The sequence below is a fragment of the Hakea prostrata genome, unplaced genomic scaffold (genome assembly GCF_041222555.1).
Source record: "Hakea prostrata isolate BN-2017 unplaced genomic scaffold, UWA_Hpros_2 contig_70, whole genome shotgun sequence".
In the NCBI taxonomy this organism is placed as follows: Eukaryota; Viridiplantae; Streptophyta; class Magnoliopsida; order Proteales; family Proteaceae; genus Hakea; species Hakea prostrata.
In genome coordinates this window covers 91272-235450 of record NW_028291189.1, presented here as the reverse complement: position 1 = coordinate 235450, position 144179 = coordinate 91272, and the positions used below count along the sequence as shown (strand labels likewise).

Genomic DNA, 144179 nt, shown 5'->3' with positions numbered 1-144179 from the left:
GGCTTTATCCTAGGGCAAACTAATAGCTGGTTTTTTGGAAAGGGATTGATGGCTGGACGCAACTTCTTCTAACCTAAGTTAAAATCAATGAACCTGTTCAACTCTAAAAGAGAAAATAAACTTCACTCTAAAACAATAAAATAAAAGTAATAGAACTGGATTAGTGTCCCACCTTGGTAGTCATGTTATAGGCCAGCGGGGAAGCCTCATTAGCAAGTAAAATGATGGAGCAATGTTATGTAGATCTAGCACCCTGGGGTGGGGGTATTCCTTTTTCCAGGAATTGGCCTTAGGATAGATCATATAGGTATCAGACCTTCATTAAATATGGGTTTCTTTTGTAGTCAACCAATTTAAGAGACTAAAACATGGGTTTAGAAGTATGACAATCCCACAGCTAGGTGTCCCCCCCCCCCCCTCCTCGTTAAAATGATGCATGATGTCTAATTAGTCCTTATTAGAGTTGACACATGTATTCTTATTAATCCTTATGAAGGCATGTTACTCCTTTAGTTCTCGGTAGAGTTGATGCATGTTAACTCAAACCATATTTCCCTCTTCTGTATTTCATTTTCCTTAGACACTTGTCATTCTCCAGCCTAAACTAACCATTAGGATCTATTCATTGGAAATCCATCTCACAGCTTATACAAATCATCACCTTGGTCTAATCAAGAGTACACATTAAACTTGCACGCGTGAGCCCCAAACTAGAACCCTTCCCAGAAGGCCAGAATGACACATCACTCAAAGAAACATATCAAATAAGCATTAGTATACCACTCCTAGGTTTATTCAAACTCACCAGACTAAAGGTATCTCGATCCCTTTGAGAGATCACCTTCTTGTCCATAAAATGTTCACTATTGTAACACATACAGTTGGTGCCAGCAAACACTTTTAGGGTGCAGTTGAATCAAACCTTTCCTTTCGCCCCAGACCATCACTACACTTAGGATTGACTCATTTCCCAGTAATGCCCCTTTAGGTCGAATCAATCATGACTATAGGTAACACCCCAAAGTAACCACATCAACTTTTTGTTTCATGATGTCGTCGAAAGTTACTAAGAACACTAACGGACCATAAAGTCCAAGACTCATGCAATGCGAGGAGCAGGGATCCATCCTCTCATTTCCAATGATCGCTAAGCACACAGTATGATATACGTGCTATGGTAGAGCATTCTATACTCAGTAGAATGTATGTCCCTCTCAACACCATACAGGTCTTAGTCTAGTCGCAACCTCTTGCACCTAACCCAAGTTTCTTTATTGTCGCCACCCTAGTGTCACATAAAGTACTCACACCTGGCTCCTATAAGCAAGATGAATAGTGGGAACATTCATGTCAATTCTCTTCATAATAGAGAAACTCATCTCGATTCCAAATCAAGGCGACATCATGATTATGAATTGACCTACACAAAGTCACTCACAATCCGTCTCATCTTTGCTCGCCTCCAAGGCGCCAAAGGCAAATGCTCGTGTGAGTGAGTCATTCTCTTGCCTATTGACATCTCTTGTTTTATGCTAAAAGAACACAATCACACAGAAAGTGAAAAATAAATGCTGGAATGAACTCATATTACTCAATAATAAGAAAGTTTCAATACAAAAGTAAGTCACAATCTACGCAAGCCTAAGGATTTTACATGAGAAATAAAAGCATCCTTGGCTGTCATCTACCATCTGACTAGTAGATATGTGCTTAAGTACAACTTTCTTCTTTGATATAATGTCTCTAACAAAATGATAACAAAATGATATCTCAACTATATATGATTGGTCTTCTCATGATACTTGGGGTCCTTGACATAGCTAAGAGCTGCCGTACTATCACAATAGACAAGGGCAGCCTCTTTGGATGTCATCACAAATCCAGTATGTCGTAGGAATCTCCTCAACCAAACAGCCTCTTGAACTGCAGTTGAGCATGCCACGTACTCTGCTTCCATGGTCGAGAAGGATATATAAGTCTGCTTCTTGCTACACCACGAAATGGCCCCGCCATTCAGCAAGAAAGCATATCCAAAGGGTGATTTGCACTCATTAATGTGTCCATCCCAGTCAGCATCGCTATAGCCAACTAACCACAAATCCGATCCTTGGTAACACAACATGTAGTTACTTGTACCTCTGAGATATCCCAATATCCTATTGACTGCTTTCCAGTGCTCTATGCCTCGGTTTGATTGGTACCGACTAACCAAACCCACTGCATAACAAATATCCGGCCTAGTACACATCATAGCGTACATAAGGCTACCCAGTGCACTGGAATATGGAACTCTTTCCATCTTGGTTTTCTCCTCCGGAGTCTCAGGACCCATATCAAAGCTCAAATGCAAACCCTTCTCCACTGGAATATCAATTGGTTTGCAATTGTGCATCTGGTATCTCATCAAAACATTGTCAATATAGGTCTCCTGAGATAAACCCAGTAATCTCTTTTGCCTATTTCTGACAATCTTGACATCAAACACATAGCTTGTTTCACCCATGTCCTTCATATCAAATACGGAGAACAACCATTTCTTAATGGTTTCCAATAGCTCCTTGCTATTGCTAGCCATGAGTATGTCATCTACATACAATGTTAGAATGACATAATTACTATCAGATCTCTTAGTGTAGACACAGTGGTCTTCCACAAGCATGGAAAACCCACTTTCTATCATAGCTTGGTGGAAGCACACATTTCACTGTCTAGATGCTTGCTTTAAGCCATATATGGACTTCTTAAGTTTGCACACTTTGCGCTCAAGCCCATTAGCTTCAAACCCTTGAAGTTGATCCATATTGATCTCTTCTTCAAGTTTTCCATTGAGAAAAGCAATTTTCACATCCATCTGATAAAGCTCTAAGTCCAACTGAGCAACAATGGCTAGCATGAGGCGGATGGAGGCAAACCTAACAACAGGGGAAAAATTTTCATTATAATCAATGCCCTCTCGTTGGGTGTAGCCCTTAGCCACTAAATGAGTCTTGAATCTCTCAATAGATCCATCCGCCTTTCTTTTGATCTTGAGAACCCACTTGTTCCCAATTGCCTTTTGGCCCGGCAGTAAGTCAACCAAGTCCCATACATGATTAACTTTCATCGACTCCCAACTTTTCCTCTATCGCTTTCAACCATTCCTTTGAGCTTGTCCCTTTAAGAGCTTCCTGCATGCTCTTTAGTTCATGCTCATTGACTAGAGCCATCTCATAGTCTATCTCTTCAGGAGTTACCATGTAGGCTTCATCCTCTATGTCGAAAGGTCGACGAGGAACTAGCGCGCGCCCATTACGGTGCACGTGCTTGTCAGATTGCTCAACCTCTGAGGTAGCTATCACATCTGCACTCCCACTCCCACTAGGATCTTTTAGATGAACCCCAGGTTCATTATCCAGAGTTTGAATCCCTGGAGTGACAAGATCACTATCTTGTATCTCAAAGAATTCCGATGATTCTTTGTTAACTCCTGAAAGAGATGGAAAATCATTGTCCAAGAATGTTGCATCCCTAGATTCAAGTTCCGTTCTCCTCTCACTCTCATCTAGACCAAAGAAGACATGTCCTTTCGAGAGTTCAGAATATCTTACAATGATACACTTTCTTCCTCTGGGTCCAAGCTTCCCATATTGGTGAGATGTAGAGTGAATATATGTTGCACATCCCCATGCGCGCAAACAACTCAAATCTGGCTTCCTTTCGATCCACAACTCATATGGTGTGGAAGGAACCGATTTGGTTGGAACTCAGTTGAGGATATAGGCCGCAGTCAGCAAAGCATCTCCCCAATAAGAGATGGGTAGCCTGTGCCATCATGGATCTCACAATGTCTAGCAAGGTTTTATTCCTCCTCTCAGCAACCCCATTTTGCTGTGGAGTCTCTAGAATAGTAAGTTGCCTAGATATCCCCTTTTCATCACATAACCCTTAGAACATATCGGAGAGATACTCTCTACCTCTATCCGTTTTGACTTATGAGAAATTAGATAAATATAACCATACCGTGTATAGTCATTTATGAATGTGATGAAATAAGTCTGTCCTTTTCTAGTATGCACATTCATGGGTCCACACACATCTGAATGGATAATTTCTAGAGGAAGAGAGGCTCTCAAAGCCTTTTTAAATGATTTTCTACTTGCTTTTCCTACTAGACATGACTCACAGGTTGGCAAATTGGATAGTGAACCTTGGCCTAAGAGACCTACTCTTGCCAACCTGTTCATCCTATCTATGCCAATATGTCTTAGTCTAACATGCCATATATTAGAATCAATACACATTATTTTGGCAAACAAAAGCATTACTAGAATTAGATAAATCATCAATTGTATCCAATATAATAAAACCATTCTGAAGAAAACCATAACCATAAACTGTATCATCTAGATACAAAACCAAAGAATTGTTTTCAAATACAACTCTAAAACCATGTCTCAAAAGAAAAATAACAGAAACAAGATTCCGCCGAATGTTTGGAGCATAAAACACATCATGGAGTAACAACGTCTGGCCACCTCGCAAAACTAATCTGCATGTGCCTATGCCATGAACCTCCACACTTGAGCTGTTCTCCATCGTTATTCTCCTGCTTCCTCTTGGAACACGACGGTATTCCACGAAGCTCGAGCGTTCCCTTGTTATGTGTTCTGTCGCACCTGAATCAACAATCCACAAAGGATTTAGTTCAGTAAGCATAGTAGAACATGTTATATAACAAGATGAGGTACAACACACAGTACATACCTCCTGCTAGTGCAATCACGAGCAAAATGACCAGGCTTTCGGCATATGAAGCAAATCAAAGGTGATTTCTTCTTGCCAGCTCTAGTCCCCCTTAAACGCTTGGGGCCAATCTTATTTTTGTTCCCACCTTGGTTACTTTGCTTGGACCGCTGAGGTTGTGCTTTCTCTCTCTTGCGCTTGAAACCTGCACCCTTAGTAGTGCTAGCTTTCTCTCTTTTGCGCTCAACTCACTAAGCATGTTGGACATTATGGTTATATGCTACCTCATGGTGTGACCTGGCGCATCTTATAACCGTCAAAAGTGAGTCCGAGCTGGTGGCCTCTTGTGGTGGAAGTCCCTCCGTACTGGAACTTCACTGCCTCCCACAAAGACTTTGCAGTCCTATGCTTCTCAAATCGAAGCATCAGATCATCCATCATGGAGCTTAGGATAGTAATCCTTGCTACTCTGTCTTTCCTCTTCCAGGCATTGTATAACTCAAGGTCCCTGCGATGTTGTGCAGTGGTACCTTCCTCAGGTGGGGACATGTTCTAGTTTATGGTTTCCAGCATATCCTGCACCTTTCGGTGCCAAATGTTATAATTCTTCTCGTTCAATGTATCTCCTTTAGTGAGGTCAGCAACTATGCTCTTTGTAATAGCTATTATACTGGAGACAATATGTACAAGGATGAGTTCAACTATTCTAGCATAAAATATAACATAAGCAACAACAAATCACACTAGCATAGTCAACCTATGGGATAAACATTTAAACCAAAAGAGATGCTTACAAACATTCAATCAAATTCTCATGCAAACCCACATAGACTTATACACTAGTTTAATTCTGAATAAGAAACATGATTAATAGACTCATAATTAAAAACAGTTTTAATAAAATAAAACTTCCAATCATGTTAATGCTATTAGGTGGTTCACACAGAACACTTCTACCTCACTAGCTCCCACTCAGCCCTCAAAACATTACACAGATTGTCGGGCCATTGGTGTCCAGTAAGTTAGAAACACATTATGAACTAGACAGACTAATATCCCAAAAATCCATCTCCCAAACGGACTGCCGTCTGGCCCAGACGGATGACCGTCTCCCAGATGAAAATTCCGTCCTGGTCACTGTGATCAGACAGACCAATTGACGGACGCACGTCTAGTTCACAGTGACCAAAACGGGTCATTTTTCATTTTTCCCTTGAACAAAATTTTTCAGAAAACGGAAAATCACGTTTTTTCTCCCAAAAATTCTTCAAAAAACACATGAAAAAATCCAGCAATAAACGTTAAACAGAAACATTCATCATGGATTATCAATGCATGTAATTTTTACATAATGGAAATCAAAAGATCCCCCACTCGGATCCGAACCAAAAAATAAGGGTTTTTAAAAAACCCTATCAACTCTCCCATAGGTTTCCTATTAAACCTTGGATACTCCCATTGGGTTCATTGAAGAAAGCACAAACAATAGGGAGGAACTAAGAATCGTGGGAACCATGGCTCTGATGCCAATGTTGGTTATATTCCATTTATATCAATTGCATAATTGATGGGGAAAGATCCTTACCTGGATTCACTTTCCTAAATATAGAATATCTGCAGCGGAAGTAATCTGGATTCCACGTTCTTGTTCCTCAACCAAAGCTCCATCGGTGTGATTCCACAAGCTCTAGGAAAGGGAATAAATTTCATAACCCAAATGCCGTGTGGAAATGATGGTAAGGAGATCTAAAGCAAAGGGAAGGAAACCCTTCCTGCGTTTCCTGGAGAGAGGAGAGGAGAGATGGGAGCCGCCTTTTACTAGAAAAATTCTCACGCATGAATGAATCACTTCCTTTTAGTGATGCGATCGTTACAAATATATAACCCTATATTTTGTAACCGCCTGAAAGTGATTTATCAGTTTTGCCCTTGGGCATATATTTAAATTAGTAAATATTAAATCACAATATGTTAGGATTTAATATTTACTAATTTAAATATATGCCCAAGGGCAAAACTGAAAAATCACTTTTAGGCGGTTACAAAATATAGGGTTATATATTTGTAACCACTGCATCACTTGAGTGTGAATGATTCGTGCGTGAGATTTTTTCCCAGAGAAAAGGCAGCTCCCATCTCCCTCTCTCCTAGAAACGCAGGAAGGGTTTCCTTCCCTTTGCTTTAGATCTCTATACTATCCTTCCATGACATTTGGGTTGTGGAATTTATTCCCTTTCCTAGAGATTGTGGAATCAAACCGGTGAAACTTTGGTGGAGGAATGAGTACGTGAAATCCAGATTGCTTCCGCTACAATAATTCTATATTTAGGAAAGCGAATCCAGGTAAGGATCTTTCCCCTATTAATTAATCGAATTGAGATATATGGAGTTATTACCAACATTGGCATCAAAGCCATGGTTTCCAAGATTCTTGGTTCCTCCCTATTGTTTATTTTTATTGAATGGATCCAATGTTTAATAGGAAACCCATGGGAGAATTGAGAGGGTTTTTAGAAACCCTTATTTTTGGTTCGGATCCAAGTGGGAGGATCCTTGTGATTTTCCTTCTTAAAAATATGCATGATTGATAATTCATGAGAATGCATTTTTGTTTAATGATGACTAGATTTTTCATGTGTTTTTTAAGGAATTTTTTTAAGAAAAAAACGTGTTTTTGTGTTTTTGAAAAAATTCGTTCAAGGGAAATGACGCTCGTTTGGTTCACTGAGGATGAGACGGACGTCCATCTATTAGTCTGATTACAGTGGCCCAGACGAAATGTCCGTCTGGTCACGGAGGACTAGACGGACTTTCCTCTGTGAGACGGAAGTCTGTCTAGGAGATGGATTTCTTTTTTTTGGGATATTGGTTTGTCTAGTTCAAAATGTGTTTAAACTTACTGGACACCAATGGTCTGACAATCTGTGTGATGTTTGGGCATTGAGGGCCTAGTGGGAGCTAGTGAGGTAGAAACGTTTTATTAGAACCACCTCATAGCATAAACATGATTGGATGTTTTATTTTATTAAAACTGTTTTAATTATGGGTCTATTAATCATGTTTCTTGCACATAATGAAACTAGTGTATAAGTCTATGTGGGTTTGCATGAGAATTTGATTGAATGTTTGTAAGCATCTCTTTTGGTTTAAATGTTTATCTCATAGGTTGACTATGCTAGTGTGATTTGCTGTTGCTTGTGTTGTGTTTTATGCTACAATAGTTGAACTTATCTTTGTATATATTGTTTCCAGTATAATGGTTGCTACAAAGAGCATAGTTGTTGACCTCACTAAAGGAGCTAAACTGAACGAGAGGAATTATGACCTTTGGCATCGAAAGGTGCAGTATCTTCTGAAAAAGCAGGATATGCTGGAAACCATAAACTAGACCATGTCCCCACATGAGGAAGGTACCACTGCACAGCATCGCATGGACCTTGAGTTATGCAATGCCTGGAAGAGGAAAGACAGAGTAGTAAGGATTATTATCCTAAGCTCCATGAGGGATGACCTAATGCTTCGATTTGAGAAGCATAGGACTGCAAAGTCTTTGTGGGAGGCAGTGAAGTTCCAGTACAGAGGGACTTCCACCACAAGAGGCCGCCAGCTCGGACTCACTTTTGACGGTTATAAGATGCGCCAGGTCACACCATAAGGTAGCGTATAACTAACCATCATGTCCAACATGCTTAGTGAGTTGAGCGCATGTGGGCGCCAAAAGACTGATTAGGAGCAAGTCTCTGCAGTCATCAAGTCATTGCCTAAGTCTTGGGAGCATATAAAGATCTTCTTGACTCATGCTGATGAGGTCAAGACATTTGATCAAGCTGCCAAGCACCTTGAGCTAGAGGAGGATCGGATGTTGGCCGATGCCCCTCAAATTGAAGTACTTGCTGTTGAAGCTAGCACTAGTAAGGGTGCAGGCTTCAAGCGCAAGAGAGAGAAAGCTTAACCTCAGCGGTCCAAGCAAAGTAACCAAGGTGGGAACAAAAATAAGATTGGCCCCAAGCGTTCAAGGGGGATTAGAGCTGGCAAGAAGAAATCCCCTTTGATTTGCTTCATGTGCTGAAAGCTTGGTCATTTTGCTCGTGATTGCACTAGCAGGAGGTATGTATTGTGTGTTGTACCTCATCTTGTTATGTAACATGTTCTACTATGCTTACTGAACTAAATCCTTTGTGGATTGTTGATTCAGGTGCGACAGAACACATAACAAGGGAACGCTCGAGCTTCGTGGAATACCGTCGTGTTCTAAGAGGAAGCAGAAGAATAACGATGGGGAACAACTCAAGTGTAGAGGTTCATGGCACATGCAGATTAGTTTTGAGAGGTGGCCAGACGTTACTCCATGTTGTGTTTTATGCTCCAAACATTCGGCGGAATCTTGTTTCTGTTATTTTTCTTTTGAGACATGGTTTTACAGTTGTATTTGAAAACAATTCTTTGGTTTTGTATCTAGATGATACATTTTATGGTTATGATTTTCTTCATAATGGTTTTATTGTATTGGATACAATTGGTAATTTATCTTGTTCTAGTAATGCTTTTGTTTGCCAAAATACTGTGTATATTGATTCTAATATGTGGCATGCTAGACTAGGACATGTTGGCATAGATAGGATGAACAGGTTGGCAAGAGAAGGTCTTTTAGGCCAAGGTTCACTATCTAATTTGCCAACCTGTGAGTCATGTCTAGTAAGAAAAGCAACTAGAAAACCATTTAAAAAGGCTTTGAGAGCCTCTCTTCCTCTAGAACTTACTCATTCAGATGTATGTGGACCCATGAATTTGCATACTAGAAAAGGATATGCTTATTTATCACATTCATAGATGACTATATACGGTATGGTCATATTTATCCAATTTCTCATAAGTTAGAAGCTCTAGAATGTTTTAAGAAATACATGAGCTTAGTTGAGAATCAGTTAGATAAAAGGATTAAAACTCTTTGAACGGATAGAGGTAGAGAGCATCTCTCTGATATGTTCAAAGGGTTGTGTGATGAAAAGGGGATATCTAGGCAACTTACTATTCCAGGGACTCCACAACAAAATGGGGTTGCTGAGAGGATGAATAGAACCTTGCTAGACATGGTGAGATCCATGATGGCGCAGGCAAACCTACCCATTCCTTATTGGGGAGATGCTTTGCTGACTACGGCCTATATCCTCAACCGAGTTCCAACCAAATCGGTTCATTACACACCATATGAGTTGTGGACCGAAAGGAAGCCAGATTTAAGTTACTTGCGCGCATGGGAATGTGCAGCATATGTTCACTCTACTGCTCACCAATATGGGAAGCTTAGAACCAGAGGAAGAAAGTGTATCTTTCTTAGATATTCTAAACTCTCGAAAGTACATGTCTTCATTAGTTTAAATGAGAGTGAGAGGAGAACGGAACTTGAGTCTAGGGATGCAACATTCTGGGAGAATGATTTTCCATCTCTTTCAGGAGTTAACAAAGAATCATCGGAATTATTTGAGAGACAAGATAGTGATCTTGTCACTCGAAGGATTCAAACTCTGGATAATGAACCTGGGGTTCATCTAAAAGATCCTAGTGGGAGTGGGAGTGCAGATGTGATAGCTACCTCAGAGGGTGAGCAATTTGACATGCATTTGCGCCATAGTGGGCGTGGGCTAGTTCCTCGTCGACGTTTCAATATAGTGGATGAAGCCTACATGGTAACTCCTGAACAGATAGACGTGGAGATGGCTCCAGTCGATGAGTATTAACTGAAGAGCGTGCAAGAAGCTCTTGAGGGGACAAATTCAAAAGAATGGTTGAAAGCGATAGAGGGAGAGTTGGAGTCTATGAAAGTTAATCATGTTTGGGACTTGGTTGATTTACCGCCGGGTCGAAAGGCAATTGGGAACAAGTGGGTCCTCAAGATCAAGAGAAAGGCGGATGGATCTATTAAGAGATTCAAGGCTTGTTTAGTGGCTAAGGGCTACACCCAACGAGAGGGTGTTGATTATGAGGAAATTTTTTCCCCCTATTGTTAGGTTTGCCTCCATCCACCTCATACTAGCCATTGTTGTTTAGTTGGACTTGGAGCTTTATCAGATGGATGTAAAAACTACTTTTCTCTATGGAGAACTTGAAGAAGAGATCTATATGGATCAACCTCAAGGCTTTGAAGCTAATGGACTTGAGCGCAAAGTGTGCAAGCTTAAGAAGTCCATATATGGCTTAAAGCAAGCATCTAGACAGTGGAATGTGCGTTTCCACCAAGCTATGATGGAAAATGGGTTTTCCATGCTTGAGAAAAACCACTGTGTTTATACCAAGAGATTTGATAGTAATTATGTCATTTTGACCCTGTATGTAGATGACATACTCATGCTAGCAATAGCAAGGAGCTATTGGAAACCATTAAGAAATGGTTGTCCTCTGTATTTGATATAAAGGACATGGGTGAAGCAAGCTATGTGCTTGGTTTCAAGATTGTCAGAAATAGGTGATGAGCACATTTATGTGTGAAATCTTAGGGCATAAAGCATGCATTTTACACACTTTGAGTGGAGCTACCTTGGGTTTTATGTTGTTTTTGCAGATTTTATGAATTTTCAGGACTTGAGCGAATATTTGGAGTTTTGGGTATTAAACATGCGATTTTACATGTCAAGAGGTCCATTCAAGTTCTCAAATGCGAAAATGGGCTGACCTGGAGCATGATGGGCCAGAGATGTGATTATGGGCCAACTCCAAAGTATTTTAGAGATGAAGAAGCAAATTTTGATCTACGGCTGAGATTAGAAATTATCAATCAAATCTACAAAGATATTATTGAGAGAGTCTTAATGGAGAAAAAAATTCCTTGTACACCTCAATATCTTATTTCCTATTTGGGACTTGATCAAAGAAAGAAAAAGAGGAAAAAGAGTTATATTCAGAAAGAAAAAGAGGAAAAATCCCGTTTTTGAATGTCTCTGTCCAGTTTCGATCAAGCCCTTCATCGAATGGTCATCCGGTGTCTGATCAAGCTGATTTTTGGAGGAGAGCTCTACGACTTCTTAACCCTAAAATCCAACGGTGGAATTATGTATTTGATATCTCTAAGTCCGTCCAATTGGTACGCCAAAACCTAATTGGTTGAGTCAGATAAGAACTTTGAGTTTTATTCAAATTCAGCCGTGCCTCATATCCCATGTAAACTCTATAAAAGGAGAGCATACTCCATCAAGGGATAGGGTTTTTTAGAGCTTAATAGAAGCACTCTTTCTTCTCTCTTCAGTTTATTTAGGCTTTCTCTAGTTTTCTTTGCTTGCATTTGTGAGATTTAAATTTTTAGATTGAATGTTTAGGTTTAATTTTTCTATGTAATGCAATTCAAGTTCAAGTTTCTAGTTCAAGTTTCAAGCTTTAAGATTCGTTTTTCTCTAGGTTTAGCAATTGCAGATCTAGATCAAAAGATCATTCTAGATCTAGATCTGGTTGTTAGGGTTGGTTGAGATTCGAATTGTTTGTTCAATTCGCAAGTAAGTAACCTTCTTCAATAATCTTCTCTTCTCCCTCCATTCCCACTTCTATCTACCCCTCCATATTCTTAATTTAGGATTTACTTTCAGCATTTATTTATTGTTCTCCCTTCCCCTGGGGTCCTTGATTAGAGATGCCTACAGTCGTGCCTCTCTTTGATTAAGGTTTCCCTTTCTTTTATTACTTTGTTATTTGTTTTCTGTTATTTATTTTCTGTAATTTACTTTCAGTATTTATTTATTGTTCTCCTTTCCCCTGGGTCCTTGATCAGAGATGCCTACAGTCGTGCCTCTCTTTGGTTAAGGTTTCCCTTTCCTTTTATTGCTTTAATTATTTCTTTTCTGCAATTTCTTTTTCTCTAATATCCGCTCCCCCGATCGGTGGACTGTAAGCTACGGCAAAGGGTCCACGGTTAAAGTCATTATAATTATATTCCCCTTCCCTAGATCTAGAGCTGACACTCGGATCACTTCCCTTTTATTTTTTTTATTTATTATTAGCATTTCTTTCTGTCTTTATTAATTATGCGTTGATTATGTTTGCTTTAATTTTCGTTTTAATTCGATAGCATTAGATGTATGGATTAGGACCATTCATTTAGTTTAATTAAGTAATTAACAAATTTTAATCATTGCACTCTCGCATTATCATTAAGAAGTTAATTCTAAAGTGACAAATCTCCTTGAGATCGACCCGTTAGCTACACGATACCGTGCGCTTGCGGTTACTTTTAATTTCACAAATAAGTTTTTGACCCTATTGAGAGGAAGGTAACTTGTATGTATGTTGGGATGAGACTTACTTTAGAAAAATAAAAGGCCCTTAACTTAAGGCACTGGACCATCTATGAGTTTTGTGGGTCCTTGTTTCTTTGGCTAGGAGTTGAGATCAAGTTTTTGTATGGCATGACAAAAGTTTCAAAAAAAAAGAAAAAAAAAAAAAAGAAGAGTAGAAAGTAAAGGTTGAATTCCTTAGAACTAGACAGGGCACTCCGACTCAGGAATCGAGGTGACTTGATCAAAACTCTTAGGAATGAGATTATTGAAAAGAACTCTCGCATCATTGTCTATGTGGGCATATGCAAAGCAAAGCTACAAAGTAACTTAGGTTTCTGGTGTATGCTCCACCATGTTATTCAAGCCAACCGTAGTGGAGAAAAGTAGAGTTCACTACTCAAAAGAAAAGAGATAGATAAATACAAGTGTCATTAATGCCTTGGTAAAATTGTTTGGTCAAAAATACTTCAAAACCTTAGTCCTTGGTCCCCTTACTTTATGATTGGTTTTGCTTAAAGGAGAGGTGTACTTGAAAGATATAAGGTGAGTCTTTGATTGAGATATATGCATAGTCTCAAGAATCAATATGGGGTAATAAAGTTCAAGTGTGGGGGATCTTAAATCAATGGTGAGAAAAAAATTGTCATAGCTATTGATCTATATGAGTACTTACCAATTGTTAAAGTTGGAATTTGCAATGTTTTATTTTGAGCTGAATTGGAATTTTGGATGTATATTCACTGCAAACATCCACGAGACAAAACTCGTCCTCTAGGGGTAACCTAGTGGTTTAAAGGCTTGTTGCACATGCTAAGTGTAACCGTGATTCCTACGAAAGTGGGTTAGGATTTATTTTGTTGCACTAGTTTCTTACCTGCATGGGTGAAGCAAGCTATGTGCTTCGTTTCAAGATTGTCAGAAATAGGCAAAAGAGATTACTGGGTTTATCTCAAAAGACCTATATTGACAATGTTTTGACTAGATACCAGATGCACAACTGCAAACCAATTGATACTCCAGTGGAGAAGGGTTTGCATTTGAGCCTTGATATGGGTCGTAAGACTCCAGAGGAGAAAACCAAGATGGAAAGAGTTCACTGGGTAGCCTTATGTACGCTATGATGTGTACTAGGCCTGATTTTTGTTATGTAGTGGGTTTTGTTAGTCGGTACCAATCAAACCCAGACATAGAGCACTTGAAAGTAGTCAAAAGGATATTGAGATATCTTAGAGGAACGAGTAACTACATGTGTTACCAAGGATCGGATTTGCGGTTAGTTGGCTATAGGGATGCTGACTGGGCTGGAGATATTTATGAGCACAAATCGACCTCTGGATATGCTTTCTTGCTGAATGGCTGGGCCATTTCGTGGTGTAGCAAGAAGTAGACTTGTATATCACTCTCGACCATGGAAGCAGAGTACGTGGCATGCTTAGCTGCGGTTCAAGAGGCTGTTTGGCTGAGGAGATTCCTTCGACATACTGGATTTGTGAGGACATCCAAATAGGCTGCCCTTGTCTATTGTGGTAGTACGGCAACTCTTAGCTATGTCAAGGACCCCAAGTATTATAGGAAGACCAAACATATACAGTTGAGATATCATTTTGTTAGAGACATTATATAAAAGAAGAAAGTTGTACTTAAGCACATATCTACTAGTCAGATGGTGGATGACCCTCTTACCAAACCTATAACCAAGGATGTTTTTCTCTCATGTAAAATCGTTGGGCTTGCGTAGATTGTGACTTACTTTTGTACTAAAACTTTCTTATTATTGAGTAATATGAGTTCATTCCAGCATTTACTTTTCCACTTTCTGTGTGATTATGTTTCTTCTAGCATAAAACGAGATATGTTAATAGGTAAGAGAATGACTCACTCACACGAGCATTCGCCTCTGGCGTCTTGGAGGCGAGCAAAGATGAGACGGATTGTGAATGACTTTGTGTAGGTCATTCATAATGATGATGTCTCCTTGATTTGGAATCAAGATGAGTTTCTCTATTATAAAGAGAATCGACATGAATGTTCCCACTATTCATGTTGCCTATAGAAGCCAGTGCGAGTACTTTATGTGGCGCTAGGGTGGCGACAATAAAGAAACTTGGGTTAGGCGTAAGAGGTTGCGACTAGACTAAGACTTGTATGGTCTTGAGAGGGACATACGTTCTATTGTGTATAGAATGCTCCACCATAGCACATATATCATACTATGTGTGCTTAGCGATCATTGGAAATGAAAGGATGGATCCCTGCTCCTTTCATTGTGTGAGTCCTATACCTTATGGTCCATTAGTGTTCTTAACGACATAATGAAACGAAGGGTTGATGTGGCTACTTTGGGGTGTTACCTATGGTTATGATTGATTCGACCTATAGAGGCATTACCGGGAAAGGAGTCAATCCTAAGTGTAGTGATGGTTTGGGGCGAAGGGAAAGGTTTGATTCAACTACACCCTAAAAGTGTTTGTTGGCACCAACTGTATGTGTTACAGTAGTGAACATTTTAAGGACAAAAAGGTGATCTCTCAGAGGGATCGAGATACTTCTAGTCTGGTGAGTTTGAATAAACTTAGGACAATGTGGTATACTAATGTTTATTGATGTATTTTTTTGAGTGATGTGCCATTCTGGCCTTCTGGGAAGGTTTCAAGTTTGGGGCTCACGCGTGCAGGTATATCACCAGTCGCACAACCCATTTTGCTAGTATGACTTGTGGAAGTTAGTGTTTGGGACACAAGTGGTCTATGTATCTGGATACATAGCAAAGAGATCAATATATGTATATCTAGGATATACATGTGTGTCTGGGACACAAAAGGTCTATGTATCTGAGATACATAGCAGAGAGATCGAATGTCTATATCTAGGATATACATGTGTCTGGGACACATTGTGACAGAGAGATTAATGCTTGCCCTTGTTTAAGTAGGAGATATTGGGATTTAATATTTATTAATTTAAATATATGCCCAAGGGCAAAACTGAAAAATCACTTATAGGCGATTACAAAATATAGGGTTATTATTTGTAACCACTGCATCACTTGAGCGTGAATGATTCGTGCGTGAGATTTTTTTCCAAAGAAAAGGCGGCTCCCATCTCTCTCTCACTCTCTCCTAGAAACACAGGAAGGGTTTCCTTCCCTTTGCTTTAGATCTCTATACCATTCTTTCACGGCATTTGGGTTGTAGAATTTATTCCTTTTCCTAGAGATTGTGGAATCAAACTGGTGAAACTTTGGTGGAGGAACGAGAACGTGGAATCCAGGTTACTTTCGGTGCAATAATTCTATATTTAGGAAAGCAAATCCAGGTAAGGATCTTTCCCCTATCAATTAATCGAATTGAGATATATGGAGTTATTACCAACAGTTCGGCTTTCAACAAAAGGTGGTGTATGAGGATGGTCTGCTGAAATACTTCTCTTGCAAGCAAATTGAACATCATGCAAATCAATGCAAGTCAAGGAAAATTTCAGCTCCGGGGGAAGCACAATCAGTTAGGTTGCCCAACTAGGAGAAGAAGGTGACGGGCACTGGCAATCTGGAGGAGATAGAGGATTTGAGTGAGGGAGACATAGTCCAAGAAGGACTTCAGGGCGGAAAACTCTGTAACTTGGAGAAGATAGAGGATTTGGTTGGTGAAAACTTTAGTCTTGCAAGGACTTTAGGGGTGGAGGTGTAAAAGGTGGTTGAGACTCCTCTGATCTCTTAAGTCTTTTGATGTTCAGATGCCATCAGATGACATCAGTTCCCACACGTCTAGTGCATATTAGGAATGTTCTCAATTTCAAATTAAAAAATTAAATACAGGTAATTCAGAAGGACATAGACCCTCTCTCAGTGAAGTACTTCCAAAATTCGGATGGAGTGCCATACTCATCCGAATCTCATCATTCTGATGAGGATGACTTGTGGATGGGTCCCACTTTGAGCCACCTTGAGTAAAAGGGGTGAAGTGGATGTTCTACATCCAAGGGAGCAAAATGTGGGATCAACTCAATCATGGGGGTGATTGAACAATTTCTACAGAAAATTCAAATTTTGAATGTGATTTAGATAGATAAGGATGTAGACCCTCACCCTTATAACTCTCAATCTCAAAAGTTGTCTCTCTTCTGAATCTCATCCACTGGATGTGGATCGACTTGTGGATAGGTCCACTTATGGGCCCACCTCAAGTAAAATGGTGAATTGGTTGTTTAGTGTCCATTAGAGGAAAATGTGGAGATTAATTATTCAAGGAGGTAATTGCATATCCCAAGAATTAGGGACAGACCGCCTTTCTTAATTGGGGATTGTGACAAGGCCCCAAAGGATAGGGGTTTGCTATGCACCTAAGTCAAGAAGAGGGGTTTCTGTTCGTGCGCATGGATGTCGTTAGTCTTCCTAGCCCGTTCAGGCAGATAGTTTTTTTTAGAACACCTTCAAAGTTTTGGAGAGGGTGGATTGAGCACTATTGGAGGAGGCTTAGAAACAAGCTTGTGAGTCTTATGAGGCTTGAGTGGAAGCTACCAATTTACATTAATTTTCTAGGAAGATCCTAAAATATAATGTAAAGGGGATGAAGAAGAAGACAACAGACAATACCCTCGGTTTAGTGAGCTTTGGGTGTATCGGAGCAATAGATGTTACAAGGTTGAGTGTTTTTGGTTCCTTGTATTCTTATTTATGTATTTATTTCTTAATTAAGTTGAACTTATCCCCCAAAAAAAAAAACTTCATAATTTTGCATAGTATAGGTTGTAGACTTGGTGTCACATCGTAATTCTGCTCTTCATGGAATTGTATAATGAACTTGGAAAGTTACCATTGACATTCTTAATCTCAATTTTTCTAGATTCTACTTTACGTCCAATATGTATATTTCTGTCGATTTCAATCATTCTTAGGTCTGTTTACCTCTAATTACTGTATTTCTGCAGTTACTCGGAGGAGAATAATAGAGTAAAAGGAGAAATGAAGGACATGGGAGTCCTGTTCGATTCAATTTCTGGCCAGGGCTTCTCCGGGCGCAGGAAGAGATCCGTTATAGAAAATACGAATGAAGCAGCAAATATGCGATACTGGGCTCGCTTCCGGAGTATTCCAGCTCTTGAAAGCCCAATCATGGATTAGCTATTCCCAAAGTTGTCATGGATGGTGCTTCCGACCTTGAAATTAAGTTATTTTACCTGGATGAGGAGCTTGTGAGACTGTTTTAACTCTACTTCCTTGTAAAGCGAACAATTGAAAAATAAATTATATGTTATCTTCGTGTTTTTAGGGTGTTTTTTTTGGGGTAAAATATTGCTTTAGTAATTTCATGGTTAGATCCCTTTTTCTCTATCTATCTCCTTTTGAGATCCTTTGTGTGCATTGTCCCCTATGACATTCGGTTACCGATCTTGGTTGTTCATTTTCAATTTTTATTGGGTTAAGTCTTAGAACCAGATTCTGTGGTTGCAGGTTTTGGGAAATAATAATAGTTTTTCTTTTTCTAGCTAATACCGACACACGTGGTCAAACATAATGTATTTGGCTAAATTTATGAGTATGGTATATGATATAAAAGTGGGGTTGTAAATGGATATTCAAAATTTGCTTATGAATTGGCATTCATACCCTTTGAGGGTATCCAAATTCGTTCGATTACTAATAAAATGCGGATATAGTGTATCCCTTTCTATCCTGTTATTATCCGTAGGATAAAATTATTAGATTAAGTTACTTTTCTAGAGTTGTTTTTTCATTTTTATAAAATTTTTATGGCACAAATATAGGTGAAGAACGGCTGTGTAAATAAATCATACCATTAAATCTATTGAATTAAATATGAACCGTTTATGATGGACGATTCAGATTTGATTCTACCAAATTTAGTGGTAAGATTTATATGACTGTTCAGCCCAGCAATTTACAAGCCGTTAAGGCACCACCTTCTCAATTTTTATTTGAGATATGTGAACAGTTTCCTAGGCTTTCTATTAAAATAAATACAAAGGAAAATCAATAGTGAATAAATTTAAGAAAATTAAAGACTAAAATGAATAGCAAAAAGGAGAGTAACCAAGTTCTTACCAAACCTAATCCACACAAATACAATGGTGAAGATGTTATCAGGTAGTTAAAAATGAGTCCACATCTTCCACCTACATGGAGAGGAATTAATTCCAATCTACATGGATAGATATTTGACAAGTGTCTTTTTTTAAGGCATGATCATGTTTTGTAGGGCATTAGCAAAGTTGAATTGTAAGTTTGCATCCTTGTTAAACAACATTAACAAGCATCCATTTTATTAATTTCCCAAAAACCAAGATCATGATTTTAAGAAAAAACCCTTGTTAAGTATCTACCATATGGATTGAAATTAATTCCTCTTCATTTTGGAGGAGGATCCAGACTTATTAAAATTCAATCTTGTATTTGTATCTATTTAGAAAATTTTATTTTTAAAAATATAATTATTCGAATATCATCCAAATCTGGTTGAATTCATTCAAAAGCCTGTAGGATATTATCCAAACCCGTCCTAGTGCCACTATTCAATTTAAACCCGATCCGTTTACACTCCCATATAAAAGTAGTGAAAGAAATGATTACCGTATTAGCATTAGGGCTGCAACTGGGCCGGGCTTTTGCAATTCCAAGCCCAGCCCTATATGTTCTAATCTGAGCCCATTCCCGCTCTGACCCTAGTTCAGGGCCAAGGATTATTGTCCCTGGCCCTAAGCCCTATAGGGCCAAACCAAGCCTATTCCCGCCCTTATTGGCCCTAATTGGGCCAGGTCGGGATGGGTTGCCCTGACCTTGATTAGCACTGATTGGCCCTGATTAGCCTTAATTGGCCGTGTCCCTGGCCCTAATTGGCCTTGACCTTGATTAGCCCTGTCCCTAGTCCTGATTGGCCCTGATTAGCCCTGATTGGCCCTGGCCCTGACCCTGATTAGCCATGTCACTAGCCTTGATTGGCCCTGATTGGTATTGTCCCTGGCTCTAATTGGCCCTGACCCTGATTAGCCTTGTCCCTGGCCCTGATTGACCCTATCTTGGCCCAAGCTTTAATTGGTCCTATCCTTGGACCTAAAATATCAAATATAAATTCATAAAAAATTATATAATAATAATAAAAATAAAATTTGTTACAATGCTTCAGAATAAGATAACATGTAATAAGAAAGACCAAATAAAACCACTTCCTAGTCAGTTGAGACCAAGCTTTCCAAGAACAAAAGAAAACAACAGTTCCAAAAACAAGGAGAAAATAAGGTACTCCATTCCAAAGACGCGTGGACCAACTGCATGAGCGGAAGAGATGCCAAACAGATTCAGCATTTCTGTTGACAAAGAGTACAAACAAGAACCTAAAGAACCTCTTTTGGTAATGATACTTTTAATAGATAAACCAGTGTGCAAGAGACAGCAGAAGAATATATTAAATTTATGGAGTAAATGTAATTTCTAAAAGAAACACGACCATGACTTAACCTGAGAAAGACAAAAAGATGACTTGAATAAAAAACAGGCCACATTACAAGTATTAGAAGTACCCAAATGGCCAAGCTTACAAACCCACCCATTTCGAGTACGAGAATGAGGAATTGATTGAATATTAGTTGCAACCAAGGATGGAAAAGGGACTCATACATTCTACAAATTCCACACGGAATTAGCGATCAAAGAAACCATATTAAGAGAAGCTGGGCAAATATTAGTATCTAGATGCAAACAATTGAAAGGCAATGAAGGAAGCCAAGGATCAAAACTGTTGAGTATGGCTTGTGCTTCACATTGTGTCGCAAACAGACACCGGCCCCCGCTCCTCAGTGAGTGGGCGGTTGTCTTGTATTATGTGGTCCATGTAATTCTAGTTTTAGTTTTTATTTGTAATTGAAACAGGGTTTGAGTCAATTACTAGTACTGGGTTAAAGTCGTAAATATATTGGGATTAGGGTTTGAGGTTTCCCTATAAATAGTCTTTGTGGGTAACCTAAAAAAGAGGGAGAAAGAAAAAAAAAGCAGCAAAGGGTAACACTTTGTAGGTGTGAGAGTGTCACATTCACCCAGCCAGTACCTTACCTGACATACCCAAGTGTGTGATCCACAGCCCTGAAGAACAAGTATCGAGGAAATCATCCTCCCACATATGCAATAACATATCATGAACATAATATAATCAATGTGTAATAATATAAACAAGAGATCCAGATAAGGAAAGAAAATGACAATATAATCAGAGTGCGGAAAATGATACCAAATATGTATATAATAAAAAAGGAGTAGACTGAGGCGGAATCTCACTCCACAATTACAGCAGAATGTAGCTCGTAAATCTAAAGAGAAATTACAACTATTCTCAAAGGAAAGTAAGGAAAGTAAGGAAAGAATATTCAAACTAAACTAAAGTTTTTTCTACTTTATAGTGAAAACATCCTTATAAGTATAAACTTCATATATCATGCGCGGTCGCTTCCACTCCACAGTTGAGCTAATCATGGTACGTAACATGGTCACACACGAGGGATCATCACCGAGATCTTCGTAACCACCAACACCTTGCGTGAAGTATGCTTCCTCAGCTTGTGCTTCTTCATATTGGCCGTCATAATACTCAGTACCTGTAGAATAATCTAACAAAAGATATTTGCACAAAAAGGAGTGAGTTCAAAAGAATTCAGCAAAGCAAGTTAATCAACAACAACATAAATAACATAACATGATGCACTGTGACATAAAACAGACAATGTATGTATGAATCTAACTCTATGTATGTTGGTCTCTATAGGCAGACATGCTTTAAGTCATAACACCACACTTCTTTGGGTAGGTCTCAATTCATTCATCATCGGTTGGTAATGGGTCCTTCATCCCTCTCGGACAATCCATGGCTGGGGTATAAGTCACTGTTCTCTCACATCACCGTTTGGTCTAAGTATTGGTGCATGTCAAGGTAAAACCTAGCCAAATGCAAGTCATTTACTCAGTCATATCAACTCAAATCCAGATACGTCCATTCCTCCCCTCTAGGGATCCTTTCCGTTATCCTTCACACTAGAGTCAGTGTATTCCCTCTCGGACTACGGACTCATCAACCCTATTGGCCATCCACAAATAATAGACGGAAAGTTCTCATGTCCCCTCATGGATATAATTCACCGATCTCGAGCACCCATGAGCCCAAGTTTACTATTTGCAATCCTACCAATAAATGGCCCCCACAATGTGATACATGTCCTCTCACGGGTTGGTTACCGGTCTTGAGAGCCTCCGAACCCCCATTGCTATCATGGGTCGTTCGGTCTCAATACCCTTCTGAATCGGGTCTGATATAACAGGGACATCCTAGCCAAACACTCCTAGACAAGCCCTAGGTATGACAATCAATAATACGGAAAAGTGTCAAAGGGCACCATCGAAAATATCCCATACTATTCCCATTGATGTCCAAGGATAGAAATGTCAAAAGGACACTTCCCAATCCCAAATCATATCTATTCAATCACATTCTCAATTCACTTATAATATACACAACTGATATCTCATCATATAGAAATATTCACATAAACATGATCAGTCGCATATGTAACTGACAAGAATAAGTATTCATAATCAAGAGAATACATGCACATGATACTACTGTAGTTACAGTACTTGCATCAGTAATATAATAATAAGAAAATACATTTATGGTAATGAATCTAAGAAAATCCCAAAATAGAAACTAAGATTCATGCAATCTACATAATTATGGAAATAATTGTCCTTACCTTAAATAGCTTCGATGAATATCCAAAGATCAAAGAGAATGGTTCCAAACTTAGCAAGTAAACCCTAAACAATCATAGATACATCATTAGGAAAGAGGCCTAAAAGATTGAAGATCAAACAAATCAAATTGGACCAAGAACACAGCTACTGTCTTGCTTGGTCAATTGGGTGGTAGCTTGGTCCAGTTGACCAAGCAATCGACCACCTGAAACAATACAGAGCAAAATTGTGGTTTTTGATCCGGAACACTACGAAACTTGGAGAAAACCTCTAGAACAATAATATAACATTAAAATAGCATAGATTAGACACTAACAATGATAAAAAAAAACACTACTTACTAATTTGGAAATATGACTTTCTAATTTGGTAAAATTCATAGTTTTCGATGAAAACATGCTATGAATCCAAAGGAAAACTAGAGATGATAGGATCTCATTCTAGTAGAAGCAAGAGATCATACATGAAACCATCACGCATAACAGATCTAACATGCTAAGAAATTAAATCGAAAGAATGATCATGGTTTCATGAAGATTTCACAAGGATCATGGCGAAGATCAATATGAATATCATAAAACCTTAAGAATGAAAGAGATTGTAGAAGAGATGGTTGCAAGGATGCAGCATCTTCTTCATAGTCTCAATCACAAAGAATAAAACATAGTGAGAGGAGATCAATACAACACAAGAGAGATTACTAACCTTTGATTGAAGAATAGGGGATGAGAAGCTTGAAGTCTTGCAAAGTTCTTCACAAACACTAGGAGAGGCTTTGAGAGAGTCTTCCCACGTTCTCTGAGGGTTTTAGAAACAAAGGAGGCTAAGAAACTCGTAATTCTATTATATAGAGCACCAACAGACCTAAACAGAAGATCTTGGCGATTCTTGACCCTGTTGGTCGATTGGTTGATCGATTGGCCCAATTGACCACCCAGTTGACCAAGCCAGTCAGCAAGGCCAAGACAGGGAATTGAAGGTCCAAATCAAGTCCAAACCTAATGAGCTTCTCCCAACACAACATATAACTTACCTACTATAGAGAAATGCCTTCAAATCATGTCTAACTATACTTCAAGTCCATCAACTAGACTCATCTTCAACAGTTTCCTTCCAATTCTGAACAAGCTTCCAAGTATGGAACACCATAATCAACTTCCATGGGTTATGGGTCAAACACCATGCCTTCCACTGAGATGGCCTATAGTTGGCTTCTTCCTTTACTTCGGGTCTTCGGACCTACAAACAACAGGGTTTCAAGGTCAAGGTTAGGGTTGGGTTTCACAGAGAGTGGTGTGAGGTTTTTTGAAATAGTGAAACTTCTTCTCTTTGGTAGACGTAGGCAGGGTTTTGTTGAACCACGTTTGTAAAATCCAGCCCAAACCTAGCTAGAACACCCTATTTGTTTTGGGATAAAGAAAGACTTGTTTAATGTTAGACCTTGAAGTTGGACCTTGATTTCAATGTTATTATCGTTGAAAGCCTAAGTCATGCCAGACCTTTCCCTTAGGGTAGATCTATAATGTCCGGCCTTATCCTAACCTTAACCCGGCCCGGAATCGGTTATGTTTTCAGGTCCGAAGACCCAAAGTGGGGGAAAAGAGACTTGTGGACCCTTTTGGTTGATGATTTGGTGTCGGAGCCCAAGCCCATGGACATTGACGATGATGCCCCTCACTTGAGAGCATGGTCAGTGTTAGTTTTGAATCTGTGCACCAAAGAGGGGTGAATTAGTTGAAATACCTAATGAACTCCTGTACTCAATCCGAAAGTATTTCCCAAAACTAGACTTCTTGATGGACTTGTAGGAGAAAACCCCACTGCATTTGACCCCATATAGCCCTCCAAATCCCTGTCCGAAGTTGCTGAACTATGTCTGGCAAATCCTGCTTGCGCATCGAAGAAGGTGAGCTTAGTTGGTAGACCTAATGAGCTCCCATGCTTGATCCAAAGGTATTTCTGGAAACTAGACTTCTTTATTGACTTTTAGAAGAAAACCGCACTCAATTTGACCTTGTATAGCCCCCCGAATCCGCATCCGAAGTTGTTGAACTATTCCTGAAAATTCTGTTGAAACTACTGTTGGTCGATGCCATCAACCCAAGGTATCGACCCGACAAGCCCAGATTCGAATAAAAAGGTGCTTTTTGGATATTCCTTCCTCCTTTTAAGTTAAACCTCGAACCTAAAACATTATTTCACTCATTTCAACATCTGAGAACGTGGGAAAGCTCCTCTAAGCCTCCTCCTTGGCTTGGGTGTTGATCTTCTTCAAGAATCCTTTGTCTCTCTTCTCTAATCTCTTCTACAAGGTATGTAATCTCTCACTCTCTCTCTAATCTACTTCTACCTCATCTTATTCTTGCTGTTGGGACCATGGCCAAGGTGCTGCAACCTTGCAAACACCTTGCCATGAGTCTTCTTTACCTCATACATTAATGTTTTCAACCATCTTGCTATATTCTACTTACCTCTTGATCAATTAATATACATTTCCATGATTTGTTGCTTACCAACTTATTTTATTTACCAAAACTGAGATGAAGCCTATGATTAACCTAATCTATACCTTGCATATGATTTCAATATTGCTCCTAAGTTATTCCCTACCTAATCCACTATATTTTTTCCCCCAATTTGCATTAAGAAAAGCCAATGCCATGATTAACAACTCTTGAACTTGATATGCCAATTTGGGGATTTCTAATTTGACCATTGGATGATGTTGATTCTTTGATAATTAGTGTCTCTATATTGTGTTTGAATTGTTCCCCAAGTTTCGTATCGATCCGAGACCCGAAAGACCAATTTTGAGGCAAAACCCAAAAAAATCCAACTTGCTGTGTGAAACCCAGCCCTAACCTTGACCCGGAAACCTTGTTATTTGTAGGTCCGATGACCCGAAGTAAAGTAAGAAGTCAGCTTTGGGCCATCCCAGTAGAGGACTTGGTGTCTGGCTTTGAATCCATGAAGGTTGATGATGAGGTTCTATTTATGGAAACTGAATCCTGATGAAGATCTAATTAGTTGATGGACTTGGAGTGCTCTCTATCTTGGTTTGAAGGCATTTCTACCTATTAGGTAAGTCACTTGACTTGTGTGCAAAACCCCTTTAGGATTGGATTTGATCTGGACCTTCAATTCCCTGTTTTGGCCTTGCTGTCAGCATTGGTCGACTGATTGGTCGACTGGGCCAGTCGACCAATCCACTCGACCAATGAGTGCTGTCTTTGGCAATTAGGTTGATTCTTGCTCTATTTAAGTCCAACCTCGAGTCCACTTCGTATTTGCTGCCTCCAAACCCTCTGGAACGAACCAAAGACCTCTGCAAGTCATCTCTCTTGCATCCTTGGTGTTTTCTTGACGGATCTTCGTCGAAACTCTTCTTTTTGCATCAAAAGGTATGTCTACTCTCTCTTCTTCTCCTCCATCTTTGTTTTTCTTTCCTTTTTGAGTTGAGACAGTAGAAGAGATGCTGCATCCTCTGTTGCAAACATCTCTGAACATGTTCTCATGATCATCCTAAGGATTTAAGGCTAGAACAATGATCTTAACCATGATCATTGCAAGCTTTTGAAGGATTCATGATCAAACCATGATTTAATCTCTGATAATCTTCTAATCTGAATTCTGATCTCTTTGGATCTTCTTTCATTGATCATGTTAGTGGTTAATGGTTGTGTTTTCTTTCCATGATCCATAATCCATAGAATTCTAGTTGTTCTCTTCTACCTTACTATGTGTTCTTCATGATGCATGATAGTTACATATATGGTAGGTTTTATTTCCTTATTTAGATTTATGCTTCTAAGCCTTATTCCATGAAGACCTATGCATGTTTTCATGTTTTCATTACCGAAAGCAATGATCCATCCTCCTATAGTTCTTGTCTTTGTTTTCTATTTCAAAATTCATCAAGATCCATGTTTGAGTTAATTATGGTAACTTTTTGTTTCCTAATTTGGATCTTGATACCTTGATTTGATTAGTGTTTTGAAGTCCCCTATATGTTAGAATACTACTGATGTAGTCTACCCCTTGATTAGTACCCTTTTGAACCACCAAATTCGGATTTCATATCTTAAAACTCTGATTTTATAGGCCTTATCATCGCATTGGTCGACTGATTGGTCGACTGGACCACTCGACCAATCCACTCGACCAATGAGTACAGCAACTCCAGATTTGGTCTGTTTCGGATGTTTTGATATATTTTCTGTTAGGGATCTTTCCTAATATGTTGTATATACTTGTTTAGGACCTTCTTCCCAAGTTTGCCAAGATCTTACTTGATTTCTTAGGATTCTTTGCGAGTTATAAAAGGTAAGGATGGTTATTTCCTTAATTACATAGATAGCATGAATCTAGTTTCTATATTTGAATATCATTAATATGTTTCCTAAATTAGATTCTTACAATGATATACTACTGTTGCATAACTTTGATTACAGTAGCATTACTTATTCATATTGAATTGATTCATGTATGATTTACTTACCAATGTTATACAAGTGATTGTAATACTGATTTCTTTCCATATATGTAGTTACCATATATGTGATGATATGAATTGATGCATGTGTATGCTTACGTATGGTTTGGAAAGGAGAGGTGTCCTTTCGACACTTCTGTCCTTGGACTACTACGGGAATATTATGGGATGTTTCCGGAGATGCCCTCTGGACACCTTCCTAAACTGTTGGATGACATATCTAGGATTTGTCTAGTAGTGTTTGGCTAGGATGTCCTGTTATGTCGGACCCTAATCGGAGGGGGTATTGAGACCGAACGACCCGTGGTAGCAATGGGGATTCATGGGCGCTCAAGACCGGTAACCAACCCGTGAGAGGACAGGAAATCACATTGTGGGGGCCATTTATTGGTAGGGTTGCATATGGTTAGACTTGGGCTCACGGGCACTTAAGACCGGTAACCAACCCGTGAGAGGACGTGAGAGCTTCCCGTTTACCATATGTGGATGATCAATAGGGTTGATGAGTCCGTAGTCCGAGTTGGTCGGTGCCATAGGATACGCCGACTCTAGTGTGAAGGATACCGGAAAGGATCGTCGGGGGACGAGGAATGGAAGTATCTGGATCTGACTTGATGTAACCAAGTAGAAGACTTGCATTTGGCTAGGTTTTACCCCGACATGCACCAGGACTTATACCAAATGGTTGTGAGAGAGTGTGTTGACTTAACCCCCCGCCAAGGTTTGTCTCGAGGGATGAAGGACCCATTACCAATCGGCTGCTCAAGACCGGTGAAATGATCCGTGAGAGAATCCAAGATATCTTAAATGGTTGAGGATGTGAGTGGACTTTCCTAAAGAAGTACGGTGCTATGACTTAAAGCATGTCTGCCAATAGAGACCAGCATCCATAGAGTTAGATTCATTCATTCATTATTTGTCTCATATCACATTGCATTTATGTTTGTTCGGAATCTCGCCATTTATGTTATTATGGATTTTAATCGCCTTACCGAGTTTCTTTGAAACTCATTCCTTTATTGTACAATGTTTGTTAGACTATCCTGCAGTCTTGAGTACTATGACGGTCCCTATGAAGAAGCGCAAGGCGAAGAGACATATCTCCGGGAAGGTGATTGCGGTTACCACAATTACTCGAAGATCCCGCGAGTGGTTATGCTCCGTACGATGCTTAGTCCGACCATTGAGTGGAAGCGTCCTTGTGCTATTTATGAGATCTATACCTACAAGGATGTCGTCTATAAAGTGGAGAATAATTTAGTTACCCAATGTACTTGCTACTGGGATTAGATTTTGTCTAGTTTATTCTTTAGAGCTACTTTTCCGCTGGATGTAAAGTGGGATTTTTGCTTCACTTTACTTATCTGTTTGATACTCCGATTATATCTATTATTCTGATTCGTTTATGATTCATTCTTTCATTATTGGATCTATGATTTATCTTCCGCACTCTTGTTATGATTGTTCATGATTATGTTATTGTTTATGTGGGAGGTTGATCACTCGATACCTGATCTTCGGGCTGTGGATCACACTCTCGGGTATGCCAGATAGGGTACCGGCTGGGAGGGCGTGACATGCTGTCTGAGACTCTTTGGGTCGATACCTGTTGGTCGATACCATCGACTCAAGGTATTGACCAACAAGGTTGTTGTCAGAAACTTTTGCCCAGTTTTGATCCATTCGATCTCCGAGTGTTTTGATTTCTTCTCTAATCCTTCATGTATGTTTGTTTAGGGCTTTAAGACTATAATTGGACCATTCTCTTGTGACTTCGGATCATCTTCTTCACAATTTGAGGTAAGGACGGTTATTGCCATATAACATAGACTGTATGACTTTTACACTGTTGTTGGTAACTTAGTAGACTTAACTTATTAATTGATTTTAGACATCATATGACTAATATATTTACCTTATGACAGTGGCACCATGCTTAATTACTTGGCTTATCATGTTTACTTATTCTTGTCATTTATTTATACACTGTATTATGAGATGTTATGACATGTTTTCAATATGATAATGTATTGTTGATATGTAATGGATGGAAATAAGCATGTGATTGCTTAGGTATGATTTGGGATTGGGGAGTGCCCTACTGGTACTTCTGTCCTTGGACATCGGAGGGAATAGTATGGGATGTTCTCCGAAGATGCCCATCGACGCTTTCCTGGATCATTGGATGACATACATAGGACTTGTCTAGATGTATGGCTAGGATGTCCCTGTCGTATCAGACCCGAATCGGAAGGGCATTGAGACCAAACGACCCGTGGTAATAGTGTGGATTTGTGGGTGCTCAAGACTGGTAACCATCCCGTGAGAGGACATAAATAGCATTGCGGATACCCGAAAGGGGCCATTTATTGGTAGGGTTGCAAATGGCCAGACTTGGGCTCACGGGCACTCAAGACCGGTGAAATGATCCGTGATGGGATGTGAGAGCTTCCCGTCTACAATTTGTGGATGACCAATAGGGTTGATGAGTTCGATGAGTAATATCCGTGACTCTAGTGTGAAGGATACCGGAAAGGATCCCGAGAGGGGGGGAATGGACGTATCTGGAACTGACATGATATGACTAAGTAGATGACTTGCATTGGGCTAGGCTTTACCTTGACATGCGCTAATACTTAGACCAAACGGTGATGTGAGAGAGTGGTGACCAAAACCCCCAACCATGGATTTGTCCAAGAGGGATGCAGGACCCAATTCCCCCCGGTGATGAGTGATTGAGACCACCTAAAGAAGTATGGTGTGATGACTTAAAGCATGTCTACCTTAGAGACTAGCATACTTAGGGTTAGAATCATATATCATCATTGTCTCATATCATATTGCATCATGCTATGCTATGCATCATATGATTTATGTTAATATGTAATAACTTTCTTTGCTGAGTTCTTTTGAACTCACTCCTTTTTGCAACATATTTTGTTAGACTTTTCTGCAGGTACTACTACTGTTGACTGTGACGGTCAACACTTTGAAGACTAAGTTGGTGACTCATACCACTTTGGCTACGGTGACTACATCTGTGAAGGCTATCAGTTCAAGACTCATTTTTGTCAGGAGTAGATCCGGCCTGGCTTAGTTTCTTATGATTATGTTATTGAGGAGACATTGTATAAGTTAGAAGAAACTGTAACTTAGTTGCTTACCTTTTTATTTCCCTTCTTTGGAGATCTGGTTGTAATCTTTACCCTATTTCGATCTACCTTCCGCACACGTTTGTAGAGTATATTTCCGCTATACTCTATAGTTGTCTTTTGATTTGGTACTTGTTATTCCGCACTCTGATGTTCTTTGTGATCCTTCTGTGATCATTTCTTAACTTTTATTATTAGATTACTTGAATACTATAATTTGTTCTTGCTTTTGATTATATTATTGTGCTAAGTGGATAGGATCGTTTCTAAACTGGATCTATTGGGCTGTGAGTCACTCCCGAGTAACCCAGATAGGGTACCCCCTAGGTGGATTTAGGGCGGGATGTAACAATGTAAATTCCTCTTCTGTGTTTTTGCTTGTGTTTCTTCTCTGTTCATGATTGTGCAACCGTTATCCCTAACAAGTGGTATCAGAGCTTGAGGTTATGCGATTTGGTTACTTATTTTTGCAAATTAGGATTTGCGATGGGGTTTTCTTGGTGAAGAATAATCCGCAAATCTGATCTATGAAAGATGTCGATCGGTCAATAATGAATTGATGTGGCGAAGTTCGAAGGAAAGGGTTTTAAGTTATGGAAGCTAAAGATGGAGGCTTTACTCGTGGATAGAGATCTGTGGTACGTGGTTGAAAATGATAAACCATCAGAGGTGGATGTGTCTGAGATAAAGGAATGGATGAAAAACGATCGGAATGCTCGAAGTCTAATCTAGGTGTGCTTTGTTGATAATGTTTTGGTGAACGTGATTTCTAAAAAGACAGCGAAGGATCTTTGAACGAAGTTGTGAAGCCTTTATCAAAGCAAGTCACTTGTGAATAAGTTGTTTCTGTGAAAGAAGCTGTACAACCTGCGGATGAGTGAAGGTGATTCATTTTCTATGCATTTAAATGAATTTAATATTATATGTGGACAACTTGCATCTATAGATGTTAATCTGGATGAGGAAGATAAAGCTTGTACTTGACTTTCTTCACTGCTTAACTCTTAGGAGCATATAATTATTTTGATTGGTTTTGGTGTTAGCAAACTATCTTTTGAGACTGTAGTAGCAATCTTGTTGTCCGAGGAGATGAGAAAGATGGGTTCTGAAAGTACCATGATTGAAGCTCTAGTGGTTAGAGGGAGAAGCAGTGAGAAATCTAACTATGGTGATAGAAGTAAATCTAGGGGAAGGTCTAAATTCCGAGATATATCTGGAATCAAGTGTTGGAAGTGCAAGAAAGTTGGACACATGAGGAAGAATTGCAGAAGTAAAAGTGTAGGCCCAGAAAAGTGAGATGAGGTATCATCTTCTACTACAAAGAAGGACGATGACAATAGCACAAGATATTTGTACATGGTAGGTAGCTCATCTCAGAGTGATTGCAATGAATGGATAATTGATACTGGAGCATCTTTCCATATGAGACCTCGTAGGGAATGATTTTGTAGTTATGTGCCACGTCACAGGGGTATAGTGAGGATAGGAGATGACACAAAACTTGATATAGTTGGTCGTGGGAAATTGAGACTAAAGATGAAAGATGGAACAATCAAGGATTTGCTTAGTGTGATGCATATTCCTGGTCTTACCATAAATCTTATCTCAGTAGAAACTATGGCAGATGCTGGTGTCAATTTTAGCAGTGACAAGTATTCATGCAAACTAACTCATGGGTCCATGGTAATTGCTAGAGGAGAACGACATAGGAAGTTGTGGAAATTACTATGCAACATAGTGTTCAATGGCGAGAGCTATATCTCTGAGCAGGTGGAGGAGGACACTTCAATGTTGTGGCATAGAAGGTTGGGTCATTCTGGTTGGAAGCAAGGTTATTAAACCGGCAAAGCGACCAAAGCGATTGGGGCTCCTTCTTGGAGTTTAGGCGACTAAGCGGAGCTTAGGCGGCAATAACACGACCAAAGCGGTTTAGTCAATATTTTTAATATAACTACTTTTTAGTACTAATACATTTTATAATAAACTAAAGTACTAAACAAACATCAACAATCACATTCATAGGAATAAAAAAAATTCAAGAATCACAATTATGAAAAATTATCCAAAAAAAGATTAAAAACATAACTTCATCTCATCAAGCATCATAAGATTCATAAAAATAATTAGTAGTAATTTTACATTCTTACTTACCTCTATGATAGTGTGACGCCAAATAAGTGTCTTGTATTCTTGTGCATAGATCAGTAATCATTATTGATGTATCCATTTTTCTCTTTTTTTAACCAAACAGTGCCGACATGATAAATTAATAGATCTCATTATTCCGATTTCCAAGTCATTGTTTATTTAATGATTGATTGATTATCAATGTTGAATATGGCTCATGCTTCACATTCTGTTGCCGACAGGCACTTTGGGCCTCGATTCCGAAATGGCTCACATATTTAAATTTATATACGGCATTGTAGAATAAATTATGATTAAAAAAAATGAAAAATAATATGCACAAATTACAAAATGTAAAAAAAGCAGTCACTTTAGCATCTAGGCGCAAAAGGTGGCAAAGTGGTAGTGCCTAAGAAAGCGGCAAGAAATCAGCCTGTTAGTTAAGTGGCAACAATTTAAGCGGTTCAAAAACCGCTTTGCCGCCTAGGCGGCCACTTAGGCGCGCCTAGGTGGACGCTTTGATAACCATGGTTGGAAGGGACTAGAGACCTTGACAACAAAGAAGCTAGTGGATGGAATGCCAAGATGTTCTATGATATTTGATTTCTGTGAGCATTGTCTATATGGGAAACAGAAGCGGGTTTCATTTAAATCCAAAGGAGGTAGAGCAAAAGGCATTCTGGACTTGATCCACAATGACGTCTTTGGACATACACCTAGTGCATCACTTGGAAAATCAAGGTATTATGTTTCTTTTACTGATGATTTTCAAGATATGTATGGTTATACTTCTTGCAGAACAAAGATATGGTGTTTAAAAATTTTCAAAAGTTCAAAGCCTTGGTGGAAAATCAGTTTGACAAAAAAATCAACGTACTGAGGACTGACAATGAAAAAGAATTTTGTTCAACAAAGTATAACAACTTTTGTGCGGACTGCCACGTCCTCCCAGCCGGTACCCTATCTGGCATACCCGAGAGTGTGATCCACAGCCCGAAGATCAGGTATCAAGTGATCAACCTCCCACATAAACAATAACATAATCATGAACAATCATAATAAAAGTGCGGAAGATAAACCATAGATCCAATAAGGAAAGAATGAATCATAAATGAATCAGATACTAGATAAAATCAGAGTGTCAACAGATAAGTAAAGTGAGGCAAAAATCCCACTCTACAACCAGCGGAAAAGTAGCTCGAACAGAGAATAAACTAGACAAAATCTAATCCCAGTAGCAAGTACAATGGGTAACTAAATTGTTCTCCACTTTATAAACAACATCCTTATAAGTGTAAATATCATAAATGGCACAAGGACGCTTCCACTCAATGGTCGGACTAAGCATCGTACGGAGCATAACCACTCGCGGGATCTTCATGTAATTGTGGTAACCGCAGGTCACCTTCTCCGGAGATATGCCTCTTCGCCTTGCGCTTCTTCATAGGAACCGTCATAGTATTCAAGACTGCAGGATAGTCTAACAAACATTGTACAATAAAGGAATGAGTTTCAAAGAAACTCAAGAAGACGATTAAATCCATAATATCATAAATGGCGAATTTCGGAACAAACATAAATGCAATATGATATGAGACAAGCAATGAATGAATGAATCTAACTCTATGTATGCTTGGTCTCTATTGGCGGACATGCTTTAAGTCATAGCACCGTACTTCTTTAGGAAGGTCCGCTCACATCCTCAACCATTTAAGATATCTTGGATTCTCTCACCGGATCATTTCACCGGTCTTGAGCAGCCGATTGGTAATGGGTCCTTCATCCCTCGGGACTAACCATGGCGGGGGTTAAGTCAACACACTTTCTCACAATCATTTGGCATAAGTACCGGCGAATGTCAGGGTAAAACCTAGCCAAATGCAAGTCTTCTACTTAGTTACATCAAGTCGATCCGAGATACGTCCATTCCTCGTCCCCGACGATCCTTTCCGGTATCCTTCACACTAGAGTCCTCATAGTCCCTAACTACGGACTCATCAACCCTATTGATCATCCACATATGGTAAACGGGAAGCTCTCACGTCCTCTCACGGGTTGGTTACCGGTCTTAAGCGCCCGTGAGCCCAAGTCTAACCATATGCAACCCTACCAATAAATGGCCCCCACAATGTGATTCCCTGTCCTCTCACGGGTTGGTTACCGGTCTTGAGCGCCCATGAATCCCCATTGCTACCACGGGTCGTTCGGTCTCAATACCCCTCCGATTAGGGTCCGACATAACAGGACATCCTAGCCAAACACTACTAGACAATCCTAGATATGTCATCCAACGAGTTTAGGAAGGTGTCCAGAGGGCATCTCCGGAAACATCCCATAATATTCCCGTAGTAGTCCAAGGACAGAAGTGTCAAAAGGACACCTCTCCTTTCCAAACCATACTTAAGCATACACATGCATCAATTCATATCATCACATATATGGTAACTTCATATATGGAAAGAAATCAATAATTACAATCACTTGTATATAATTGGTAAGTAAATCATACATGAATCAATTTAATATGATTAAGCAATGCTACTGTAATCAAGGTTATGCAACGGTAGTATATCATTGTAAGAATCTAATTTAGGAAACATATCAATGATATTCAAATATAGAAACTAGATTCATGCTATCTATGTAATTAAGGAAATAACCATCCTTACCTTTTATAACTCGTAAAGGAATCCTAAGAAATCAAGTAAGATCTTGGCAAACTTGAGAAGAAGGTCCTAAACAAGTGTATACAACATATTAGGAAAGATCCCTAACAGAAAAGATACCAAAACATCAAACACAGACCAATTCTGGAGTTGCTGTACTCATTGGTCGAGTGGATTGGTCGATCGCCCGATCGACCAATCGATCGACCAATGCGGACGATAAGCCTAAAAAAAAGTAGTTTTAAGATATGAAATCCGAATTTGGTGGTTCAAAAGGGTACTAATCAAGGGGTAAACTACATCAGTAGTATTCTAACATATAGGGGGTCTCAAAACACTAATCAAAACAAGACATCAAGATCCAAATTAGGAAACAAAAAGTTACCATAATTAGATCAACCATGGATCTTGATGAATTCGAAATAGAAATAAAAGACAAGAACAATAGGAGGATGGATCATTGCTTCAGGTAAAGGTATCATGAAAACATACTTAGATCTTCAAGGAAATAGGCTTAAAAGCATAAATCTAAATAAGGAAACAAAACCTACCATATATGTAACTACCATGATTCATGAAGAACACATAGTATGGTAGAAGAGAAACAACTAGAGATTGATAGATCATGGATCATGAAAAGAAAACACAGCAATTAACTACTAACATGATCAATATAGAAGATCCAAGGAGATCAGAATTCAAATCAGAAGTTTAGCAAAGATTAGATCATGGTTTGATAATGATTCCTTCAAAAGCTTGCAATGATCATGGTTAAGATCATTGTTCTAGCCTCAAATCCTTAGGATGATCATGAGAGACAAGTCCAGAGATGTTTGCAACAGAGAATGCAGCATCTCCTCTACTGTCTCAACTCAAAAAGGAAAGCAAATCAGAGATGGAGGAGAAGAAGAGAGTGTAGACATACCTTTTGACGAAAAAGAAGAGTTTCGACGAAGATCCGTCAAGAAAATCACCAAGGATGCAAGGGAGATGACTTGCAGAGGTCTTTGGTTCGTTCCAAAGAGTTTGGAGGCAGCAAATACGAAGTGGACTTGAGATTGGACTTAAATAGAGCAAGAAAAACCTAATTGCCAAAGACAACACTCATTGGTCGAGTGGATTGGTCGACTGGCCCAGTCGACCAATCAGTCAACCAATGCTGACGACAAATCCAAAACAGGGAATTGAAGGCCCAGATCAAATCCAATCCTAAAGGGGTTTTGCACACATGTCAAGTGACTTACCTAATAGGTAGAAATGCCTTCAAACCAAGATAGAGAGCACTCCAAGTCCATCAGCTAATCCGATCTTCATCAAGATTCAGTTTCCATAAATAGAACTTCATCATCAACTTTCATGGATTCAAAGCTAGACACCAAGTCCTCCACTGGGATGGCCCAAAGCTGACTTCTTACTTTACTTCGGGTCATCGGCCCCCCTCCCACCATTTTCCCGGGTCCGGGGTTGGGGGGTGTTTTCGCTCGCCCGGGGGTGGGGGAGGGGGGGGGGTTTACTCAAATATTCACACCCCGATGGGGTGGTGGGGGGGTGGGGTTGGACCCCCACGGAGGGGGCGAGGTTTTTTTTTTTTTTCGTGCTTTTTTTGTTGTTTTTTTTTGGGGGGGGCGGTGCGTATTGCATGTTATCTCAAAATCAGGTCCCCTACACCAGCTTTGGAGGATTAGACCCCGTTTGAAGCATTGTTTGGTAGAGTGTTTGGTTGTGAGGCATATGTGCATGTGCCAAAGGAGAAAAGAAACAAGTTTGATATGAAGTCAGAGAAATGCATCTTTATTGGGTACAAGGATGGTATGAAGAGATATAAGTTGTGGAATCCAAAAACTAGATGCATCTCTTACAATAGAGATATTGTGTTCAGATAATTAAATTTGAATCAGATTTTTCCAGATGCTCTAGAAAGGCCACAGACAGTAACATTGGATGTGGGCTTTGAAGAACAGTCAATTAACACACAAAGTGGAGCAGAAAATTCAGATTTTGCATCTGTCGAACCTAATGAGACAGAGGATATAGATTTTGAAATAGAAGTTGAGGCTGAGGTTGAAGTAGTAGCTGGTCCAGGGTTAAGGAGATCCACAAGGGAGAGAAGACTATCAGAGAGGTATACACCTGATTACTATATCATTTATGCCAGTAATGATAACTATGCCATGAATATCATAGGTGACGATCCAAGCACAGTAAAGCAAGCTAGAAGCTCAGATGATTTCAAACAGAGAAAAAGGTTGGTGCAAATGGGTGTTTAAGAAAAAGGTTGGTGCAAATGGGGAGATAAAACACTACAAAGCTCGGTTGGTTGAAAATGAATACTCTCAGATAGAAGGGGTTGATTATGGTGACATATTTTCACCAGTTGCAAAATTAAATTCCATACGACTTGTTCTATTTGTCACAGCTACATATAATTTGGAGGTGGAGTAGCTGGATGTAAGGATCGCATTCCTCTATGGTGATTTGGAAGAGGATATCTATGATGAAGCGACGAGGGGGTTTGTGGTAAGAGGAAATGAAGACTTAGTGTGCAAGTTAAATAAGTCTTTGTATGGCTTGCAACAGTCTCCCAGGATGTGGTATCAGAAATTTGACTCATATGTCTTGAAGCTTGGGTTTGATTGTTGTGATGTTGGTCATTGTGCCTATGTAAAAAGGTTAGAAAGTAACTTTGTTATTCTAACCTTGTATGTAAATGATATGTTGCTTGTTAGGAACAATATGAAGATGATTGGCATAGTTAAAGGACTTCTAGCAGAGTAGTTTGAGATGAAAGATTTCGGCCCAGCAAATCTAATTTTGGGGATGTAGATTGAGAGGGACTGTGAAAAAGGAAGGTTGTGGTTGAATCAAAAGCAATATATTAAAAATGTTCTGAAGAAAATTCAATATGTCAGATTGCAAGCCAGTAAAAACTCCCATGTCTACAGGTTGTAAGTTATCAACTCTCCAGTGCCCCAAGACTGAAAAGGAGGAAGAAGAGATGGCATCAATTTCCTATGCAAGTGTTGTTGGAGTTTGATGTACGCCATGATTTGTACTCGTCCAGATATTGTCCAAGCAATGGGAGTATTGAGCAGATATATGTCCAAACCAGGGAAAGAGCATTGGATGGCAGTGAAGCGTGTTTCGCTATCTTCGCTGTACATTTGATTTTGAGTTATGCTATGAAGGCATGAAGAGCTCAAAGGGTCAGCCACCATTAGAGCTACAATGCTCAATGGATGCTGACTGGGGAGGTGACATTGATAGTAGAAGATCTACCAGTGGATATGTTGTTTCCTTATTTGGCAGAACTATCAGTTTGATGAGCAAGAGGCAAAGCACAATTGCCTTATCTATTATAGAGGCAGAGTACATGGCCTTGATACATGTTGCCAAGGAAGTGATTTGGCTGCGTAAGTTGTGTAAAGAGCTTGGTTTTACACAAGGTGGACTAACAGTTAGGTGTGAAAGTCAGAGTGCTATATTCTTGGCTAAAAACCCAGGTTTTCATGCAAGGACCAAGCATATCAGCATATGATACCATTTTATAAGAGAGAAGATAGAACAAAAGGTTGTGATGCTAGAGAAAATTGGCACAAAAGTAAATAGTGCTGATTTTCTTACCAAGGCAGTGAGTTCTGAGAAGTTTGAATGGTGTACAACTGCTTTGGGTTTGAAGAAGCATGTAAAACATTTGCCAAGTGAGAGATTGTTGAGTATGGCTCGTGCTTCACATTGTGTCGTAGACTGACATGGGGATCCCGCTACCCGGTGAGCAGGCAGGCGTCTTGTATTCTAGGGATCCATGTAATTATAGTTGTAATTGAAACAGGATTTGGGTATTGGGTTAAAGTTGTAATTATATTGGGATTAGGTTTTAGGTTTCCATATAAATAGTCTCTATGGGATAACCTAAGAAAAAAAAGAGGCAAATGATAACATTTTGTGAGTGTGAGAGTGGTGTGAGGTTTTTTGAAATAATGAAACTTTTTTTCTCTCTAGTGGATGTAGGCAATGTTTTGCCGAACCATGTTAAATTCATTTTGTGTGTTTTTGCTTGTGTTTCTTCTCTGTTTGTGATTGTGCATCCATTGTCCCTAACAAAAACAAACGTGCACAAGTACTCAAACCATTCCACATTTTTAACTTGAACTAAATGATGCAAAGTTGGGAAACTTAGCAAGATGCTTTGCAAACATGGTACCCTCTATTAGCATAAACTTTAGGATGAAAACTTGAAAAATTTGAAATGCAAACGTAAGTACTCAAACTAAGGACATGGGTTTGATCTCCAGTTTGTGGAACTAGCTACGGTACATGGAAGATCTGTTGCAAGGTATTTGTCATTTCCAAATAACACCCACCAAATATCAGAATAATCGATGGCATACAAGAGATTCTATCTGATTAAATCTGCAGTCACGAAGCTAACCTGCTAACCCATGTCAAGGCTAAACCCATCGAAAATCTAGTCATATCAACATTCCTCAGGTCACACTTCATTGAGCCAACAATCCAATACTACCCCCACCAACTAAAAGAAAACTCAAGAAATGAGGAGCCCAGATTGATGGCACAATAATTACTAATTCCCATGCCATCAAAATTGCTAATCCCGTCATTATTTCAGTACTACACATAGTCAAGGAAGCCAATAATCACATCTCCACCTCACTTGATGTAAATATAGTAAACAATAATAACAGTCACTTGGAATCTTACCTGCTCTGCTTTGTAAGATTCTACACAGAAGCCTGACTTAAGTATCACATTATCTTCGGTCCGAAATTGTTTCTGAAAGCAACAGATTGGCATCGTTGCCGGAAAACAAAGACTATTCTACAGCAACCCAGTTCCTAATTTCAATTCTCGAATATGTCTAGAACAAAAACCCACAACATCCAGCCAGATACCTGAATCATGGAGGCTATTCAAGTCATGAATAGGATTATTAGAGCTCAAAAAGTCAGTTAGCAATCTCAATTCATGAATATGTCTGGAACAAGAGCAAACCCATTAACATCCAGCGAGATCTCTAAATCATGGAAGCTGTTCAAGTCACGAACAGAATTATCAGGAGCTCCAAATATTAATCTGGTTGGTCCGAATGCTCTCTGTACAGAGTTTTCTCTCTTATAGGCTGCCCTCAGGTGAGCATCAAATCAAGCTGGGACCTGTTCTCCTGGTTGATGACATCAAGGAAGACGGGATCTACGACAACGTGACTCTCAACGTGGACATTGAAGCCGTGGGCAAACCAGAGCAACTTGGCGGTGCCGGTGATGTCCACGGTGGCGTCCATGATCATTTCCCGTCGGGCGAGGTCTGAGAGGAAGCGGGAGGCGTGGTGGGAGACGAGTTCGAGGCCGTCGAGTCTTGCAGGTAAGCGCAGCAGCTGACAAGACTTGGCAGGTTGGGAGCCGGCGTGTACTTGGGCAGAGCCCAGCAAGGAACCGTCGTAGATGATGGACATAGCAGTGGAGGAGTAGTCGATAGGGACGAGATTGGGGTTGGTGACGTGAACCGTGAGGATGAGTTCGGCGTCGACCACGGGGAAGTTGAGCTTGAAGGAGTTGAGAGTGATGGAGACCAGATGGAAAGTGGGATCCCTTGGCTTCCCCAGTATGATTGCTGTTGCCGCTGTCGCTGATGCCGCCCCGATTAGTGCCGAGCTCCAGCTCCAATTTGTGTCCTTTCTCTTCGTGCTCATGATTTGGTTACATGTCTGACTTTACAGGAATACAATCTATTTCTCCCTGCAGATTACAGAGACTTGGTCTTGCTTCTGTTCCGCTAAGGACTCCGAAGAGAGGGATGTACTCCTTGTGGGGTAAAGGAAATGTTGACAATTTCCTCCCTTTTCATTAAGGGATTTAGGATAGTACGGCAGATATTCAAATAGGATGCGCGTATGTTATCTCGTTGGTATCTTAAATGGTTTGTCTCATCTATTTTCAACCTTACATCAACATTCAAGTATGGATAACAACATCATCTTGAAAAATAACAAATAAAAAAGAAAGTCAGTTTCCATGTGTCAAAACTTGTAAATGCTTCACACGAATCATCTATGAGCTGTCTTCAGGGTTCTCTTTAGAAACAAATCATCTAAATGCTTAAATTTTATATTAAAAAAAAAATTTAAATCTTCACACGAGTATGATATATATTGTTTGTTACCACAAAATTGTCAACTGGTGGTCCAGTTCAATGATGAATCCGGATAGAATAAATGGTAAAAATAAAATTGGTTCAGAGTTGGCCTAGGCTAACGACTAGTTTACTAGGTCACTAAAAAAATTTTCTGGTGCTTCTAGCTTCAAAAAGTAGAAAAATTAAAGAAAATGTAAATGATAAGGCTCTGAATTCAAATTCAAACTCTTGGAGTTCCAAGAAACAACCCACTATGACCCGCTCTTCTACAAAATCTGAGTACAAATGGGTTGCTAATGCTACCATTGAGCTAATATGGTTACGTCAACTACTGCTTGAACTAGGGGTTGTCACTTCTGCACCAACTCTATACTGTGATAGTTTGGAACTACTTACCTTGATGCTAATCCGGTCTTTCATGCACGAACCAAACACATCGAGATTGACTATCATTTTGTTCATGAACAAGTTGCCACAAAAAATCTTTCAATCCGATTCGTTCCCACAAGAGACCAAATCGCAGACATTCTCACCAAAGGCTTATCTGCTCCAAGATTCAAAATTTTAAAGTCCGAGCTCATTGTCTGTTCTCAACCAATGACCTTGTGGGGGAGTGTAAAGGATAAGTATTTGAATTCAAATTCAAATCCACCGTAACTAGCTCTATCCTCGATTGATCTTATCTCCAACCAATCAAAAAGAGTTTGAGTTATAGTTAAGTATCAACAAGTTGTAGAATTTGATTGTAAACAAGTTGTAGTTCAAATTCAAATATTTGAATTGTAATTCTTATACTATTAATATAAATCTCCCACTCACTAATTTGAGTGTGGAAGAATTCTCTCTCAAACGAAATTCTAACTGAAAAACTATTTCGTTTTGAATGATTTTTTTGCAACATAAATTGAAATTTATATAAAAAAAAAATTTATTCGGGAAATAGTTGTTGCATTTTTTTTTGAAGTAAAATTCTGTGCAAGTTGGGTTTAAGTGAGACATTTTTAATAGGTATTTATAAAATTTGGCACTCTAAATAGAACAATAGCAAATTTTGTAAATTTTATAACAATTTTCAAATTTTCTACTTCCAAAAGCATGTTTCATCAAATGCCTAAAAAGTGTAAAATTGTTTTTGGTTTTTCTTAAAGTAGAAACACTTTGTGAATTATCAAACAGGTCCTAAATTACATCATGTAAACTAATTGAAGCGGGATGATGAAGCAGTAAATATAGGTCGGTTGTATGATAGTTTTCTTCCCAAACCCCTAAGTTCTCCTAAGATACTTTGAAAGTCCTCGATATGCCAAGGAAAAAGAGAACCCGTTGTAAGCCTAATTTAGATACCTTAGCTCGGTTTAAACTTTGAAACATCAGCATATCTAAAATTGTTGAAAATCATTTTTGAGGAAATTTTTTGGCACATACAATGTGACCTCAACCAAAGTGGTAACTAAGCAATGGTAAGGACAGATGAGGAGCAAAACACTTCTCCAAATGGGTTGAACAAATTGAGTATGAAATCCCCTAGGATCTAACTCAAAAACCCATATTGTAGGTCATCCAAGTAGAGACCATTGGATTGAAACCTAAACAAATGGAATCGGATGGTGGAGATGATGAATTTGAAGATTTGCTAAGTTTCGCAAGAAGATTTGACACAAGTGTTGATGGATTGGAAAAGTGGTTTTAGGAGTTTGTAGATGGTGCTTTCGGAAGATCTCCAAGATTAGGTAAGACCCTCCTGATGTGTGTCCTAAGTGATATAATAGTGGCATGGAGCAACCGCCAAGAAAATAAGCGCTTGGAACAATTTCCAGGGGTGTGTCGATTAGGTAGGGCAGCCCTAGGTGACCCACCTTGCAGACCCTACCAGGTGCCCGTTGTGAAATCCAGCCCTAACCCTAACCCGGAAACCCTGTTGTTTGTAGGCTCGAAGACCCGAAGTGAAGGTAGAAGGAAACTATGGGCCATCTCAATGGAAGACATGGTGTTTGACCCAGAACCCATGGAAAATGATGATGGTGTTCCATACTTGGAAACCTTGTCTAAGTTGGAGAAGAAGCTGCACATTGATGAAGGAGAGCCTGGTTGTTGGACCTAAAGCCTATTTGAACATGGTTTGAAGGCATCCCTCTATGCTAAGTAAGTAGTTTGTTGAGTTGTGAGAAGTCCATCCAAAGCTATTGAGGATAGGACCTTGAATTCCCAAAATTAGAGTTGTTGAATGCATTGGTCGACTGGCCATTCGACCAACCAATCGACCAACAGGAACAATAAGGTCAATTTGGTAAAACTCTATTTTTTTTAAGGGTTTTTGTTCTATTTAAAGGGGAACTCCGTGTTTTTCACTCATAATCAATTCTAAACCTCTGGAGAACATGGGAAGAACCCTAGGACCTCCTCTCCAAAGCCAAGGAAGATCCCCAAGCATCCATTCGAGTTTCTCCATCGATTCTTCTTCTAAAGAGGTTAGTAATCGATTTGTTTCTTCTTTGATCTATTCTCTCTTCTATTCTTCTGATCTCTTAACTATGAGAAAGGTATTACATTACTGTAATGGCTTCTTCTCTGATTCTATTAGCCCTAGAGTGAATCCCCTAATTCACTCTATGTTCTTGAAGTTCTTGAAGTCATATGGTGATGTTCTTGAAATTGATCTTACCTGAGATCTTGATTGCTCCCTCATTATTTTTCTACCAATTTTGGTGATTGTGGGAAAGGTCTCACACCAGTGTTACAATCTTTCCTTGTATCCCCAAAATATTGGGTGGCTCTCGTTCCCCTTTTTACCTTGGGAATCCAAAGTGGTTGATTTTGGGAGGAAACCCTTGGGTAACCCTCATGAGAGGGTATCCAAATTGGGAACCCTAATTCTCTTTTAATTCGTTGGATCCTCCCCAATACCTTTCTTGATTATAAATTTCTATTTTTCTTGACCTAGGGTGAATCTTTATTCTCCCTAATCTTTCCATGAGACCCATGGACTATATGCGATGAAACCCTAATCCAATGGTCAAATTAGGATTCTACTTTTTGACAATGTTTTGATGATTAGACCTTCATAAATAGTTTTATTATGCTTTTGGGAAACTCCCCTTTGAATTTTGGAGCAATCGGACTTCAAACGAAGAAGTTATGACCAAATTAAGATTTTTTGCCCATTGGTCTACTAGTTGGTCGACTGGACCAGTCTGCCAACCAAGTCGCCAACAAGTGATGACGACAACTTGTTTCTTCATCCCATTTGATCTGTTTGACTTCTAATCTTCTAGGGATTATTCCTAATGATTGCTATATGCTTGTTTAGGGTTTATTTGCTAGTCTTGGACCTCTCATTATTCTCCAAGAATTCTTCAAGATTGTTTAAGGTAAGGACGGTTGATCCCTATACATGTTTACTTGTAATTAATTATATTACTTGATTATACTATTGTTTCAGTAGCTTTCTTATAGTTATATTGTTGTTGTAGTCTCAATTACAGTAGTACTTGTTTATGTGATTCAATTATTATTTCAATCTTGTATAAATGATTACTTACTTATGTTTTGTATTATCAGTTATGCTTGTGAATGACTAATCTGGGAATGTGATTGCTTAAGTTGTGATTGGGGAATGGGGAATGCCCTTTTGGCGTTTCTGTCTTTGGACACCAGTGGAGGTGGTATGGGACATTTTCCTATGGTGCCCCTTAGCGCATTCCCTGATTATTGGTTGACATACCTAGGGCAAGTCTAGAAGTATTTGGCTAGGATGTCCCTGTTATATCAGAACCGATTGGAAGGGAATTGAGACCAAGCAACCCGTGGTAGCAATGGGGATTTGTGGGCACTCAAGACTAGTAACCAACCCGTGAGAAGACATGGATCACATTGTGGAGGCCATTCAATTGGTAGGGTTGCAGTGGTGGAACGTGGGCTCATGGGCGCACAAGAGGGCGCTCAAGATCGGTATTCAACCCGTGAGAGGATATGATAACTACCTGTTGACTATTTGTGGATGACCAAAAGTGTGAAATCCAGTCCTAATGTCACATCCACCCAGCCGGTACCCTATCTGGCATACCCGGGATGTGATCCACAGCCCCGAAGATCCATAGTTCAAGGACCACATCATGCACATCGATGATAACACAATTATGAACAATCAATATTAAACTAACAATTGATAATAATAGAATTCAAAAATGAGATACCAAAGATAATCAGAGTACGGAAGTAAATATCATATCAGATAAATTAAGAAGGCAGTGGGCGGAATCCACTCCTTCAGCCAGGCAGACATGAGGTCAAAACTGATTAACATGTAAATCCCAAGTTATGAAAATAAGTCAAAGTTATTACAATTCTCCCAAGTTTAATTGTCACAAAAGGGGGGGGGGGGGCAGCTACACATAAGTCTCCTCCACAATAAATAAATCTTCTTCAAAAGCGAAGACCATGGAGATCCAACATGGCTGTTCCCATACTTATCCAGGGCTAACCCTAATACGCCGGAGGATCTGCTTCGGTACTGTCACCGAAGTCCTCATTGTAGCTAGCCTCCGGATAGTAGTATGAGGTATCCGGGTCCGCCTTAGGGAACATACCATTAGAGTAATCACCTGCAGAGTAGCCTAGCAAAATATTGCAACAAAAAAGGAATGAGTTCAAAAGAACTCAGCAAGGTAGTTATTCCACAACACATAAGCCACAAGATAATCATAAAATGATGTAGATGATATGAGACATATAATGCAATATGATTCTACTCTAAGTATGCTGGTCATCTATGGTAGACATGCTTTAAGTCATAGCACCATACTTCTTTAGGTAGTCTCAGTCACTCATCATCGGGGGAAATTGGGTCCAGCATCCCTCTCGGACAAATCCATGGTTGGGGGTTTCGGTCACTACTCTCTCACATCACCATTTGGTACAACTATTGGCGCATGTCAAGGTAAAGCCTAGCCCAATGCAAGTCATCTACTTAACCATATCATGTCAGTTCCAGATACGTCCATTCCTCCCCTCTCAGGATCCTTTCCGGTATCCTTCACACTAGAGTCACGGATATTACTCACCGGACTCATCAACCCTATTGGTCATCCACAAATGGTAGACGGGAAGCTCTCACGTCCCCCTCACGGATCATTTCACCAGTCTTGAGTGCCCGTGAGCCCAAGTCTAGCCATTTGCAACCCTACCAATAAATGGCCCCTTTCGGGTAACCGCAATGCAATTTATGTCCTCTCACGGGGTGGTTACCGGTCTTGAGCATCCACAACCACACTACTACCACGGGTTGTTCGGTCTCAATGCCCTTCCGATTCGGGTCTGATATGATGGGGACATCCTAGCCAAACGCCACTAGACAAGTCCTATGTATGTCATCCAATAACCCGGGAAAGCGTCGATGGACACCTTCGGAGAACATCCCATACTATTCCCTCCGATGTCCAAGGACAGAAGCACCAGTAGGGTACTCCTCAATCCCAAGTTATACTTAAGCAATCACATGCCCAAGTTCATCATATCAATTCACAAGATACAACATCATAATAAACATTCGATTCATGACATTGACATAATTCATCATATATTGAAATTGATAAGCATGATAAGACATTGAAATAAAATAATGTAAACACAAAGCTACTGTTGAAAGACATATGTAGCAAGTCTAACATGATAAGAATATGAAATAGAAACCATGTTCACTAGGTTAGGAACACCAAGTCAAAATTTCATGTCCTATGTAATTATATCGATAACTATCCTTACCTTGAATTGGAGAAGAGAATGGTCCAAGATCACAAGCAAGTGGCCCAAATAGTCTTAAAACCCTAAACAAGCATATATGAAAGGTTAGAGAAGAATTCAGAACAATCGGAGATCAAACGAATCAGGACTAGGCAAAAGTTGCTGACAGCAACTCTGTTGGTCGATACATTTGGTCGATAGTATCGACCAACAAGCATCGACCAAAAGGATTTTGGACAGCAAACTGGCTTTTTGGGTTTTGGCCCAGATTTAGTCTTCCGAGTCTCGGATCAATACAAAACTTGGGGAATAGTCTAAGCACAACATAGGGACACTAATTATCAAGAATTTAACATAATCCAATGGTCCATTTAGAAATCCCCAAATTGATTTATCAAGGTCAAGAGTTGTTAAACATGGCATTGGCTATATCTTAATGCAAATTGGGGGAAAACATAGGGGATTAGGTAGGGAATCACTTAGAAGCAACATTGAACTCATATGCAAGGTGTAGATTAGGTTAATCATAGGCTTCATCTCAGTTTTGGTAAATAAAGCAAGTTGGTGAGCAATAAATCATGGAAATGTGTAGTTAATGATCATGAGGTGAATAAATCATAGTCATATCGGTGAAAACATCAATGTATGAGGTATAGAAGGCTCAGGACAAGGTGTTTGCAAGGTTGCAGCACCTTGGCCATGGTCCCAACAGTAAAATAGAGAAAAGAGGAGTGAGAAAGTGATTAGGAGAGAGAGTCATACCTTGAGAGTGGAACAAGAAAGTGGAAATGAGTGGTTGGCAATGATTAATGGAGAAGATGCTTCACCATTACCAACGAGAAGTTCTTGAGAGGCTCTCCCACGTTCTCAGATGTTGAAAATGCTGGAATAGGGCTCCAGTCTCGAGGAATAAATAAATAGAAAAGAATATTCCAGAGAATCTTTAGACCTGGGTTTAGCAAATCTCCAGTATCGACCAATACATGTTTTTGCAGAATTTTACAGAATAGTTCAGCAACTTTAGGTGTGGACTTGGAGGGCTATACAAGGTCAAATTGCATGGGATTTTCTCCTACAGTTCACTCAAGAGGTCTAGTTTTAGGGAGTACCTTCGGATTATGCACAGGAGTCCATTTGATATCTCAACTGTCTCACTCTTCATCAGTGCGCAGATTCTAACTTAACACTGATAATGTGCTCAAGGAAGGAGCAGCATCATCAATGTCCATATACTAGAGTTCCGACACCACGTCATCAACTAGCAGGGCCCATAAGTCCCTTCTACCACCACTTCGGGTCTTCGGACCTACAAACACAACAATGTCCGGGTCGGGTTAAGGTTAGGTAAAAACTGGATTTTACACCTAACCTTAACCCAGAAACCTTGTTGTTTGTAGGTCCGAAGACCCGAAGTGAAGGAAGAAGGCAGCTATGGGCCATCTCAGTGGAAGACATGGTGTTTGACCCCGATCCCATGGAGATTGATGATGGTACTCCATACTTGGAAGCTTTGGCAGTGTTTTATAAGAAACTCCACCTTGAAGAAGGAGAGATTAGTTGATGGATCTAATGCACTTTTGGACATGGTTTGAAGACATTCCTTTGTACTAGGTAAGCCAATTGTTGAGTTGGGAGAAGCCCACTTGAATTTGAGTTGATTTAGGCCCTCATTTCCCTGTCTCAGGCTTGCTGTCCTAGCCTGGTCGACTGGCCTGTCGACCAACCAGGCTGCCAACTGCTGACCAAATCCGTGAATATCTTATGTTTAGGGTTTTTGATGCTCTATATAAGTAGACTTCGTGTTCCTTAGCCTCTCTTGCTGCTATAACCTTTTGTGAACGTGGGAAGCCTCTCTCAAAGCCTCTCCTTGGTGATTGTGAAGAACTCTTGCAAGATCTAAAGCTCCTCTTCTCTTGTTCATCTTCAAGGTTCGTAAACTCTATGTTTCTCTTTGATTTACTCTAGTACTGATCTAGTCTCTTTGTTGTGATTATGAAGAAGGTATTGCAACTTTGCAAACACCTCTTCTACAATCTCTTATGATGAGAATGAATCTCTGTTCATTCCATTAATGCTATGGTTTTCATACTTGATTCTTAGCCATGATTATATGATTTCTTCATGAAGCTATGATCATTCCTCTTATCTGATTTCTCTAGCATATTAGATCTAATTTTATGTTGGTATTCATCTCTGATCTATTGCTAATGATCCTCTTGAGTGAAGCCTTCATTCTCCTTGCATCAATGGTTGTTTTCATTGAAGACCATGTTTTTGATCAAATTAGAAAGTCAAGTTTTCAAAATAGAAAGTCATGGTTTTGATCATTGTTTTGCGTAATCTATGCTAGTTAGTCTTAGGTTATTGTTCCTAAGATTCCTTTGAAATTTTGGAGTGTTTCGAATCCCAGAAGTTGAGTTTTGGATAAAAAAAATCAGCTTTTGGCTACGGGTACTGTTCACCTAGTCGACTGGATTAGTCAACTAGCTAGGCTGCCAGGCATGGACAACATTGATTCCTTCGTCTGATTTGATCCGTTTGACCTCCGATCTTCTAGGGCTTTTTCTTAATGTTGTATCTATGCTTGTCTAGGGTTTATTTGCTAACTTTGGACTTGATCTCTTATTCCTCCAGAATATCTTCGAATCTAAATAAGGTAAGGACAGTTGTTTCCATATTAACAGAGATTGCATAAATCTTAGTTTCTAGTTTGGGAATTTCTTAGATTTATTGTCATTCTTATATTTTCTTAGTATGATGCTATTGTTGTAAGTACTTCAAGTACAGTATTACCTTGTTCATGTTTCTTTATTACTTGCATCATGTATGAATACTTATTATTGTCATTTACATATTCAATTGGTCATGTTTATATATATTCTTCTATATGATGAGATATCAGTTGTGTATGTTATGACTGAATTGGGAATGTGATTGATTAGGTATGATTTGAGATTGGGGAATGTCCTTTTGACATTTCTGTCCTTGGACATCAGTGGGAATAGTATAGGATATTTTCAATGGTGCCCTTTGACACTTTCCCGGATTATTGATTGTCATACCTAGGGCTTGTCTAGCGGTGTTTGGCTAGGATGTCCCTGTTATATCAGATCCGATTCGGAAGGGTATTGAGATCGAGTAACCCATGGTAGCAATGTGGCTTTGTGGGCGCTCAAGACCAGTAAGTTATATCCGTGAGAGAACATGAATCACATTGTGGAGGCCATTTATTGGTAGGGTTGCATATAGTAGACTTGGGCTCATGGGCACTCGAGACCGATGAGTCATTCCGTGAGAGGACATGAGAGCTTCCCATCTATTATTTGTAGATGACCAATAGGGTTGATTAGTCCGTTGTCCAAGTTGGTTATAGCCATAGGATATGCTGACTCTAGTGAGAAGGATACCAGAAAGGATCGCCCGGGGCGAGGAATGGACGTATCTGGATCTAAGTTGATATAACCAAGTAGATGGCTTGCATTTGGCTAGGCTTAACTCTGACATGTGCCAGTACTCAAACCAAACAGTGGCACGAGAAAGTGGTGACCTAAACACCAGCCATGAAATGTCCCAAGGGATGCAGGACCCATTATGTCACACCCCACCAGCCGGTCTCGGTTACCCGCCCGAAAACCCGTGAAAGTGATCCGTCACAGGATCCACGGTTTTAGTCTATCAAGAATAATAAATACAAATAAAGACAATCAAGAGCAATAACAGTTCAATAAATGAATTAAAGGAATTGCAAGAGTCCAAATACTCCAATAAAGATAATAAATGAAAGAATAATGAATTAAAACGAATATGAGTTCAACGGAAGCAATCAAAAGAGTTATATTATTTTCTTTCCAGATTCCTTTTCTAAGGTTAAATAATGTTTTTCATGAATCTCAAGAAAGTGCGTCCTCCTGTTCTTCTCCATTCGCTAAGCGAACTGTCTAACCACTTTCCATCTCTGTCCATTAATAGGTGCGATAAGCGCACTCCATGCACTCGCAGGAGCTCCCGCACAAGCTATCTCCATTTCCCACTACCGGTGCCACATCCTCTTCATACGGGAAGGTTCCTTCATAGGAAACCAGTCCATCTTCCGGCATAATTCCTCCATCTGTGCAGGCTAATAAAACATATACAATAAAGGAGTGAGTTCTAGAGAACTCAATAAGAACAATTACAATTCCCATCTAATGCGTCCAAGATCTGCTCAGCCCTTAGATCTCCTGAGAATGACCTGCAAAACAAAGCGTCAGATATGGCCCGACCGCTGGGGTCGGGAGTCCACCTCCGAAGGCTAAGTCAGTTGATGAACTTAATCACAAATGGCTCTGCTAGAACACAGAGCTAAGGAATGAATAACTGGAATACGATTCATATAGTAATCATCTGAGTGTTCACGTTCAAGTGTGTGTCTCTAGATTCCCTTCCCTTGTGAGGAGGCGATGTTTATATAGAGTGTACCTTCGAATCTTCGTCGTTGGATGTATATGAGCCTTCTTCGGATAGCCGTTGGATCTCAACAGATAGATCCGTTGAGTGATAGACTTCTACTAGTTTGGACTAGTAGAGGACTCTTAGGATAATCCGATCGTTATTTGATGATCATCCTTTTGAAAGTGATAAGTGACAGCCGCCCAACTCTGCCTGCCGTCATTAGGTTAATTAACCTCCTCCATAAGTACTGGATTAGGGTGTGCCTGTAGCTGATTTAGTTTTCTTCCTTAGCAAGCTACCTCCTGAACCCGGCTCGTTTCGGAAACGAGTTGATTCCCTTCGTCTCAACCGAAGTTGAAGGTCGAACCATGAATGAACCAAGTTTGCTCATATTTTCTCCGTATCACAAGCCCCCCAGACCAAGCGTTCGGTCGATCCTGAGGGCTTGGTTTTTAACTGGGTTTGTCGTCAAGCAATAGTCTTGCATAATCCTTTAAACGTCATTTCGCATTTAATGCGGTAGTGTCGCTTTTTCCTCGAGCTTCGTGAGGGTGCCACTATACATCCTGCTGCCGCTGAAAACTATCGTGGCTCACGCAATCAAGACGACAGTTTTCGAACACCTGTTTTGGATTCATGAGTTCAAATCTCAATCGTTGATGCCGAATGAATCTCGATCGTTGATGCTGAATGAATCTTTCGTTCACGTCCTCGAACATCCATGCGGGTGCTTAAAAGCTGTTCGTTGTCTTCATAGGTTTCATTCTTCTTGTCTGGAATTTTGAAACCTCGTCGTCTTCTTCGCGCCTTTACGATTCTTTCGTTCTCGAGCTCTCTGCCTCAGTGAATCAGTAAGTTTACTAATCCTTTTGCAAAGTTTACTTTCTGTCTCCAGGTTTCTTTTTCTCTAGAAACCATCGTCAGACCCTTTAGTAATGGAAGATAATAGGGTTTCCCCTGCGCCAAGCACTCGTAAAAGTGATAGTGGCAATGAGGCCTTTGTTTCTCTCCCCTCTGAGCAGTCGGATAGTGACAACAAAACCCTAACTGCTCTTTGACGTGATTTCGTAGAAGTTAGCCAACAAAGAGTAGAAGAAAGGACCGAGACTTCTTCAGTGCATCCTAAGTCTGGGCCTTCCATGACTCCTAGGGCAACTGCCGAGTCTTCTAGGCGGTCAAAAGAATCCATCAAATCCGCCGGAGGACCTGATTCTGTAGCTTCCTCCTATAATGAGGAAAATCTTCTTTTAGCTATCCAGGGTTTTGGCTTTCCTTCTTCGTACCATCTTAGGGCTCCCAAACCAGATGAGAGAGTTGATTCGACCTTTCCGGGTGAATTTTCCCTGTATATAGATGCACTGGAAAGCAGGGTTCGCTTTCCTTTCTTCAATCCCTTATTTGCAGCTGTTCTAAATCATTGGGACATCTGTCCTGGAATGTTTCTTCCCAATAGCTGACGTCTCATCGTCGGCTTCTTGGGATTATGTTTTGAACTTGGCATCACGCCTTCTCTTCCTCTTTTCGTACATTTTCACATTTGTTCTATCTCCCATCCTCTTGGTTGGGTTGTGCTTTCCAAGAGCAACAGAGTGGAACTTGACTGGAGGGGCAGCATTCTTGCCAAAGGAACTTGCCCTTCTAATCACAAAGGGTGGCGCAAGCAATATTTCTTCTGTCAAGCGCCTCAATCTAACCTTAACTTCCCTATCGTCTGGAAGCAGTTCACTTTATACTCTGAGGGTAACCAGGTCCTTCCTTTATCCCAAGAAGACAGAGCGGCTGTAACATCCAGCCCAAACCTAGCCCGGACACCCTATTTATTTTGGGATAAAGAAAGACTTGTTCAATGTTAGACCTTAAAAGTTGGACTTTAATTTCAATATTATTATCTTTGAAAACCTTAGGAAGCCATGTCAGACCTTTCCTTTAGGGTAGACTTGTAATATCTGGCCTTATCCTAACCTTGGCCCGGTCTGGAATCTATTATGTTTATAGGTCCGAAGACCCAAAGTGGGGGAAAAGATACTTGTGGACCCTTCTGGTTGATGATTTGGTGTCGGAACCCAAGCCCTTGGACATTGACGATGATGCCCCTCACTTGAGAGCATTGTCAGTGTTAGTTTTGAATCTGCGCACTGAAGAGGGGTGAATTATTTGAAATACCAAATGAACTCCTGTTCCCAATCCGATTATATTTTCCGAAACTAGACTTCTCGATTGAATTGTAGAAGAAAACCTCACTCAAATTGACCTTGTATAGCCTTTCAAATCTCTACTTGAAGTTGCTGAACTAAACCTATTTTTCTGCTGAGAAACATTTTGGTCGATGCTTTTGGTCGATGCCATCGACCAAAGTTTCCCAGTCTGCCAAGTTAATGATTCCATGGAATATTCCCATTCTATTTATTATAACCTCGAGCCTTTAGCCCTATTGCAATCATTTTCTCACCTGAAAACGTGGGGAGTGCTTCCCAAAGCAACTCCTTGGCTAATGTGAAGGGCACCTCATCAAAAACTCCTTGTTTATCATTGATTCTTGTCTACATCTTCAACACCAAGGTATGAATCACCATTCCACTCTCTATCCTACCATTTTCTATTCTTTTCTATTCCTATTTTGCTGGTGAGACATTGGAAATGGTGCTGCAACCTTGCAACCACCACTCCAAGTGTCTACTCATGCTCAATCCATGATTTTCTTAGCCATTCTTTGATGCTATGCGTCCATCTCATGCCTAGCATATGTATTTCTTGATTTTCCTCTCAACATCATGCCATTTTGTACCAAACTGAGTTGTATGGTATGTTATGTTCATGTTTATCACTGTTATATGATTCCAATCGAATTTCTATTAGTTCCCCTAGCTATTACATGCCATCTCCTTGTCAATGCAATCAATTGCAACTCATGCCATGATGTTTGTCACTTGAACTTGTTAGCTCAATTTGGGGCTTTTTGTTTGGACCATTGGATTGGGTTAATTTCTTGACTTATAGTGTCCTACTACTGTTGTTAAGCATTCCTCCAAGTTTCAGATTGATCCGAATACTGGAAAACCAATTTCGGATGAAAACCCCCAAAATCCACTATTCTGTCCCGAAGAGAATTTTGGTCGATACCATCGACCAAGACCATCAACCAAACTTGTTGCTGATAGCAACCTTGCCCCGTTTTGATCCAATTGACATCCAACCTTCCCAACTTGTTCTCTAACTTATTATTGATGTTTGTTTAGGGTCTTAACAATTCTTTTGGACTAATTCTTGGTATTCTCAATTCATCATCAACTCAACCTAAGGTAAGGATGGTTATCTCCATAAACATATAGATCATCAACTTATGATTCATGTTCTTATTTATGAATAGAATCTCTTGATTACTTTTAATCTTTATAAGACTGTTATATATGTGTTAGAACAGTAGTATTGAAATCTTTATACTCTTGTCATGTTACATTACTATTCTTGTTTACTTATGTCTATGATGATTCATTTCAATATCATGATTTAAATTGTATTATGAAGATGTATTGAATGCATGAGAAGTGATGAACTTGAATATGTAATTGCCTACGTATAACTTGGGATTGGGGAGTGTCCTATTGATGCTTCTGTCCTTGGGCACCGGAGGGAATAGTATGGGATGTTCTCCGAAGGTGCCTATCGACTCTTTCCCGAGTTATTGGATGACATACATAGGACTGTCTAGTGGTTTGGCTAGGATGTCCCTATCGTATCAGACCAGAATCGGAAGGGCATTGAGACCAAATGACCCGTGGTAGAAGTGGGGATTTGTGGGCACTCAAGACCGGTAACAAACCCGTGAGAGGTCATAAATCTCATTGTGGGAGCCATTTATTGGTAGTTGCAAATGGATAGACTTGGGCTCACGGGCGCTCAAGACCGGTAACCAACCCGTGAGAGGACGTGAGAGCTTCCTATTTACTATTTGTGGATGACCAATAGGGTTGATGAGTCCGTAATCCGAGATTACGCTGACTCTAGTGTGAAGGATACCGGAAAAGGATCGCCGGGGGCGAGGAATGGACGTATGTGGATCTGAGATGATATGAATGAGTAGATGACTTGCACTGGGCTAGGCTTTACTGTGAAATGCGCCAGTATTTATACCAAATGGTGATGTGAGAGAGCGGTGACCGATCCCCTTACCATGGTTTTTGAGATGACTTTACCAATATTCCCCTAGCATTCCCAAGATATGGAATGGGAGAGTGACAGACGACCCAAAGAAGTATGGTGCTATGACTTAAAGCATGTCTACCTTAGAGACCAGCATTCATAAAGTTAGAACCATACTTGCATCATGTGTTCCATATCATATTGCATCATATTATGGCTTGTATCATATGGTTTATATTTTATGGAATGACTACCTTGCTGAGTTCTTTTGAACTCACTCCTTTTTGCAACATATTTTGTTAGACTTTTCTACAAGTACTACCACTATTGACTGTGGCAATCAACCCTCTGGAGGCCGAGTTGGAGACTTGTATCATATTGGTGGCGATGAACCAGTTGATAAAGACGAGTAGACCGAGATCGGGACTTTTTTGTAGCAGATCAGTTTTATATTTGTGTGTTAGGGATGGGATGTCGCCTCATTCCCTTTTTAACCTTTTATTTGAATTGTCGGGACTATAGCTTAGTTGTTTCACTTGTTATTTGGTGAATCGGTTGTAACCTTTACTTTTAGTCATTTCATCTTCCGCTAATATTATAGGATGGATTTCCTCCCTCCTTTTCACACTTGATTGTTTATACTAATGAAATCCTTTCCGCACTCTGATGTTATTTGTGAATCCTTCTGAGGTACTTTCTCGACTTTTATTAATAAATTATTTGGATACAAGAAATTGTTCTTGCTTTTGATTATATTATTGTGCTAAGTGACTATGATCGTTCCTAAACTTGATCGGCGGGACTATAATTCACTCCCTCGGGTAATCCAGATAAGGTATCCCCTTGGTGGATTTAGGGCGGGATGTGACAGTGGCTGTCGGGAAGATCAAGTCAATTCCATGGTATCAAGAGATACATGGATATGAGAAGGAATACAACTCCATCCTTCAATTTGGGGGTTGGCTTGACGTGAACTCTCTATCCGCCATGCTTTATTTCCTTGAAAATATTGAGAATTCTTTTAACTCTAACTCTTGTCTTTCTTTGTAGTGCCTCCAAGAATGGATCCCGAGAGTCTTCGGGTAAAAGCTGCCAAGGCTGTTGTGACTGCTGAACGGCGTTCCCCTCGAGCCTTGATTGCAGAACAAGTATCTTCTGCTCCTCCCCCAAACCCTTCATACAAAGGTATCAAGAACCTGAAGCCAGTAGCTGACGCTTCGGGGAAAGGAAAAGAAACCAATTGTGGAAGAGATAGACCTCCCCTCTCCCACTTGATCCAAAAGGAAGCATGACTCAGCCGATGCTTCCGTCCCGAAGAATTCCAAAAAGAATAAGGACTCTGAGGAGATCTTCATGCCTTAATGGACGCTGACACGAACAAATCGGGCAACTCAGGACCCCAAGAAAGCTGCTGAATGGAGCTCTCTTGGTCTTTTTCCTGCCGATCGTCGGGCCTTTGAAGCTCTAGAGGATGACGCTCTTGTTAGTCACTCCACAAGGTATTAATTTTCTTGATCCTTTGCCAATCGCCTTGTAATCTTCTCTGAGATTTTCTGATAATCTCCCTGTCTTCTTAAGAATGCAATGTTGAGCTTTTATCAACACATGGAGGCCTTGAGCCGAGTTGGTCGTAACGGCTCCTTGTTGCAAACCTGCGAAGAGAATTTGGCAAAGGCCAATTCCGAAGTCGACCGGCTGAAGAAGGCAGTCGAAGAGCTGAAGGAGAAGCACGAGGAGGAGCTGAATTCCTTAAGGAAGGAACTTGACTCGTCCAAAGTTCATGTGCCCGTGACGCTGAACGTGAGGCCAGGAAGCATAAACAGGAGGCTATTGTCTTTGGCAAGAGCCTTGAGCATAAGTCCTTGGACAATGAGCGCTTATCGAAAATGGCAGTTCCTAGCGAACCCGAACATATCAAGCCATATCTTTGGAAGAAATGCATCCGGAAGTATCTGAACAGCGTCCCCTTCACCAATTTAATTGGCCGCTTCAACCTTCAAGCTTATCGAGCGGGGCAAAATGACGTCTGGGAAAAAATCCTTGGATCCAACCCTTCCTTAGATACAACTCCTTTTCGAGAGGTGTGTCACAAAGAGATCTTCGGGAAGCTTAAGTTGGCCTTCCCGGATTGGGTTTTTGAAGAGGAGGACCCTATTCCCGCGGACCCAAATATTGAGGAGTATCTTGCTGATTCACCGCCTCTTCTCGAAGAACCTTCACAGCCTACTTCAGAAAGAGATCTTGAGAAAGACTCCTTGGTTGATAATGCCATTGATAATGCAGAAGAAACATAGGAAAACAAATCCCCTATGTATATATTTATATCTTTTGTAAGGGTTGGCCCCCCACACTTTTGATGAAATAGAAATCAATCTTTTTTCTCAAACTCTTCCAATGATTGTCTTAATGCTTCTTCATCTCATATCCCAAAATATCGTCTTTAGTTCAAGACGTAAATGATATAAGTTAATCTTGCAGAGTAACTTGTACTTTAACTGGAGATACCGTTCGGGATCTCAAAGAGACGTGCTTGGGAGAAAAGTGTTCCTTTTCCTCTGAACATTTATTCCCAACCGTTCCTCCACTTATTGCGAAGTTCAAACGTTTTCCTGCATTCGTACGCCAATCACTTCTCCCAAGGAGTTTAATACTTCATGTGGTGCGACGGTTGATAGTATCCTCGTATCATGTGAATATTGTTCCACATGGAAACTTTGATCATCCTTCAAATTTTGAATTTGAAGCGCCGTTATCCCCTGACCGTTGATCCTTCGTTTTGAGGAGTTCGAAGCGTCTCTTCAATCTTGTCCCTTGATTACCTTGGGGTTTCCACCATCGCATCGCACCTTGAGGCTATTTAAGCCTCTCAAAGGTACTTCACCCTCATCTTGCTATCTGCAAATATTTATGTCTGATAGATTTGCAAAACGACATTCTGTCTTCCTCATACTCTTGTCCTTCAACACCATCTTCGATTAGAAGTTGAAAAAGTAAGTCTTTTGTCACAAATCTTCATCTCTTCTTCTCCCTGAGTAAACCCCACAGTATTCATACTTTGGGTTTACTTATTAAGGAAGTTCTGAATAGTTCATGCTTAACAAAGACCTAGGGTTTTCCCTTTTCTCGTATGTTGTAGGATATTCGTACTGACACTACTTTTTTGTATTTGCAGTGCCTCCCATAATTGATTTGAGCTTTATTAGAGTGAATTCCTGTAAGAAAATTGTCCCAGTACCGACGATGGTTGCTTCCTATGAGGCGATTGCATCTGGTGAATCTTCTAAACGTAAGGAGATTGCTGTTGGTGAATCTTCAGATCAGATTCCCACAATTTCTGCTGATTTTTCTCCCTTGCTCCCTCTGCCTGAAGAAACCGTTCGGTCTTCCAAGGGGGATGTGGCTCCCTTCGTTGTTGGTTGTACTGTTGATGCCCCTGCTGGAGAAACCGTTCGGGATCCCCTGATGAAGACCCTTTGGACATCTGAGGCAACTATGTTGGCATCTGATGAAGGTGCGGTCCCAGCAGGCGTTGCTTCTATTTCCAACTCTAATGCTTGTTTGGCATCCTCCTCCTCTCCTTTTCTAGAGCTGGAGGATTTTTCCACTAGGAAGAGCCCTAGGTTGGCAGATGATGTAGCTCATCCTTCTTTTTCTTCGAGGCAATCTGTCTTGATGCCAAGTGAGTTTGACAAGGCACTGAGAGTGGTGCACCTCTGTTCAAATGCCTACCAAGAGCAAAGCCCTTTCCACCATTCCAGATAGTGACTTTATGAAGTCTCTGGTGATGTAAGTTTTTCTTCATTTCCTTTTTGTTTTGAAGAATTTTCTTTTGCTCGTGACTAACTCGGAAGTTGTTGTAGGAGTCTTACTGGTAACTTCCACAACCAAGTGGAAGCAGCCTCTAGACTCAGTAGACTGAGTGATGAGGTTTCCAGGCTTCGGGAGGACTCCAAAGCCAAAGACACAGAAATTGCTCGTCTTGGAAACTTAGCTTGGGAGGTTGCAAAGGAGAAGAATTCTATGATCAACCGTCTCCATTTGGATTTGGATCATGCCAAGGAGAAGATCCGGTGGCTGGAACAAGGAGCAGGAAAGTCAGGGGCGAAAGAATCTGAAGCGTTACCCCAAAGGCAAGCTGTTATTCCCTTGCCCAAATCCCTTCCAACTGATGTTCGCAGAGCTTGCATCTTCAAGTATTTGCACAGTAAGCCTTTTGTTGACATGCTGAACGCTTATAACTTGCAGGCCTACCAGGATGGCGAAAACGAAGTATGGGAATCAATATTAAGGAGAGATGCTTATTTCAACACGACTCCCTACAACGTCAGTTGTCATCCTGAAGTGTTTGCAAAGCTAGGTCTTCCCCTTCTTGACTGGTCCAAGGATACGAACGACCTTCCACCTCCAGATCCGGATATCATGCATTATCTCGATGATTCCCCTCCTTATGCTCCTCTCCAAGGATTCAGTTATGAAGAGCTTGCCTTGAATGCAAGTTTGATCAACGATCAAGCCTCTTCTGGTCAAGCTGGATAAAGAGTATGGAATTGCAGAGGATTTCGATAACATGCTTTTTCCCGACTCTGTTCTTCTTCTTCTTGAATCTGTGTTGCTTCCTGACTCTGTATTACTTCTGGCAAAGCTCCTTTGATCTTGTTTAACTTCTTGATGATGTCTTTCTCTTTTGACCGAGTGAAGATTGCACCCCAACACTTGTTTATATATATGCTGGTTGTAAAGGTTGGCCTCTTCTGGTCGTTTAAAGAAATAAAGAATTGAACTTCATCTTTGAACTTTGCCAGTCACTTGAGTCATTGTTGCAGTAGGTCTTATAATGTCTTTACTTAGAGATTTCCGGAGAAATTCAATAAGTCTTAGAAGGAACTCACTCGGGTTTTAAACCGATGCCTTGTAGAAGGACCCACAAGGTTTTTAAACCGATGCCTTTACTTAAAGATTTCCAGAGAAATTCAATAAGTCTGAGAAGGAACTCACTCGGGTTTTAAACCAATGCCTTGTAGAAGGACACACACGGTTTTTCCGGCCTCCGGGTTTGAAAGCCGAGGGCCCTGGGTTTTAAACCGATGCCTTGTGAGGCCCCTGGTTTTAAACCGTGCCTTTACTTAAAGATTTTTGAAGAAATTCAATAAGTCCGAGAAGGAACTCACTCGGGTTTTAAACCAATGCCTTGTAGAAGGACCCACACGGTTTTTAAATCAATGCCTTTTGATTTATCACTGGATCTGCTCCTCAAATGTGTTGTATGATGCCCCCAATCAAAAGACAGTATGTTGAAAACTGAAAATTGTATTGATTGAGTTTGAAATTTGTTACATCGTGAACGAAAATGATAATCTTCAAGGATAATATTTCTTTAGATACTTGGCATTCCACGAACGATCCAACTCTTTTTGGGTTGTCAAGTTCTTGAGCTTGTAAGCTCCTGAACCGACTGGTTTGATAACCATATATGGTCCTTCCCACGAAGGGTCCAATTTCTTCTGATGGCATGGATCTGAAGCTAAGGTATTTCTCAATACCATTTCTCCTGCTGAGTACCGACGGTTTTTTACTCGAGAATTATAATGTGACGCTATTCTCCTTTGATAATGTTGAGTTCGTGCTATTGCTTTTGTACAAACCTCATCCAACAAATCAAGGCTATCAAGCAGTCCTTGTTCATTCGCTTTTTCTTCTAATTCTCTGTCCCGTAATGTTCGAGCCATTACTTCCACAGGTGCTAAAGCCTAACATCCGTATGCCAGCTTAAAAGGAGATTCTCCTGTAGGTGTCCAAACCGTAGTTCAGTAGGCCCACAAGACATTCTGCAATTCTTCAACCCATAAGGCTTTATCAGCTTCGAGTCTTCTCTTTATTCCCTCAAGTAGTGTCCAGTTCATAACCTCTACCTGACCATTGCTTTGGGGATATGCCATTGATGACATACGATGCTCGATCAAATAAGTTGCACAAAATTGTTCAAACTGAGGACAGTCGAATTGGGTGCCATGATCGGTCATGATTATTTTTGGCATCCCGAACCGATATATAATTGACTCGAGTACGAACTTCTCCACCTTTTTTGCAGTGATGGTTGCCAGGGCGCTAGCCTCGACCCACTTGGTGAAGTAGACTATTGCTACAATGAGATACTCTCTTCCGCCCGACGCCTTGGTGAATTTGCCCATGATATCAATTCACCACATCACAAAACGGATGGGATCTAGAATCGAAGTCATTGTTTCAGCTAGGCATTTAGAAACCGTGGCATGGATTTGACAATTGCTACATCGGCAAACGTACTCCATAGCAGCCTGTTGGAGCTTAGGCCAGTATAAACCAAGCCTCAAAATTTTGTGTGCCAAGGCTTGACCACCCATGTGAGCACCACAAATTCCTTCATGTACTTCAGCCAGGGCTGACTTCGATCCTTCAAGACCCAAACATCTCAGGAGGGGTCCAGAGTAAGATCTTTTGTACAGCCTCCCATTTTGCATAATGAATCGTGCTGATCGTAGTTTGATTAATCTCGCCTCTTTCGGATCCTTTGGTAGTTTATCATCTCTCAGATATTCAACTATGGGATCCATCCAGCAATGCTCCGCTTTAATATAGGAAATTTCCTTCTAGTGATAACTTGGGAATGTTATCTCTTCGATGTAGACCGAAGGGTCTAAATTCTTTTCTTTGGCATTGGCTAATCGGGATAGCTCATCTGCCATTGTATTTTCTTTTCTTGGGATCTGACATACTTTCGATTCCTTGAACTCTTTTTGCAATATTTGCACAATTTCTTGATATTTCTGTAACCGGGGCTCCTTAACACCATATTCCCCCTGTACTTAGTTGACAATAAGCTAAGAGTCACTATAAATAGTTACGTCTGCTATTGCCAAAGCTTTTGACAATCTAAGTCCAGCTATTAGGGCTTTGTACTCTGCTTCATTATTACTTGCTTCGAATGCAAATCTTAGTGCATACCGAATAATGAATCCTACTAGACTCTTCAGGAGAATTCCAGCTCCTGCCCCATCTTTGTTACTTGATCCATCCACATATACCTCCCAGACAGTTGGGATAGTGGGCTCGATAACTTCTTCTACGGGTGCAGTAGTCTCTACTACAAAGTCGGCTAGTGCTTGAGCTTTGATTGCCATTTGAGGCTTAAAGCTTACTTGGAACTCACTAAGTTCAACCAACCACGCCACCATTCATCCAGATAAATCAGATTTACGAAGAACTTTACTAAGAGGAAAAGTAGTAAATACCTCAATGGAATGAGCTTGAAAATATGGCCGTAGTTTTCTAGCTGCTATCATAAGAGCTAGAGCCTGCTTCTCAATTTGAGAATATCGAGTTTCCGCGTCCAGTAATATGTGACTGACATAATATATTGGCCATTGCTTCTTATCCTTTTCCCGAACAAGAACTGCACTGACCGCGGAAGGTGATGCTGCTAAATATAGTTGCAAAACTTCCCCCTTCTGGGGTCGGGATAATAGTGGTGGTCTTCCTAGTGTCTCCTTCAGTTCCTCGAAAGCTTTTTGACATTCTTTAGTCCATTTTGCCTCCTTGCTTCCCCTTAAGTCCTTGAGAGCTTTGAAAAAAGGTAGACACTTTTTTCCTGATTGTGAGATGAAACGGTTCAAAGCGGCTACTCTCCCCGTCAAGCATTGTACATCCCGAACAGTTTTGGGGGCCTCCATGTCAATTAAGGCATGTATTTTGGCTGGATTAGCCTCAATACCCCTTTATGATACCATGAAGCCCAAGAATTTGCCTGACGAGACTCCAAAGGCACATTTCTCCGAATTTAGCTTCATTTGGTATTTGCGTATGATATGGAGAAAATATGATCAAACCGGGTTCATACTCGGTTTGACCCTCGACCCCGGTCGAGACAGAGGGAATCGACTCACTTCCGAGCGAACCGGATCCAAAAGATAGCTTGCTGAGGAAGAAAACTAATTCAGCTACAAACACGCCCTAATCCAACTTATGGATTAGGTTAATTACCCTAATGATGGCAGGCACAAATTGGCGGTTGTTGCTTATCATTATCGAAGGGATAATCATCACATAACTGGAGGTTATCTCAGGAGTCCTCTACTAGTCCAAACTAGTAGAAGTCTACCGCTCAACGGATCTAACTATTGAGATCCAACGACTACCCGAAGAAGGCTCGAGTACATCCAACGAAGGAGATTCGAAGGTACATTCTATATAAACCTTACTTGCCTACGAGGTAAGGAGGACTCAAATTCACATACACACTGGTAGACGTAAACTATCAAAGGCTTACGATCTAGATCACCTTTCCCAGTTCTTCATTCCTTAGCTCTGTGCTTCTAGCAAAGCCGTTTGTGATTAAGTTCATCAACTAACTTAGCCTTCGGAGGTGGACTCCCGACCCCCGCGGTCGGGCCACATCTGACGCTTTCGTTTTGCAGGTCATCACGAGGAGATCTAAGGGCTGAGCAGATTTTGGACGCATCATTTGGCGCCGTCCGTGGGAATCTGACTTGTAAAGCTATGGTGACTAAATCGGCAGCAGCCGCTATACAACGCGATACCGGTGTTCAAATTCTTGGAGGCAATAATCCAGACATTCCCCAGGGAAGCCAACATCCTCTTGAAGTAGATGGTGGTCAAGGAGGACATAATCCTCCAGAGACTTTCCAAGACCAATTGAATCAAGTAAAGATTCAACTCTTGGAGGTGAGTCAAGCACTCCGCGTGCTCACCAGACGAGTGGTATTACCTCAAGAACCTGATCATCGCGATTCAAGGAGGCGTGCATTGACACGTGATCAAAGGTTACCTGAAGATCGGAATATCGGTCAGAACTTTTGTGAAGGTGACCGAGGGCCTAGGAGAATTGACGATCAACCTAGGCGGGACGATCGGTTCGACAGACCACAGGAGAGTACAACCGATTCGAATACAAGGTTGGACACGGGGGTGAGGACTCACTCACCGACTGTTAGACGAACCGTTCGTGATGATCGAGCAATTCGCGATGAGCGGAATGTTCGAGATGGACAGGCCGTTCGTGATGATCGAATAGCTCATGAAGATCGTGTTTTTCGAGGTCGTGATCATATTGCTGAAGATCACCCAACTCAGATTGGTCAGGAATTGGCCAACATCAATCAAAAATTAGGGCAGTTGGCTAAGGGAAGGATAACTGAGGATATTTATTCAGTTATTCGGAAGACCCCCTTTGCCGAGCCAATTGCGGGATATCAGTTTCCCCATAACTTCCGTTTGCCTACCTTTTCTACATTCGATGGCTCCGGAGATCCAACGGCCCACATTGGCTATTACCAACAGACCATGGCAGTTTCAGGTAATTCTGATGAAATTCTATGCAGGGTTTTTGGTTCATCTTTAACCGGAGCAGCACAAAAGTGGTTTTCGAACCTCCCATCTGGAAGGATCGTAAACTTTAATGAGTTGGCGTGCAAATTCATAGGGCGATTCCAGAGTGGAATCCCGGTTAAGAAAACGGAAGAAACCTTGTTTACTATCAGACAAGGAAAGAGCGAATCGATCAGAGAGTTTCTGAAAAGATTCAACAAAGTAACGATGGAGATAGAGAATTTGGATGAGCAAGTAGCTAAAACTGCTCTATTCACTAGACTCACTAACCGAAGACTCCTGGAGTTATTACTACAGGATATGCCTGCAACTTATGCTGAGTTGGTACAGAGATGCCAGAAGCAGGTTGAAGTCATGGAGATCTTAGATGCGTGCCAGGGAGACAATAAAGCCTCCACTAAGGAACAGAAGGCTCCTCAACAAAAGCAGAAGCCGAAGAAGAATGTTCGCGATTGGGTTGGAAAACCTCAAGCTTGGCGGCAAAGGTCTCCCGATAAAAGTGAGTATACTCCATTGAATGCTCCTCGGGCTGATATTCTAAATATCATCAAAAGGCGAAATATTTTGAAGTGGCCACCTAAAATTCCTTTGAAGCCTGGAGAACAGCAGGATCGAGAAAAATATTGTCGATTCCACAAGGATTATGGTCATTATACAAATGATTGTCGTCATCTAAAAGCAGATATTGAGAGATTAATATCTCAGGGACACTTGTCCAATTTTGTTAGCAGAAGAAGGGAGGAGCCACGTGAGCCACTCGCGGCTGCCCCTAAAAGGGATCGTTCAGTTAGTTCAGAACGATCAAAGGAGGCTCCGAAGTCTAAGAAAGGCAAGGAGGTAATTGATGCTACTCGATCACCGATCCTTACAATTTTCGGAGGACCAGAGCCCGAATCACTCCGGAGTTTAAAGACAAAATCCAAATTTATCGGAACCGGAGAGACGCAGAAGCGGAAGAAGCCAAACGGTGAAGATTCTATCACCTTTGGCAAGGAGGATGAAAGAGGCATTTGTCTACCTCACGATGATGCTATAGTCATCAAGGTAGAGATTGCGCGCCGAGAAGTGCATAGAGTTTTGGTTGATACAGGGTCTGCAACTGACCTAATTTCTTATAAAGTGTATCAAAAGCTGAAGGTGGATGAGGACTTGATGGAGCCATCATCCACACATTTATATGGTTTTGCAGGATCATCTGCAGTGGCGGAAGGATCTGTCCAGTTGGACTTATCTATAGGAAGTTTTCCTAAGGAGACGACCGTCCGAATCAATTTTTTGGTGGTTCGGGAACTGCCAGCTTATAATGTTATCCTCGGGCGACCATCTTTATCCAAGATAGGTGCTATTGTTTCGATGAAACACCTGAAGATAAAATTCCCGACTGACATGGGAATTGGTCAAGTTTCCTCTGACCAGAGGATCTCTCGGCAATGTTACGTTGCCTATTTAAAAGACAAGGAAGGACCGAGGAAGGTGACTGCCCTACCTATAGAAGTTCGAGATGATCGGGAAGAAGCAGAAATGCAAAGGCCCGAGCCAGTGGAAAAGCTGGAACAAATCCAACTATGTACCGAGAATGAGAAAAAGATTACTTATATCGGGTCTAAGCAGCTGGAGGAATTCAAGGATGAGTTGAAGTTGTTTCTTCAACAGAATAATGACGTATTCGCATGGTCTGCCGAAGACATGCCAGGAATTGATCGGGCTGTCGTAGAGCACAAACTCTGGATAGATCCGAAGGTGAAACCAGTGATCCAGAAAAGGAGAAATTTCTCCATTGAAAAATACGAAGCCGTTCGGGGCGAAGTTGAAAAACTAAAGAATTCTGGTTTCATAGAACCAATTGAATGCCCAACTTGGTTGGCTAACGTGGTAATGGTAAAAAAGGCAAATGGGAAGTGGAGGATGTGTACAGACTACACAGACCTCAACAAGGCTTGCCCTAAAGATTGCTATCCGTTACCTCGGATTGATCTCTTGATAGATGTGACTGCAGGATATGAAACTCTAAGTTTCATGGATGCCTACTCGGGGTATAATCAGATCCTTATGAATAAGGAAGATGAGAAGTTTACGGCTTTCATGACTGATCGTGAAAGCTACTATTACAAAGTCATGCCATTTGGCCTAAAAATGCAGGAGCTACATATCAGAGGGCTGTCAACAAGATTTTCAAGGATTTAATTGGGAAGAATGTTGAAGCTTATGTTGACGACATGCTAGTAAAGAGCTTTACAAGAGAAAATCATATTGCAGATTTAACTGAGGTATTTTCAGTACTGCGAAAGTATCAAATGAAGCTGAATCCAGAAAAGTGCGCCTTTGGAGTTTCTTCAGCCAAATTTTTGGGCTTCATGGTGTCACAGAGGGGTATTGAGGCTAATCCTGCCAAAATACAAGCTTTGATTGACATGGAGGCTCCCAAAACTATTCGTGATGTGCAGTGTTTAACAGGGAGAATCGCCGCTTTGAATCGTTTAATCTCCAAATCTGGGGAGAAGTGTTTACCATTCTTCAAAGCACCCAAAGATTTGAGGGGCAGCAAGGAAGCCAAGTGGACTGAAGAATGCCAGAAAGCTTTCAAGGAGTTAAAGGAAGCACTGGGACAACCACCACTTTTGTCCCGACCAGAGAAGGGGGAAATCTTACAACTATATCTAGCGACGTCCCTTTCAGCGGTCAGTGCAGTACTTGTTCGTGAGAAAGATAAAAAACAGTGGCCGATTTACTATGTGAGTCACGTGTTACTTGATGCGGAGACGCGATATTCGCAGATTGAGAAGCAGGCTTTGGCTCTCATGATAGCCGCTAGGAAGCTACAACCATACTTTCAAGCTCATCCAATAGAGGTATTTACGACTTTCCCTCTTAGTAAAGTTCTTAATAAACCTGATTTGTCTGGAAGGATGGTGGCCTGGTTGGTCGAACTCAGTGAGTTCCAAGTAAGCTTTAAGCCCAGAACGACAATCAAAGCTCAGGCACTAGCCGATTTTGTAGTAGAAGCTACTGCACCAGTGGAGACCACCATTGAAGATCCCGTTATACCAACCACTTGGGAGGTATATGTGGATGGCTCTAGTAATAAAGATGGAGCAGGAGCTGGAATTTTTTTGAAAAGTCCGGCAAGATGTATTATTCGATATGCTTTAAGATTTGCATTTGAAGCTAGTAATAATGAAGCAGAATATGAGGCCCTGATAGCTGGACTTCGGTTGTCAAAAGCATTATCCATTGTAGATGTTACTATTTACAGTGACTCTCAACTTATAGTCAACCAAGTCCAGGGGGAGTATGGTATTAAAGAACCTCGCTTGCAGAAATATCAAGAGATTGTGCAGGCATTTCAAAAGCAATTTTAGAATTTGAAGATATCTCAGATTCCGAGGAATGAAAATACAGTGGCAGATGAGCTATCCCAATTAGCCAATGCCAAAGAAAAAAATCTAGACCCCTCGGTCTACATTGAAGAGATAACATTTCCAAGTTATCATGAGAAAGAAATTTCTTACATTGAAGCAAGCGTTGCTCTGGATGGATCCGATAGTCGAATACCTGAGAGATGACAAACTACCCAAGGATCCGAAAGAGGCAAGACTGATCAAGATACAATCAGCAAGATTTGTCATTTAGAATGGAAGACTATACAAAAGATCTTATTCTAGACCCCTTATGAGATGTATAGGTCCCAAAGGAGCGAAATCAGCTTTGGCTGAAGTTCATGAAGGAATTTGTGGGGCTCACATGGGTGGACGAGCCCTGGCACACAAGATTCTAAGACTTGGGTTATATTGGCCTAAGATCCAAGAGGCTGCTATGGAGTATGTTCGTCGATGTAGCAATTGTCAAATTCACGCTACGGTATCAAAGCGCCCAGCGGAAACCATGACTTCAATGTTAGATCCCATCCCCTTTGCGATGTGGGGAATTGATACCATGGGCAAATTCACCAAGGCATCGGGTGGACGGGAATATCTGATAGTAGCAATTGATTACTTCACAAAATGGGTTGAAGCCAATGCTCTGGCAACAATCACTAAGAAAAAGGTGGAGAAATTCGTGCTTGAGTCAATCATATATCGCTTTGGGATTCCAAAGATTATCGTTACTGACCATGGCACTCAGTTCGACTGTCCACAATTTGAGCAATTTTGTGGAACTTATATGATCGAGCATCGTATGTCCTCAGTGGCATACCCCCGAGGCAATGGACAGGTAGAAGTTACCAACCGAACGCTGTTGGAAGGAATAAAGAAAAAACTAGAAGCTGACAAGGCTTTATGGGTCGAAGAACTTCATAATGTACTGTGGGCTTATAGAACTACGGTTCGAACACCCACAGGAGAAACTCCATTCAGGTTAGCATATGGGTCCGAAGCATTGGCACCTGTGGAGATAATGGCGGGGACGTTACGAGATCGAGAGTTCAAGGAAAAAGCGAACGAACAAGGACTGCTTGACAGTCTTGATTTGTTGGACGAAGTTCGGGCAAAGGCAATAGCACGAACTCAACATTATCAAAGAAGGATAGCGTCACATTATAATACCCGAGTGAAGAATCGTCGGTATTTAGTCGGAGATTTGGTGTTGAGAAACACCTTAGCTTCAGACCCACGCCACCAAAGAAAATTGGACCCTTCCTGGGAAGGACCTTATATGGTTGTAAAACCAGTCGGTTCAGGAGCTTACAGGCTGAAGAACATCAACACCCAGAAAGAGTTGGACCGTTCGTGGAATGCCAGGCATCTCAAAAAAATTTATCCTTGATGATGATTTCAATTTTGTTCGTGATGTAATCATTTTCAACTCAATCAATGCAATTATTGGCTTTCAACAAATTATCTTTTGATTGGGGGCCTCATACACCACATTCAAGAACAAGATCCGACTATAAGGGAGTGAGTTCCTTCAAGACTTATTGTATTTCTCAGGAAATCCTTAAGTAAAGGCATCGGTTTAAAACCCGAGTGAGTTCCTTCAAGACTTATTGTATTTCTCAGGAAATCCTTAAGTAAAGGCATCGGTTTAAAACCCGAGTGAGTTCCTTCAAGACTTATTGAATTTCTCTGGAAATCTTTAAGTAAAGGCATTGTTCTAAACAACTAAGACCTAGTGCAACAGCGATTCAAGTGACTAGCAAAGTTCACAATGAAGTTAATTTCTTATTTCTTCAAAAGACCGAAAGAGGCCAATCTTTTCATCAAACATAAGATTACAAGAGTTGAATACAATCTTCGGTCAGAAAAGAAAGTCATCATCGGTGATAATTAAAAAGTCATACAAGATCAATACAGCTTTGCTAGGACAAACACATGAGTCAAGCAGCGGTATGGATTCAAGGAAAAGAAGAGGAGAAATGAGGATTACAAAAAAAAAAACATTTCAGTATGTATAAAATCCTCTGCAATTTCATACTCTTTGTCCAGCTTGTCCAGGAGAAGTATGGTCCTCGACCAAACTTGCATTCAAGGCGAGCTCGTCATAATTGAATCCTTCCAGGGAAGAGTAAATAGGAGAATCTTCCAGATAATGCATAATATCCGGATCAGAAGGCGGAGGATCAATCTTATTTTTGGTCCAGACAGGAGAAGGAAGACCAAGGTTGGTAAACACTTCAGGATGGCAAACAACACTGTAGGGAGTCGTATCAAAATGAGGATCTTTCCTTAGTATTGATTCCCATACTTCGTTCTCACCATCCCGGTACCCCTGCAAGTTATAAGCATTCAGCATATCAACAAAGGGCTTACTGTGTAAATACTTGAAGACGCAGGCTCTGCGAACGTCAGTTGGAAGGGATTCGGGCAAAGGAATGACAGCTTGCCTTTGAGGTAACGCTTCAGATCCTTTGGCTCCTGACTTTCCAACTCCTCGCTCCAGTTGCCGGATCTTCTCCCTGGCATCATCCAAGTCTGACCGGAGACGATCGATCACCGAATTCTTTTCTCCCGCAACCTCCCAAGCTAATTTCCTAAGGCGAGCAATCTCAGCATCTTTAGCTTTAGAGATTTCCCCAAGCTTGGAAACTTCATTGCTCAACCTATTAAGCCTAGAGGCTGCTTCCACTTGGTTGTGGAAGTTACCAGTAAGACTCCTGCAAACAACTTCCGAGTTAAAAAGGAGTAGAAGAGTAACATTCAGAATCAAAAGATAATGAAGAAAGACTTACATCACCATTGACTTCATAAAGACCTCGTCTGGAAGTTTGGAAAGAACAACGCTCTCAGAAGTCATCCGAGCAGCAGTGCACCATTCCAATGCTTTGTCAAACTCATTTGACACTAATTCAGGCGAAGGATGAGAAGGATGAGCTACATCAAGAGAAGGATGAGCTTCATCACTAGCCAACCGACGACGCTTCCTAGTGGCAAAATCCTCCGGCTCCGAAAGAGAGGCGCGGAGGATGCCAAACAAGCTCTAGAGTTGGAAATAGAAGCAACACCTACTGGGATGGCACCTTCATCAGATGCCAACATAGTTGCCTCAGATGTCCGAAGGGTCTCCTTCGGGGATGCACGAACGGTCTCTGCAACAGGGGCATCAGCAGCGCCATCAACAACGGAGTGATCAAGATCTTCCTAGGAAGAACGAGCGATCACTTCAGGCAGAAGAGACGTAAGGGTGACATCAGTAGAAGCTGTGGGAATCTGACTTGAAGATTCACCAACAGCAGTCGCCTTACGTTTAGAGGATTCACCAGATGAAACCACCCCACTGGCCCCAACCACCGATGGAACGATTTTCTTACAAGATTTCGCTCTGATAAAGTTCGGGTCGATTCTGGGAGCCATTGTGTACACAGAAAGTGTCGTATCGGTACAATCAACAACAACACAAAAACAAAAGGGGAACAAAACCCTAGTTCTCTGTCAGATATGAATTACTCGAAATACCCATTAAATAAACCCCAAGTATTACTACTGTGCAGTTTACTGAGGGGGAAAAGGGAAGAGATGGGTGATAGCAAAAAGCTCACTTGTTCAGAAGCTGATAGAATTATTGTTGGAGTACGAGGAATACGGAAGCAAGCAGGAGGACATAATGTCGCTTTTGCAAATCTAACTTGCAGATAGCAGGATAGATGGAGAGTACCCACGAAGGCTTTAAATAGCCTCAGGTATTGAGACTACGGTTGAGAGCTAAAGGCAACCGATGGCCCAAATCGAAAAGACGCTTCAAAATCTACAACTAGCAAGATCAACGGTCAAAAGGAGGCCACGTAGAAACGAGCACCTGATGTGAGAATACCTCCAACCATCGCACCGCCATTGTGATAATGGATGTATTACCAATTTATTGGAAACAGTGAATGGTATACCAAAGCAAGAAAATGTTTGGACTTCGTAGGTACCAGAAGGGAAACATGTGGACTTTGCAATAAATGAAGGAGTGGGGAAGATTAAGGCATCTTTCCGTAACATCTCTTCATAATATCTTTACAAGATTATCATTCGTCGAGGAATGTGAAGTTAAGTGATAAGTTTTATCATTTATATTTTGATATTCAAGACAAACTTTCGATAGGAGACGAGGAAATAGTAAGGCAAACATGGAAGAAGTATCTATTCATTAACAAGGAGGTTAATCTTTACAAAAATATATCTATATAACTCCCTAAGCCTCTTCTTCATTGTTGCCCGAGGAGCCCTGTACAGGAGAACTTTTCTCAGGATCATGAGAAGAGCCTTCCTCAGGATTGTCGTTGTCAGAGTCCTCTTCAACAGCAGCTTGTGACTTTTCCTCTTGGAGTGGCGGTCCGTCAGCAAGATATTCCTCATATTTTGGGTTAGCTGGAAAAGGATCATCCTCTTCCCGAGCCCAGTCAGGAAGATCCATGTCTAACTTCCCGAAGACCTCTTTGTGACACACCTCACGAAAGGGAGTTGTATCGAAGTAAGGGTTGGATTCAAGAATTCTTTCCCAGATGTCATTTTGCCCCAAACGGTAAGCTTGGATGTTGAAAGCACCCAGCAGTTTGGAGAAAGGTACGCTGTTCAGGTACTTCCGAACACAATCCTTTCGAAGCTCTGGCTTGACATGCTCGGGCTTGCTGGGAATCGCCAACTTCAAGTATTCTTCGTTCTCTACACATTTAAATTCAAGTCTATCACCGAACAACGTGGCAGCTACTTTCTACTTCTTACCCTCGCGCTCGGCAACAACAGCGCGAGCCGTTGAAGAGTCGAGGGCCTCCTTTAGGGAGTTCATCTCCTCTTCATGTTTTCTCTGCAGCTCCTTAGCAGCGGCCATCAACCGGTCTATCTCAGAATTGGCCTTAGCCAAATTCTCTTCACAGGTCTGCAACAAGGAGCCGTTGCGGCCAACTCGGCTCAATGCTTCCATGTGCTAATAAAAGCTCAACACAGCATTCCTGGGAAGGGGAGGTTATCAGAAGAAGTCATAAGAGATTATGAAAAAAATAAACAAGCAGGAAAACCGGTACCTTGTGAACTGACTAACAAGGGCATCATCGTCCAGAGTTTCAAACTCCCGACGATCGTAAGGTATAAGACTGAGGGAGCTCCATTCTCCAGCTTTTCTCAGGGTCTTTGTCACCCTATCGGTCGGCTTCAAGGTCCACTGAGGGGTAAAGACCTCCTCACAATCCTCAGAATTTTTGGATTTTTTATGGGAGGAAGCATCAACTATATCGTGCGTCCTTTTGGTTCGAGCGGAGGAGGAAACATTTGACCTCTCCACCATCGGTTTCTTCCCTTTACCCGAAGCATCAGCCACGGGCCTGATGTTCCTGATACCCCTGTAAGAAGGGTCGGGAGAGGGAACAGAAGCTTTTTGATCAGTGGTTAAGGCTCTGGGCGACCATTGCTCAGCTGTCACAACGGCCCTAGCGGCCTTCACCCGCAGGTTCTCAGGATTCATTCTTGGAGGCACTGCGAAGAAGAACAAGAGTCAGAATCATGAAAAGACATATCACTTCAGTAAAATTAAAGGATGATGGTTAGAAGCTCACAATGAGCCAAGCCCCAGTACTGAAGGATGGAGTTATACTCCACCTCAAGTCCATGTATCTCTTGATACCATGGAATTGATTTGATCTTCCTGATGGCTGCCTCATCTTCTTTGGATAAGGGAAGGCCCCGGTTACTTTCAGAATAGGAAGTACACTGTTTCCAGATGGTCGGGAAGTTGAGATCTGATTGAGGCGCTCGACAGAAAAAGTATCGTTTGCGCCATCTTTTGTGGTTGGAAGGGCAAGTTCCTTTGGCAAGAATGCTGCCCCTCCAATCAAGTTCAGCCTTATTGCGTTTGGACAAAAAAACCCAACCGGGAGGATGGGAGATAGAAAGAATATGAAAGTGCACAAAAAGAGAAAGAGATGGCGTAACGCCAAGTTCAAAACACAAACCCAAGAAGCCGACGATGAGACGCCAGCTATTGGGAAGGAGCATTCCAGGGCAAATGTCCCAGTGATTCAGAATGGCTGAGAACAAAGGATTGAAAAAAGGAAAGCGAACCCCGCTTTCCAGTGCATCTATGTACAGGGAAAACTCACCCGGAAGGGTTGAATCAACCCTCTCATCAGGATGGGGAGCCCTAACCTGATAAGAGGGAGGAAAATCAAAATCCTGGATTGTCGAAAGAAGGGTTTCCTACTTGTAAGAAGAGGGAACAGAACCAGGTCCGCCATTAGACCTGGAAGTTTGAGGCTGCCTAGAAGACTCGGCAGTCACCCTAGGAGTCTTGGAAGATCCAGACTCAGGAAGGACGAAAGGAGTTTCGGTTTTTCTCTCTAAACCTTTTTGGGAAAGTTTAGCAAATTTGCGCCAGAGGACAGTTAGGGTTTTGTTATCACTATCCGATTGTTCGGAAGGAAGGGAAGCAAAAGCTTCGTTACCACTACTATTACTGACACTGGGTACCAGAGAAACCCTATTATCCGCCATTACTAATTTCAGTAAGGTAAAAAAAAAAAAAGAGACTGGAGACAGGAAGTTTAAAACTTTGCAAAAGGACCAATAAACTTACTGATTGAGTGAGGCAAAAGCTCGAGAGCAAGAAGGCGCGAAGCAGACGACGAAGGTTCAAATTCCAGACAAGAAGAATGAAACCTACGAAGACAACGAACCGCTTTTAAAACACCCACATGAGTGTTCGGGAATCTGAACGATTGAGATTGATTCAGCATCGATGGTCGAGATTAGAAGACATTTTGAAAGTTTGAACTCACGAATCCAAAACAGGCGTTCGGAAACCGTCGCTTGGGTTACGTGAGCCATGACAGATCGACTACAAAGAGACACGTGGCATTGCCCTCACAACGCTCGAGGAAAAGTGACCACCGCATTAAATGTGATATGACATTTAATGGAACACGCAGAGACTATTGCCTGACGAAGAACCCAGTTAAAAACCAAGCCCTCGGGCTCGACCGAACGCTTGGTCTGGGGGGCTCGTGATATGGAGAAAATATGATCGAACCGGGTTCATACTCGGTTTGACCCTCGACCCCGGTCGAGATAGAGGGAATCGACTCGCTTCCGAGCGAACCGGATCCAAGAAGATAGCTTGCTGAGGAAGAAAACTAATTCAGCTACAAGCACACCCTAATCAAACTTATGGATTAGGTTAATTACCCTAATGATGGCAGGCACAAATTGGCGGTTGTTGCTTATCATTATCGAAGGGATAATCATCGCATAACCTGGTGGTTATCTCAGGAGTCCACTACTAGTCCAAACTAGTAGAAGTCTACCACTCAATGGATCTAACTGTTGAGATCCAACGACTACCCAAAGAAGGCTCAAGTACATCCAACGAAGGAGATTCGAAGGTACATTCTATATAAACCTTACTTGCCTACGAGGTAAGGAGGACTCAGATTCACATACACATTGGTAGACGTAAACAATCAAAGGCTTACGATCTAGATCACCTTTCCCGCTTCTTCATCCCCCTCCCCCCCCCCCCCCCCACCCCCCACAGAATCACACCCCCACCCCCCCCCCCCCCCCCCCCCCCCCCCCCCCCCCCCCCCCCCCCCCCCCCCCCCCCCCCCCCCCCCCCCCCCCCCCCCACCCCCCACACACCAACCCAAGAAATCAACCCCCCCCACCCCCACACCACAAAAAAACCCCCCCAAAAACTCAACATTCTCCCCCCCTCCCCCCCCCCCCTCCCCCAACATACCGTCAACATAGGCTTCAACATTTTTCCCGATCAAATCCTTAAATATTTTATTGATAGCTCTTTGGTAAGTAGCCCCTGCATTCTTCAGGCCAAAAGGCATGACTTTATAATAAAAACTTTCACGATCAGTCATAAAAGCCGTAAACTTTTCGTCCTCCTTATTCATGAGGATTTGATTATACCCTGAGTAAGCATCTATAAAACTCAAGGTTTCATACCCTGCAGTTGCATCTATCAGCAGATCAATCCTAGGCAACGGGTAACAATCTTTAGGGCAAGCCTTGTTGAGGTATGTGTAATCTGTACACATTCTCCACTTCCCGTTTGCCTTTTTGACCATCACAACGTTGGCCAGCCAAACGGGGCATTCAATTGGTTCGATGAAACCAGAACTCTTCAGCTTCTCTACTTTGCCTCGAACGTCTTCATATTTTTCCACGGAGAAATTTCTCCTTCGTTGGATAACTGGTTTCACCTTGGGATCTAACCAAAGTTTGTGTTCTGCAACATGCCTATAGATTCCCGACATATCATCTGCAAACCAAGTGAACATGTTACTATTTTGCTGATGAAAAGACTTTAACTCCCCTTTGAATTCTTCCAGTTGCTCAGATCCAATATAAGTAACTATTTTTTCATCACCGGGATACAACTGGATTCGCTCCAATTTTTCTACTGGCTCGGGCCTTTGCATTTCTGCTTCATCCCGATCATCTCGTACTTCAATCTGCAAAGCCGTTGTCTTTCTCGGCCCTTCCTTATCTTTTAGATATGCAACATAACATTGCCAAGAAATTCTCTGGTCAGATGAAACTTGACCGACTCCCATATCAGTCAGGAATTTTACTTTAAGGTGCTTCGTTGAAACGATAGCACCTAACTTCGACAACGACGGTCTCCCAAGAATCACATTGTAAGCAGGGAGATCCCGAACCACCAAGAAATTTACCCGAATGGTAGATTCCTTTGGGAAGCTTCCAATTGATAGGTCCAACTGGATCGATCCTTCCGCAACTGCAGATGATCCTGCAAAGCCATATAGATGTGTGGATGATGGCTCCATCAAGTCTTCACCCACCTTAAGTTTTTGATAAGCTGCATAAGATAAAAGATCTGCAGCAGATCCGGTGCCAACTAACACCCTGTGTACTTCGAGGTGTGTGATCTCTACCTTGATGACTATGGCATCATCATGAGGCAGACAAACGCCTCTCTCATCTTCTTCTCCAAAGGTGATCCCTCACCATTTGGTCTCTCACGCTTCTGCGTCTCTCCGGTTTCAACAAATTTTGATTTTGCTTTCAGCCTCCGGAGTGATTTAGGCTCGGGACCACCGAAGATTGTAAGGATCGGTGATCGAGTAGCATCAATTACCTCCTTACCCTTCTTAGATTTAGGAGCCTCCTTTGGTTGGTCTGGGCTAACCGAACGGTCCCTTTTTACCGCTGTATCGCGTGGTTCCTCTCGCCTTCTACTGACGAAGCTGGACAAATGTCCCTGGGATATCAATCTCTCGATATCTGCCTTTAAATGTCTACAATCATTGGTATAATGACCGTAATCTTTATGGAAACGGCAATATTTTTCTCGATCCTGCTCCCCTGGTTTTGAAGGAATCTTCTGAGGCCACTTCAAGATATTCCACTTGTTGATAATGTTCAAAATATCAACCCAAGGAGTATTTAATGGAGTATACTCACTTTTGTCGGGAGATCTCTGCCGCCACGCCTGATAAGGCTTTCCATCTCGATCACCAATGTTTTGCTTGGGCTTCTGCTTGTTCTCAGGAGCCTTTTGTTCTTTTGCGGAGACTTTATTGTCTCCCTGGCGTGCATCCAAGATTTCCGTGACCTCTGCTTGCTTTTGGCATCTCTGTACCAACTCAGCATAAGTTGTGGGCATGTCTTGAAATAATAACTCCAAGAGTCTTCGATTAGTGAGTCCAATGAACAAGGCAGTTTTAGCTACTTGCTCATCTAGATTCTCTATCTCCATTGTAACTCTGTTGAAACTTTTCAAATATTCCTGAATTGATTCGCTCTTCCCTTGTCTAATAGTAAACAAGGTTTCTTCAATCTTCTTGATCTGAATTCCACTCTGGAAACGCCCTATGAATTTGCATGCCAATTCGTCAAAATTCACGATCCTCCCTGATGGAAGGTTCGAGAACCATTTCTGTGCCGCTCCAGTTAAAGATGAACCAAAGACCCTGCAGAGAATTTCATCAGAAATACCTGCAACTGCCATAGTCTGCTGATAATAACCGATGTGGGCCGTAGGATCTCCGGAGCCGTTGAATGTAGAAAAAGTTGGCAGACGGAAATTGTGAGGGAACTGATACCTGGCTATGGGCTCGCAAAAACGAGTCTTTCGAATAACTGAATAGATATCATCAGTTATCCTACCTTTCGCCAATTGCCCGAGCTTCTGATTGATATTAGCCAGTTCCTGACCAATGTATGTTGATCGATCTTCAGCAACACGATCATGACCCCAAACAACGTAATCATCACGAACAGCACGATCATCACGAACAACACGATCATCACGAACAACACGATCATCACGAACAGCTCGATCATCACGAACAGCTCGATCATCACGAACAACACGATCACCACGAACAGCTCGATCATCACGAACAGCTCGATCATCACGAACAACACGATCATCACGAGCAGCTCGTCTAATAGTTGGTGAGTGAGTTTTCACTCCAGTAACCAACCTTGTATTTGAATCTGTAGTACTCCCTTGTGGTCCGTTGAACCGATCATCACGTCTAGGGAGATTTTCACAATGATCGGGTTCTTGTGGTATCACCACCTGTCTAGTTAGTGCACGGAGTGCCTAACTAACGTCCAACATCTGGAGTTTTAGTTGATCCAATTGATGCTGAAGTGTCTCTGGAGGATTGTTACCTCCTTGACCGCCATCTACCTCGAGCGGCCGACTACTTCCCTGGGGAATATCTGGATTGTTTACTCCAGGAATTTGGATACCAGCATCCCGCTATGCAGCAGCGGCTGTTGTTGCCGCTGATCTAGTCACCCTAGCTTTCTGAAATGATTCCCACAGATGGCGCCAAATGATGCGTCCAAGATCTGCTCAGCCCTTAGATCTCCTGAGAATGACCTGCAAAACAAAGCGTCAGATGTGACCCAACCGCTGGGATCAGAGTCCACTTCTGAAGGCTAAGTCAGTTGACAAACTTAATCACAAACGGCTCTACTAGAACATAGAGCTAAGGAATGAATAACTGGAATACGATTCAAATAGTAAGCATCAGAGTGTTCACGTTCAAGTGTGTGTCTCTAGATCCCCTTCCCTTGTGAGGAGGCGATGTTTATATAGAGTGTACCTTCAAATCTTCGTCGTTGGATGTATATGTGCCTTCGTCGGATAGCCGTTGGATCTCAACAGATAGATCCGTTGAGTGATAGACTTCTACTAGTTTGGACTAGTAGAGGACTCCTAGGATAATCCGATCGTTATTTGATGATTATCCTTCTGAAAGTGATAAGTGACAGCCGCGCCACCCAACTCTGCCTGCCATCATTAGGTTAATTAACCTCCTCCATACGTATTGGATTAGGGTGTACCTGTAGCTAATTTAGTTTGCTTCCTCAGCAAGCTACCTCCTGAACCCGGCTCGTTCTGAAACGAGTCGATTCCCTTCGTCTCGATCGGAGTCAAAGGTCGAACCATGAATGAACCAAGTTCGATCATATTTTCTCCGTATCACCATCAAAATATCCAACAAGTCAGAAATGCATAAATGATATGAATGAGTGCAAAGTATGAATGATACTATGAGTCTAACTATGCAAGTCTCTAACAGTTGACATGCTTTAAGATATACACCAGCCCTCCTCTGGGTAAGTCTAGTCACTCTGATCCGGCAAGGACTGGTTACCTCTGTAGGGATCCTGGGCAAAAATGGAAGGTCCACAACTAGCTCTCAAACCATGGCTGGGGTTAAGTCAACACTCTCTCACCACAACCATTGGTAATGAGTACTGGCGCATGTCGAGGTTTCTAATCCAATGCAAGGTCATACAGGTAACATGTCTACATGAAGTCTAGATACATCCCCTATGGCACCAACCAACTCGGTTCAGTATCCTTCGCAACCTAGGAATGAGAATCCTCACGGACTGGCTACCGCTGTTGGACTCCACACCTTAACCCTATGGTCATCCACATATTATTGGGGCGGAATGCTCTAATGACTCCTCACGACACCCAATCCGTTCCTTGGACGTCCATGAGCCCAACCCTAACATATACAACCCTACCATTTACATGACTAACAGTGGACCAACATCACATCACTATCATTACGGGTCATCCGGTTTCAATCCCCCTACCGAAAGGTAGTAGCATGTGGGGTACCTAGCCATGCAATTCTAGACTCTACCTAAGAATGTCATCCAATAGTTATGACAGTGCTGGAGACATCAGCAGGCATGTGTCCCATTCCACAGCCTTCTGATATCCCAAAGGAATACCTCATCCATCAGAACCTCATACTATGCATCATCAGTATATCACATTCATAACCAAAAAAGTATATGTAAACAAGACAAACAACAGTAGTATAACAAAATCAGTATGTAGTACATGACTACAGTAGCATATATAATGAAAGGCTAATGCTAACAGACACTGGACTAGCATGTTTAAGTCTATTCATAAAGATAGGATTGAATGTTTTTACCTGCATATAAGTAAATTGTCTGTAAAACGGAATCTGTAAACTATTATAAGACTTTCTCTTCAAACAGAGAACACCTATATACAGGGTTACAATAATGCATAAGTCAATTGAATCAATTTGGATCAAAACCAAAAGTCAGTTGGTCACTGTTTACCAGCCGGTCGCTCGTGCCAGTCGCTTAGGTTGAGCGACCGCCACTAGTGACCGCCCCAAAAACAGAGAGTTTCAATCCGAAACTCAGGCTTTTGATCACCCGTTTTCAATTCGGATTTCGAGTGATCATTGCCTAAATCTCGAATCTAACACTCCTATAGCCAATGTGTGAAGGAAACCTAACAATTACCATCATTGGATTACCCAGAACTCTCCCCTTGACTGGATCTATCCTTTTCACGAAAGCAAGGTTTCATTTTCGGATGAATCACATCAAAAAGATTGAAAAGAGAGTTATGATTGATCAGAAGGGTAACCACCATGATGAGGGGATGGGTTAACACGAAATTGAAAGACAAAGGAGATAAAGGATGAAGGGTGAATCCATTACCTCACTTCAGAATACCGCAGGGAGGGAAGGATTGATCTCCAGATCACTGCCAGCACTTCAGATCCACTTTCGGCACTTCTCCGCAACCGTCTAACCTCCAAAAACGGTAACCACGAATAAAATATTTGTAATTTGGACGAGGGTTACCTTTTATAGAAGTCAGGGGGCAAAATAAGGCAACACCCCGAAAATAGACCTGGAGGTCGCTTGGTTTGATCGACCGCCACTAGCAACCGCCCCCATGTATTTTACCATACAAGGGTGCTTTTGCTAAGGGGTTGATATCCAAGTACAACCTAACCCTAAAGAAGAGATGGGGGAGATCTTACCTTCATTCCGGACCTCTCCAGACAACACTTGCCTTCTAGAAGACCAACTACCAAGCAAGGCAGGCTTTTCAGACAAAGGATCCAGATCCATGGGTTCAGGGTATGGATCATGGACTTCTGTCCGAACACTCCACAAATTTACCCGACTAGACCTTCAGGTTTTTGGACCTACAATACGGATCTCGGGTTAGAAATACGGGGGTTGTTACACATTACCAACCAAAAGAGAGTGATTTGGACCAGACCCAGAGGAGTATGGTGCTATGACTTAAAGCATGTCTGCCTATAGAGACTAGCATACATAGAGTTAGAATGATACATGCATGGTCTGTTTCATATCATATTGCATCTACTATGTTCTGCCATCATGTTATTTATGTTGTTATGGAATAACTTGCCTTGCTGAGTTCTTTTGAAGTCACTTCTTGTTGCAAATATCTTTGTTAGACTATTCTGCAAGTACTGATGAGTATGACGTCCAGTGCTATGAACACAAGCCGATGATGCATACTACTCTCAAGGTGCTAGCTGTTACGAAGATTACAGTGAAGATCCCTCGTGTGATCTTGCTGCATACCAGGATTAGCCCTACCTTGGAATGGAAGCGGCCGTGTTTAGTTTCTCTAGTTTATGTTTATGAAGACGTTCTTTATAAGATGGAAGAGACCATAATTTAGTTTGATAATTCTTTTCTTTCCTTTCTTTTGGGAAACAATTGTAATCTTTTTCCTTTTAGTTGCGAGCTACATTTCCACTGTATTTGTGGAGTGATTTTCCGCACACTCTACATATGATTGTTCGACATTGATTATTATATTGGTATCATTTCTTTCCACACTCTTATTTTATTATCATTCTCTTCTTCTTATCTCGATCTCTTGATTTATATAATGTTACATTGATTTTATCTTGTTCTTAATTATGTTGTTGTCTATGTGGGAGGTTGGTTTTCTTGATAATTGATCTTCAGGGCTATGAATCACACACTCGGGTATGCCAAGTAGGGTATCGGCTGGGTGGATGTGACAAAAAGGGTTGATGAGTCTGTAGTCCGAGTTGGTTGTAGCCATAAGATACGCTGACTCTAGGGAGAACGATACCGGAAAGGGGAGAGGGGAGAGGGGAGGAATGGAAGTATCTGGATCTAAGTTGATATAACTAAGTAAAAGACTTGCATTTGGCTAGGCTTAACCTTGACATGTGCCATTACTCAGGCCAAACGAGAGTGTGAAAGAGTGTTGACCTAAACCCTAGCCATGGAATGTCCGAGAGGGATGCAGGACCCATTGCCAACCAGAGAACCCAAGATACCGAGATGGTTGAACGAGAGTGATTTTGGACCCTACCCAGAGGAGTATGGTGCTATGACTTAAAGCACGTCTGCCAATAGAGACTAGCATACATAGAGTTAGAAGCATATATGCATTGTCTGTTTAATAATATATTGCATTCGGTATGATTTTCTATCATGTGTTATTATGTTATTATGGAATGAACTACCTTGCTTAGTTCTTTTGAACTCACTCCTTTTTGCAACATCTTTGTTAGACTTATCTGCAGGAATTGATGATTATGATGGTCAATACTATGAAGACCAAGCTGATGATTCTTATGGTACCCAAGCTACTGGCTACGGTGACTACGACGGTGAAGACTACCAGTACGAGACTGGAGCTTATTAGGATTGGTCCGACTCTAGCACTTGTGTGCCAGTGATGGGACATCGTCTCTTTCTCTTTTGGTCTTTATAGATTCAATGAGACCTTAGTTTAGTTTTGTTTTCCCTTTCATTTTGGGAACCGGTTGTAATCTTTCATTTTGATCTACTTTTCCGCTGCTACTATAGAGTATATTTTCCGCTACACTCTACATTTGATTTATTCTATTGGTATCATTTTTCGTACTCTGATTGTATTCTTGAACCTTATCTTGATCTTTTGATTAATATAGTTAACTTTGATTTAATCTTGTTCTTGATTATATTATTGTAAATGTGGGAGGATGATTTCCTCAAATATTGGATCTTCAGGGCTGTGGATCACACACTCGGGTATGCTAGATTGGGTACCGACTAGGTGGATGTGACAGAGTGGTATCAGAGCCCACAGTTCAAGGAAATCCTAACCACAGGAAGCAATAATGGAACAATCCTAAGTCATAGATCTAAAAGTGACTCAAGTATTCTTAGAAGTGAATAATAGAGAACTTGGACTAGAAATTTGATAAATAAAGCATAATGTGTTGGTTGAATAATGTACAATAATTATGATGTAACAAACATAACTTAATGCAATAAAAGAAAATGCATAATACACAATGATAATGTAGAAATTCTTAATGATAATGTGAAACAAAATGAACTTCATTAACTTCTAGGAAATTTCTACAAAGAGTTACATCTGATAAAGCATAAAAGGGAAATCCTAAGTACAATCTATCTAGGAGACTGTCTCTGCGCTTTAAGTGCTTGAACATCCTTCGTGACCTGTGTCAGCTGAGCCTCCATCCTCTATTGTTTGTTGTGTATCTGCTCTTGTCTAACCTCTATCCTCTCAAGGATGGAAGTCATAGCTAACATCTATGCATACAAGTCCGGTGTCTCTGGAGCTGTATGTGAAGGACCTTCGACCTCAAAATGTGATTATGCAGAAATCTCATAATCATCTGGATCAGCCTCATGCATCTCTATGTCATCTCCTGCCTAGTCATCAGTATCTGGACCAGCATCACCCTCATCCTCTAAATCCTCATGTCATCCGCATCCCCATTGTCATCCTCTGGACCCGGAGATCTCTCTGCATGACTGAGCTGCATCTAACTAATGGTCCTCGTCCCAATGCCATAGCCCAAATCTCCAAAAAGCTCCTCAGTGTCCTCCAACCTCACCTCTGAGTGCCTGAAAATGAGTGTCAAAAGCTGCTCGAAAAAAAAAAGGGTTCTACTTACTTGGATGCTCTACTATATCTATCATGGTGTTCTGAATGATATAAGATAAGTCGATCTCAAACCCCATGTAGATGCAATAAATCACCAAAACCTCCATCACTGTAATCCGATGGTGATGTCCAGCTTTAGGCATGATGTTCCGATCCACAATGCAACTGATGCCTAGCAGATGGTGTCATCCTAACACATGGACTATGACACCTCGTATCATCCCAAAGTGTAGCACAAATCTCATGAAGCTCGTAGGGAAGAAGAAATGAGTTTACATCTGCACCGGTAGGTATCCATCTACACTCATGTGCATAGTATGGTACCTGAAGAATGTGATCTAGTGTCCTTATAGAGAATCTGATATGTCTCTCGAACCCGACTCTCTATGATAAGCCGAAAGGAACCTCGACCTCTAGCCTCGCTGAAAGATGATAGGTTGCTGAAGAACAACCTCACTAACTCTAGATATACAGGAAGATCCGTAGTGAAAAGATGTGTCCACCACATAACATCGAACCTCTGTCAGATCTGAGAAGTCCTAAGCTATTGTAGATGGAGAATTCAGCCATACTATATGTGACAATACTCGAAATATGCCTCGTACAGAAACTCCGCCTGAGGAGTGACAAATCGATCTCCTTGAAGGATCACATCCCGTGGCTAGAGTGGTACCCTGCCCCTACCTCTCCTACCACCTATCAGACGTCCCCGTGGTGGCATGATGAGAATGTCTGTTAAGAAGACAAAAGGAAGATTGATGTTAGTATACTTGCGAAAATTTCAGCAAGAAGGGCATTTTTGTAATTTAAAAAAAATTGATTTTGGCAAAATTGAAATTTGAACATATTAGCATGTGCATAATACTTGGATTAACATGTTAGGAAAGTTTGTTTGAGAAAAATCCATCAAATTCATGGTCTAAAAGTCAAAATCCAGCAAGAAGGAAAAGGGGGGATTTTGCATTTTAGGTCAAAAGTGGATTTTTTAAAATCTTGAAATTTGCTAAATAAAAGTACATGCACATAACCACCATATCATATCAAGCATGTAGGAATTGATTTGGTGTTAAAATTCCTAATGGTTTGAAAATAATTGAAGTTTTTCAAATTAGGGATTTTCAGTTGTGTGAATAGTGAAAGTGAGCATGATTTCAATAGAACTTGTTGTTAAGGCATGGAATTGAAGGGAAAGTTGTTGGAGCATGTTTCTAAATATACCTAAGCATGTTCCTAACCAATAACAGCAAGTAATTCATAGTTTTAAAGAAAATCATGTTGTTGGTGAATGACTTTGAAGAGAAAGAGAAAAAGGAAGAGATCTTACTTGTGTATGATGATCAAAGTTGATGGAGAGTAGTTGTTGAAGCCTTTTGCAAGCTTTGGAACCCTTAGAAACCCTAGAAAACCTTTTCCCCCAGGCCCTCTCTCAAGTCTTGAAGATTTACATGCTGGTGTAATTACTTGGGAAATTTTTAAGGATTCATTTTGTAAGAACTATTTCCCATAAGCGGTAAAGGATGCTAAGGAAGTCGAGTTCATGGCTCTTGCTCAAGGACCTCTGTCTATATTTGACTACCAACATAAGTTTGAAGAACACTTTTTCTTTGCCTCGGATTCTATGAGACCTGATCGTGCAAAGGCAAATAAGTTTTTTAAGGGATTGCGACCTAAAATCAGGGCTTATCTTATTGTTCACCCTATTGATAGCGCTCGTGTACAGAGGCCATGGCAACAAAGGAATCTCAAATTAGTTGATTGCCCGGAATGGATATTCATTAGACCTACACCCTATCCTACTCCTGCTTTTCAGCCTAGGAGTGTAGGCCAGAGTTTAGGATACGCACAGACCGGCCAGTAGAATTAGTTTAATGGGAACAGACAAGCAGTAAATGTTCTAGTTAATAGGCTAGTGAATGTGAATCCTAGACCAGTGATTCAGAAGCCCCCAGTAGCAATACCTCCAATTGTACCAAGAGAACCCGTTTAATTTTTCTGTAAGCAGACCGGACATTTCGCTCGTGATTGCCCTTGGAAGACGAATAAGCCGTTTGCCCCAGCATCGAAGAGTACACCTACTCCTCCATCTGGAAGAGTGTTCAGTATAACTGATACTGAACCGGATGCAAACCATGAAGTCGTGACAGGTACATTGATAGTCGCTTTTATACCTACTTTTGTACTATTTGATATAGGTGCATCTCATTCATTCATCTCATATACATTTGTTGGAAAAGTTGACTTGACACCCAAGAACTTATCTAGTTGTTTAATGATTAGTACGCCTACAAAATTTGTCGTGAAATTAGATAAAGTATTAGAAGATTGTCCTACTTGGTTTGTGAGAAGGATCTGAAAGCCAATTTAGTTCTCCTTGATATGAAGGACTTTTGATGTTATTTTGGGAATAGATTCATTGACAGCCCATAAAGCTGCGATTTGTTCTTCAAAGAAAATTCAATTTCAGATTGGTGGAAAATCTGTATTTGAATTTCAAGGTGAGAAAGGAAGTGTTAGCGAGAAAACTTTGACTGCATTGATGCAAGTCTGTGCATTAGTGGAAAGTGCTTCACCTGGAAGCAAGGTGAAGAAGAAAAGAAGCTCGAGGAAGTCAAGGTAGTTTGTGACTTCATGGATGTCTTTCCTGATGATTTATCAGGATTGCCTCCTAATAGAGAAGTAGAGTTTTTGATTGATTTAATCCTAGGAGCTGCTCCGGTATCTAAAACCCCATATAGAATGGCACCTACTGAATTAAAAGAACTATATAACCAACTAAACGAGCTCTTAGAAAGAGGTTTTACACAACCAAGTGTATCACCTTGTGAAGCTCTGGTTCTGTTTGTGAAGGACGGTAGCATGCATCTATGCATTGATTACCAGGAGTTGAACAAGCTGACCATAAAAAATAGATAACCTCTTCGATCAATTGAAAGGTGCAACCATGTTCTCGAAGATTGACTTGAGATATGGATATCACCAACTTAAGGTAAAGTCTAGTGACATTTTCAAGACAGCCTTCAAAACAAAGATATGGTCACTATGAGTTCAGAGTTATGCCCTTTGGGTTGACTAATGCTCTGCTTGTCTTCATGGATCTTATGAACCGAGTTTTTCATGATGTTCTGGACAAGTTTGTCATCCTCTTCATCGATGACATCTTGATTTACTCAAAGGATGAAGAAGAGCATGCAAGACACCTTAGTTTCACCTTGCAAAGACTAAAAGAAAAGAAACTTTATGCCAAGTTTAGCAAGTGTGACTTTTGGCTCTCAAGGGTAGTATTTCTCGGACATGTGGTTTCATCAAAAGGTATTCATGTTGATCCTAAGAAGGTGAAGGCAGTCACCGAATGGGATAGACAGAAGACCGTGACAGAAATAAGAAGTTTTCTGGGATTGGCGGGATACTACAAGAGATTTATTGAGAACTTTTCTAGGTTGGCTGCTCCTATGACTAAGCTAACTAGGAAAGGTGAGAAGTTTGTCTGGACCGATGCTTGTGAGAAGAAATTTCAAGAGTTGAAGGATAGATTGATGAGTGATAGATTGATGAGTGCCCCAGTGTTGACTATCCCTGATGACTCTGGTGGTTTGACAGTCTATACCGATGCGTCGAAGATTGGTTTGGGTTGCGTTCTGATGCAACATGGGAAAGTGGTAGGTTATGCCTCTAGGAAATTGAAGGAGTATGAGTGGAATTATCCCACTCATGATTTAGAGCTTGCTGGTGTTATCTTTGCTTTGAAGATCTGAAGACATTACCTGTACGGTGAGAAAATTGCTATCTTCATAGATCATAAAAGTTTGAAGTATTTCTTTACCCAAAAGAAGTTGAACATGAAACAAAGAAGATGGTTGGAATTGGTCTCTGACTATGACTGTGACATTCAATATCACCTAGTAAAGCAAATGTGGTTGTTGATGCTCTTAGCAGGAAAAGTAAAAGAATGGAATTGGATTTGAATGCTTTGAGTCAGCTGTTGTTGTTATCGATTTTGAAACTTGGATTGGAAATCATTCCAGAAGGGTCTGATTTTGTTCTCTCTACCATGACAACAAGATCTACCTTAGAGATAGAATTGTTGCTCTGCAAGCTTCTAATCAGGAATTGAAGGAGAAGACTGAGAAGATTTCTTCAAGTCCTGAATCGGATCTTGATTTTGGTATATCTATAGATGGCGCCTTGTTATTTAAAGGAAAACTTTGTGTGTCTGCTATTGAGGAAATTAAGAATGAGATTTTGAAAGAAGCACACCAGTCAATTTTTACAGTGCAGCCAGCAAGTACTAAGATGTACAAGGATCTAAGAGAACATTTTTGGTGGATTGGTATGAAGGCCAATGTGGAAGATTTTGTGGCCAAGTGTGAGACTTGTCAGCGTGTGAAGGCCGTTCAACAACCGCCATCTAGACTTCTATATCCCCTTCCTATTCCTAATTGGAAGTGGGAAGACATTACTATGGACTTCGTGACTAGCTTGCCTCGGACAAGTAAAGGTAATGATACAGTATGGGTAATCGTCGATAGGTTGACCTAATCAACCCATTTTATTCCTATGAAGATCACTCATAGTATGGATAAGCTAGCTAGGCTTTATGTGGACAATGTGGTTCGTCTGCATGGAGTGCCTGTGAGTATTGTTTCTAATAGAGCTCCTAGGTTCACCTCAAGGTTTTGGAATGGTCTACAGAAATCCTTGGGAACCCAGTTAAATTTGAGTACCGCTCATCATCCACAATCTGATGGACAATCTGAGAGGACAATTCAGATTTTGGAAGATATGCTTAGGTCTTGTATTGTGGATATGGGTGGCAATTGGGATGAATACTTAGCTTTGGTTGAGTTTGCCTATAACAACAGTCATCAAGAAACTATAGGCATGGCTCCATTCAAGGCTTTGTATGGAAACACTTGTAGGACACCATTGTATTGGATAGAGATTGCTAAAAGAAAAGTCTTAGGTCCGGAGATGATTGAAGCTACAAGTGCAATGGTGGATATAATAAGAGAAAGGATCAAGTCTTCCCAGTCAAGACAGAAATCTTATGCGGATAAGAGAAGGACCGACATAGAATTTCAAGTTGGGGAGAAAGTTTTCCTAAAAGTGTCACCTATGAAAGGTGTAATGAGATTTAATGTGAAAGGAAAGCTTAGCCCTCAGTTCATCAGACCTTATGAAATTCCTAAGAAGGTTGGAACCGTCGCATACCGTTTGGCCTTACCTCCGTCTCTTGTTGGAATTCATAATGTGTTCCATGTATCGATGCTTTGGCAATACATAGAGATTCCGGAACACATACTACAGCACGAACCTGAAGGACTTAGTGCTGATCTTTCTTACAATGAAGAGCCAGCCGAAATCCTAAACAAGAAGGACAAACAGTTGCAGAATCATACCATCCCTTTGGTAAAGATTCAGTGGAAGAATCACACCCCTGAAGAAGCTTCTTGGGAGAAGGAAGAAGACATGAAGGAGAGGTTTCCTCATCTTTTTGGAAGCCCAGGTATGCTTTCACTTTTGAGGACGAAATTTCTTTTTTTTTTTTTTTTGGGGGGGGGGGGAAATGTGAAATCCAGCCCTAACCCGAAAACCCTATTGTTCGTAGACCCGAAGTGAAGGTAGAAGGCAACTATGGGCCATCACAATGGAAGACATGGTGTTTGACCCAGAACCCATGGAAAATGATGATGGTGTTCCATACTTGGAAACCTTGTCTGAGTAGCAGAAGAAGCTGCACATTGATGGAGAGTCTGGTTGTTGGACCTAAAGCCTATTTAGATATGGTTTGAAGGCATCCCTCCATGTTAAGTAAGTAGTTTGTTGAGTTGTGAGAAGTCCATCCAAAGATATTGAGGATAGGACCTTGAATTCCCTAAATTAGAGTTGTTGAATGCATTGGTCGACTGACCAGTCGACCAACCAATCGACCAACAGTGATAGTAAGGTCAATTTAGTAAAACTATATTTTTAAAAAATTAAGGGTTTTTGTTCTATTTAAAGGGGAACTCCGTGTTTTTCACTCATAATCAATTCTAAACCTCTAGAGAACGTGGGAAGAACCCTAGGACTTCCTCTCTAAAGCCAAGGAAGATCCCCATGCATCCGTTCGAGTTTCTCCATCGATTCTTCTTCTAAAGAGTTTAGTAATCGATTTGTTTCTTCTTTGATCTATTCTCTCTTCTATTCTTCTAATCTCTTGACTATGAGAAAGGTATTACACTACTATAATGGCCTCTTCTCTAATTCTATTAGCCCTAGAGTGAATCCCCTAATTCACTCTATGTTCTTGAAGTTCTTGAAGTCATATGGTGATGTTCTTGAAATTGATCTTACCTGAGATCTTGATTACTCCCTCATTATTTTTCTACCTATCTTGGTGATTGTGGGAAAGGTCTCACATACAACCTTTCCTTGTATCCCCAAAATTGTTGGGTGGCTCTCGTTTCCCCTTTTTACCTTGGAAATCCAAAGTGGTTGATTTTGGGAGGAAACCCTTGGGTAACCCTCATGAGAGGGTATCCAAATTGGGAACCCTAATTCTCTTTTAATTCGCGGATCCTCTCCAATACCTTTCTTGATTACAAATTTCTATTTTTCTTGACTTAGGCTGAATCTTTATTCTCCCTAATCTTTCCATGAAACCCATGGACTATATGCAATGAAACCCTAATCCTATGGTCAAATTAGGATTCTACGTTTTGACCATGTTTTGATTATTAGACCTTCATAATTAGTCTTAGTATGCTTTCGGGAAACTTCCCTTCAAATTTTGGAGCAATCGGACTTCAAATGAAGAAGTTATGACAAACTTCGGGTTTTCTGCCCCATTGGTCTACTAGTTGGTCGGTTGGACCAGGCTGCCAACCAAGCTGCCAACAATGACAGCAGCTTGTTTCTTTGTCCGATTTGATCCGTTTTACTTCTAATCTTCTAGGGATTATTCCTAATGATTGTTATATGCTTGTTTAGGGCTTACTTGCTAGTCTTGGACCTCTCCTCATTATTCTCCGGAATTTTTCAAAAATTGTTTAAGGTAAGGACGGTTGATCCATAATAACTTAATATACATGTTTACTTGTAATTAATTAGATTACTTGATCATACTACTATTTTATTATCTTTCTTATAATTATATTGCTACTGTAGTTGAGAAACTACAGTAGTACTTGTTTATGTGATTCAATTATTATTTCAATCTTGTATAAATGATTACTTACTTATGTTTTGTATTATCAGTTATGCTTGTGAATGACTGATTTGGAAATGTGATTGCTTATGTTGTGATTGCGGAATGGGGAATGCCCTTTTGGCATTTCTGTCTTTGGACACCAGTGGAGGTGGTATGGGACATTTTCCTATGGTGCCCCTTAGCGCATTCCCTGATTATTGGTTGACATACCTAGGGCAAGTCTGGAAGTGTTTGGCTAGGACATCCCTATTATATTAGAACCGATTAGAAGGGAATTGAGACCAAACAACCCATGGCAGCAATGGGGATTTGTGGGTGTCACATCCCCCAGCCGGTACTCTAACTAGCATACCCGGGTGTGTGATCCACAGCCCCGAAGATCAAGTATCAAGGAAATCATCCTCCCACAATAACATAATCATGAACAGAAAATAATCAACGTCTTAATGTTATAAACAAAAGATCCAAATCAAGAAATGAATATTAGTATAATCAGAGTGCGGAAAATGATATCAGATTAAGCACATAAAAAAGAAGTAGAGTGAGGCGGAATCTCACTCCACAGTTACAACGGAATGTAGCACGTAAGTCTAAAAAGAATTACAACTGTTTCTAAAGGATAGTAAGGAAAGAAAGTCAAACTGAACTACGAGTTTCTATTCTATAGATAACGTCTTCAAAATAGTGGATTTCATCAATCCAACACAGATGTTCCCATTCTACGTCAATGTCTAATCGTAGTACGCAACGTGATCGCTCGTGGGATCATCAATGTGATCTTCATTGTTGCCAACACCTTGTGTGTAGTACGCTTCATCGGCTTGCGCTTCATCGTATTGTCCTTCATAGTAGTCAGTACCTGTAGAATAATCTAACAAAAAGATTGCACAAAAAGGAGTGAGTTCAAATGAACTCAGCAAGGCAAGTTAACTCATAACAACATAAATAACATGCTGCAGATCATAACTAGATGCAATGCAATATGAAACAGATAATGTATGTATGCATCTAAACTCCATGTATGTTGGTCTCTATAGGCAGACATGCTTTAAGTCATAGTACCATACTTCTCTGGGTAAGTCTCAGTCACTCGACTTCGGTTGGTAATGGGTCCTTCATACCTCGGGACAATCCATGGCTGGGGGTTATGTGAAATCCAGCCCAAACCTAGCCAGGATACCCTGTTTGTTTTGGGTTAAAGAAAGGCTTGTGTAATGTTAGACCTTGAAGTCGGACCTTGATTTCAATGTTGCTATCTTTGAAAGCCTTAGGAGGTCATGTCCGGGCTTTTCCTTAGAGTATATCCAATGTCCCGAAGTGAAGGAAGTAGTCCTTGTAGCCCTCTTTATGGAAGACACGGTGTGTGACCCGAAACCCATGGATTTTGAGGATAGTGCTCCATACTTGGAAGCATTGTCAGTGACTGTTAAGAAACTGCGCATCGAAGAGGGTTGAATTATTTGAAGTACCTAATGAACTCCCGTGCTCAATCTGAAGGTATTTCCTGAAACTAGACTTCTTGATTGACTTGTAGGAGAAAAATCCACTCAATTTGACCTCGTATAGCCCTCCGAATCCCTGTCCCAAGTTTCTGAACTATTGCTGAGTTTTCCTGCAAACTGTGTGCTTGGTCGATCCTACTTGGTTGATCCCATCAACCAAGGAGCATTGACCAAGGCTGCCCAGATTCGAGTAAAATATGCTTTTTGGATATTCTTTCCTCTTTTTAAGTGAAACCTTGAACCTAGAACCCTATTTTACTCATTTCAACACCTGAGAACGTGGGAAGGCTCCTTTTAGGCTCCTCCTTGGCTTGGGTGATGATCTTCTACAAGAATCATTGTCTCTCTTCTCTAATATCTTCTCCAAGGTATGTAATCTCTCACTCTGTGAAACCCAGCCCTAACCTTGACCCGGAAACCTTGTTATTTGTAGGTCCGATGACCCGAAGTAAAGTAAGAAGTCAGCTTTGGGCCATCCCAGTAGAGGACTTGGTGTCTGGCTTTGAATCCATGAAGGTTGATGATGAGGTTCTATTTATGGAAACTGAATCCTGATGAAGATCTAATTAGTTGATGGACTTGGAGTGCTCTCTATCTTGGTTTGAAGGCATTTCTACCTATTAGGTAAGTCACTTGACTTGTGTGCAAAACCCCTTTAGGATTGGATTTGATCTGGACCTTCAATTCCCTGTTTTGGCCTTCTTTGTCGGCATTGGTCGACCGATTGGTCGGCTCAGGCCGATCGACCAATCCACTCGACCAATGAGTGCTGTCTTTGGCAATTAGGTTGATTCTTGCTCTATTTAAGTCCAACCTCGAGTCCACTTCGTATTTGCTGCCTCCAAACCCTCTGGAACGAACCAAAGACCTCTGCAAGTCATCTCTCTTGCATCCTTGGTGTTTTCTTGACGGATCTTCGTCGGAACTCTTCTTTTTGCATCAAAAGGTATGTCTACTCTCTCTTCTTCTCCTCCATCTTTGTTTTTCTTTCCTTTTTGAGTTGAGACAGTAGAAGAGATGCTGCATCCTCTGTTGCAAACATCTCTGAACATGTTCTCATGATCATCCTAAGGATTTAAGGCTAGAACAATGATCTTAACCATGATCATTGCAAGCTTTTGAAGGATTCATGATCAAACCATGATTTAATCTCTCGATAATCTTCTAATCTGAATTCCGATCTCTTTGGATCTTCTTTCATTGATCATGTTAGTGGTCAATGGTTGTGTTTTCTTTCCATGATCCATAATCCATAGAATTCTAGTTGTTCTCTTCTACCTTACTATGTGTTCTTCATGATGCATGATAGTTACATATATGGTAGGTTTTATTTCCTTATTTAGATTTATGCTTCTAAGCCTTATTCCATGAAGACCTATGCATGTTCTCATGTTTTCATTACCGAAAGCAATGATCTATCCTCCTATAGTTCTTGTCTTTGTTTTCTATTTCAAATTCATCAAGATCCATGTTTGAGTTAATTATGGTAACTTTTTGTTTCCTAATTTGGATCTTGATACCTTGATTTGATTAGTGTTTTGAAGTCCCCTATATGTTAGAATACTACTGATGTAGTCTACCCCTTGATTAGTACCCTTTTGAACCACCAAATTCGGATTTCATATCTTAAAACTCTGATTTTATAGGCTCTTCGTCTGCATTGGTCGACCGATTGGTCGATTGGACCACTCGACCAATCCACTCGACCAATGAGTACAAAGCAACTCCAGATTTGGTCTGTTTCGGATGTTTTGATATATTTTCTGTTAGGGATCTTTCCTAATATGTTGTATATACTTGTTTAGGACCTTCTTCTCAAGTTTGCCAAGATCTTACTTGATTTCTTAGGATCCCTTTGCGAGTTATAAAAGGTAAGGATGGTTATTTCCTTAATCACATAGATAGCATGAATCTAGTTTCTATATTTGAATATCATTAATATGTTTCCTAATTTAGATTCTTACAATGATATACTACTGTTGCATAACTTTGATTAACAGTAGCATTACTTATTCATATTGAATTGATTCATGTATGATTTACTTACCAATGTTATACAAGTGATTGTAATACTGATTTCTTTCCATATATGTAGTTACCATATATGTGATGATATGAATTGATGCATGTGTATGCTTAAGTATGGTTTGGAAAGGAGAGGTGTCCTTTCGACACTTCTGTCCTTGGACTACTACGGGAATATTATGGGATGTTTCCGGAGATGCCCTCTGGACACCTTCCTAAACTGTTGGATGACATATCTAGGATTTGTCTAGTAGTGTTTGGCTAGGATGTCCTGTTATGTCAGACTCTAATCGGAGGGGTATTGAGACCGAACGACCCGTGGTAGCAATGGGGATTCATGGGCGCTCAAGACCGGTAACCAACCCGTGAGAGGACAGGAATCACATTGTGGGGGCCATTTATTGGTAGGGTTGCATATGGTTAGACTTGGGCTCACGGGCGCTTAAGACCGGTAACCAACCCGTGAGAGGACGTGAGAGCTTCCCGTTTACCATATGTGGATAACCAATAGGGTTGATGAGTCCGTAGTCCGAGTTGGTCGGTGCCATAGGATACGCCGACTCTAGTGTGAAGGATACCGGAAAGGATCGTCGGGGACGAGGAATGGAAGTATCTAGATCCGACTTGATGTAACTAAGTAGAAGACTTGCATTTGGCTAGGTTTTACCCCGACATGCGCCAGTACTTATACCAAATGGTTGTGAGAGAGTGTGTTGACTTAACCCCCTGCCAAGGTTTGTCCCGAGGGATGAAGGACCCATTACCAATCGGCTGCTCAAGACCGGTGAAATGATCCGTGAGAGAATCCAAGATATCTTAAATGGTTGAGGATGTGAGTGGACCTTCCTAAAGAAGTACGGTGCTATGACTTAAAGCATGTCTGCCAATAGAGACCAGCATCCATAGAGTTAGATTCATTCATTCATTGTTTGTCTCATATCACATTGCATTTATGTTTGTTCTGGAATTCTGCCATTTATGTTATTATGGATTTTAAGCGCCCTTCTTGGGTTTCTTTGAAACTCATTCCTTTATTGTACAATGTTGTTAGACTATCCTGCAGTCTTGAGTACTATGACGGTCCCTATGAAGAAGCGCAAGGCGAAGAGACATATCTCCAGGAAGGTGATTGCGGTTACCACAATTACTCTGAAGATCCCACGAGTGGTTATGCTCCGTACGATGCTTAGTCCGACCATTGAGTGGAAGCGTCCTTGTGCTATTTATGAGATCTATACCTACAAGGATGTCGTCTATAAAGTGGAGAATAATTTAGTTACCCAATGTACTTGCTACTGGGATTAGATTTTGTCTAGTTTATTCTTTAGAGCTACTTTTCCGCTGGATGTAAAGTGGGATTCTTGCTTCACTTTACTTATCTGTTTGATACTACGATTATATCTATTATTCGATTCGTTTATGATTCATTCTTTCATTATTGGATCTATGATTTATCTTCCGCACTCTTGTTATGATTGTTCATGATTATGTTATTGTTTATGTGGGAGGTTGATCACTCGATACCGATCTTCGGGCTGTGGATCACACTCTCGGGTATGCCGGATAGGGTACCGGCTGGGAGGGCGTGATGATTGGTATCGGAGCCCAAGGTTCGAGGAGATCCTAACCACAAAAGACAACAACTGAACATTCTCGAGTCATTGATCTGAAATGACTCTTCTACTCTTAGAAGTGAATAATAGGACACAGAATTAGAAACTTGACCTTTGAGGCATAACGAGAACATTTCGAATAACATACCATAATTATACTTGAACAAATGACACTAATGCAAGGAAAAGAAAAGTGCATAACATACAATAATTAAAGAGAAACAAAATGAACTTCATTAATTTCAAAAGTTTTTACAATGATTACATCTGAAATGCATAAATGGAAAATCCTAAAGTACAATCTATCTAGGTGATCTACTCGATCTCTGTATGCTCCGAACTCCTCTCGCTAGCTGAGTCACCCGATGCTCTATCCTATCCTGTCGTGACTCCATCCTCTCGTACATCTGCTCCTGTCCGACCTCCATCCTCTCTAGCATGGAAGTCATCGATCTCATCTCGTGCACCAAGATTTGAAGTCTCCGGAACCGCATGTGAAGGGCCGCCGCCTCGAAGTGTGATGAAGGAAACTCGTGATGCACGAGGCTCAGCCTCGCGCATATCTGTATCATCTCCGGCCTGATCATCACTATCGGGACCGATATCCTCTCCTCCATCCTCCGATCCCTGATCCTCATCCTCCCGATTCATCATCATCCTCACCCTCCTGGACCAGGAGATCTCTCTAACCGATGTAGTCTCATCCGTCGAATGGTCCGAGTCCCAATGGGGTATCCCCGTGATCTAGTGTCCATCGGTGTATCCTCGAAACTCACCCCGAAATGCCCGAAGATCAAAGTCGAAGCCTCCCATAGCAAAGGTTCCGCATGCTAGGCCGCAGAACTAAGTCCGGCATGACCTGCTGAATGATGTAGGAGAGATCGATCTCGAAGCCCATGTAGATGCGGTAGATGACCAAGGCCTCCATCACTGTGACCCGATGGTGATGTCCGGCTTTCGGCATGATGTTTCGGCCGACTATGCGACCGATAATACGTGCGGAACCCGTCATCCGTCCGCTAGTCCACGGTGTGTAGCATCGACGGCTATCCCATAGCGTAGAGCATATCTCGCGAAGCTCGTACGGCATCGAGATGGCTGTCCGGATCTGCTCCTGCGGGTATCCACACACACTGCTGTGGATAGTAAGGGACCTGCAAGATCTCAGCCGGTGTACGGGTAGAGAAGCGAATCCGAGTCCGGAAGACCCCGCTCCCGAGGACAAGTCCGAGTGGATGTCCCCGGCCTCGAGCCTCCTCCGTGTAAGTAAGGTTGCTGAAGAACAACCTCACTAGCTCCGGGTATACCGGCAAATCCTCGGTGAAGAGATGAGTCCACCGTAAAGTGTCGAACCTCTGCCGGATCCTAAAGGCTCTGAGCTGGCGTAAGTGAAGTAGACGTCCCATCTCGATGTTACAATAGCTGAAGTAGGCCTCGTACGAAAACTCGGCCTGAGGTGTGTCAAACATGTCCGGTCTCCTAACCTCCTCTCTAGGCTCGAAAAGGAACCCGACCTCTGCCCCTAAGAGCACCTACGATGCGACCTCGACCTCTACCTCCTCCTCGTCCTCCCCTCTGCATGGTGTATCTGTGGAAGAGACAAGAGACATTTCCAATTAGTGCTATTTCAAGATTTGAGCCAAAAGGGTATTTTCGTAATTTTTCGGAAAATTTCAAATTTGGGGGAAATTTGATTTGAACATACTAGCATGTGCGCAATACTTGGAATTTCATGTCTATGAAGTTGTTTTGATGAAAATCGATCGAAAACTTGGATTAAAGCGAAAAATTCAGCAAGAAGGAAATTTGGGGATTTTGCAATTTAGGTCAAAATTGGATTTTTTGAAAAGTTGAAATTGGTTAAATCAAATTGTATGGACCTATCTACAATGTCATCTTGAGCATGTAGCATTTGATCTCGTGCGAAAATTTCAAGCGGTTTGTGAGAAAACGAAATTTTTCTAAAGATATCGATTTCGGTATAAAACTTTGCGAGATGAGCACCAATGTGTTAAAACTTGTTGTCTATGCATGTCATTGTGTTTAAAACCTAGGGAATATGTTTCTAAGCATTCCTAAGCATGATTTCTAGCAGTGGATGCAAGTAAAGCATGGTTTTATTGAAATGCAAGCATGAGAAGATGAAAATGGAAGAAAGAATGAGAGATTTACCTTGTTTGTGAAGATGGTGTGTTGTGGTGTTGTTGTTGAAGCACTAAATCACCTCAAGAACACTTGTGGGAACTCTTGGAGATTTTCCCTAGAGCTCTCTCACCTTTGGAAGAAGTTAGAATGAGGTTGGAATGTGGAAATGAGGCTTATAATGCGAATTTTCGCATTCCCGTCTTCATTGGTCGATCGATTGGTCGACCGGGTCACTCGACCAACCACTCGACCAATGGTCACAGTGACCTCATTTGCTGTTGAATTTTTGGAAAATGTGATTTTTGCCTTATGGAATATTGTTTGATGACTATATGGATATATTTGAGCATGATTTAAGTTTTCAAATCATTTGGTCAAGTGGATTTTGCTGATTTTAAGTAAAGAGTGAAGCAAGTTGTTGATGATGTTCTTCGATATCTTGCTTCTGATTTGGAAACCAAGGTGACACACTAGGTGGGAAAAAGTTAAAGAAGAGAAGGGAGTTTCACCTTGGGGAGCTCCGGTCTTGTTCGTCAAAAAGAAAGACGGTAGTATGCGCTTGTGCATCGACTACCGTGAGTTGAATAAGTTGACTATCAAGAATAGATATCCGCTGCCCAGAATCGATGATCTCTTCGATCAATTGAAGGGTGCAGTTGTGTTCTCGAAGATTGACTTAAGGTCCGGATATCACCAATTGAAAGTGAAGTCTAGTGATATCTTCAAGACAGCTTTCCGAACGCGGTATGGTCACTATGAGTTTAGAGTCATGCCCTTCGGATTGACCAATGCTCCTGCGGTGTTCATGGACCTCATGAACCGAGTATTTCATGATGTGCTTGATAAGTTTGTGATTGTTTTCATTGATGACATCTTGATCTATTCGAAGAGCGAAGAAGAGCATGCGAGTCATCTAAGTTTCACTTTGCAAAGGTTGCGGGAAAAGAAGTTGTTTGCTAAGTTTAGCAAGTGTGATTTCTGGCTTAAGAGAGTGGTTTTCCTTGGTCATGTAGTTTCAGCCGAAGGTATTCGTGTCGATCCTGAAAAGGTCCAAGCGGTGGCTGATTGGGAGAGACCGAAGTCAGTAACGGAAATAAGAAGTTTTCTTGGATTGGCGGGTTACTACCGAAGGTTTATTGAGAACTTTTCTCGGTTGGCTGCTCCTATGACTAAGTTGACCAGGAAAGAAGAGAAGTTTGTTTGGTCTGACGCCTGTGAGAAGAATTTCCAAGAGTTGAAAGATAGATTGACAAGTGCCCCGGTTTTGACTATACCTGATAGTTCCGGTGGTATGACAGTTTATACCGATGCGTCAAAGATTGGTTTGGGTTGTGTACTGATGCAACATGGCAAGGTCGTAGCCTATGCTTCTCGGCAATTGAAGGATTATGAGCGGAATTACCCCACTCACGATCTAGAACTTGCCGCCGTTGTCTTTGCTTTGAAGATTTGGAGGCATTATCTTTACGGTGAGAAGATTGCCATTTTCACGGATCATAAGAGTTTGAAATACTTCTTTACCCAAAAGGAGTTGAACATGAGACAAAGGAGATGGTTGGAACTAGTCTCCGATTATGATTGTGATATTCAGTATCATCCTGGGAAAGCAAATGTTGTTGCCGATGCTCTTAGTAGGAAGAACCAGAAGAAGACTTTGGATTTGAATGCTTTGAGTTTACCATTGTGGTCTTCTATTGAGAGTTTTGATTTGGAAATCGTCCCTGAGAATTCTGATTTTATTCTTTCTGCCATGACGGCAAGATCTGGTCTTAGAGATAAGATTGTTGCTCTGCGAGAGTTCGATCAAGAGTTTTTGACCAAAGTTGAGAAGATTTCTTCGAATCCTGAGTCGGACCCCGACTTTGGTATATCCATGGATGGTGCTTTGTTGTTTAGAGGAAGACTGTGTGTGCCTGCAAACGAAGAAGTTAAGAAAGAAATATTGAAGGAAGCACACCAGTCGGTCTTTCTCAGTACACCCGGAAGCACCAAGATGTACAAGGACTTGAAGGAACATTTCGGTGGATTGGTCTAAAGGCGGATGTTGATGATTTTGTTGCCAAGTGTGAGACTTGCCAACGTGTGAAAGCCGTTCGACAACCTCCATCTGGATTACTTCAACCCCTTCCTATTCCTAGTTGGAAGTGGGAAGATATCTCCATGGACTTTGTGACTAGCTTGCCTTGGACAAGTAAAGGCAATGACACTGTGTGGGTGATTGTTGATAGGTTGACCAAATCAGCCCATTTCATTCCTATGAAGATCACTCATACTCTAGATAAGCTAGCCAGGCTTTATGTGGATAATGTGGTTCGTCCGCATGGTGTGCCATTGAGTATTGTCTCGGATCGTGATCCTAGGTTCACCTCAAGGTTTTGGAATAGTTTGCGAAGGCCTTGGGAACCCAATTGAACTTGAGTACAGCTCATCATCCACGATCGATGGACAATCCGAGCGGACAATTCAGACATTGGAAGACATGCTCAGATCTTGTGTGGTGGATATGGGTGGTAATTGGGATGAACACCTAGCTTTGGTTGAGTTTGCCTATAACAACAGTTATCAAGCAACAATAGGCATGGCTCCATTCAAGGCTTTGTATGGTAGTACTTGTAGGACACCTTTGTACTTGGACTGAGACAGTGAAAGAAAAGTCTTAGGTCCCGAGATGATTGAAGCTACAAGTGCTATGGTAGATATGATAAGAGAAAGGATTAAGTCCGCCTTGATCGAGACAGAAATCTTATGCTGATAAGAGAAGGACCGATTTGGAATTTCAAGTTGGAGAGAAAGTCTTTCGCAAGGTCTCACCAATGAAGGGTGTGATGAGATTCAATGTTAAGGGAAAGCTTAGCCCTCGTTACATTGGACCTTTCGAGATTTTGGAAAAGGTTGGACCTATTGCGTATCGATTAGCATTACCTCCGCCTCTTGCTGGTGTGCACAATGTGTTTCATATTTCGATGCTCCGAAAATACATAGAGAATCCGGAACACATTTTGCGGCAAGCACCTGAAGGACTTAGTGCTGATTTGACCTATGATGAAGAACCGGCCGAAATCCCGGATAGGAAGGACAAGCAGCTGCGGAATCGCGCCATTCCTTTGGTGAAGATTCGGTGGAAGAACCATACCCCCGAAGAAGCTTCTTGGGAGAAGGAAGAAGACATGAAGGAGAGGTTTCCTTACCTCTTTGGAAGCACAGTACGCTTTCAATTTCGGGGACGAAATTTCTTTAAGGGGGGAGAATGTGAAACCCAGCCCTAACCTTGACCCGGAAACCTTGTTATTTGTAGGTCCGATGACCCGAAGTAAAGTAAGAAGTCAGCTTTGGGCCATCCCAAGAGAGGACTTGGTGTCCGGCTTTGAATCCATGAAGGTTGATGATGAGGTTCTATTTATGGAAACCGAATCCCGATGAAGATCTAATTAGTTGATGGACTTGGAGTGCTCTCTATCTTGGTTTGAAGGCATTTCTACCTATTAGGTAAGTCACTTGACTTGTGTGCAAAACCCCTTTAGGATTGGATTTGATCTGGACCTTCAATTCCCTGTTTTGGCCTTGCTTGTCGCGCATTGGTCGACCGATTGGTCGATCGGCCAGTCGACCAATCCACTCGACCAATGAGTGCTTGTCTTTGGCAATTAGGTTGATTCTTGCTCTATTTAAGTCCAACCTCGAGTCCACTTCGTATTTGCTGCCTCCAAACCCTCCGGAACGAACCAAAGACCTCTCGCAAGTCATCTCTCTTGCATCCTTGGTGTTTTCTTGACGGATCTTCGTCGGAACTCTTCTTTTTGCATCAAAAGGTATGTCTACTCTCTCTTCTTCTCCTCCATCTTTGTTTTTCTTTCCTTTTTGAGTTGAGACAGTAGAAGAGATGCTGCATCCTCTGTTGCAAACATCTCCGAACATGTTCTCATGATCATCCTAAGGATTTAAGGCTAGAACAATGATCTTAACCATGATCATTGCAAGCTTTTGAAGGATTCATGATCAAACCATGATTTAATCTCTGATAATCTTCTAATCTAAATTCTGATCTCTTTGGATCTTCTTTCATTGATCATGTTAGTGGTCAATGGTTGTGTTTTCTTTCCATGATCCATAATCCATAGAATTCTAGTTGTTCTCTTCTACCTTACTATGTGTTCTTCATGATGCATGATAGTTACATATATGGTAGGTTTTATTTCCTTATTTAGATTTATGCTTCTAAGCCTTATTCCATGAAGACCTATGCATGTTCTCATGTTTTCATTACCGAAAGCAATGATCTATCCTCCTATAGTTCTTGTCTTTGTTTTCTATTTCAAATTCATCAAGATCCATGTTTGAGTTAATTATGGTAACTTTTTGTTTCCTAATTTGGATCTTGATACCTTGATTTGATTAGTGTTTTGAGGTCCCCTATATGTTAGAATACTACTGATGTAGTCTACCCCTTGATTAGTACCCTTTTGAACCACCAAATTCGGATTTCATATCTTAAAACTCTGATTTTATAGGCTATCGTCTCGCATTGGTCGACTGATTGGTCGATCGGACCACTCGACCAATCCACTCGACCAATGAGTACAGCAACTCCAGATTTGGTCTGTTTCGGATGTTTTGATATATTTTCTGTTAGGGATCTTTCCTAATATGTTGTATATACTTGTTTAGGACCTTCTTCTCAAGTTTGCCAAGATCTTACTTGATTTCTTAGGATCCCTTTGCGAGTTATAAAAGGTAAGGATGGTTATTTCCTTAATCACATAGATAGCATGAATCTAGTTTCTATATTTGAATATCATTAATATGTTTCCTAATTTAGATTCTTACAATGATATACTACTGTTGCATAACTTTGATTACAGTAGCATTACTTATTCATATTGAATTGATTCATGTATGATTTACTTACCAATGTTATACAAGTGATTGTAATACTGATTTCTTTCCATATATGTAGTTACCATATATGTGATGATATGAATTGATGCATGTGTATGCTTAAGTATGGTTTGGAAAGGAGAGGTGTCCTTTCGACACTTCTGTCCTTGGACTACTACGGGAATATTATGGGATGTTTCCGGAGATGCCCTCTGGACACCTTCCTAAACTATTGGATGACATATCTAGGATTTGTCTAGTAGTGTTTGGCTAGGATGTCCTGTTATGTCAGACCCTAATCGGAGGGGAATTGAGACCGAACGACCCGTGGTAGCAATGGGGATTCATGGGCGCTCAAGACCGGTAACCAACCCGTGAGAGGACAGGAATCACATTGTGGGGGCCATTTATTGGTAGGGTTGCATATGGTTAGACTTGGGCTCACGGGCGCTTAAGACCGGTAACCAACCCGTGAGAGGACGTGAGAGCTTCCCGTTTACCATATGTGGATAACCAATAGGGTTGATGAGTCCATAGTCCGAGTTGGTCGGTGCCATAGGATACGCTGACTCTAGTGTGAAGGATACCGGAAAGGATCGTCAGGGACGAGGAATGGAAGTATCTAGATCTGACTTGATGTAACTAAGTAGAAGACTTGCATTTGGCTAGGTTTTACCCCGACATGCGCCAAGATTTATACCAAATGGTTGTGAGAGAGTGTGTTGACTTAACCCCCTGCCAAGGTTTGTCCTGAGGGATGAAGGACCCATTACCAATCGGCTGCTCAAGACCGGTGAAATGATCCGTGAGAGAATCCAAGATATCTTAAATGGTTGAGGATGTGAGTGGACCTTCCTAAAGAAGTACGGTGCTATGACTTAAAGCATGTCTGCCAATAGAGACCAGCATACATAGAGTTAGATTCATTCATTCATTGTTTGTCTCATATCACATTGCATTTATGTTTGTTCCGGGAATTCTGCCATTTATGTTATTATGGATTTTAATCGCCTTACTTGGGTTTCTTTGAAACTCATTCCTTTATTGTACAATGTTGTTAGACTATCCTGCAGTGTACCGAGTACTATGACGGTCCCTATGAAGAAGCGCAAGGCGAAGAGACATATCTCCAGGGAAGGTGATTGCGGTTACCACAATTACTCGAAGATCCCACGAGTGGTTATGCTCCGTACGATGCTTAGTCCGACCATTGAGTGGAAGCGTCCTTGTGCTATTTATGAGATCTATACCTACAAGGATGTCGTCTATAAAGTGGAGAATAATTTAGTTACCCAATGTACTTGCTACTGGGATTAGATTTTGTCTAGTTTATTCTTTAGAGCTACTTTTCCGCTGGATGTAAAGTGGGATTCTTGCTTCACTTTACTTATCTGTTTGATACTCTGATTATATCTATTATTCTGATTCGTTTATGATTCATTCTTTCATTATTGGATCTATGATTTATCTTCCGCACTCTTGTTATGATTGTTCATGATTATGTTATTGTTTATGTGGGAGGTTGATCACTCGATACCTGATCTTCAGGCTGTGGATCACACTCTCGGGTATGCCAGATAGGGTACCGGGTGGGAGGGCGTGACACACTCTCTCTCTATAATCTACTTCTACCTCATCTTATTCTTGCTGTTGGGGCTATGAAGAAGGTGTTGCAACCTTGCAACTAGTGTCTCTTTTGATTTTTATAAACCCCCATTCATTCTATCAATACTATGCATCTCATATCGATTCTTAACCTTGTCTTCCTTATGAAATTCCTTCATAGCAACATGTTTCATCTCCTAAACTGATTCCTATTGTATGCTAGGTCTGAGTATATGTTAGTAATCATTCCTAATCTATTGCTTATCATTCTCTTGATTGAATCCCTGATTTCCCTTACAATTGCATTTGATTTCATTATGAAACTTGATGTTTAGCATATAGAACATAGGATTTCAAATTGGGGTTTTCAATTGGGCCATTAGATTGTGTTAATTCTTGTTGTATAGTGTCCTTATATTGTTATTAATCATCCCTCCAAGTTTCGGATTGATCCGAGCCCCGAAAGACCGATTTCGGACCAAAATCCCAAAATCCACTATTCTGCCCGATACTGGTCCTTGGTTGATGCTCTTTGGTCAGTCCCATCAACCAAGGAGCATCAACCAAGCAGGTGCTGAACTGTGTTCTTCACCGTTTTGACCTGTTCGACCTCCGATTTTCCCGATTTCTTTTCTAATCTTTCATTTATGTTTGTCTAGGGTCTTAATACCATCTTTGGATCATTCTTTTGAGATTATTGAATTATGATCATCGCGACTAAAGGTAAGGATGGTTATTACCATAATTACATGGATTATGTGAATTATGCCTCTATATTGGAAACTTGGTAGATTCACATTAATTGTTGTATTTCTAATATCATATGATTGCTGTATATACTTCAATACAGCAATACCATGTTATATATATCACTTTGGTTATCATGATTATGTATTCTTGTTAATTACATATGTGATTGATCATGCTATATTATATCTTGTTTCATATGATGAAATATTATTTATGTATGATGTGATGGAATTGAGAATGTGGTTGCATAGGTATGATTTGGGATTGGGGAATGTCCTTTTGACATTTCTATCCTTGGACATCGGAGGGAATAGTATGGGATGTTCTCCGAAGATGCCCATCGACACTTTTCCGGATTATTTGATGACATATATAGGGCTTGTCTAGTGGTGTTTGGCTAGGATGTCCCTATCGTATCAGACCTGAATCGGAAAGGGCATTGAGATTGAACGATCCATGGTAAGGTATGGTTTGATGGATGCTCAAGACCGGTAACCAACATGTGAGAGGACATAAACCATACTACGGATACCCGAAAGGGGCCATTTATTGGTAGGGTTGCAAATAGCTAGACTTGGGCTCACGGGCACTCAAGACCGGTGAAATGATCCGTGAGAGCTCCCCGTCTACTATTTGTGGATGACCAATAGGGTTGATGAGTCCGGTGAGTAATATCCGTGACTATAGTGTGAAGGATACCAGAAAGGATCCCGGGATGGGAGGAATGGACATATCTGGATTTGACATGATATGACTAAGTAGATGACTTGCATTGGGTTAGGCTTTACCTTGACATGCACCAATACTTAGACCAAATGGTGATGTGAGAGAGCGGTGACCGAAACCCCAGCCATGGAATGTCCAAGAGGGATGCAGGACCCATTACCAACCGGCTGCCCAAGATATCTTAAATGGTTGAGGGTGTGAGCGGACCTACCCAAAGAAGTATGGTGCTATGACTTAAAGCATGTCTACCTTAGAGACTAGCATACATAGAGTTAGAATCATATTGCATCATGTGTTTCATATCATATTGCATCATGTTATGGCTTGTATCATATGGCTTATGTTTTATGGAATAACTGCCATGCTGAGTTCTTTTGAACTCACTCCTTTTTGCAACACATTTTGTTAGCTCTTCCGGCAAGTACTACTGTTGACTATGATGGCTAACACTCTGAAGACCAAGTTGGTGACTCACACAAGACTGGTTATGGCGACTAAGTTGATGAAGACTATCAGTACGAGATTGGTACTCATCTGGAGCAGTTCGGTTTTGCACTTGTGTGCCAGGGATGGGATATCGTCCTATTCTCTTTTGACCTTTTATTTGATTCGTTGAGACTGTAGTTTAGTTGTTCCCCTTTTATTCGGGAACCGGTTGTAATCTTTACTTTTACTCGATCTACCTTCCGCTGTTATTGTAGAGTGGGGTTCCCCCTTCATTCTGCTTTTTGACTATGTATTTTATTGGTATCTTCTCCGCACTTTGATGTTCTTTGTGATCCTTCTGAGGTCCTTTCTTGACTTTTATTATTAAAATAATTGAATACAAAGACTTGTTCATGCTTTTGATTATATTATTGTGCTAAGTGGCTATAATCGTTCCTAAACTTGATCGGTGGGACTGTGGATCACTCCCCTGAGTAATCCAGCTAGGGTACCCCCTGGGTGGATTTTATTGCGGGATGTGACAGGTTAGGTCACCGTTCTCTCACATCACCATTGGTCTAAGTATTGGCACATGTCAGGGTTAAGCCTAGCCCAATGCAAGTCATCTACTCAGTCATATCAACTCAGTTCCAGATACGTCCATTCCTCACCCCTAGCGATCCTTTCCGGTATCCTTCGCACTAGAGTCCTCATAGTCCCTGACTACGAACTCATCAACCTTATTGGTTATCCACATATTGTAAACGGGAAGCTCTCATGTCCCCTCATGGGTTGGTTACCGGTCTTGAGCGCCCATGAGCCCAACTCTATCCATATGCAACCCTACCAATAAATGGCCCCTTTCAGGTATCCACAATGTGATTCATGTCCTCTCACGGATTGGTTACCGGTCATGAGCGTCCATGAATCTCCATTGCTACCACGGGTTGTTCAGTCTCAATATCCTTCCGAATCAGGTCTAATATAATGGGGACATCCTAGCCAAACACTGCTGGACAACCCTAGGTATGACAACCAATAATTCAAGAAAGTGTCAAGGGGCATCATTGGAAACATCCCATACTATTTCCACTGATGTCCAAGGACAGAAATGTCAAAAAGACACTTCCCAATCCCAAATCATACCTAATCAATCACATTCTCATATCAGTCATAACATACACAATCAACACCTCATCATACAAAAGAGGATGTAAAAGCATGATCCAATCATTAAACAATATGCAGTAATAAGCATTTCATATAAGCTTGAATAATTGAAAAGAAAACATAAGTAAAGTGCTACTGTACTTACAGTAGTACATCATAAGTATAAAATACAATATCAGTAGTTAAACTCAGAGTTTCTTAAATTAGAAACCAAAATATACGCGATCTATGTTATTATGAAATAACTGTCCTTACCTTAATTATCGTCGAAGATAATCCAAAGATCAAAGAGAGAGGTTCCAAACTTAGCAATTAAACCCCTAACAATCATAGATACAACATTAGGAAAGAAGCCTAAAAGATAGGAGAGAAAACGAATCAAACTGAGCGAAAAATAGAGCTTCTAACTTCATTGGTCGATTGGTTGGTCTACTGACCCAGTCGACCAACAGGGTTAGTACGAAGCAAATACGGAAAATTTGATCCGAAACTCAATCTACAGGGTTCGGAACTTCACGAAACTTGGAGGAAACTTTAGAATAGTATTCTAACACTAAAGGAGCAAAGATTAGGCATTAATAATGATTAAAAACACTACCTTCCAATTTGAAATCATGGTTTCCCCAATTGGGTGAAAACCCTAGAATTTGATGAAAAATACACTATGAAATCACGGAAAAGACTAGGGATGATTTAGATATCATCCAAGAAAAAGGTAATCAGAATCAAACACAAGTATGTCATGAAAATTAGATTCATTTGGCTAAGAAATTAGATCCACAAGAAGAATTAGGGTTCCAAAAGGGTCTTACAAGGATTAGGGTTGAGATCCCTATGCTGATCATAAATCCTTAAGAAAAGAATGAGATCATGGAAGAGATGGTTGCAAGGATGCAGCATCTTCATCTCAATCTTGACCAAGAACAAGATTGAAGTATAAATCATGACACCAAAGAGATTACTAACCTTAAATTGGCAAATCGGAGATGAGAGACTTCAGATCTTGCGGTGTAATATCCAGCCCTATTCTAACCCTAACCCTAACCCGGATCCACTGTTGTATTTAGGTCTGAAGACCTGAAGCGGTGGTAGAAGAGACTTATGGACCATTCTGATTGATGATCATGATTCGGAGACCGAGCCCATGGACATTGATGATGATACCCCTTGCTTAAATGCATTGTCAGTGTTCAAGGAAAGTCTGCGCATCGGAGAAGATTAATCTAGTTGATTACCTAATGACCTCCTGTGCACAATCCGAAGGTATTCCCCGAAACTAGACTTCTTGATTGAATTGTAGAAGAAAACCTCACTCAAATTGACCTTGTATAGCCTTTCAAAACCCTACTTGAAGTTGCTGAACTAAACCTGTTTTTCTGCTGAGAAACATTTTGGTCGATCCTTTTGGTCGATACCATCGACCAAAAACATCGACCAAAGTTTCCCAGTCTACCAAGTTAATGATTCCATGGAATATTCCCATTCTATTTATTATAACCTCGAGCCTTGATCCCTATTGCAATCATTTTCTCACCTGAAAACGTGGGGAGTGCTTCCCAAAGCAACTCCTTGGCTAATGTGAAGGGCACCTCATCAAAAACTCCTTGTTTATCATTGATTCTTGTCTACATCTTCAACACCAAGGTATGAATCACCATTCCACTCTCTATCCTACCATTTTCTATTCTTTTCTATTCCTATTTTGCTGGTGAGACATTGGAAATGGTGCTGCAACCTTGCAACCACCACTCCAAGTGTCTACTCATGCTCAATCCATGATTTTCTTAGCCATTCTTTGATGCTATGCCTCCATCTCATGCCTAGCATGTGTATTTCTTGATTTTCCTCTCAACATCATGCCATTTTGTACCAAACTGAGTTGTATGGTATGTTATGTTCATGTTTATCACTGTTATATGATTCCAATCGAATTTCTATTAGTTCCCCTAGCTATTACATGCCATCTCCTTGTCAATGCAATCAATTCCAACTCATGCCATGATGTTTGTCACTTGAACTTGTTAGCTCAATTTGGGGCTTTTTGTTTGGACTATTGGATTGGGTGAATTTCTTGACTTATAGTGTCCTACTACTGTTGTTAAGCATTCCTCCAAGTTTCAGATTGATCCGAACACCGGAAAACCAATTTCGGATGAAAACCCCCAAAATCCACTATTCTGGTTCGAAGAAATTTTTGGTCGATCCTTTTGGTCGATACCATCGACCAAGAACATCGACCAAAGTTGTTGCTGACAGCAACCTTGGCCAGTTTTGATCCAATTAGCATCCGATCTTCCCAATTTCTTCTCTAACTTATTATTGATGTTTGTTTAGGGTCTTAACAATTCTTTTGGACTATTTCTTGGTATTCTCAATTCATCATCAGTTCAACCCAAGGTAAGGATGGTTATCTCCATAAACATGTAGATCATCAACTTATGATTTATGTTCTTATTTATGAATAGAATCTCTTGAATTCTTTTAAATCTTTATAAAACTGTTATATATGTGTTAGAACAGTAGTATTGAAATCTTCATACTCTTGTCATGTTACATTACTATTCTTGTTTACTTATGTCTATGATGATTCATTTAAATATCATGATTTAACTTTTATGATAAGATATATTGGATGCATGAAAGATGATGAACTTGAATATGTGATTGCTTACGTATAACTTGGGATTGGGGAGTGTCCTATTGACACTTATGTCCTTAGGCATCAGAGGGAATAGTATGGGATGTTCTCCGATGGTGCCTATCGACACTCTCCCGGGTTATTGGATGACATACATAGGACTGTCTAGTTGGGTGGCTAGGTTTATCCTTGTCATGTCAGACCCGAATCGGAAGGGCATTGAGACAGAACGACCCGTGGTAGTGTATGGTTGGATGGGCGCTCTAGGCCGGTAACCAATCCGGTAGGGGACATAAACCTTGCTACGGATACCCGAAAGGGGCCATTTATTGGGAGGGTTGCAAATGGCTAGACTTGGGCTCACGGGCGCTTAAGACCAGTAACCAATCCGTGAGAGGACATGAGAGCTTCCTGTTTACTATTTGTGGACGACCAATAGGGTTGATGAGTCCGAAATCCGGGATTTCGCTGACTCTAGTGTGAAGGATACTGGAAAGGATCGCCGGGGGCGAGGAATGGACGTATCTAGATCTAACTTGACCGACTGAGTAGATGACTTGCATTGGGGTAGGCTTTACTGTGACATGCGCCAGGACTTATACCAAACAGTGATGTGAGAGAGCGGTGACCTATTCCCTTACCATGGTTTTTGAGATGACTTTATCGAACTTCCCTAGCAGACCCGAGATATCTTGTATGATTGAGGGGTAGTGACTGACCACCCAAAGAAGTATGGTGCTATGACTTAAAGCATGTCTACCCTAGAAACTAGCATTTATAGAGTTAGAATCATACTTGCATCATATGTTCCATATCACATTGCATTATGTATGTTCTGTATGTGTATGATTTCTAATTATGGAATAACTACCTTGCTGAGTTCTTTGAACTCATTCCTTTTGTACAAATGTTTTTAGATTATCCTACAGGTATCAAAGATTATGATGGCACCCCCTTCGAGACGGACTATGATTCCACATACTACCCTTCGGGTAGTGGCGTCTGTGAAGATCCGAGTGTTGGTGCCGAGGAGGATTACTTTTCGCACCAGGGTTAGCCCCACAGTTGTGCAGGAGCGGCAGAGCTGGGTTTACTTCATCCATACCATTGAGGAGACTATTATTAGAGTAGAAGAAACCCTAGCTTAGTGCCCCCATTTCCCTGGTGTATTTATGAAACCTTTGGTCATGTAACTAACTTGTTTTTGGATTATCTTTTGATACTTGAACTTGTAATTTACTTAATCACACTTCTTTTCCGCTGCTCTGAGAGGGTGTTATCACACCTTCTCTCACCTTTATGATTATGTTCACACTTTGATATTATCTGTTTTCCGCACTCTGATTTATTTAATCTCACCTTATTCATGATACTTAGTATTAGTTGTTTTTACCTTGATTATTATTGTTCATGATTATATCATTGTGTATGTGGGAGGCATGGACCTACGAATCTTGATCCTTGGACTGTGGATCACATTCCCAGGTATTCCAAATGGGGTACCGGCTGGGTGATGTGACATGCGGAGAATTCTTCGAAATCATCGAAGAGAGTTTCAAATAAGTCTTCCCACGTTCTCTGAGTGTTTTGGAGGTAGAGGATACTAAGAAACACGAAGTGTGCTTAAATAGAAAGTGAAAAACCCTAAAATTGGATTTTCTCGTATTTAACACACTGTTGGTCGACTACTTGGTCGACTGGCCCAGTCGACCAATCAATCGACCAATCAGGTCAGCAAGGCCCAAACAAGGAATTGAAGGATCAAATGAACACCAAACCTAAAGAGCTTTTACACACACATCAAGTGACATACCTAGGGTGTAGAAATGCCTTTGAACCAAGTCAAATAATACTCCAAGTCTTTCAACTAATCTCATCTTCAGTCAGGTGCAGTTTCCTTTCTAGTTCAGAGCAAGTTTCCATGATTGGAACACCAACATTGTCACGCCCTCCCAGCCGGTACCCTATCTGGCATACCCGAGAGTGTGATCCACAGCCCGAAGATCAGGTATCGAGTGATCAACCTCCCACATAAACAATAACATAATCATGAACAATCATAACAAGAGTGCGGAAGATAAATCATAGATCCAATAAAGAAAGAATGAATCATAAATGAATCAGAATAATAGATATAATCAGAGTATCAAACAGATAAGTAAAGTGAAGCAAGAATCCCACTTTACATCCAGCGGAAAAGTAGCTCTAAAGAGAATAAACTAAATAAAATCTAATCCCAGTAGCTAGTACATTGGGTAACTAAATTGTTCTCCACCTTATAGACAACATCCTTGTAAGTGTAAATCTCATAAATAGCACAAGGACGCTTCCACTCAATGGTCGGACTAAGCATCGTACGGGGCATAACCACTCGCGGGATCTTCAGAGTAATTGTGGTAACCGCAATCACCTTCCTGGAGATATGCCTCTTCGCCTTGCGCTTCTTCATAGGGACCGTCATAGTACTCAAGACTGCAGGATAGTCTAACAACATTGTACAATAAAGGAATGAGTTTCAAAGAAACTCAGTAAGGCAGTTAAAAATCCATAATAACATAAATGGCAGGATTCCAGAACAAACATAAATGCAATATGATATGAGACAAACAATGAATGAATGAATCTAACTCTATGGATGCTGGTCTCTATTGGCAGACATGGTTTAAGTCATAGCACCGTACTTCTTTAGGAAAGTCCACTCACATCCTCAACCATTTAAGATATCTTGGATTCTCTCACGGATCATTTCACCGGTCTTGAGCAGCCGATTGGTAATGGGTCCTTCATCCCTCGGGACAAACCATGGCGGGGGTTAAGTCAACACACTCTCTCACAACCATTTGGTATAAGTATGCGGCGCATGTCGGGGTAAAACCTAGCCAAATGCAAGTCTTCTACTTAGTTACATCAAGTCAGATCCAGATACTTCCATTCCTCGTCCCCGACGATCCTTTCCGGTATCCTTCACACTAGAGTCGGCGTATCCTATGGCACCGACCAACTCGGACTACGGACTCATCAACCCTATTGATCATCCACATATGGTAAACGGGAAGCTCTCACGTCCTCTCACGGGTTGGTTACCGGTCTTAAGCGCCCGTGAGCCCAAGTCTAACCATATGCAACCCTATCAATAAATGGCCCCCACAATGTGATTCCTGTCCTCTCACGGGTTGGTTACCGGTCTTGAGCGCCCATGAATCCCCATTGCTACCACGGGTCGTTCGGTCTCAATACCCCTCCGATTAGGGTCGACATAACAGGACATCCTAGCCAAACACTACTAGACAATCCTAGATATGTCATCCAACAGTTTAGGAAGGTGTCCAGAGGGCATCTCCGGAAACATCCCATAATATTCCCGTAGTAGTCCAAGGAAAGAAGTGTCGAAAGGACACCTCTCCTTTCCAAACCATACGTAAGCATACACATGCATCAATTCATATCATCACATATATGGTAACTTCATATATGGAAAGAAATCAGTAATTACAATCACTTGTATAACATTGGTAAGTAAATCATACATGAATCAATTCAATATGAATAAGTAATGCTACTGTAATCAAAGTTATGCAACAGTAGTATATCATTGTAAGAATCTAATTTAGGAAACATATTAATGATATTCAAATATAGAAACTAGATTCATGCTATCTATGTAATTAAGGAAATAACCATCCTTACCTTTTATAACTCGCAAAGGGATCCTAAGAAATCAAGTAAGATCTTGGCAAACTTGAGAAGAAGGTCCTAAACAAGTATATACAACATATTAGGAAAGATCCCTAACAGAAAAGATACCAAAACATCCGAAACAGACCAAATGGAGTTGCTTGTACTCATTGGTCGAGTGGATTGGTCGAGTGGTCCAGCGACCAATCAATCGACCAATGCATGATAGAGCCTATAAAATCAGAGTTTTAAGATATGAAATCCGAATTTGGTGGTTCAAAAGGGTACCAATCAAGGGGTAGACTACATCAGTAGTATTCTAACATATAGGGGACCTTAAAACACTAATCAAATCAAGGTATCAAGATCCAAATTAGGAAACAAAAAGTTACCATAATTAACTCAAACATGGATCTTGATGAATTTGAAATAGAAAACAAAGACAAGAACAATAGGAGGATGGATCATTGCTTTCGGTAATGAAAACATGAAAACATACATAGGTCTTCATGGAATAAGGCTTAGAAGCATAAATCTAAATAAGGAAATAAAACCTACCATATATGTACCTATCATGCATCATGAAGAACACATAGTATGGTAGAAGAGAACAACTAGAAATCTATGGATTATGGATCATGGAAAGAAAACACAGTAATAAACTACTAACATGATCAACATAGAAGATCCAAAGAGATCAGAATTTAGATTAGAAGTTTAACAGAGATTAAATCATGGTTTGATCATGAATCCTTCAAAAGCTTGCAATGATCATGGTTAAGATCATTGTTCTAGCCTTAAATCCTTAGGATGATCATGAGAACATGTTCAGAGATGTTTGCAACAGAGGATGCAGCATCTCTTCTACTGTCTCAACTCAAAAAGGAAAGAAAAACAAAGATGGAGGAGAAGAAGAGAGAGTAGACATACCTTTTGATGCAAAAAGAAGAGTTTCGACGAAGATCCGTCAAGAAAACACCAAGGATGCAAGAGAGATGACTTGCAGAGGTCTTTGGTTCGTTCCAGAGGGTTTGGAGGCAGCAAATACGAAGTGGACTCGAGATTGGACTTAAATAGAGCAAGAACAACCTAATTGCCAAAGACAGCACTCATTGGTCGAGTGGATTGGTCGATCGGCCTGGGCCGACCAATCAATCGACCAATGCTGACAAAGAAGGCCAAAACAGGGAATTGAAGGTCCAGATCAAATCCAATCCTAAAGGGGTTTTGCACACAAGTCAAGTGACTTACCTAATAGGTAGAAATGCCTTCAAACCAAGATAGAGAGCACTCCAAGTCCATCAACTAATTAGATCTTCATCGGGATTCGGTTTCCATAAATAGAACCTCATCATCAACTTTCATGGATTCAAAGCCGACACCAAGTCCTCTACTGGGATGGCCCAAAGCTGACTTCTTACTTTACTTCGGGTCATCGGACCTACAAATAACAAGGTTTCCGGGTCAAGGTTAGGGCTGGGTTTTACATTCTCCCCCCTTAAAGAAATTTCGTCCCCGAAATTGAAAGCGTACTCATGCTTCCAAAGAGGTAAGGAAACTTCTCCTTCATATCTTCTTCCTTCTCCCAAGAAGCTTCTTCAGGGGGTATGGTTCTTCCACCGAATCTTCACCAAAGGAATGGCGCGATTCCGCAGCCGCTTGTCCTTCCTATCCAGGATTTCGGCCGGTTCTTCCTCATAGGTCAAATCAGCACTAAGTCCTTCAGTGCTTGCTGCAAAATGTGTTCCGGATTCTCTATGTATTTTCGGAGCATCGAAATATGAAACACATTGTGCACACCAGCAAGAGACGGAGGTAATGCTAATCGATACGCAACAGGTCCAACCTTTTCCAAAATCTCGAAAGGTCCAATGTAACGAGGGCTAAGCTTTCCCTTAACATTGAATCTCATCACACCCTTCATTGGTGAGACCTTCAGAAAGACTTTCTCTCCAACTTGAAATTCCAAATCGGTCCTTCTCTTATCAAGATAAGATTTCTGTCTCGATCAAGGACTTAATCCTTTCTCTTATCATATCTACCATAGCACTTGTAGCTTCAATCATCTCAGGACCTAAGACTTTTCTTTCACTTGTCTCGATCCCAAGACAAAGGTGTCCTACAAGTACTACCATACAAAGCCTTGAATGGAGCCATGCCTATTGTTGCTTGATAACTGTTGTTATAGGCAAACTCAACCAAAGCTAGGTGTTCATCCCAATTACCACCCATATCCACCACACAAGATCTGAGCATGTCTTCCAATGTCCGAATTGTCCGCTCGGATTGTCCATCGACCGTGGATGATGAGCTGTACTCAAGTTCAATTGGGTTCCCAAGGCCTTCGCAAACTATTCCAAAACCTTGAGGTGAACCTAGGATCACGATCCGAAACAATACTTAATGGCACACCATGCAGGACGAACCACATTATCCACATAAAGCCTTGCTAGCTTATCCGCAGTATGAGTGATCTTCATAGGAATGAAATGGGCTGATTTGGTCAACCTATCAACAATTACCCACACAGTGTCATTGCCTTTACTTGTCCGAGGCAAGCTAGTCACAAAGTCCATGGAGATACCAAAGTCGGGGTCCGACTCAGGATTCGAAGAAATCTTCTCAACTTTGATCAAAAACTCTTGATCAGAACTCTGCAGAGCAACAATCTTATCTCTAAGACCGGATCTTGCCGTCATGGCGAGAAAGAATAAAATCAGAATTCTCAGAACGATTTCCAAATCAAAACTCTCAATAGAAGACCACAATGGTAAACTCAAAGCATTCAAATCCAAAGTCTTCTTCTGGTTCTTCCTACTAAGAGCATCAAGCAACAACATTTGCTTTCCCAGGATGATACTGAATATCACAATCATAATCGGAGACTAGTTCCAACCATCTCCTTCGTCTCATGTTCAACTCCTTTTGGGTAAAGAAGTATTTCAAACTCTTATGATCCGTGAAAATGGCAATCTTCTCACCGTAAAGATAATGTCTCCAAATCTTCAAAGCAAAGACAACGGCGGCAAGTTCTAGATCGTGAGTGGGGTAATTCCGCTCATAATCCTTCAATTGCCGAGAAGCATAGGCTACGACCTTGCCATGTTGCATCAGTACACAACCCAAACCAATCTTTGACGATCGGTATAAACTGTCATACCACCGGAACTATCGGGTATAGTCAAAACCGGGGCACTTGTCAATCTATCTTTCAACTCTTGGAAATTCTTCTCACAAAGCGTCGACCAAACAAACTTCTCTTCTTTCCTGGTCAACTTAGTCATAGGAGCAGCCAACCGAGAAAAGTTCTCAATAAACCTTCGGTAGTAACCCGCCAATCCAAGAAAACTTCTTATTTCCGTTACTGACTTCGGTCTCTCCCAATCAGCCACAGCTTGGACTTTTTCAGGATCGACACGAATACCTTCGGCTGAAACTACATGACCAAGGAAAACCACTCTCTTAAGCCAGAAATCACACTTACTAAACTTAGCAAACAACTTCTTTTCTCGCAACCTTTGCAAAGTGAAACTTAGATGACTCGCATGCTCTTCTTCGCTCTTCGAATAGATCAAGATGTCATCAATGAAAACAATCACAAACTTATCAAGCACATCATGAAATACTCGGTTCATGAGGTCCATGAACACCGCAGGAGCATTGGTCAATCCGAAGGGCATGACTCTAAACTCATAGTGACCATACCGCGTTCGGAAAGCTGTCTTGAAGATATCACTAGACTTCACTTTCAATTGGTGATATCCGGACCTTAAGTCAATCTTTGAGAACACAATCGCACCCTTCAACCGATCGAAGAGATCATCGATTCCGGGCAGCGGATATCTGTTCTTGATAGTCAACTTATTCAACTCACGGTAGTCGATGCACAAGCGCATACTACCGTCTTTCTTCTTGACGAACAAGACCGGAGCTCCCCAAGGTGACACACTAGGCTGTACGAAACCTCTATCAATGAGCTCATTCAACTGATTTTGCAACTCTTTCAACTCGGTAGGAGCCATCCTATACGGAGCTTTAGATACCGGAGCAGCACCGGGGACGAGATCAATAGAGAATTCGACATCTCTCGTCCGGAGGCACTCCCGATAAATCATCGGGGAAGACATCAACAAAGTCGCAGACAACTCGACTTCGTCGACTCTTTTCTCCACTATACCCTTGCCTTCAGATGAAGCATCATCCACTAGGGCATAGACTTGCATCGGTGCAGACAAGACCTTCTTACAAACCCTTCTCCTTTCACCCCGAAATTCAAAGACCGGACTTCCACAAATATGGAACTGAATCTTCTTTGAGGAACAAAGGAACACAACTTTGGGGGCTGTCAACCAATCGATTCCCAAGATAACATCGAAGTCCTTCATGTCAAGAATCACAAAATTGGCTTCCAAGTTCTTCTCACCAATCAACACAGGACATTTAGATAACCCCTTATCTAGTTTCACAACAGACCAGTAGGTGTACTAATCAATAAACAACTAGACAACTTCTCAGGGATTAGGTTAGTCTTCTTGATGAATGCAGATGACATGAACGAATGAGATGCACCCGTATCAAATAAGACAAATGCAGAAATAGAAGCGACTAACAATGTACCTGTAATCACATCATGGCTTGGATCCCGCTCAAGATCGGAAATACCGAAAACTCTACCGGAGGGAGGAGCAGGAGCACTCTTCACCATCAGGGCAGGCTGCTGGCGAGCCGCTTCGGACAGAGCACGAGCAAAATGACCAGCTTGCTTGCAGAGAAGCAAACAGGATTGCTGGATCCAACAGGGTGGCTGCAACAGAGGGCTTTTGAACAAAAGGCCTTGCACTTGCACTTGCACTTGCACTTGCTGGTGGTCGGTTTCCGCCATACCGTTTAAACCGGCCGGGCTGCTGAAAACCCGTGTTCGACCTACACTCTTAGCCCGAAAGGTAGGAGTGGGGTAGGGTGTAGGTCTCACAAAACGACGGTCATTGCGATCCACCAAACCAGAATTCCTTGACTGCCAAGGCTTTTGCACACGAGCACTTTCCTTCTCTCGTTTCTTCCAACTTCTTCGAGTTCTGCACCACTTGAGCATAGCTCACTATAGGCTGGACTGTGAGGTAAGCTTTAATGGCAGTGGCGCAGTCCTTTGAAGAACTTCTTTGCTTTGGCGAGGTCTTCCTTCAAAGAGTCCGGAGCAAAGAAATGAAGCTCCTCGAACTTCCGTTGGTACTCCAACACAGACAAAGTTCCTTGAGTCGAATCATAAACTCAGCTTCCTTCGCATCCTTCACCGCCTCGGGAAAGTAGTTCATACAAAAAGCCTCTTTGAATAACTCCCAAGTTACAACTCCTGCATGCAAACCTTCCAAAACAGGACGAGTGGAGATCCACCATGCATCAGCTTCTTGTTGCAACTTCGCTCAAAGCAAACAAAATCTTCTCGAGCTTCCGAGCATTGCGATGTCGGAAAGCCTTCTCCAACTCACGAAGCCACTTGTTAGGAAACAAGGGGTCCTTGGTAACTCCAAAGAAAAGTGGGTACTTGCATCTTCGTAAAACTCTCCATCAAAGTAGTATGAGGAGTTCCAGCTAAACCTCCCGCATTCAGGATCGCGGCATGAGGATTCACATTAGCACCAGCCCGGGTCTCATTATGCGAGTCATGAAACCCACCAACATCTGGTTGAACCGAGCCGCTTGTCGCTGCATCATATTGCCCATGATATTGGCAATATCTCCGAAACTTCCAACATTCGGGGCACCAGGGATCTCATGAGTACCCCGATCAGCATTTGGTATCTCACCACCTCCATGAGGTACTTCACCACCTCCCCGAGGTATTTCACCACCTCCATGACCACTGGATTCACCACGCCCACTTCTCGCAGTAACCATTATGCAAAACCGAGAACATCAAAATATCGAATTTCAAGATTCAACATAAACCACAAGTCCAAATGATTTGAAAACTTAAATCATGCTCAAATATATCCATATAGTCATCAAACAATATTCCATAAGGCAAAAATCACATTTTCCAAAAATTCAACAGCAAATGAGGTCACCGTGACCATTGGTCGAGTGATTGGTCGAGTGACCCACTCGACCAATGAGTCGACCAATGAAGATGTAATGCGAAAATTCGCATTATAAGCCTCATTTCCACATTCCAACCTCATTCTAACTTCTTCCAAAGGTGAGAGAGCTCTAGAGAAAATATCCAAGAGTTCCCACAAGTGTTCTTGAGGTGATTTAGTGCTTCAACAACAACACCACAACACACCATCTTCACAAACAAGGTAAATCTCTCATTCTTTCTTCCATTTTCATCTTCTCATGCTTGCATTTCAATAAAACCATGCTTTACTTGTATCCAATGCTAGAAATCATGCTTAGGAATGCTTAGAAACATATTCCCTAGGTTTTAAACACAATGCCATGCATAGACAACAAGTTTTAACACATTTGGTGCTCATCTCGCAAAGTTTTATACCGAAATCGATATCTTTAGAAAAATTTCGTTTTCTCTCAAACCGCTTGAAATTTTCGCACGAGATCAAATGCTACATGCTCAAGATGACATTGTAGATAGGTCCATACAATTTGATTTAACCAATTTCAACTTTTCAAAAATCCAATTTTGACCTAAATTGCAAAATCCCCAAATTTCCTTCTTGCTGAATTTTTCGCTTTAATCCAAGTTTTCGATCGATTTTCATCAAAACAACTTCATAGACATGAAATTCCAAGTATTGCGCACATGCTAGTATGTTCAAATCAAATTTCCCCCAAATTTGAAATTTTCCGAAAAATTACGAAAATACCCTTTTTGGCTCAAATCTTAAAATAGCACTAATTGGAATTGTCTCTTGTCTCTTTCACAGATACACCATGCAGAGGGGAGGACGAGGAGGAGGTAGAGGTCGTGGTCGCATCGTAGGTGCTCTTAGGGGCAGAGGTCGGGTTCCTTTCGAGCCTAGAGAGGAGGTTAGGAGACCGGACATGTTTGACACACCTCGGGCCGAGTTCCCGTACGAGGCCTACTTCAGCTATTGTAACATCGAGATGGGACGTCTACTTCACTTACGCCAGCTCAGAGCCTTTAGGATTCGGCAGAGGTTCGACACATTACAGTTGACTCATCTCTTCACCGAGGATTTGCCGGTATACCCGGAGCTAGTGAGGTTGTTCTTCAGCAACCTTACTTACACAGAGGAGGCTCGAGGCCAGGGACATCCACTTAGACTTGTCCTCGGGAGCAGGGTCTTCCCGGACTCGGATTCGCTTCTCTACCCGGACACCGGCTGAGATCTTGCAGGTTCCTTACTATCCACAAAGAAGTGTGTGGATACCTGCAGGAGCAGATCCGGACAGCCATCCGATGCCGTACGAGCTTCGCGAGATATGCTCTACGCTATGGGATAGCCGCCGATGCTTCACACCGTGGACTAGCGGACGGATGACGGGTTCTGCACGTATTATCGGTCGCATAGTCGGCCGAAACATCATGCCGAAAGCCGGACATCACCATCGGGTCACGGTGATGGAGGCCTTAGTCATCTACCGCATCTACATGGGCTTCGAGATCGATCTCTCCTACATCATTCAGCAGGTCATGCTTGGACTTAGTTCTGCGGCCTAGCATGCGGAACCTTTGCTATGGGAGGCTTCGACTTTGATCTTCGGGCATTTCGGGGTGAGTTTCGAGGATACACCGATGGACACTAGATCACGGGGATACCCCATTGGGACTCGGACCATTCGACGATGAGACTACATCGCTAGAGAGATCTCCTGGTCCGGAGGGTGAGGATGATGATGAATCGGAGGATGAGGATCAGGGATCGGAGGATGGAGGAGAGGATATCGGTCCCGATAGTGATGATCAGGCCGGAGATGATACAGATATGCGCGAGGCCGAGCTCTGTGCATCACGAGTTTCCTTCATCACACTTCGAGGTAGGTGGCTCTTCACATGCGAGTCCGGAGACTTCGGATCTTGGTGCACAGATGAGATCGATGACTTCCATGCTAGAGAGGATGGAGGTCGGACAGGAGCAGATGTACGAGAGGATGGAGTCACGACAGATAGGATAGAGCATCGGGTGACTCGGCTAGCGAGGAGTTCGAGCATACAGAGATCGAGTAGATCACCTAGATAGACCGTACTTTAGGATTTCCATTTATGCATTTCAGATGTAATCGTTGTAAAAACTTTTGAAATTAATGAAGTTCATTTTGTTTCTCTTTAATTATTGTATGTTATGCAACTTTCTTTTCCTTGCATTAGTGACATTTGTTCAAGTATAATTATGGTATGTTATTCAGAAAATGTTCTGTTATGCCTCAAAGGTCAAGTTTCTAATTCAATTGTTCTATTATTCACTTCTAAGAGTAGAAGAGTCATTTCGGATCAATGACTCAGGAATGTTCAGTTGTTGTCTTTTGTGGTTAGGATCTCCTCGAACCTTGGGCTCGATACCAATCATCACGCCCTCCCGGCCCGGTACCCTATCCGGCATACCCGAGAGTGTGATCCACAGCCCGAAGATCGGTATCGAGTGATCAACCTCCCACATAAACAATAACATAATCATGAACAATCATAACAAGAGTGCGGAAGATAAATCATAGATCCAATAAAGAAAGAATGAATCATAAATGAATCGAATAATAGATATAATCGTAGTATCAAGCACGATAAGTAAAGTGAAGCAAGAATCCCACTTTACATCCAACTGGAAAAGTAGCTCTAAAGAGAATAAACTAAATAAAATCTAATCCCAAGTAGCTAGTACATTGGGTAACTAAATTGTTCTCCACCTTATAGACAACATCCTTGTAAGTGTAAATCTCATAAATAGCACAAGGACGCTTCCACTCAATGGTCGGACTAAGCATCGTACGGAGCATAACCACTCGCGGGATCTTCGAGTAATTGTGGTAACCGCAATCACCTTCCCCGGAGATATGCCTCTTCGCCTTGCGCTTCTTCATAGGGACCGTCATAGTACTCAAGACTGCAGGATAGTCTAACAACATTGTACAATAAAGGAATGAGTTTCAAAGAAACTCAAGAAGGCGATTAAAAATCCATAATAACATAAATGGCAGGATTCCGAACAAACATAAATGCAATATGATATGAGACAAACAATGAATGAATGAATCTAACTCTATGGATGCTGGTCTCTATTGGCGGACATGGTTTAAGTCATAGCACCGTACTTCTTTAGGAAAGTCCACTCACATCCTCAACCATTTAAGATATCTTGGATTCTCTCACGGATCATTTCACCGGTCTTGAGCAGCCGATTGGTAATGGGTCCTTCATCCCTCGGGACAAACCATGGCAGGGGGTTAAGTCAACACACTCTCTCACAACCATTTGGTATAAGTATCTGGCGCATGTCGGGGTAAAACCTAGCCAAATGCAAGTCTTCTACTTAGTTACATCAAGTCGATACAGATACTTCCATTCCTCGTCCCCGACGATCCTTTCCGGTATCCTTCACACTAGAGTCGGCGTATCCTATGGCACCGACCAACTCGGACTACGGACTCATCAACCCTATTGATCATCCACATATGGTAAACGGGAAGCTCTCACGTCCTCTCACGGGTTGGTTACCGGTCTTAAGCGCCCGTGAGCCCAAGTCTAACCATATGCAACCCTATCAATAAATGGCCCCCACAATGTGATTCATGTCCTCTCACGGGTTGGTTACCGGTCTTGAGCGCCCATGAATCCCCATTGCTACCACGGGTCGTTCGGTCTCAATACCCCTCCGATTAGGGTCTGACATAACAGGACATCCTAGCCAAACACTACTAGACAATCCTAGATATGTCATCCAACAGTTTAGGAAGGTGTCCAGAGGGCATCTCCGGAAACATCCCATAATATTCCCGTAGTAGTCCAAGGAAAGAAGTGTCGAAAGGACACCTCTCCTTTCCAAACCATACGTAAGCATACACATGCATCAATTCATATCATCACATATATGGTAACTTCATATATGGAAAGAAATCAGTAATTACAATCACTTGTATAACATTGGTAAGTAAATCATACATGAATCAATTCAATATGAATAAGTAATGCTACTGTAATCAAAGTTATGCAACAGTAGTATATCATTGTAAGAATCTAATTTAGGAAACATATTAATGATATTCAAATATAGAAACTAGATTCATGCTATCTATGTAATTAAGGAAATAACCATCCTTACCTTTTATAACTCGCAAAGGGATCCTAAGAAATCAAGTAAGATCTTGGCAAACTTGAGAAGAAGGTCCTAAACAAGTATATACAACATATTAGGAAAGATCCCTAACAGAAAAAGATACCAAAACATCCGAAATAGCACCAAATCTGGAGTTGCTTTGTACTCATTGGTCGAGTGGATTGGTCGAGTGGTCCAGTCGACCAATCAGTCGACCAATGCAGACAGTAGCCTATAAAATCAGAGTTTTAAGATATGAAATCCGAATTTGGTGGTTCAAAAGGGTACCAATCAAGGGGTAGACTACATCAGTAGTATTCTAACATATAGGGGACCTTAAAACACTAATCAAATCAAGGTATCAAGATCCAAATTAGGAAACAAAAAGTTACCATAATTAACTCAAACATGGATCTTGATGAATTTGAAATAGAAAACAAAGACAAGAACAATAGGAGGATGGATCATTGCTTTCGGTAATGAAAACATGAAAACATACATAGGTCTTCATGGAATAAGGCTTAGAAGCATAAATCTAAATAAGGAAATAAAACCTACCATATATGTACCTATCATGCATCATGAAGAACACATAGTATGGTAGAAGAGAACAACTAGAAATCTATGGATTATGGATCATGGAAAGAAAACACAGTAATAAACTACTAACATGATCAACATAGAAGATCCAAAGAGATCAGAATTTAGATTAGAAGTTTAACAGAGATTAAATCATGGTTTGATCATGAATCCTTCAAAAGCTTGCAATGATCATGGTTAAGATCATTGTTCTAGCCTTAAATCCTTAGGATGATCATGAGAACATGTTCAGAGATGTTTGCAACAGAGGATGCAGCATCTCTTCTACTGTCTCAACTCAAAAAGGAAAGAAAAACAAAGATGGAGGAGAAGAAGAGAGAGTAGACATACCTTTTGATGCAAAAAGAAGAGTTTCGACGAAGATCCGTCAAGAAAACACCAAGGATGCAAGAGAGATGACTTGCGAGAGGTCTTTGGTCCGTTCCGGAGGGTTTGGAGGCAGCAAATACGAAGTGGACTCGAGATTGGACTTAAATAGAGCAAGAACAACCTAATTGCCAAAGACAGCACTCATTGGTCGAGTGGATTGGTCGACTGGCCCAGTCGACCAATCAGTCGACCAATGCTGAAAGCAAGGCCAAAACAGGGAATTGAAGGTCCAGATCAAATCCAATCCTAAAGGGGTTTTGCACACAAGTCAAGTGACTTACCTAATAGGTAGAAATGCCTTCAAACCAAGATAGAGAGCACTCCAAGTCCATCAACTAATTAGATCTTCATCAGGATTCAGTTTCCATAAATAGAACCTCATCATCAACTTTCATGGATTCAAAGCCAGACACCAAGTCCTCTACTGGGATGGCCCAAAGCTGACTTCTTACTTTACTTCGAGTCATCGGACCTACAAATAACAAGGTTTCCGGGTCAAGGTTAGGGCTGGGTTTTACAAACATCAACATCCATGGGTTCAATGTCAAACTTCATATCTTCCACTGAGATGGCCCACAGCTGACTTCTTCCTTTACTTCGGGTCATCGAACCTACAAACAACAGGGTCTCCAGGTCAAGGTTAGGGCTGGGTTTCACAGTGGGTGCTCAAGACTGGTAACCAACCCGTGAGAGGACATGGATCACATTGTGGGGGCCATTAAATTGGTAGGGTTGCAATGGTGGAACGTGGGCTCATGGGCGCTCAAGATCGGTATTCAACCTGTGAGAGGACATGAGAACTACCTGTTGACTATTTGTGGATGACCTAAAGAGTTGATGAGTCTGTAGTCTGAGTTGGTTGTCGCCATAGGATACACTTACTCTAGGGAGAAGGATACCGAAAAGGATTTCAAGAGGGGAGGAATGGAAGTATCTGGATCTAAGTTGTTATAACTAAGTAGAAGACTTGCATTTGGCTAAGCTTAACCTTGACATGTGCTATTACTCAAGCCAAACGAGGGTGTGAGAGAGTGTTGACCTAAACCCCAGCCATGGAATGTCTGAGAGGGATACAGGACCCATTGCCAACTGGAGAACCCAAGATACCGAGATGGTGGAGGGAGAGTGATTTTGGACCCTACCCATAGGAGTTGGTGCTATGACTTAAAGCATGTCTGCCAATAGAGACTTGCATACATAGAATTAGAAGCATATATGCATTGTCTGTTTCATAACATATTGCATTCGGTATGATTTGCTATCATATGTTATTATGTTATTATGGAATGAACTGCCTTGCTTAGTTCTTTTGAACTCACTCCTTTTCGCAACATCTTGCTTAGACTTATGTGCAGGAACTGATGATTATGATAGTCAATACTATGAAGACCAAGCTGATGATTTTTACGGTACCCAAGCTACTGGCTACGGTGACTATGACGGTGAAGACTACCAGTACAAGACTGGAGCTTATCAGGATTAGTCCAACTCTAGCACTTGTGTGCCAGCGATGGGACATTGTCTCTTTCTCTTTTGGTCTTTATAGATTCGATGAGACCTTAGTTTCATTTTGTTTTACTTTTCATTTGGGAACCGGTTGTAATCTTTCATTTTGATCTACTTTTCCGCTACTACTGTAGAGTACATTTTCCGCTACACTCTACATTTGATTTATTCTATTGGTATCATTTTCCACACTTTGATTGTATTCTTGAACCTTATCTTGATCTTTTGATTAATATAGTTAACTTCAATTTAATCTTGTTCTTGATTATATTATTGTAAATGTGGGAGGATGATTTTCTAGAATACTGGATCTTCGGGGCTGTGGATCACATACTCGGCTATGCCAGATAGGGTACCGGCTGGTGGATGTGAGTCGTGACACCCATAGGTGAAAAAGGATATTTTTGAAAATTTGTATTATGAACCCCTATTTTATTCTATTTTCATCCCAAACTGAATTATTTTACACCCAATCATTAAAAAACGTTAGAGAAGTCATTTCGGAGAAGGTGAACGTTGGGGAGATTATTTGGAGAGTGATCTGAGTTTGAACCGCAAAATTGAAGGTTAGTTAATTCCTCATTTCTTCTAATTTATCTCTTGTGATCTTTTGTCGCAGGAACCTAAACCCTAATTAAATCATGCAATAAGAGTGATTCTCCAATCACTCAATAATGTTGATTTTATTCACCGATAGGTTTTGAAAAGGGCTAATTCATGATTTGTTAGACTATTGTTTGGATTTGTGTTTTACATCTACTACAGTAGATACACCTTATTTTTTGGAGTTTTCGGCAAAACCTTATTTCTTCTGAAAGTTGGCAAAAACAAAGTTGTTGGGAACTGTGTTGGGTTGTTCCTTGCACACCAGTAGGGGTGGCCCCAAGTTGCCCTACCTTGGTTTGTCCAAGCGACCATATCCCCTAGGGTCAATTGACAAGGGTCTCCCTGGGCCTCCTCAGGCTACCCTACGCCTGCTATTTTGGGATTTGTTTTTATATTTTGATGCTTAACTTTCTAGGTTAATTCTAACTTGAACCAATAATTATTTAGGATAGTTTGGGACATGTTAGGTTGTCGTTTGATTCATGCTTTTAAAGGTTTTAGACTACTTGTCAGGTGAGGAGAATTAACTATATAGGATTAAGCTTGAAACTTGAATTATTATTGGACATTCATATGAATAATGTGCTGCCGTTGTATGATTCTTTCATTAATATTAGAATCTAAATTTACTTATAACTATATATGCTTTGACTATGTTGTAATGAGTCATGAATTGTCTTCCATTGAGATGGCCCATAATTGTCTTCCACCTTCACTTCGGGTCTTCGGACCTACAAACAAAAAGGATTTTCGAGTTAGGGTTAGGGCTGGATTTCACAATTTGAGATTCTGCAAAGAGTTGGTGCAGTAACATATAGACTTGCTCTACCTCCAGATCTATCCAACATACATGATGTGTTCCATGTGTCGATATTGAATAAGTATGTAGCGGACCTCGCTCATGTATTACAATATAAATCGTTAGAGGTGAAAGAAGATATCACATACGAAGAGAAGTCAATCGAGATATTACAACAATCTAAGAAGAAATTAAGGAATAAGATGGTACCACTTGTAAAGGTTTAATGGGGTAGTCACTCAGTTAAGAGGTGTCACGGGAATTGAAATCCAACATGAGGACCCGATACCCTCAACTTTCCAATTGACCAAGTAAACAAATTTCGAGAATGAAATTTATTTTAAGGTGGAGTGGATGTGATGCTCCGCATCTCATTATATATTATTTTAATGTTGTATTGGTATGTTCTAGATTCCCTAGATTATTTAAATACTTAGTAGTGTTTGAACCCCTAATCCATAATGGGGTTGACACACATTCCATCCGTTGGTCTCTTATATGGTGGAGTTAGACTAAGCTGATGACAAGGAAAGAATCAAAGTAATTTTCTGAACCCGGAGGTATTATTATTTGGATCCCTAAGTGGTCTCCACGTAAGAAATGAGAGTGGGCTCACAAGCTAATAAAGTTGGCCCATTAATTATATATATATATATATATATATATATATATATATATATATATATATATATATATATATATATATATATATATATATATATATATGTAATCTATTATAATAAATAAGATGCTTTTATATAATACAAATATATATGTACATATTATATAATATTAAAGTTGGTGAGAAATTAATGACAAGGAGGAAGTGGTACATACTCCCACTCCCCCTCCCACCTCTTAACGTGTAGGAGTTAAAAAGACGTGAAGTATCATCAAATTAATTTATATATAATAAGGAAAGAGGAAGCGAGGTATCACTTGTTAATGAAATTAACATACAAAAATATGTCACAAGAAGGGATGGGGTGGCTTGTTGGCAAAACACCCCGTGCTTCAAAGTGAAAAGAAAAAAAAGAAAAAGAAATAGAAGAGAGAGAAAAAGACGAGGTGTCTTGGTATTATTAATTGGTTATCTAATGAAATGATAAAATACAATAAAATAATATTTATTTTCAACTATAAACAAAGGGGTGAGATGCTTTGTGAGGAAAAGCCCGTAGGCTTTCAAAGAGAGAGAAGAAAGAGAAAACGAGAGAGAGAAGAGAAGAGAGAGCAAAGAGAGAGCAAAGAGAGAGAAAGAAAGAAAGGGAGGGGGGGTTTGATCCCTCACATATTCTAACATAGTTGAAAATCATTTGATTTGTTAGGGATAATGGATGCACAACCACGAACAAAGAAGAACACAAGCAAATCACACGAATTTAACATGGTTCGGCAAAACCCTGCATATGTCCACCAGAGAGAAAAGAAATTTCACTATTTCCAAGAAACCACACACTACTCTCATACCAACAAAGTGCTACCATTTGCTTGCTTCCAATCCTTATTCTCAGAATGGGTTCTCAAATTCCCTACAGAGATTGATTCCCCAATCTCCTACAGAGATTGATACCTATAGGTTATCCCACAGAGACTATTCATAGGAAAACCTAAAACTCTAATCCCAATGTAATTACAATTTTATCATAGTATTAGTAATTGACCCAAACCTTGTTTCAATTACAAATACAACCAAAACCATAATTATATGGACCCACAGAATACAAGACACCCAAACCCAATAATCTCCATATTAGCTTAAATTTTGCAAACCACCTTGAAGAAAACCATTAATAATGTCTCTCTACAATCACCAGTCTCTGTGTATCCACCACACCTTATCGCATGGCCCACATCCCCTCCAGGGATGCTTTTGTTACCGCCATCACTAAACCAGCATGGCGCACACCCCCCCCCCCCACTTGGGATGTCCCGTACAGCTCATTGCCGCTATACATGCATGACCCACATCCCTTCCAGGAATGCTTTTGTTACCGCCATCACTAAACTAGCATAGCGCACACCCCCACCTAGGGTGTCCTATACAAATCATCGCCGCTATACGACGTGACGTAGCTCCATCTCTCCTTTTGTCACAGCCGGCTCTGAAAGATCACTACCACACACCAAATCCAAAGCGAAAGTCACTCGCTTCTTTCCAAATTTGCCCTTGTTTTGCGCCTAAACAACCTGCAAATTCTATACTTGTACCCCTTTCCAAAGTGTCAACTAGAGCTCCACCTATTTCAACACTCCCTGCAAGCCTATACAATTTACCTGATTTGTAGCTTTCATACCCATCAATCAACTAAAAGAACCTCACCGTTGATCTCCATACGAACTCACAAAATCAATACCAACGGAGTGAAATCTCCTCAATCCATCACTTCTACTGAGTCCGGAATGCCCAAAAACCTTAGGAATACTTAATTCCGTATAAAAAATATTCACACAAAAACCTGTGGAAACAATCTGTACAATCGATCCGATAATACAAAAAAAAATCCCTTTTCTTTTTTCCGTCTTTTTCCCACCGAATCTTTTTCTCTTGTTTTTTCTCCCTTTACGGTTCTTCCTCCACGTTTTCAAATTTTTTTTTTTTTTTACTTCAAAAAATAATGTAATAAGCATTACATTAAAGCCAAGAGAAAAAAAAAAAAACTTTTCTTCGGTTCCTCCTCACGGTGTAAGGATTGATTCTCCAATCTCCTACAGAGATTGATGCCTATAAGTTATCCCACAGAGACTATTTATAGGGAAACCTAAAACCCTAATCCCAATGTAATTACAATTTTATCCTAGTATTAGTAATTGACCCAAACCTTGTTTCAATTACAAATACAACCAAAACCATAATTAATATGGACCCACAGAATACAAGACACCCAAACCCAACATGATTTTCAAGACAATATTTTAACAAGGGAAGGCAGGTGAGTATTATAACCAACTCACATTTTGATCATTTGCAAAATTTTGAGCCTCTAAATGACACAATTTTATTTTTAATTGTGTGAGATTTTGCATCTGATCACTATGCCTTTGATTCATCCGTAGACTGTCTGTGAAATCTAGCCCTATCCTAACCCTGACCTTAACTTGGAAACCCGGTTGTTTGTAGGTCCGAAGACCTGGAGTAAAGGAAGAAGCCAACTATGGGCCATCTCAGTGGAAGACATGGTGTTTGACCCAAAACCCATGGATATTGATGATGGAGTTCCATATTTGGAAGTATGTGCTGATCTGGAAAGGAAGCTGCAGTTTGATGAAGGTGAGTCAATTTGATGGACTTGAAGTATAGTTGGACATGATTCGAAGGCATTTTTCTATACTAGGTAAGTCATATGTTGTGGTGGGAGAAGCCCATGAGGTTTGGACTTGAGTTGGGCCTCCAATTCCCTGTTTGGGCCTTGCTGACCAGCTTGGTCGACTGGTTGGTCGATTGGGCCAATCGACCAACAGGTCCAGTAATCCGAGAAAATCCTCTGTTTAGGGTTTTTCACTTTCTATTTAAGTAAACTTTGTGTTTCTTAGTATCCTCTGCCTCCAAAACTCTCTGAGAACGTGGGAAGACTCTTTCAAAGCTCTCTTTGGTGATTTCAAAGGATCTTTGCGAGATCTGAAGCTTCTCATCTCCGATCTGTCAATCCAAGGTTAGTAATCCCTTCTGTGTTGTGATTTATTCTTCTATGATCTTATTCTTGATTGAGACTATGAAAAAGATGCTGCATCCTTGCAACCATCTCTTCCATAATCTCCTTCTATTATCAAGGTTTGATGACAACTACATTGATCTTCGCCATGATCCTTGTAAAACCCTCATGAAACCCTGATCTCCCTTTTTGATTCACTTTCTTAACATGATTGGATCTAATTTTCATGATGGAATTGTGAATGACTTTTGATTATTTCCTACTAGGATGAGATCTGATCATCTCTAGTTTTTCCCATGGATTCATAGTATATTTTTCATTGAAAACTAGGGTTTTCACCAAATTGGGGAATCGTGATTTCAAATTTGAAGGTAGTGTTTTTAATCATTATTAATGCCTAATTTATACTCCTTTAGTGTTAGAATATTGTTCTAAAGGTTTCCTCCAAGTTTCGTAGAGTTTCGAATCTTGTAGATTGAGTTTCGGATCAAAATCCACTGTTTTGCTTCGTACTGACTCAGTTGGTCGACTAGGTCAGTAGACCAACCAATCGACCAAGCAAGTCAATAGCTCTGTTTTTCGCTCGATTTGATTCATTTGCTCTCAATCTTTTAGGCCTCTTTCCTAATGTTGTACTATGATTGTTAGGGGTTTATTTGCTAGGTTTGGAGCCTCTCTCTTTGATCTTTGGATAATCATCAACGCTAATTAAGGTAAGGATAGTTATTTTCATAATAACATAGATTGCTTGTAGTTTAATTTCTGATTTCGGAAACTCCTAGATTCGCTACTGATATTGTACTTTCTAATTATGATGTACTGTTGTAAGTACAGTAGCACCTTACTTATGTTTTCTTTTTCACTTTTCAAGTATATATATGTATGTTTACTCATATATGTTGTTTAATGAATGGATCATGCTTTTACATATTCTTTTATGTGATGATATGTCAGGTATGTATGATGTGAATGATCTGAGAATGTGATTGATTAGGTATGATTTGGGATTGGGAAGTGTCCTTTTGACACTTCTATCCTTGGACATTAGTGGGAATAGTATGGGATATTTCCAATGGTGCCCCTTGACGCTTTCCCGGATTATTGGTTGTCATACCTAGGGCTGTCTAGCAGTGTTTGGCTAGGATGTCCCCATTATATCAGACCAGATTCGAAAGGGTATTGTGACCAAACGACCCATGGTAGCAATGGGGATTCATGGGTGCTCAAGACCGGTAACCAACCCGTGAGAGGACATGAGTCACATTGTGGGGCCCATTTGTTGGTAGGGTTGCAAATAGTAGACTTGGGCTCATGGGCGCTCAAGACTGATAACCAACCCGTGAGGGGACATGAGAGCTTACCGTCTGTTATTTGTGGATGACCAGTAGGGTTGATGAGTCCGTAGTCAGGGACTATGCTGACTCTAGTGTGAAGGATACCGGAAAGGATTGCCAGGGGCGAGGAATGGACGTATCTAGATCTGAGTTGATATGACTAAGTAGATGATTTGCATTGGGCTAGGTTTAACCTTGACATGCGCCAGTACTTAGACCAATGGTGATGTGAGAGAGCGGTGACCTATACCCCCAGCCATGGATTGTCCCGAGGGATGAAGGACCCACTACCAACCGGCGTTGTGAGATGAGACCCTCCTAAAGAAGTACGGTGCTATGACTTAAAGCATGTTTGCCTATAGAGACCAGCATACATAGAGTTAGATTCATACATTCATTATCTATTTCATATTGCATTGCATCATGTTATTTATGTTGTTGTGATTCAACTTGCCTTACTGAGTTCATTCGAACTCACTCCTTTTTGTGCAACCTCTTGTGTTAGATTACTCTCCAGATACTGATTACTATAAAGGCCAATATGAGAAAACACCAGTTGAAGAAGCGTACTGCACACAAGGTGCTGGCTACAATGAAGATCACATTGATGATCCCATGAGCGATCACGTTGCGTACTACGATTAGACCTAATGTAGAGTGGGAACGTTTGAGTTGGATTGATGAAGTCCATTATTATGAAGACGTTATATATAGAGTAGAAGACTCTTAGTTTAGTTGATTTCCATTTCTTTACTTTCTTTAAGAACAGTTGTATTTCTTTTTAGACTTACGTGCTACATTTCCGCTGTAACTATGGAGTCAGATTCTGCCTTACTCTACTCCCTTTTAATGTTTACAACTGGTATCCTTTTTTCCGCACCCTGATTATATTGTTATTCTTTTCCTTATTTGGATCTCTTATTTATAATATTTACCCCTTGATTATATCTGTTCATTATTATGTTGTTGTCTATGTGGGAGGATGATTTCCTCGATACTTGATCTTCGGGGTTGTGTATCACACACTCGGGTATGCCAGATAGGGTATCGGCTGGGTGGATGTGACAGAGTGGTATCAGAGCCCAAAGTTCACGGAAATCCTAACCACAGAAAACAATAACGGAACATTCCTGAGTCATAGATCCAAAAATGACTTAATTACTCTTAGAAGTGAATAATAGAACACTTGGACTAGAAACTTGATTAATGAAGCATAATTGATGACTTGAATAATACACAATAATTATGATTTAATAAATATCATAATGCAATAAAGGAAAGTGCATATTACACAATAACAAAGTGAAACAAAATGAACTTCATTAATTTTAAGAAAAGTTTACAATGATTACATTTGATAAAGCATAAAGGGAAATCCTAAGTACAATCTATCTAGGTGATCTCCTCTGATCTCTGAATGCTCTGAAGTCCTCGGCCATCTGAGTAAGCTAAGCCTCTATACGCTCCTACCGTGACTCCATAGTACTGTACATCTGCTCCTGTCTGACCTCCATCCTCTCTAGCATGGAAGTCATCGATCTCATCTGTGCACCCAGATCCGAAGTCTCTGGAACTGAGTGTGAAGGACCTCCTGTCACATCCTCCTAGCCGGTACCCTATCTAGCATACCCGAGAGTGTGATCCACAGCCCGAAGATCAGGTATCGAGTAATCAACCTCCCACATAAACAATAACATAATCATGAACAATAATAAACGAAGTGCGAAAGATAAACCATAGATCCAAATAAGGAAAGAATGAATCATATATAAATCAGAGTACTAGATATAATCAGAGTGTCTAAATTAGATAAGTAAAGTGAGGCGAAATCCCACTCTACAACCAGCGGAAAAGTAGTTCTAAAAGAGAATAAGCAGGATAGAATCTAATCCCAATAGCAGGTACAAAAGGTAACTAAATTGTTCTCAATCTTATAGACAATATCCCTATAAGTATAGATCTCATAAACGGCACAAGGGCGCTTCCACTCTATGGTCGGACTAAGCATCGTACGGAGCATAACCACTCGCGGGATCTTCAATGTAATTGTCGTAACCGCAATCACCTTCCTGGAGATATGCCTCTTCTCCTTGCGCTTCTTCATACGAGCCGTCATGATATTCAGAACCTGTAGAATAGTCTAACAAACATTGTACAATAAAGGAATGAGTTTCAAAGAAACTCGATGAAGGCGATTAAATCCATAATAACATAAATGGCAGAATTACAAAACAAACATAGATGCAATATGGTATGAGACAAACATTGAATGTATGAATCTAACTCTATATATGCTGGTCTCTATTGGCAGACATGCTTTAAGTCATAGCACCGTACTTCTTTAGGAAAGTCTCAATCACTCATCATCAGTTGGTAATGGGTCCGGCATCCCTCGGGACATTCCATGGCTGGGGGTATAGGTCACCACTCTCTCACATAACCATTGGTCTAAGTACCGGCGCATGTCAGGGTTAAGCCTAGCCAAATGCAAGTCTTCTACTTAGTTACATCAAGTCAGATCCAGATACGTCCATTCCTCGTCCCTGACGATCCTTTCCGGTATCCTTCACACTAGAGTCCTCATAGTCCCTGACTACGGACTCATCAACCCTATTGGTCATCCACATATGGTAAACGGGAAGCTCTCACGTCCCCTCACGGGTTGGTTACCGGTCTTGAGCGCCCGTGAGCCCAAGTCTATCCATATGCAACCCTACCAATAAATGGCCCCCACAATGCGATTCCTGTCCTCTCACGGGTTGGTTACCGGTCTTGAGCGCCCATGAATCCCCATTGCTACCACGGGTCGTTCGGTCTCAATACCCCTCCGATTAGGGTCGACATAACGGGACATCCTAGCCAAACACTACTAGACAGGTCCTAGATATGTCATCCAACGGTTTAGGAAGGTGTCCGAGAGGGCATCTCCGGAAACATCCCATAATATTCCCGTAGTAGTCCAAGGACAGAAGTGTCAAAAGGACACCTCTCCTTTCCAAACCATACTTAAGCATACACAAGCATCAATTCATAACATCACATATATGGTAACTTCATATATGGAAAAAAATCAATAATTACAATCAACTTGTATATAACTGGTAAGTAAATCATACATGAGTCAATTCAATATAAATAAGTAATGCTACTGATATCAAGACAGTACCACAGTAGTATAACATTATGAGAATCTAATTAAAGAAATAAATTAACAAGATTCAAATATAGAAACTAAGGTATGCAATTTATGTTGTTAAAGAAGTAACCATCCTTACCTTTTATAACTTGCAAAGGAATCCTAAGAAATCAAGTAAGATCTTGACAAACTTGAGAAGAAGGTCCTAAACAAGTGTATACAACATATTAGGAAAGATCCCTAACAGAAAAAGATATCAAAACATCCAAAACAGACCAATTCTGGAGTTGCTGTACTCATTGGTCGATTGGATTGGTCTACTGCCCCAGTCGACCAATCAGTCGACCAATGCAGACAGCAACTCCTAAACAGGGAATTGAAGACCCAGATCAAATCCAATCCTAAAGGGGTTTTGCACACATATCAAGGGACTTACCTAATAGGTAGAAATGCCTTCAAACCATGATAGAGAGCACTCCAAGTCCATCAACTAATCCGATCTTCATCAAGATTCAATTTCCATAAATAGAACCTCATCATCAACTCTCATGGATTCAAAGCCAGACACCAAGTCCTCCACCGGGATGGCCCAAAGCTGACTTCTTACTTTACTTCGGGTCACCTGGACCTACAAATAACAAGGTTTCCGGGTCAAGGTTAGGGCTGGGTTTTACATTCTCCCCCCCTTAAAGAAATTTCGTCCTCGAAATTGAAAGCGTACCTGTGCTTCCAAAGAGGTAAGGAAAATTCTCCTTCATATCTTCTTCCTTCTCCCAAGAAGCTTCTTCAGGGGTATGGTTCTTCCACCGAATCTTCACCAAAGGGATGGTGCGATTCCGCAGCTGCTTGTCCTTCTTATCCAAGATTTCGGCCGGCTCTTCATCGTAGGTCAAATCAGCACTAAGTCCTTCAGATGCTTGCTGCAAAATGTGTTCCAGATTCTCTATGTATTTCAGGAGCATCGAAATGTGAAACACATTGTGAACACCAGCAAGAGGCGGAGGTAATGCTAATCGATACGCAACAGGTCCAACCTTTTCCAAAATCTCGAAAGGTCCAATGAAACGAGGGCTAAGCTTTCCCTTAACACTAAATCTCATCACACCCTTCATTGGTGAAACCTTCAAGAAAACTTTCTCTCCAACTTGAAATTCCAAATCGGTCCTCCTCTTATCAAGATAAGATTTCTGTCTTGATGGGAGACTTAATCCTTTCTCTTATCATATCTACCATAGCACTCGTAGCTTCAATCATCTCAGGACCTAAAACTTTTCTTTCACCTATCTTAGTCCAGTACAAAGGTGTCCTACAAGTACTGCCATACAAAGCCTTGAATGGAGCCATGCCTATTGTTGCTTGATAACCGTTGTTATAGGCAAACTCAACCAAAGCTAGGTGTTCATCCCAATTACCACCCATATCCACCACACAAGATCCGAGCATGTCTTCCAATGTCTGAATTGTCCGCTCGGATTGTCCATCGACCGTGGATGATGAGCTGTACTCAAGTTCAATTGGGTTCCCAAGGCCTTCGCAAACTATTCCAAAACCTTGAGGTGAACCTAGGATCACGATCAGAAACAATACTCAATGGCACACCATGCAAAGCGAACCACATTATCCACGTAAAGCCTTGCTAGCTTATCCAGTAGTATGAGTGATCTTCATAGGAATGAAGTGGGCTGATTTGGTCAACCTATCAACAATCACCCACACAAGTGTCATTGCCTTTACTTGTCCGAGGCAAGCTAGTCACAAAGTCCATAGAGATATCCTCCCACTTCCAACTAGGAATAGGAAGAGGTTGAAGTAATCCGGATGGGGGTTGTCAAACGGCTTTCACACGTTGGCAAGTCTCACACTTGGCAACAAAATCATCAACATCAGCCTTCAAACCAATCCACCAAAAATGTTCCTTCAAGTCCTTGTACATCTTGGTGCTTCCCGGGTGTATAGTAAAGACTGACTGGTGTGCTTCCTTCAATATTTCCTTCTTAATTTCTTCGTTTGCAGGCACGCACAGTCTTCCTCTAAACAATAAAGCACCATCCATGGATATACCAAAGTCGGGGTCCGACTCAGGATTCGAAGAAATCTTCTCAACTTTGATCAAAAGTTCTTGGTCAGAACTCTGCAGAGCAACAATTTTATCTCTAAGGCCAGATCTTGCCATCATGGCAGAAAGAATAAAATCAGAATTCTCAGGGACAATTTCCAAATCAAAACTCTCAATAGAAGACCACAATGGTAAACTCAAAGCATTCAAATCCAAAGTCTTCTTTTGGTTCTTCCTACTAAGAGCATCAACAACAACGTTTGCCTTCCCAGGGTGATACTGAATATCACAATCATAATCAGAGACTAGTTCCAACCATCTCCTTTGTCTCATGTTCAACTCCTTTTGGGTAAAGAAGTATTTCAAACTCTTATGATCCGTGAAAATGGCAATCTTCTCACCGTAGAGGTAATGTCTCCAAATCTTCAAAGCAAAGACAACAGCGGCAAGTTCTAGATCGTGAGTGGGGTAATTCCGCTCATAATCTTTCAATTGCCGAGAAGCATAGGCTACGACCTTGCCATGTTGCATCAATACGCAACCCAATCCAATCTTTGACGCATCGGTATAAACTGTCATACCACCGGAACTATCAGGTATAGTCAAAACCGGGGCACTTGTCAATCTATCTTTCAACTCTTGGAAATTCTTCTCACAAAGCGTCGACCAAACAAACTTTTCTTCTTTCCTAGTCAACTTAGTCATAGGAGCAGCCAACCGAGAAAAGTTCTCAATAAACCTTCTGTAGTAACCCGCCAATCCAAGAAAACTTCTTATTTCCGTTACCGACTTCGGTCTTTCCCAATCAGCCACAACTTGAACTTTTTCAGGATCGACACGAATACCTTCGGCTGAAACCACATGGCCAAGGAATACTACTCTCTTAAGCCAGAAATCACACTTGCTAAACTTGGCGTACAACTTCTTTTCTCGCAACCTTTGCAAAGTGAAACTTAGATGGCTTGCATGCTCTTCTTCGCTCTTCGAATAGATCAAGATGTCGTCGATGAAAACAATCACAAACTTATCAAGCACATCGTGAAATACTCGGTTCATGAGGTCCATGAACACCGCAGGAGCATTGGTCAATCCGAAGGGCATGACCCTAAACTCGTAGTGGCCATACCGTGTTCGGAAAGCTGTCTTGAAGATATCACTAGACTTCACTTTCAATTGGTGATATCCGGATCTTAAGTCAATCTTTGAGAACACAATCGCACCCTTTAACCGATCGAAGAGATCATCTATTCTCGGGCAGCGGGTATCTATTCTTGATAGTCAGCTTATTCAACTCACGGTAGTCGATGCACAAAGCATACTACCGTCTTTCTTCTTGACAAACAAGACCGGAGCTCCCCAAGGTGATACACTAGGTTGTACGAAACCTCTATCAATGAGCTCATTCAACTGAGTTTGCAACTCTTTCAACTCAAAGAGGAGCCATCCTATACGGAGCTTTAGATACCGGAGCGGCACCGGGGACGAGATCAATAGAAAACTCGACATCCCCGTCTGGGAGGCACTCCCGATAGATCATCGGGGAAGACATCAACAAAGTCACGCACAACCCCGACTTCATCGACTCTTTTCTCCACTTTACCCTTGCCTTCGATGAAGCATCATCCACTAGGGCATGGACTTGCATCAGTGCAGACAACACCTTCTTACAAACCCTTCTCTTCTCACCATGAAATTCTAAGACCGGACTTCCACAAATATGGAACTGAATCTTCTTTGAGGAACAAAGAAACACAGCTTTGTGGGCTGTTAACCAATCAATTCCCAAAATAACATCGAAGTCCTTCATATCAAGAAGTACAAAATTGGCTTCCAAGTTCTTCTCACCAATCAACACAGGACATTTAGATAACCCCTTATCTAGTTTCACAACAGACCAAGTAGGTGTACTAATCAATAAACAACTAGACAACTTCTCGGGATTAGGTCAGTCTTCTTGATGAATGCGAGATGACATGAACGAATGAGATGCACCCGTATCAAATAAGACAAATGCAGAAATAGAAGCAACTAACAATGTACCTGTAATCACTTCATGGCTTGGATCCTGCTCAGCACTGGAAATACTGAACACTCTACCAGAGGGAGGAGTAGGAGCACTCTTCACCACTGGAGCAGGCTGCTGGACAGGCCGCTTCGGACAGGCACGAGCGAAATGACCAGCTTGCTTGCAGTAAAAGCAAACATGATTGCTGGGTCCAACTGGGGTAGCCGCAACAGAGGGCTTCTGAACAAAAGGCCAAGGATTCGCATTCACAGGCCTAGCACTTGCACTCACTGGTGGTCGGTTTCCACCATACTGTCTAAACCGGCCGGGCTGCTGAAAAACCCGAGTTCGACCTACACTCCTAGGCTGAAAGGTAGGAGTGGGGTAGGGTGTAGGTCTCACAAAACGCCGATCATTACGATCCACCAACCCAGGGTTCCTTGGCTGCCAGGGCCTTTGCACACGTGCACTTTCCTTCTCTGTTTCTTCCAACTTCTTCAAGTTCTGCACCACTTGAGCATAGCTCACAATAGGTTGGACTGTGAGGTAAGCTTTAATGGCAGGGCGTAGTCCTTTGAAGAACTTCTTCGCTTTGGCGAGATCGACCTTCAGAGAATCTGGAGCAAAGAAATGAAGCTCCTCAAACTTCTGTTGGTACTCCAACACAAACAAAGATCCTTGTGTGAGAACCATAAACTCAGCTTCCTTCGCATCTTTCACCGCCTCGGGGAAATAATTCAAGCAAAAAGCTTCTTTGAACAACTCCCAAGTTACAACTCCTGCATGCAAACCTTCCAAAACAGGCCGAGTGGAGGTCCACCATGCATCAGCTTCTTGTTGCAACTTCTGTTCAGCAAACAGAATCTTCCGAGCTTCCGAGCATTGTAGATGTCGGAAAGCCTTCTCCAACTCACGAAGCCACTTGTTAGGAAACAAGGGGTCCTTGGTAACTCCAATGAAAGTGGGTACTTGCATCTTCGGAAAACTCTCCATCAAAGTAGTATGAGGAGTTCCAGCTAAACCTCCCGCATTCAGGATCGCGGCATGAGGATTCACATTAGCACCAGTTCGAGTCTCATTGTGCAGAGTCATGAAACCCACCAACATCTGGTTGAACCGAGCCGCTTGTTGCCGCATCATATTGCCCATAATATTGGCAATATCACGGAAGCTTCCAACATTCGGGGCACCGGGTATCTCATGGGTACCCCGATCAACGTTAGGTATCTCACCACCTCCATGAGGTATTTCACCACCTCCCCGAGGTATTTCACCACCTCCTTGACCACCTCCTTGACCACCGGATTCACCACGCCCACTTCTCGTAGTAACCATTCTGCAAAAAACCGAGAACATCAAAATACCGAATTTCGAAGTTTCAACATAAACCACAAGTCCAAATGATTTGAAAACTTAAATCATGCTTAAATATATCCATATAGTCATCAAACAATAATCCATAAGGCAAAAGTCACATTTTCCAAAAATTCAACAGCAAAAGAGGTCTCTCGGACCATTGGTCGAGTGATTGGTCGATCGACCCAGTCGACCAATGAGTCGACCAATCAAGACGAAATGCGAAAATTCGCATTATAAGCCTCATTTCCACATTCCAACTTCATTTTATCCTCTTTCAAAGGTGAGAGAGCTCTAGGGAAAGTCTCCAAAGGTTCTTACAAGTGTTCTTGAGGTGTTTTGGTGCTTCAACAACAACACTTCAACACACAACCAACACAAACAAGGTAAATCTTTCATTCTTTTCTCCATTTTCATCTTCTCATGCTTGCATTTCCATCAAAACCATGCTTTGCCTTTATCCAATGCTAGAAATCATGCTTAGGAATGCTTAGAAACATATTCCTTAGGTTTCAAACACAATGCCATGCATAGACAACAAGTTCTAACATATTGGTGTTCATCTCGCAACGTTTTCATACCGAAATTGTTATCTTTAGAAAATTTTCGTTTTCTCACAAACCGCTTGAAATTTCCGCACGAAATCAAATGCTACATGCTCAAGATGATATTGTAGATAGGTCCATAAAATCTGATTTAACCAATTTCAACTTTTCAAAAATCCAATTTTGACCTAAATTGCAAAATCCCCAAATTTTCCTTCTTGCTGAATTTTTCGCTTTAATTCAAGTTTTCGATCGATTTTCTTCAAACAAACTTCATAGACATGAAATTCCAAGTATTGCGCACATGCTAGTATGTTCAAATAAAATTTTCCCCAAATTTGAAATTTTCCGAAAAATTACGAAAATACCCTTTTGGCTCAAATCTTAAAGTAGCATTAACTGGAAATGTCTCTTGTCTCTTTCACAGATACACACTATGCAGAGGGGAGGGCGAGGACGAGGTAGAGGTCGTGGTCGCATTGTAGGGGCACTTAGGGGCAGAGGTCAGGTTCCTTCAGAGCCTAGACAGGAGGTTCGGAGACCGGACATGTTCAACACACCTCAGGCCGAGTTTTTGTACGAGGCCTACTTCAGTTACTATAACATCGAGTTGGGACGTCTACTTCACCTACGCCAGCTCAGAGTCTTTAGGATTCGGCAGAGATTCGACACGTTGCAGTGGACTCATCTCTTCACTGAGGATCTGCCGGTATACCCGGAGCTAGTGAGGTTGTTCTTCAGCAACCTTACCTACACAGAGGAGGCTCGAGGTCAAGGACATCCACTTAGACTTGTCCTAAGGAGCAGGGTCTTCCAGACTCAGATTCGCTTTTCCACCCGAGCACTGGCTGAGATCTTGCAGGTTCCTTACTATCCACAACAGTGTGTGTGGATACCTGCAGGAGCAGATTTGGACAGCTATCTGATGCCGTACGAGCTACGCGAGATATGCTCTACACTATG

The 144179-nt window shown here is 41.1% G+C and overlaps 1 protein-coding gene across 1 annotated transcript; it reads right to left on the bottom strand.

The window, feature by feature from the left end:
• Positions 1-37719: 37719 nt before the first annotated feature.
• On the bottom strand, positions 37720-41032 carry LOC148999007 (Late embryogenesis abundant (LEA) hydroxyproline-rich glycoprotein family). Its single transcript, XM_089141540.1, has one exon. It carries the CDS (start codon positions 40876-40878, stop codon positions 40315-40317), a length of 564 nt encoding a protein of 187 aa, XP_088997666.1. The 5' UTR covers positions 40879-41032; the 3' UTR covers positions 37720-40314.
• Positions 41033-144179: the final 103147 nt, after the last annotated feature.

Coding starts and splice junctions, on each gene's coding strand:
- LOC148999007 (XM_089141540.1), bottom strand. CDS start 40,878: ATGAGCACGAAGAGAAAGGACACAAATTGGAGCTGGAGCTCGGCACTA.